Source organism: Balaenoptera acutorostrata, chromosome 14, assembly GCF_949987535.1.
Source record: "Balaenoptera acutorostrata chromosome 14, mBalAcu1.1, whole genome shotgun sequence".
Taxonomy (NCBI): domain Eukaryota; kingdom Metazoa; phylum Chordata; class Mammalia; order Artiodactyla; family Balaenopteridae; genus Balaenoptera; species Balaenoptera acutorostrata.
In genome coordinates, this window is record NC_080077.1 from 45076245 (window position 1) to 45205446 (window position 129202).

Below are 129202 nucleotides of genomic sequence, written 5' to 3' on the forward strand. Positions count from 1 at the left end.
TCCAGTACTCTGTGCTGCTGTTACCTCCTGAGGACTTAATTGAAAATAAATATGAAAATTTTATGTTTTAAAAGTTTGGTATTACTTAAATATCAGAATTTGGCTTTTGTTTTAAATGTTCAAAATATGTTTAAAAAACAAAAAGGTAAATAAGCAGAGAAATTACTTCTTTCAATTCCAACTCTACGTTGTTTAATTAACGCATGTTCAAATAAACAGTTTTTCTTAAAAGATTTCAAAATTGTTGAATACATGTTGAATGTAAAGGAAAAAAGAAGAAAGACGCTATAGAAAAATCACAATTATGATGTTTATTTAGCAAAATAAATTGAAGAAAGTTTTCTATTAAAAAAAGTAAGAATCATATCCAAATTTTAGCTTCCCCATCTTCTTTGGTACTGAAATCAATGTTCAGGATATATTTATTTTGAAGTTAGTCATTGGGTCTATAACAGTTTTCCATAGAAGGAAAATAGAAAATTAAGTTACCTGTAACTGTCTCATTTATTGAATAACCAATGGGTGTGTAAAAGCAGTCAATTATGTGTATGCTGAAACCAACATCATCAAGGAAATTCATTCATAGATATATGTTTTCCACTGGAAATATATCTCAAAATTTTCAATAATCTTCTGCTATCATTTTACTATGCTATCTGAATAGTAACCCAATGCACAGATGCTGTTATTCACTTAACTCATGAATTACTCTCTAAGGAAGGTGACACCACCACACCAGGGCTTATTGACATTTATTTTCAACATGACTACACCATTAAAAAATTTTTTCTGTATTTCTTAGAATTGTGTGCTTCAGTCTTTTCATAAAATAGTATCTGGAGATCGCTAATAGCATTAAATTAATATTAATAAAATCCAATTCTATCTAAGTCTTTTTCTCTTAAGAAGAAATATTACTTAAAACCAGACATTTTGTTCTTTTGAGAGTAGTATTATATGGACTGCTAATCAGCCAGGCCACTTCCAGAAACACCATGTGACAACCAAGCTACTCTTATTCCTTTGATAAATTCTTTGCCTTTACCCATACTGATTTCTCCACGTCCCTGCTTTCTTGTGTGAAAGTACCTTCCCCTTAATTTGTTAAAAGAATCTGAGAAAAAAAATCCAGTAACAAACGGGGGCAATGATTTTTTTTTTGCACAGACTTGTGACCACAAAATGATCAAGCAATTTATAGCTTCAGTGCTAACACTGGGATTGGGAACAAGAAGAGTACAACCATAATAAAATACAGCTATCTATTAGAAGGACTGCATAAAGACATCTTTGGCCATGTAGGCTCTGGGCCCTCTGGAAATAAGTCAGTTGCATTGCCAACATGACAAAGAAAATAGCGATGTTCAGAATCAGGAACAGCCTGGTATACGAAGCAGACAGTGCTGGGGCTCTGCTGCGAGTCGTCGTCACCATCCGAGCCTGTCCAAACCGGCCTTTCATCAAATCACCATTTTTGTGTTTCTCATATGTTACATCTGCAAAATCTAAAAGGTCTTTCATTTCTTCATCTTCATCTATGGGCAGCTCTTTCTGTGCCAAAATCTGAGCTTTCTGTCGAATCTTCTTCTCATTGACTTCAATCTGTGCAAAAATATCAGGGACGGCATCCACAAATTTATAGCGCTTGCCTCCCCTTCGGTTTTTCTTGGACTTGCTTTGCTGCTGCTGCTGCTGCTGTGATATGGCAAAAATCCTGTCGATGGCTTCCTCGGTCTGTCTCTTATCTGAAAATCTCAGCAGGCGCTCAGCAGTCTTCCTAAAGCTGGCTGTGTTCCGGACTCGGGACAGGATCTGCTTCTCCAGCAGCTGGAACACTGGCTTAAAATGCTGCAGGTTCTGTTCCACAATAGCGGCGTAGTCCTTCACCTCAGGGACCACAGTGCTCTTGATGGCCGAACTCCGGTCAAACAGAATTTTCTGACGGTCGGCAATGACCTGTGCCAAGGCCAACTGTTCTGTAGTCTCACCTGTCCACAGGTAAGTGGCGTAGGCATGCTCGCTGGTGGCTATGAACACATCCAGTTGCTGAGAGTCTCCGTGGATGCTGAAGCTCTGGACATCTACGGAGGGCCCTATGAAGAGGTAAGCTGCCCTGGTGATGGGACTTCGGAGGTGTGTGGTGACATTCACATAGTTGGTCCCGTTGTAGGGATAGCCCCGAGGGTATGTCACTGAAGCAAAGGTTCCTTTCTCACTGTAGCCGGTATCATCCATCCAGTACATTTTATAGAGACCATCTCGCTGCCTGATGAAAGCCCCATGGACCCCATCTACCACTGTCTCCTCAAAAGAAAAATCCACATTGTGGAAGAAGCTTGCTGCCGTCTCCAAGGGGCTGTCCTCTCCCAGGTGTATCTGATCCACAAGGAGGAGAAGCTGTGGATGCAGGAGCATCAGATTCCTCTGAACGTTCTTCAGACGGAGCTGGGGGTTATAAGCACCCACACCCTCTCCTCGGATGAAAACCACCCCATTTTTCTCCACTGCAGCAACCACTCTCCCCTGACAGCTAGCTGCCAGGTCATGCTTGTATTTAGACCATTTTGATGAACAGTCTTCTGTGACCTGACCTTCCCAGGGAGAAAAGCAGCTCTTGGACACAGCTGGGGAAAACATCAAAACATTGTTGAAGAAGGTATACTTTGGCCCATAGAGAGCCTCAGTAATGAAAGGCACACCGTTGGGAGCAAAAGTAAAGGAGTTTTGATCAGGATGTTCATGGCCTGCGTTAAAATTTCTCCAGCCTTTGATCCAGTCTTTGTATTTGTTTCTGTGGACAATGTCATATATTGCACGTCCCCCAAGTTTTCCTGACTTGAAGGAAAGGAAAGATCTATTGATTTCTGCAGGCAGCGCACTTCCATAAGTCACAACACCCCAGTCTTCAAAATAATGCAATGCTGGGGTGCCAAAATCTGGAGGGGGGACAGATTTCAAGCTGGCATCATACCTGAAAGAATCAATTTTTTAAAATTAAATGGTTTTCCGATAGAAGTGAAAGGAACACAGCAGAGCTGCGAGGCCACACAGCAACGTGGCTGGAGGAAACAACGTAAAAACGCCACCCAGAGCGCTGGCAGCGTAGACTGTATCAGGGGCATTTCTGAAAACACCCACGTATAATCAGCATGTGTAGGGGCATGCCCTTGGTGAATGGGAGAGGAGTGGGTCTTTACAACTGTGAAGGGTTTGAGCCGGAAATGACAGCTACTGATAGTCACTACGTGGACCCTCTTCACTTAATGATTTCAGAACTGCCACCCAAACGACTGGGGCTCATAGAATTAAGCAGCTCATCCAAACCTCTAGTTGAGGGGCTCCTATTCTAGGAAACCACACGGTAAGATTTGGACTCTAGCAATCCTTGAGGGCTGAGAAAGCACTGTTCTGCAAACAACTGATATTATTGAAAGTTTGGTAGAGTACTTTTTTCCCCCTCTAAAAAAATAAATTTAAATAGAGTCAAATTTCACATATTAGATAAAATTTATTGCCAATACCATATCTAAGAATATGAATGGATGCAATTCAGGAAATGATCTAACAGTGGAGGATTTATGATCATGCCACCCGCTGCCTAGCCCGATTCCAAGGTTTGGTTTTGTTTTAATCTACAGATGATGTCATGCTTTTTTTGATATAAGTTTCTTATTTTAATTTATGATGTTTATTATCAAAGTAAGATAATAATTCACATTAAACTTTCACCGTGATTAAGAACACAGGTTTTGATTCAGGAAGGCTCCAAAAAGAATAATGAAGATGACTGTTCACTTTTGGTGATCTGAGACAACAGCCTTGACAGGTTCATATGATTTGCTGCTCAAGGGAAGAAAGGCTCTAAGATACTTTTTCTCTAAAGTGAATCAGTCACCTATGGTAGAGTTAATCTTATTGATATTTATTTGATTTGGGCTGTTTTGTCTTTTGTTCTGGAGTCTCAGTTACGGACATCAGCAATTGTCTCTCTGCTTCAGTCTAGTACAGTGTTGGCTTAATTATGATGATTTAACAAATCCAGAAACAAGTGGAACTGGCCATCCTCCTCTCAGGTTTTGGTCAGTTTTCATATTCCTATAAAGGCACTTTCTGAATCAACTTAGACTTAGCATTAATCTGACTCCTATAATCAGCTTTATAGAACGCTCTTGTTTATTTACAGGTAAGTGAAAAATACTATTAAGTAATTACTTCAAATACCTAAAAGGAGCCAAGAATGGTTGCATGTTAATATATGCAGTTCATCTGTGAAGATAGTTTTTTAAAATGCTGGTTAAATTATGACAGTTACCACTTTACTAACGTTTTTTTTCCCTCTTAATTGTTTAATTTTTTTTTTTGTAAATGAAAAGAAGCAATCAAACCACAGAAGCTTACTTTGGAGTTGAATGCAAATTTCAATAGCTTGAAAAGACATCAGGGATTAATGATTAACCAGTTCCCTGTAATTTTTATTTTAATTTATTGGATGCCAAAAATGTATTTGGCAGTACTTTAAAAAGGAGACCCTGGCTTCTCCTTCTAGGCTTAAAAGATTAAGGCAAAAAAAATTACATGGTTCTTTTATTATCAAAGTAAAACTGTCAAATACTGTCAACCACTTTTAAGTAGTTTTGAAAATTTAGCAACAGCTTTGCTATTAGAAGATTATAATGCTCCATTTACCAAAACAAAACATTTTACTACTTTTTTTTTTTTGGTGTGATTATCAGAATAACTCAGTCTAAATTTCGTGGTTTTTCTCTTTATATGATTTCAAAAACGATGTAAACCAAAACATGCATATCTAGGAAATAGTGTGAGCCTAGGATTCTAATACACGAAAAGCAAAAACTGCAAACAGTAATTAGATCTTAAATGGAAGGAAATGTTTCTAACAGAATTTCAAAACTGTGATACGAATTGAATTGAAGCTGCGAGTACATAGGTGGCATGGAGAAAGTGTTAAAAAGTAGATTAGTTTTTCTTTTTTAATGCAAAAAAATTAGCACACTATACCCCTGGGTACAATTTCTCTTTAAAGCCAGTACAAGGTAGCATACCAGAGAAATTCTGTGTGAAGCGTACACCAGCGCTGCCCTTTGGAAGGCGTCCCTGGACCTTCCATCACACGGTTCCTTCTGATCTGGTCAGCCAACCAGTTACCACTGCCGTTACGCATGACAAATTTATCCAGGAACACTAATTGGCTTTCTGGACCATAAAACCAGTTGTAATTTGAGTCTGCAATAGCCACAGTTCTTTGAAACCCTGGGGAAAGAAGTTTGACAGAATTAAGATAAGTTTAAAACTGCCTACTTCCATAAAGGCCCAAAGAATGATTCTCAATCCTGGTTCCAAATTAGACTCAATTGTGTACCTTGGATAAAAATAAGGAAGAAAAATCCACCATGCCCTCGCTCTACCCCAGGCCAGTTAATCAGAATCCTTCTAAAAGTCTTCCACAAACCTGTGTGCAAGTCTGTCATGTGGCAACTTGTCTTTGGTAATGGAAACAACTATTAATGCTTACGTTTGTTGCCTACCTTCCTCATTTTCTAATGTCCATGCTACATGCAAATATAATTGCATGGATACATGGGAGATCTATCCTCTTGTGCATGGTGAGTCCCTGAACCTGGAATCAGCACTAGCTTTCCCACCAACTCATCCCACATCCCAGACCAAGATAATAACATAAGGTGCTTCAATTTGGCATCCAATACAGCAGAAATTATAAGGTTTAGGGGAGAAACTGAGTTTCTATAGGAAGAAAATGAAACAATTCCAGAGAAGGTCCTGCCTGTATGTACTATCAGAAGTTGAAGAAAAGAGAGAAAATGTAAAGATCATACTGGAAGAGGTCAGAAAAACAAAACTAGGTAAGACCAGATAATGCTCCAGGCATTCTTGAAAAAGAAGAATGGGAGAAAATTCTGGGTCAGACAGGATTAATCGTTACTACAATAGCCATTATAGAGAAAATAAAAAAGAAATGTTGTTGAGAACAGACTGACTTAACACAGAATCCCTTCTAAAAATGCCTGCATGACCATATTTACATGATTTACAGCTAATGTTTTTGCTTCTAGCAGTTTAGTAAACTCTCGTCCAAGTAAATCTTACTATAAAATGTGATTTTCTGAATCTTCCACTAACCTGTATCTTAAAAGCAGATGGGATGTTTTATTACTCTGAATCCCCTGCCTATTATAGTGCCTGGCACATAAATGTTCAATAAAGGTTGTTTTACTAATTGACACAAATACATGATTTCTCCTCTTAGAGGTGCTCATTATTGTCTTTTCCACCTTAGGAAGTAGCCACATACATAGTTCACAGCAAACCCAAGCCCTGATGTGGCTGGCTGTTAGAACTCAGATCAAATTACAAAGCACTGAGACCTCTTAAAGGCCCTTGCTTTAGATGGCCTTTGTTTACCAAGATAAACTAAAGATAAAAGAGGCCTCTCCCGCATGCTTAAGCATAACCAAAACAATAGGGTTCCGCATGTGAGTCTAAACTAAATCTTAACATGGTTCTTTTGCTCTGCAGTATTTTTTTGATAACTAATCCAATAATGGAGATTCTATCCAATCCATGTGTATATAACTAGAGCAAAAAGATTTAAAAACTGGACTGTTTGCTGTAGGTCTAGGATCATTCAACTAAAAAATTGCATTTCACTGAGGGAAAACCCACCCTGATGAAAATTTACCTCCTAAACCTTTTCTAACACGATAGTCCTGTTTAGAAATAAGGAGAGTTATAGGCTGTCCTAGAAATGAATAAACTCTTTATATGTGTGTGTGTGTGTGTGTGTGTGTGTGTGTGAGCCAGTTCTCTTAAAAGGCTAAGCTACATAGCAACAAGAAATTAGAAGTTTCATAGAAATTCATTTTTTTCTTTCTCTTTTTTAAAAAAATTTTCAGCCATGTTGCATGGCATGTGGGTCTTAGTTCCCCAACCAGGGATTGAACCCACGCCCCCTGTAGTGGAAGAGCAGAGTCTTAACCACTGAACCGCTGGGGAAGTCCCAGAAATTCATTTTTTGGTTTGCTTTCTATATCTTATACCATTTATTTCCATAAAATATTTTGAGTATTAACACATTATTGACCAGGGGATTTCTGCAGAAACTAACGCCTGTGCCTGTAATACGTCTCTGGTCAAAAATGTGTTAAGAGAATACTAAACCCCCAATTTAAATATGTAGATGTAATCTTTCTTTTGAATCATGTTTGTATAGTTTGGAACAAAAAATTTAAAACTAAAAAAGTAAAATAGGATCAATTAGGGATCACACATAAAGGAAAATTAATATGTAATCATAAGTATTTTTGTTTTGTTTAGATTCATGAAAATGAGTTTGTATATGTGCCCAAGTTTGTACACATACAAAAATAAAAGTACTGTGGAGGCTACAAATTATATTTGATCTGTTAAGCTCTAAGCTTTATAATACCTAAATCACAAATCTTCACATTAACTCTCCAAATATTCCTGGCTATATACAACTCTTGAATTATTCTTTGATTAAAAAAAAATCCCTTTAACCTCAATATGGCTCAAATCCCACGTTTCTTTTCTTGGTCTAGTCCATCTTCATAATCAGAAAAAATTACAGTAGTTTAACGTTTTCCCACTTCTAAGTCCTCACTGTACCTGGCAGGATGGTTCTATACATAAATGCAAAGTGTTGTTTAAGCCATGGGTGGCCAAAGTGGTTGATGTCAAAGTGCCTCTGAACAAGAAACATATACTGGAAGAGTGATCTAGTGGTGTAGCTGCCATATGCAACTCCTTCATAGAGGGAGCCGTCTGTCACCTCTCGGAGCAAGACAAGAGACTTCTCCATGATGGTCAGAACTTGTTTGGTCCATAAGTAAGCTTCTTGAAGATACCCTGAAAGATGGAAACAATGACTAAGGCTGTAACAAACTAAAAACAAAAATATGGCCAAATAAAACCCTCTGAGTTATCTGACCAGTTTATACTGCAAACTGCATTTTGTAAAACTCTCACTTATCAACATTATAAATAACATCCTGCTAGCCTAGGTTTATGATGAGTCCATGATCTAAGTTAAGAAGTTCTTGAATACAGGTCATTTATTAATTAAAGACAAACCTTTCAATAAGTATCAGCCATTTCATAATCTTTAATAAACTGAAACCACACCACATCTAAGATTACAAATTGCACATACTTTATGTCTGCAAGAAAGGATCTGTACATTGAGACTTCTACTCAGTTTTTCTAGAAAACACTGTTTGAAAATATTTTTGAAGTTTTCCGCTTCACAAAAACTGTCACCATTATTTTACAGAATTTTTAATGAGCTGCAAATACTATAAATGCTAAATGAATAGTCTCCAACGTGTCTTGTTCTTAGAAGACAATACCTCACCCTTTACGTGGTTTTAGATTCCAAAGCATTGGAAAAGGCAGCACAGTGGGGTGGAGAGACCATTGGAGTGGCAATCTAAAGGTGACAAAAATCAACTGGGAGTCCCTAATCTGCCAAAAATGAGCCACATGATTTTGTCCAAGAACTTCTTCAACCTGCCACATTTTTCAATTTCCCCAGCTGAAAATTAAAGGTCTAAAATTTTTCTAAAATCCTTTTGACTCAGAAATGCTATCTTCCTATAATTCTTGTGAGACCAGCGTTTAGGCAACAATAACAATTCCTCACATTTCGTAACATTTATAATTTACACAGCACCGAACATAATCTTACTTAATCCTTTTAACAACTCAATTATGCATTATTACCCCAAAATTACAGAAAGGTTGACTTGTCCTCTGGCACATGACTAAAGAACTTTGATCTGAACCTAGGTCTTTAGATTTAAGGTTTGTTTTGTTTGCTTGTATTTAAAATACACAACCCCTAAGGATAAAATTAAGCTCACTGCCTCCTAATGAGTGGACTTTTGTTGTATCATTCCCATAGACGTGTGTGTGATCATCCATGCTGAACCCTCTGCCACAGTCTACTAGGTGTGCTGGGTATGGGGGCTTCCAGAGGCCCAGGTACCACCAGGTACCTCCCAGCCTAAATCCAAGGTTCCAGGCTAAGTAAGACCAAGCTCTCATCTCATGGGGGTGCAGCACCATTCTCAGGCTCTGCTGTGCAGAGGTTACTGTTAATTGTACACTGGCTCCTTCTCCCATCCAGCTCCACACCTGACCTGCCAGCCTTCTGGATAGTTTTCAATTTCCATTAGTCATTAGAGTTTAAAATCCCAATCATCCTCATCTTTTTTCTCTCTGTATCCTCCATCTCCAATCAGATACCAATGTGACTGATGTTTAAAATTAGAACTGCTACTCACTGCTCCCCAGATATTACTTGATTTTCCTTATAAAAACCCTATTCATGAGACGAGGCAATGTCTACCTTTGTAAACTTCAAATCTGTCAATACGAGGTACCAATATCGTTGTTACTGATGCTCTGCCCTGTATTTTTTTCCATCATCCATACACCTTGCCTGGAATGTTCATTATTTTCAGTTATCCATATCCTACCCATCCTTCAAAGTTCCATGAACCATCTCAAACTCACCTAAAGAACCTTGTTCTCCTGAATTCAAACTTAATACACTCGTTTGATATTTAATCATAATTTCATGATCCCCCTTATTTCATTCCGTGGTAATATTATAAGTATGGTGTAGTCATTTAAACATTTCACACCTCTCTTCTTTCCAACTGATTTGTAAACTGCATATGTGTGATCCTGTGGGCCCTGTATCCTAAGCCTTCAGACAGGGTTAGCAGAACAGATGAAAAATCCTAACTCTCTCACTGCTGAAATTTCATCTGAGTCCAGTAGGAGCTACACCTGACTAAGCTACCTCAGTCAGTATCTACAAGGCTGCTCTGAGAACATGGAATTATTGGCACAGCGTGGCCGATGTAGCTCCTAAAGTTAGAGCAAGGCTGCCAAGAAAGCCGGGGCTGTAAGTCTAATTATTAACTGAGATGTGCAGGACCAGAGATTTCACTCCTTCTTTTGTCCCATCTTCTTAGAAATGTGTGAGCTGCTTATGGAATGGCTCTGGGAGAGTGCATCCCAGAGCAACCCATTACTTTACTCAGAAAACAAAGGCATGTGAAAACTCCTGCCAGAAGAAAATTCAAATTTTGACCCAATTCGAGCCAGTATTGTAGGTGCCTGCTTAATATCTGGAACAATTTTATCTACTGTGAAGAATGAAGAAATAAGCTCTATTCCTGTTGGTAAAGAACTAAACATTTATCTAAGGAAATAAAACTGTACTAGACTAAAACTCAAGGCCCCAAGCTGCAATCCAGCTCACTCCAAGGTTCTTTCCACCAATTCATGATGCTGTCTTTCCACAGGCCTGTGGATTTATAAATGGTTTGATGGTAGGTGTTCACATGGCTTACCTCTTGACTTTTAAAATTTCATTTGTTTTTGTGAGAGTGGGGGGCAAAGGGAGCTAGCATGAAAATTTACCCTCTTAATCAAGCTTTCCTTAAGTTACTAAAATTGAACTTCTGTTCTGAGAGAGGTAACAAGATATAGTGGAAAGACAATGAAGTTTGAGTTTGGCTAGAACTGGGTCCAAATCCCAGCTACCTTATATGGTTGATGTGAGAATTAAATAAAATATGGACAAGGATTAGCACATGCCATATGCTCAATTAATGTAGTTTCTTTTCTTCTAAGACCTAATTAAAAGTGATGGTTCATATGACAAGGGAGAAAGCTAGGCTTGGGTAAAATCTGATGCTGGATAATGTGCAAAATGCTTACTAATTCTTATGGGGAATATAAACAAGAGTTAAACTCTTTTAGATTTGCCAGTTATGAGTATATATTTAATTCTAATAACTCACTGTGATCTTAGGGTTGTTTTTCTTAAACATAATCTTATTTAGTCATTTATAGACTTCCACAGGAGTTGTAATTAAGTCAGAATTACAAGAACAAAGAAAATGCAGTATTAGCAATTATGTAATACAATAAGGTAAAGCAGCTATACGATCCACAAAAGTCAATTCCAAATTTGACCTGAATGATGTAGACTGTTTTAAAGTCTTTAGAGGGACAAAAAAAAGTAGTGCTGTAATGACACACACCTGTGTATGAGGACTATTCAGTTCATATAATAAACCATCTGTTCAGCTTTTAAAAACTCTATCCAGGCTGGCTGCCTTCACTGTCAAAAATCTTTGGAAAAAGGAAGATTCACCACTGATCCTGTGCTGTAAGGATATGTATGGCTTGGGACAATCAAACGCCATACTCAAGTAACCTTCAGGCTAATATAACAAGCAGAAATGAGGAAAGAGACGTCTCTCAACTCTTCAAGAGGTGTCCCAGATATTACTTCATCTTATGGGCTTAGTTACGATCCAAGCATGAACATAGACTAGTTATATAAATGCTTTGCTCACAACATGGTAACTACAACTGATGTTAGCTCAGGCATCCCCTCGGTGTGTCCGTACGCACCTTGATTCATCAGGACTAGGCTTCCTGTGAGCAAGGCCATGCAGTTGGTGGGCTGATGATTGTGCAGGTATTGAAATCCCCATCCTCTCCTGTATGAAGTTTCATACATATATCCCGAGGCATTGGCAATCACTTCAAGAAACCTCTCCTGTTGTGTCTTGCTCAGGTAGTTGTACAAGAAGTCATAGGCAGTGGCAAAACCAACCAGGGAGTGAGCAAGCGGGACTTCATCCCAAGGAGCATCTTTCACCAACCTGTAAAGGAAAAGAAGCCCATGCAAATGAGTGCCACCAGGCTCACAGCCCTCATCACACTTTTAAAGTGTCTATTTCTCAGAACTAAAGGACACAAGTGAAGATACAATCCAAAAGGTTTAATGACACGAAAGATAGATTTCCCTCCACATAAGACACAAGCATAAAGTCTGTCTAATGTGAAAATTACAGAGTTAACACTTTTCTCTCTCCAGCTTCTGGCAACATCAAGACGTTGCGATTTTTTTACTTTTGACTTTTTTCTTTACTCTTCATGAGAGGTAGAAGAATATATTCAAAGAGATCGAAAGCACATAACATGTCGTGGCAGAGCAAAATTCTCTGGAGTACCCGTTAACTAGTGCTTGCCCTCCCCTTTCTACCTGCAGTAGGGTTCTCAGTTCTGTTCTATGGCTGCTGTGCTGAAACTGTCCAACATGTACGTATATCCTATCTTATTTCCCACGGGCTGGTCAAGGTGAAGGTACCACGGTGTACAGTTTGGGACCTCTCAATCTAGACAGACCCACTTGGTCAATGCCATGATGAGGAGAGTGGCTAAAACGCTGGTGTAAGGGAGTAAAATGTGCTGATTCCAACTCAAGATTTCTGCGTCTCATTTTTTCTCATAGAATGAACTGCACTGTCTTTAAGGTTCTTCAAGTACTTTTCAGGGAAGTCTATAAAAGCTGATCTGTGAAGTATTAAAACTGTCATTTTCTAGGAAACCAAATTTCTGCTTGACTTGCTATATAATTCTGCAAGTACATGAATAGAGTGTGGCCTGCATTACACAGGAAGCTAAAAAGGATCTTTCACAATCACAGTTCTAGGGAATTATCCAGAAAACCCTCCCTATCTGTTCAGGATGTATTTGAGTAATCTCTAAAAGAGGGAAACAAATGAAGGGTGTGCTGTACTTGCGGGAGGTGGAAGAAAGCTCTCAATTAGGGATTAAACTAAAGCTTAACATTTCTATGCCAGAGCCTCTTTTTGGCAAACTAGTGAAGCCTCAGCCTCTTTCTCACTATGTTCTAAAATTCATAACATATAATACATACGGGTATCAGGAAAGGTATTACTTTGAAATATAACTATCAGTACAGATATTTTTAAAAATTGTGATATATGTGCTTCTTTATTAAGGCATTAAAATACAAGATTTAATGGCAGGGATAGTAACTAAGATAATGTATAAGTAGTGATGAGCATAAATAATATTTTGAGATGTACACAGTAACTGAATGTGACATGAAAATATCTGTGACAAAGTTACAGGTTCTCCTGATATTGCTATAGTCGGTTATCCAGATTTATGATTTAGAAGAGATGCTAAAATTTCAGTTAGAGTTAGCGAAAATTAAGATGCAATATTTCTCCCATACAAACCCCACAGACCCTAGGTTAAGAATACTTAAAATGTTCTGAGAGACTACCTCTTCTAGACTGTGCTCCTCTTTCAGGAGTTTATATTAAAGACCTGATCTTCTTAGTAAGGCCTTCTCTGCTCACTCTGTCAGAACGTCAGCATTACTCCCCAACTCACAGTATTTCATTTGCCTTCCTCACTTTTTTGTCCTCTTAGCGTTTAAGTATGTATATGTATATGCATATGTATATGTATATGTTTACATATATGTATCCCTAAGTATGTATATGTATATGCATATGTATATGTTTACATATATGTATCCCTAAGTATGTATGTGTATATGCATATGTATATGTATGTTTACATATATGTATCCCTAAGTATGTATATGTATATGCATATGCATATGTATATGTTTACATATATGTAACCCTAAGTATGTGTGTATATGCATATGTATATGTTTACATATATGTATCCCTAAGTATGTATGTGTATATGCATATGTATATGTTTACATATATGTATCCCTAAGTATGTATATGTATATGCATATGTATATGTATATGTTTACATATATGTATCCCTAAGTATGTATGTGTATATGCATATGTATATGTATATGTTTACATATATGTATCCCCTACTAGAATTGAAGTTCTACAAGGGCAGGGTTATCTTTTCTTCTCTGTTGTATTCACTATTGGATCCCCAATCCTACAACAGTGTCTGGCACACAGGAGACTTTCAATAAATATTTTGGGGAAGAAAGAAAAAAATGAAGGAACAAGACTATAAAACTAGGCTACACTGTTGACAATGAATATGTGATGATTAAGAAATCAGGAATTTGGAAGAATCCCTTGGTATTTAACAATAACTTCAGTGTTTGGTTAGCTGTGCTAGTGATACAGCCTGGTGCTAAAATGACTAAAATTGATGAGCTTCTTAACCAGTTGGCCATGGACAAAGCTGCCTTGCCAGTCAGCTGGCCAGTGTGTGTACTGGTTGCAAACAGACTATGAAGAGTGTGAATTAATTCCCTACTTCTAGGAAAAAAAAAAACTCAGACTGCAAGCTCACTGCCAGGGAGTTAGAAACACAATCTTCACTGACTTATAGTGACTGGGGAGGCAGGCAGAGACTCCAAGGCATTTTTTCCCCAGCCCTGTGTCTCTGTACCATGTCATCTATAAATGACAGCACATACACGTAGCCACGATAAAGCTGGCATCAATGAGCTGCTACCATTTACTGAGCCCTACACGTCTGATACACCAATGAACTTATATTTTATAGATAAAAGAACATTTAATATAATTGTTCTTCAGGAAATATTACTACGCAATTTGTGAGAAAATTTCCAAGTTCCCACGTATAGTTGCTTACTCCAAGCAGTTTCCAATTCAACAAAATCCTAGCACCCTGATTAAAAAAAAAAAAAAAAAGAGTTCCTGGTACCATCAGGTGCATCACTATATCTTTATGAAATCTGATCTGTAATAGCTACATTTCTAAGAGGTTACCTAGATTCTTTACCAGTACATTCTTACCCAGCTTCATCTTCAGATACAGAGAGTAATTATGGAGGAGACTATATTTTACTGTCATGTAAACCAAAGGAAATTTGCTTCTAGCTCATGAATAGCAGCAAAGGAACTATCGTATTCAATGTGATCCTAACTAGCGGTTACTAAAACTACTAAAGAAGCATGTTAAGTGGTGAATCACAAAAAAAGATACAGGTATTAATTTATGAATTTTATTTCAGCTTAAAATATTTACATGTACATATTTACCAATCTTTTGAAGGGGAGCTAAAAGCCTTGTCTTTGAATGTGGGTCTACGGATCAGTGTCATTGTTTTTCCCTGCAAAGAACACATATAACACATCATCACAATTTCCAGCCTTGGTTTCTTTAATATAGGAAGAAATTAAAGATACTTGTGAAGGAATATAGAATCCTTCCAGACTTTTATGAGTTTTTCCCTAAACTTTTACTAATCTCATCCACATTAAATTATGACAGCAATTTTGTATAGTAAGTCACTCCAAAGCATTTAAGTTGGTTTTGGAAATATTAATTCTTTTTTATAAACTAACACTTATTCTATTTGTATATTATTATTAAAATTGTGTGATTACAGGTATTAGTGAAAGTGGCATAAACTGGTTTGAGAACAAATACAACTGACATTTGCTAAGCACATAATTCTATGGGTGGCAACAGAAATTAATGGACACAGCCTTGACATTTAGCAGTCTCTGAGAGCTGCTGCCAGTTATACAAGGAATGGAGGTTAATTTCATTGGCAAGTCAGTTAAGAGGTGGTTAGTTAAGAAAATTAACTAAGTTAAGAGGAGGTTAGTTAGGAAAATTTTTACTGTATTCCTCTTTTTATAAGCTATACTTTCCACTGTTTAGAGAGCTGTTCTTAAATTAAGGTCCATGGACCCCTGGGGTCTCTGAGACTCTTTCAGGGGATCCATGACTAAAAATTATTCTCATAATAATATAAAGATGTTATATGTTGATATTTGCACTGATGGTGCAAAAGTACTAGTGGGTTAAAAATGTTGGCATCTTAGCACAAATCCAGGCAGGGGCACTGAACTGCTCTAGTAATCCTTGTATGATTCTGCATACTGCCATGCACTCTAAGTTTAAAAAAAAAAAAAAGCCAGTTTCACTTAAGAATATCCTTGATAAAGTGGTAAAAATGATTAATTTTATAAAATCTCAACCTTTTTAGTTTATATCTTTCTAATACCCCATATGATGAAATGGGAAGTTATGTAAAAAGCACTATCTGTAGCAAAGTAAATAACTATCATGAGGAGAAGAAATTGTGCATTTAGTTGAGAGCTGAACTAGCTCCTTGCTTTTTCATGAAACATCGTTTTTACGTGAGAGAATGACCAACTGACAAATTACAGTTTTTTAGACTTGTGTATTTTAAGTGGAAGTCTTTTTGAAACAAGGAAGCCTGCCAGTTGAAGAAAAACTGAAAGGTTTTGTTGACAATGACAAAATTTGAGCTTTCAAGCAAAAAAAAAAAAAAAGAATTTTGGAAAAATTGTATTGCTACCATGAGCTTAAAAGTTTACCAATACTTTAAGACTTTTCTGATGAGGTCAGTGATAACAAGTGTGATTTATTTTTATATTATATAACTAAATGCATCAACATTTGAAAGATGGGAATAACTCAGCGAATAAACATTCAAATAGAAAAGGCATATTACAAAACCATACAAAGATAAAAGATTCATTATAAGTGCAAAACATACTAATGGATTTTTTACCAATTAAAATATATGAGGAATTTTATTAACTAACATGGTTTCAGATTCCACATTGAAACTAACTTTTATAATCCAGATTCCACATAGAACTAACTTTTACAAAACTACCACTTGTCAAGTTCTAGTACAGTAGCAAAGAAAACTGTCATAATTATCTGAAAAGACTCTTCAAATACTCCTCCCTTTTCAGTCAGATGTCTGTGTGAAGCTGGATTTTCTTCATATTTTCAACTTAAACACTACATTGCAACAAACTGAATACAGAAGAAGATATGCAAGATTTGCAAAAGTATAAAACAATGATCTCCTTCACACTAAATATTTTGTCTCCAAAACTCTAGTTATTTTTTGCCTAAAAATATGTTATCTGTTAATATGAAATGGATTTTTCAAGAGGATGAATAAATATTTTTAAAGTTTTCCAAAAAAAAAAAGTTTTCTTAGTTTTAATTTCTAGTATGGTAAATTTCAATAGGTATAGCCCACATAAACAAAGCTCTTTGATGTCTGATGTCCTCATTAAATTTTAAGAGTGTGAAAGAGTTCTGAGTCCAAAACATTTAAAATCTGCTGCCTAGAGTATTTCCAAAGGTGAATTTAAGTGAATTTATGTGAAACAGAATGATGTGAACATAGAAAGGAACTATTAATTGCCTGGGTTGGGGTGCATGGTATTGGTGGGGAAAGGCATAGGGCTTATCATGATGTGCTATTTCCATAAATCAAGTTGTGACTGTAAAAGGAAGAGACATAAAAACCTTTCCAAAATTTAGTAGCTTCACTAATCAGAATTTTTATAACAATTTCATGTGGATAGACTGCTTCCATTATCATAAATGCTTTTGAACTACTATGTACAGAGTACAAAAGTAGGCAATCTAAGGAGTCTATTACTTAAAAATTGACAGTTTACTTGATGAAATGACTAATAAAAAAAGTCTAATAACAATGTTGGCATCCATTTTTATTTGCATAGATTTGTTTTAAATGATCAAATAATTATATTCAAATTTTTTCCATATAGTCTTAGTAGATATTTTGTAGAAAATTATTATCTGTGTAAAGATTAATACTTAGGTATCTAAGATTAATCTTAGGTATTAAGAGGTTCACAGAATAGTCTATGAATAATATTGTTTAAATTTTTATACTATTTCATTTATACAAATACTGTTAAAATAAATACTTGGAATAACAGAAGTTCTGTATTTAAAATCTAAGAGGTGTCAAGAGGTCACTGATATTTAAATATTTAAATGAATCAACGATATACAAAAAAAAAATACTGGAAACAATGGGACAACTCGTAACTCCCTTTATAATGTTATTATGGTTATTAGTCCTGTTTTTGAGCACATTTTACAGCTTGACAATTTTATACCAGGATTTTCATATGTAATTGTATTTTGAAGGTTGTGATTTGATCCATGGTATAAGCAAGTCTATGTGTTTTCAAAAGTACGTTTAAATGAGGCTCCACTGTTTGTTAAACGTTTCCAAAAAGTAGAACTCAAAACAATCCTTCTTTTTCTCATTTTGAGCTAACATAGTTTTATAACCCTATAAAATATTTACATAGTAAATTCATAAAGTAGAAGATTCATATTTCAAAATCTGGTTTATTTTAGACACTAGATGTTTATGTATAAATATAAATTTAAGAGAAAATGAAATAAGCCTTAAAGGAATTAAGAATTTAAACGTACAGTGCAGCGATGAGCTCTTTAGAAATTCCCAGATGTAACTTTACAGGGCAGAGCAGCACCAACTTCACATTTGCCGGCTTCGCTGCAGCTGTGTCTACTGCACGTAAGCTACACCTCTGCCTACAGCACGTACTTGTTCACACCACCAAAATATGCCAATATAAGGTCAGTTCTATTCTTAAAATGTAAATCAATCTATTCATTCTAAAAGAGTCCTGAAGACAGTAACCTGACAGAAAGTCATTCAGTTTTTCAACCAAATACCTTTGTGTGCTTGGAAACAACCTCCAGTAAGTTAGGAGAGTCATGTGTTACCACTGCTTTTAAAAATATGACTCATGGCAATTGTGATTCATCTTTTTTCCCCTCTGTAAGTTAAACATAAAAACTAGCCATAAATGTTAAATGTCAGTAATAGGTTAAATTTTGTAAGTAATTCCTGTAACATTTAGCCAAAGGAAGTGGATTTCTAACCCGTGTGGCCTTGCCTGTGAAGCACAGTGGGACCCTGAGAGTGATTTGCCAAGAAGAGCAGAGTAAGCCTGGAATATAGAGAAACTTGATCTAGGGGCCTCTGAGTGGGTAAGCAAGCTATCCAAGGGGCATGTTAAACTCAACTCTGGCCTGGTTTATAGTCCATATTCCAAATGTTTGATCAGGTGGCTAAGGGGTGGCATTTGCATCATGAAGCAAAATTAACTGTTTATAGTTGGGAGGAAAGAGAAAAGTTATATTTCATATTAATTAAGCACATAGTGTGTGCCAAGCCCTTTAAATACTTTATTTCATTTAATCTTCAAAATTCACATTAGATGTTACAGCCCCATTTCACAGATTGTAAAAGCGGTATTTGGATAGGAAAATTACTCGTTGAAGATCACGTAGCTAAGTTAAATAGTGGAGCCAAGAATGGAATCCAGGACTACCTGAATCTAGAATTTTTACTTCGTCCTGGTAGGGAAAGCACTGTGCTTTTAAAGAAAGTCACCAACTTTGCAATAAGAACCCAGCCAGAAGAAAGGGCTAGTCAGCAAACCTACCAAGAGCTAGGCAGAAGGGCATTTATGCTGAAATACAACACAGGGTTCCAAAGCCCTGCCATGTTCATGATACCAAGAGAGAAACAAGGCATGAGGTGTGGGAAAAGGGGCAGACATGAGAAGAGGTATCATGATACTGTGCTCACAAGGTTGCTCAGGGCCCACCCTAGGAACATGTGATTCCAACCATGTAGCATTCCTGAAACAATTCTTCCTTCTCCCCACAGACCTCTGGTGAGCGTGAAGCTCCTAATGTACTGCTCCAGGTCCAGCTGGTCCAGGGGCTGGTGGGCCTGAATCTGCATGCTGAGAATGTTCAGCTCCTAAAGCTAGCCAGGGCTACAGACACAGAAATAGACAATGAGCTTTCCTTTTTGAACATCTACTTTGCTCCCTACTAGAGAACAATCATTAAAAGGATAACACAACGATAGAATGGGAATTGATTGTATATTAAGACATCTTCAGGGAAAATGACTTATCGACCATGAACTATAAAAGATCATTTTCTTCCACAATCTTCATTTCCATATTCATGAAATCACTGGATTCAATATAGAGTACTACCACTTAATTTCATTTTAAAGCTATAAATTCAATATTCCAAATATTAAATTCTAAAATACAAAAATTTAGGTCAGTTTGGCCCTACTCAAGAATACTGAGGAGTCAATTATGCAAAAGCAGAAACTAAAAAGAATATTCTTTTTTACTTAAAAAAGTATTCTAGATGGCTTATAGAGAAAATGAATTAGTCTGAGTGTCAAAATATACACCAAGCTAATGTAGTAGTGTTGTTAAATGGGAAATGGCACGGCCATGCCATTATTCCAGTGTTTAATTCACTGACACAAAGTCCTTTTATCCAAATATCCAAGTATGCTATCCAAGTACACTGTTTCATTCTATTTAAATGGAATCAAACAGCATTCAAAATTGTAATCTTTTTTTGCTGGCCAAGTGTGTTTTGGGCTAGTGTCCAGCCTGAAAAGGTAAGAGGGAGAAGCACAATAATTAAGATGATTCACATTTGATAAGAAGACCTCTGTTTTGTAAGAAAGGCAGAGCTCAAAGGACTAGAGTTTAAAACAGGCTCACCTATCAAATTCTAATAATAAATTACGAAAGAATCTGTTATAATGGAGAAATTCTGAAACTTGAAAAGGTGGTAAGAGAGAAAAACCCAGATTTCCTGCATTGTTCAGAAAAGCTTAATCAAATGATTTTTGGCCTTTTAAAAAAGTAGCTTGGTATTTTATAGGTTTAACATGCTTTATATTTATATATGTAAAATGTTTCTAAAAGTTCAGTTGAGGACTTCCCTGGTGGCTCCGTGGTTAAGACTCCACGCTTCCAATGCAAGGAAGGGGGCACGGGTTCAATCCCTGGTTGGGAAAGTTCCACATGCCACACGGTACAGCCAAATGAATGAATGAATGAACAAATAAATAAATAAATAAATAAATAAAAGTTCAGTTGAACAATTCATAGATGTCATCACTTCAGTCAATGACTATGCAAGCATCCAGTGATCATGTGAGAAACAACGCCTAGAAGGAGTCGATTTGATTTTAAGAAAAAATTAAACATGCAAGAAGAGCCAGGGAAGTCAATGAAAAGAAAAACAATGATGGAGGGTGGCTAGCTCTGCCAGAGAAGAAAACATACTATAAACCTTCGCTAATCAGAATACAGTGGTACTGACATATGAATAGATAGACATACCAATGGAATGAAACAAAATTCAGAAACAGGTACAAAACATATGGAAACTCGGTATGTGATAAAGGTGGCATCAAAAATCAATAGGGAAAAGAAGTACCCTCTAACAAGTTATACTGGAACAACTAGATAGTCATTTGAAAAAAGGAGAAAATTGGATCCAAACCTCATAGAAGACAAGAAAATAAACTCTAAATTAATTAGGCATCTAAATGTAAAGCATGAGATAAAAAATCTTAAAAGAAAGCATGGATGAATTCCTTTGTGACCTGGAGAAGGGAAAGCCTTTCCAACTATGATTCAAAAACAAAAAGCAATAGAAGAAAAGACTGATCATTTTGGCCATATAAAGCTTAAAAGAAAAAATAAGACAAAACCTTTTGCATAGGGGGAAAAAAAAAGACCACAAGTAAACATGAATAAACTGGGGGAAAATATTTGTATCATATACCCTGAATACAGTTAGACTTACCCTAACATACCAAATGCTCATAAAATTTAAGAAAAAGATCAAAATCTCATTGGAAAAATGAGCAAGTGACAAACAAGACAGTTAACAAAAAAAAAGGGCAAACATCCCTCATTCAAAATTCTCATCTCCACTTATTATAAAAGAAATTTAAATCAAATTACAACTGATCTAACATTCAAATCAGTAAAAATCTCACATATGACAAATACTCTAGTCAAAGCTGTGGAGAAATAGGCACACTCTTAAAATGCTGTTAAGGGTGCAGAGTAGTATAAATCCTAAGGGGTAGAGTTTGGTAACACTTAACAAATTTTATAAACATTTTATATTTTGACCCAGTAATACCACTTATAGTAACCTACCCCAAAGACACATGTCCACAAATAAAAAACCATATGTGCATAAGGTTATTTATCATGGCATTATTTGTAATATGATTCTGACATGGTACATTGTGAACCATGTAAATATTTCAGATATTTAAAGTTAAATATAAGTCAGAAATAAATATTGAGATGAAATTATGTTTCAGATTTGATGCAATATAAAATGAACAAATAGGAGAATATGTTCCAAACCAAAGAAAAAGATAAATCTCTAGAAATCAACCTTAACAAAATGGAGATGAGTGATTTATCTGATAGAGAGTTCAAAATAACAGTCATAAAGATGCTCACCAAAGTCAGGAGAGCATTGCATGAACAGAGGGAGCACTTCAACAAAGAGACAGAAGATATTAAAAAGTACTGAGTATTGCATTGTCATAGCACTGAAAAATTCAATTACTGAACTAACTTCAATAGAAGGATTCAACAGCAGACTAGATCAAGTGGAAAAAAGGATCAGTGAACTTAAAGAGAGAGCAGTGGAATTCATCCAATCAGAAGAGCAAAAAGGAAAAAGAATAAAAAAGAATGAAGATAGCTTAAGGGACTTATGGGACACCATAAGAAGACCAATATACACATTATAGGGGTACCAGAAGAAGAAGAGAGAGGAAGGGAGAGAAGCTTATGCAAAGATATAACGCCTGAAAACTTTCCTAACCTGAGGAGAAAGAAACAGACCCCCAGATACAGGTAGCCCAGAGTATCAAAAAAGATGCCTCTAAAGAGACCCACAGCAAGACACATTATTAAATTTTCAAAAATTAAAGACAAAGAGAATCTTAAAAATAGAAAGATAGGGACCTCCCTGGTGGCAGAGTGGTTAAGAATCTGCCTGCCAATGCAGGGGACACGGGTTCGAGCCCTGGTCTGGGAAGATCCCACATGCCGCGGAGCAACGAAGGCCGTGCACCACAACTACTGAGCCTGCGCTCTAGAGCCCACGAGCTGTAACTACTGAGCCTGCGTGCCACAACTACTGAAGCCCGCACGCCTAGAGTTCATGCTCCGCAACTACTGAAGCCTGCATGCCTAGACCCCATGCTCCACAACAAGAGAAGCCACCGCAATGAGAGGCCCGCGCACCGCAACGAAGAGAAGCCCCCGCTCACCACAACTAGAGAAAGTCCACTCGCAGCAATGAAGACCCAACACAGCCATAAATAAATAAATAAATAAATTTATAAATAAATAAAATTTTAAAAAAAAAGATAAAAGCAACTTATTATGTACAAGGGAACTCCCATAATACTATCAGCAGATTTTTCAGAAGAAACCTTGGGGACCAGAAGGAAGTGGGACGATATACTCAAATTGTTGAAAGAAGAAAACTGCCAATCAAGAATAATCAACCAAGTAAAACTGTCCCTCAGAATTGAAGGAGAGTTAAAGAGTTTTCCAGATAAACATATGCTGAAGAAGTTTATCACCACTAACTGGCCTTAGAAGAAATGTTAAAGGGAGTTCTTCAAACTGAAATGAAAGGATGCCAATTAGTAACGTGAGAACATATGAAAGTATAAAACTCACCAGTAAAGGTAAATATACACTTAAACGCAGAATACTCTAATATTGTAATGGTGGTGGGTAAATCACTTATAACTCTAGTATAAAGGTTAAAAGAAGACAGTATTAAAAAATAACTATACAATAATTTTTAATAGATACACAATGTAAAAAGACATCCACGTTTTCAAAATTTCCTGCTCATCAATACTTCCTCTGGAAACCAGTGAAGAATTTCTCCACCCAAATTAAGATATATACCAAAAAGAAGACAACATGAGATTCATGTTGCAGAGGGGACCCTCCCCATGAGAGAAAAGAAGAGTAAGTCAACAGCCATACCGTAGATCTAGATTATAACCAGTCAAAGGCTTTGGCAGGTTCCTCTTCAAGAAGATGAATTGTTAAGAATGTCTTATTAAGAACATCTTGTTTGAATGGATTAAGAGACTTACATAACTGAGTGACAGTCTGGTTGGTAATTAGTGATAAATGTATAGGAAACTAAGCAAATAAAGCAAAAAGGCTGTTATTAATCCTAGAGATAACAAAAAGTTGCACACAAACTGAAAGTAATCATAGTATATGACACGGTTCAGCTGTCAACAGCTTTTGCCTCCTTAAAGTATGCAAACACAATATTCATTCAATTAAAATCACAACATATCTATATTGGAAGGCTGGAGGGACAAGCAGTTTGTATGTGTTGGTGGTGGATGGTACGTGTGAGAGGTAGATGAGTGATGCATCTACAAGTCAAGGAATGCCAAGGGTTGTCTACAACCACCTGAAGCTAGGGGAGTGGCATGAGACAGTTTTTCCTTGGAGCCTCCAGAAGGAACAGAGACCCTGCTGACACCCTGGTTGCAGATTTCTAGCCTCCAAAACTGTGAGAGAATCAACTTCTGTTTGCTTTAAGCCACCTAGTCTGTGTTACTTTGTTACGGCTGCCCTAGCAATAATACACCGACCTTCAAGAATCTGACTTGTCGTCACTGCCATCTTGTATGCACCATCTTCCTGCTGCTGCCTGAACACGTGGTGACTCCCATTTATTTTAAAGAAATCCTCTAAGATTTTGACACCACCACATGCAAAAGCGCAATGAATTACCTGTGACAGTAAGTTTAAAAAGTGAGGGATACTTTAACAATGGCAAAAACGGTAATCAAATTGCTAAATCTTGCCACCCTGATGTTAGGAAGATACCAAAACCAAAATAAGGCCGACCTTAAGGTGCTAGGATACATGAAACAGTATTTTACTTTCTATTATGGTTTCCTCAGTAAGGTTAATATTTACCCAAGATTCCCACTTTTTAATGTTTTATCAGAATTTCTCTCTTTTACAATATGCTATTTCAAGGTTTTGCTGAAGTTGCCTTTCTAAAACAGTGAATGAACTGTTCTTGATTTTATTCTGGGTGCCAACTGGAAATAATGTGCTGCAGAATTTATTCCACTCAGCCCTGGAAACCTGAAATGTAATCATTAATCACAGACACATACTGTTTCCTAATGAAAAAACGACGCTTCCTAATATATTTTAGGAACAAGAACACTGAACACTAGAATTATGGAATAAGGAAGCCACCTCAAAGAGTGAAGCAGTCCCCTCACTGGAGATATTCAAGAAGAGGGTTATTAAGAAGGGATTCTCTGAATAGGAATCATGTGTTTATCACAATGTTAGGCAGAGTTTTCAAATTATAAATAACAAGCTATTAATAGATTGTGGCATGAATTAAGGGGTTGTGACAAGCATATTTTTAGTGGAATTTAATGGCATGGAATAGGAAATAGCAGAGTGCAAAGCATGACTTAAATGCAAGGGCTGATTCACACAACTTCTACTTATATATTTACATATGTAGAGTTAAAGTTATGTGTATATTGGGTTGTGATGTAAACTTTATTTCTTACTGTGGGTCACAGTCAAAAAAGGTTTGAAAGCCACTGTCTTAGAGGGTAAATGTGCCACCAAACAAGCAGCCCATCAGATGCATCCTGTAGGCAGAGAGGACCTAGGCCCAGGGCCTGCTCCAGTGCGTGGAGCTAGGTTGAGACTGGGTTGCCCCAAACACTTTCCAGCAGAGGATCTGGAGCCAACCATGAGGGAAAATCCATCATGAGTTCATTAGGAAGGAACCCAGACCACCAGAGAAGTTCAGAATGTTCAAAGAGGCCAGTAGACAGTGTATGACAGAGGCAGATGTGAAACACCAAATGGGTCCACACAGTCAATTCAAGAACGAAAAGTAATTTGTCACTGTGTAGAAAAAGAACAAGAAAACATTTCTCATCCCCCAAAACGTTTGTTTGGCTTTGAAGCCATTTATTTTCAAGAGAGGCAATGAAATAATACCTATGAACAGCACCTTGTACCAATAATGTTTATTTTATTTCATGTCCTGGGGACACAGTTTTAAAGAGTACTTCTTAATTTGGCAACGAAGTGGAAAAAGTCAGTTTAGGATTTTTCTTTGTGAATCATGAAAAATTTGGAGGATGTGCTATTTGCCATAAAATAGAATTAATGGATAAAGTAAATTTAGATTAAATGAGCCAAACTCGTGAGCTATCTTCAACATGCCGTGGGCATTAAATACTTCCCCGAGTTTTAGATCTAGAGTTATCTGTCATATGGAAAATAAAAGCTGACCCCACCCCAAAGGCTGAATGTAATCACATCTTCTTTAACCAAGTGACAGGCTATGATAGAAAAGCAAAGAGTAAAAGATTCAAACTGGCTTTAGTAATAGTGTAAAATCTTTCCCATGTCAACAGGTTCTCCAAAGAAGGTAAAATAGTAAGCTCCATATGGTTTTTCAAAATTATGGCCCAAAGTTTAGGGCAGAAAGATATTAAAGTTAATATAAAATTTTAGCAATATGTGTGGATTTATTCTTAACTCTCCCTTTCCTTAGATTTTTTTTCTTGGAATAGTGTATTCCCTGTAATTGAATCACAGAAATGAACTAAAAATTGCACATTAAATTGTTACAAACTCAAATTGCCATCCACACCTCATCAAGAATCTTTTTTTTTTTTTTTTCAACTTAAGAAGAAATAGCACGATTCTCTCAAGCTGATACTTTCCTCCTGGAGTGATGCCTACATGATGTTTCATTTTGGCTTCACATCCAGAAAGTCATTTGAGGACACCCAAGTGGCTCTTTTAGCACTTTACCTTTTCTTCTCACTCTTCTTGTTGTTATTCATTTATTTATTGTGATAAGCTTACTTTAATTAAATCTGACATTCTTTGAACTTTCCTTATACATTTTCCTATCATCCACAGAAACTACGTCTGTTGTACTTGAAAGCATATTTTATACTGGATAAATTTTATTTTTCCTGGTGATGACATTTTTTAAAGTCACAGTACACTTCCAGCAAACAGGAGGTAGCTAAAAATAATGCTGGAGAGACATGAACTCAACATCTCCTCTTGGGTCCACAGGCACTTCAAACTCAGTTGATCCAAAACCAAACCCGTTACTAGTACTCTCCAAGAGTTCCAAGTGTTGCAACCTCATTGAAAGGTCCCATGCCTCTCAGCATCCCATAAAAGAAAGTTCTTAGTCCTTCTTGTCCTCAAATATCATTGTCAAGTCATATATTGGGTCGGCCAAAAAGTTCATTTGGGTGTTTTCCGTAAGATCCTATGGAAAAACCCGAACAAACTTTTTGGCCGACCCAATACACGCTAATCCTTAAACCTTTCTGGAACCCATCATTTCTTTGCATTCTCAGAGCCCCTATTCCAGGCTGTCATCTGGATAAACACAAAAGGCCTAACTGGTCTTCCTGGTTTGACCTCTGCAATCTACTCTCCACATATGACCAGAGATTCTTCCTAAAACACAAATCTGTCACATGGAGAAACCAGCAGCCACTTTGCATCTCCTGATGAGAGAACAGCCACCACCTATGCTTGTGTCAAAGTGATCAAAACTGAGCTGGAGCAAGCCTCAGCACCCAGCTGTCAGTTCCTAGGAAATGCCAGGGGTGGAGGAACTCACTGAGCTGCATCTTGAGCCTGCAATCAACAACATCCAGACTGTGGGAAGCTGAGCAGGTCAAAGGGCCCAGATTCTTCCACAGATAAGTTGTAACAAAAATAAAGGGATGGAGGGGAAACTGCAGGTAAAAAAGACTTAAAAAACATTTAAAAAATGAGCAAGACTAAACTTGTGCCTAGGGATGCACAGTTGAATGAACTATAAAGAAACACAAGGACGTGACCGATGACCCTGGAAGTCAGGGTAGTCTTTGTAGGGACACAGGGAGCTGTGATTGGGACGAAGCTTACGAGGGGCTTCCCAGGGTGGCTGGCAACATTCTATTTCTGGAGCTGTGCTGTGGTTACCAGGGCGTTTGCTTTAAAATACTTTACTAAGCCACACGTTTGTTCATATGGTGTTCTACTTTTATTTTACAATGAAAAAGTTAAACACACACACACACACACACACAAATCTGACCATGTTGCTGCCCTGTTAAAACCCTTCAATGGCCTCATAGTTCTTGTAAGAAAAAGTCCAAACTCCTTCACGTGGTGGACAAGGCCTTGCGGCATCTGGCTCTCTACTCAAAGCCTCAATGCTTGCCCGTCTCCTCCCTACATTAAATTTTCAGTTCCTCAAAAGCATTCTGCTTCCTTCTGTCACGGCCTCTGAACTTCAGTTATTTCTACTTGGAACAATCAAACATGCTCTCTTTCCCCTTCACTGGGCTGATTCCTATTTGTCCTTCAGGCCCCAGGAGGAAAGCCTTCCCAGCGCTCCAATGTTGGGCATCCTGAAGTACCTCTCTGTCTTCCCATTACACACTATACTTTCTCAATCACAGCCTTTATCATCTGCATTAATATAGTCTGTTAGTTCATATTTTCCATAGATCAACAACAAGATGTATTAACTTGCCCTCAAATTTTTATATCCCAATACTAGCACAATGCCTAGACAAAAACCAAGTCCCATGCTTCATAACACCCTTCCCTTTACTATTTAATTCTTAGCGTGCCTCAGATCACATGGGGGACTTGTTCTTTGGCCTACTCCAAATGATCGTGATTCACTGAGTCTGGGCCAGGCCCAGGAATCTGTGTTTTTAAGAATACCTATATGATTCTGATGAAAGAACCATACTTTGAGAAAGTGTCCCATATCCAATCAATCTCTTTGTAGATTCTCTGTCCTACATCTCTCTCTTTCTTTTTTTTTAAATTTTTTGGCCGCACCGTGCGCCATGCGGGAACTTAGTTCCCCGACCAGGGATCAAACCCATGGCCCCTGCAGTGGAAGCATGGAATCTTAACCACTGGACCACCAAGGAAGTCCTGCCCTAAATGTCTCAGATTCATTCCTTCTTTTCCCCACTCTCACTGACTTAACTGTGGTCTTCATTTCCCCCCTAGACTAAAAAAAGCTTCCACCTAGTTCCCCTCCTCCTGATTCCTCTCCTCCAAGCCATCCACACACAAAGCTTCTAAACACAGGCTTATATGGGAAACACAATCGTCTGGCCCCTGACTATGGTTCCTCCTGCTGTCCTAAGGCAGCATGTTGACACTGGAAAGAAAAAGGCAGGATGGATGAGAGAGACTGTGTTAAACGTGGCTAAAACATGTTCTCTTGATGGATACAGCAGAAGGAAATGAAGAAGTAAAATGCCATTCTGAAGGTAACTAAGGTAAAAAGAACTACGCAGCTTTACAAGAGACTCCACGGACATACTCATGTCACTACTATTCTCCAGTAGTTATATATATCTCTCTATATAGCATTAGTAAGAACTTAATGTCAGCAAGGCCCTATGTCTTTTGTGGTATTAGAACTAAATACGTATCTCACTTAACAGACAAAGGCAACTTTTAAAAAACAATTATAGGGCTTCCCTGGTGGCGCAGTGGTTGAGAATCTGCCTGCTGATGCAGGGGACACGGGTTTGAGCCCTGGTCTGGGAAGATCCCACATGCCACGGAGCAGCTGGGCCCGTGAGCCACAATTGCTGAGCCTGCGCGTCTGGAGCCTGTGCCCCGCGACGGGAGGGGCCGCGATAGAGAAAGGCCCGCGCACCGCGATGAAGAGCGGTCCCCGCACCGCGATGAAGAGTGGCCCCCGCTTGCCGCAACTGGAGAAAGCCCTCGCACGAACCGAAGACCCAACACAGCCAAAAAAATAAATAAATAAATAAATAAATAAATAAGAAAATCCTTTAAAAAAAAAAATAATAATTATAAAGCATTATTGGAATAGAATACAGATATATATGCAGCACTTGCTAACTAACATCTTCCCTCAAGATACAGGGCAAGGAAGGCACAAAATTTAAACAACATGCTTAGCAAGTTGTTTGTTTTTCTTTCTGAATTTTATTTATTTTTTTATACAGCAGGTTCTTATTAGTCATCAATTTTATACACATCAGTGTATACACGTCAATCTCAATCGCCCAATTCATCACACCACCATCCCCACCCCCACACGGCTTTCCCCCCTTGGTGTCCATACGTTTGTTCTCTACATCTGTGTCTCAATTTCTGCCCTGCAAACCGGTTCATCTGTACCATTTTTCTAGGTTCCACATACATGCATTAATATACGATATTTGTTTTTCTCTTTCTGACTTACTTCACTCTGTATGACAGTCTCTAGATCCATCCACGTATCAACAAATGACTCAATTTCGTTCCTTTTTATGGCTGAGTAATATGTAAGAGCCAGACTGTAAAGTCGGTGTGGAACTTACTACATTCATATCTTTGCAGTATACATGGGGTGAGGGGCACAGGCTTAGAATCCCATCAGAAGGGGGATAAGGGTGCCTCTGGCCTTAAGCAGAGCTCCCTCAGACAACTCTGCAAGCCCACGCTGCATGTTTTATTAAAAAGGCAACAAGTGACACTAGAGGAACAGGATAGGAGAGAGCATTGCTCATCATGGAGACAGCTGAGGGTTGCACCAGTACTGCATGTTAGGCTCAAACAACAAACAGATCCCACAAGAAAACTAACGTTGCATCTCTTTCCAGCTGTGTATGTCTAGAGGTGTTATAAGTAAGTCTCACATTTGTTGTTAGAAAGAAGCGTTATTAAAACTATTTTATCCTCACTCAATTTGAAATAGATGGAGAGGAGTTTGCTTGGTGTGTATGAAAACCTGCACTAAGATGCTCAGCTAACCCACACACCTGACCTGGCCTCTCCCTGAGCAACTCCTCACCTGCTGTCTCCTGACACCAATCCTGGCCCAGTGTCTTCATCTGCAACGATGCTGGCAACAACCTGCTTATTAAATGGCGTGAAAGAAGGAAATTCCCAACAGCCAGGTTCCTAACACATGTGTTTCTGTAAATATTGAAGAATCTGAACATCATAAAAAGCCTTGCTGTCATCAGTTTTAGCCTTCTGTTTCCAAGGATCTGCAGCGGGGTAAAAGCAGTAACTTTCTTCAGATCACAGAATGAAAGGAACAGAGAGAAAAAGAGGCAGAAAGAGGAGGGGGAAGGGCAGAAGGAAGAGAAAGCATGAAGGAGAAAAAGCCAGGGGAATTGGGGGCTGGGTTTTCGGAGAGCCTGCATTTGTTTCACGGGGCCACTGGATTTGCTGCCTTGAATCCAATGGATTCCGGGTGCGCTCCGGGCTACGCCTCCCGGTCTTCACCACTGTAAAGCCAGGAGAGGAAAACCTGATCTTTTTGCTCCCGGTGCTGTGGCCCCACATGTTGGGGCCCAGCTACATCCTCCCCCACTTTGATTCCCAGCCTTGACATGCAATTTAGAGAAATAAGAAGCCTGTGAAACAGCTGTAGGGAACTGCATTTGGAGACCAGCACGCCGCGCTGAGAAACATGGGCGCACTCTTCATTTTGGAACGTACAGGAATGAAACTGATTGGTTGGGCTTCCCTGGTGGCGCAGTGGTTGAGAACCTGCCTGCTAATGCAGGGGACACGGGTTCGAGCCCTGGTTTGGGAAGATCCCACATGCCACGGAGCAGCTGGGCCCCGTGAGCCACAATTGCTGAGCCTGCGCGTCTGGAGCCTGTGCCCCGCAACGGGAGGGGCCGCGATAGAGAAAGGCCCGCGCACCGCGATGAAGAGTGGCCCCCGCTTGCCGCAACTGGAGAAAGCCCTCGCAGGAACCGAAGACCCAACACAGCCAAAAATAAATAAATAAATAAATAAATAAATAAAAGAAACTGACTGGTTCATTTCGATCTGCCAGGGGCTCTTCTTTCTCTTTTTTTCCCCTCACTTTATTATTTTTTTAATGTTTTATTTTGCAAATGGGCCCTCACATGTCACTCTCCAGAAGTTTGCAATCCACAGGCAAGGGAATTAATACAAGGTCTGTTTGCGAATAAAATTATAATTACTTCTCTGTCCAAAAGTTCAACTTTCTTTGTTTCCCTCATCAGTTCTGAATTCCTGTAGTTGACTGGCACCAACGCAAGAGTGAAGTAATTTCTTTCCTCTGTGATTTATTTTCTGATGATAAGTAAGCAAAAATACTATAAAGAAAGGGAAAAGAATGATGCAAAATGAGTACTTCTCAAAAACACAACTCCAGGGTGAAAGTAGGTAAAATGGAGTCCTGTGTGTCAAGAAACTTAAGAGTAGGGCTTCCCTGGTGGCGCAGTGGCTGAGAGTCTGCCTGCCAATGCAGGGGACACTGGTTCGAGCCCTGGTCTGGGAAGATCCCACATGCCACGGAGCAACTGGGCCCGTGAGCCACAACTGCTGAGCCTGCGCGTCTGGAGCCTGTGCCCCGCAACGGGAGGGGCCGCGATAGTGAAAGGCCCGCGCACCGCGATGAAGAGCGGCCCCCGCACCGCGATGAAGAGTGGCCCCCACTTGCCGCAACTAGAGAAAGCCCTCACACGAAAACTAAGAGACCCAACACAGTCATAAATAAATAAATAAAATAAATAAAGTATTAAAATAAAAAAAAAAAAAAAAAAAAAGAATAAAGCTACATGGTCATATCTATTTCTGTGTAATAAAAATAAACTTTTTAGTAAAACTATGTGTCAGGAACATAATGCTAAGAGCTTTACATGCATTATCTCATTTAATCCTTGGAACAACATATTTGCATGGGAAGAATCATCCACATTTTAAAGATAAAGAAAATGAGGTTTACCGAGGTTAAAAAAAACCTGCTAAAGCCTAATAAAATAGCAGAGTCAAGACGCAAGTGCACCTCTGCCTCCAAGGACTGCTATGCTAGGCCCCTTCTCCAGGCTTTACAAGGTTTAGACAAAAGCCTTGAAAAGCCCACTGCTCAGAAATGCACGTTGGATAACTATGTGCTGTCAACAGAGGTTGAACAACAAATCTTTTCTGTTATAATCACTGTTCAATGCATTCATCTCTTCATAGTAAGTGAGATATGGTCAACTTACCTTTATCTTTCTTAAGTGATTCAGGTGTGTAGTGTTTTCCAGTAATCATTTGAGTGAGTTTTTTATGTTTGTTTTTAGCTATATAGAAGATCACCGTAAGAACATGCAGAGCAGTATAATACCCAAGCTCACAGAACCCATCAATCATGAGCGCAGCTGAGATACACAGTGTATAAAGAGGCTACCTGATAGATACATGGTCATTTCATTTTTCTGCATATTCAAAATTCTATTGAAGGACTAAGCTAGACTAGGAAAAAAAGTGGCCTGCGGCTAAACCGTATGTCCATCCCTTCTACCTCCACCCCGGTTTTAGTGAATTTCACTTTGGAGCATCTCCAGGGATGCTAGAGCATTCATTCATTGGGCAGAAATCTACCTGATACTGTGTTAAGTGCTGAGGGATACATGCATGAGCAAAACAGACCCGGTCCTGCCCTCAGTCTAGTCTAACATAAAAAAGCCAGCACTGTGCAATTCATCACACATGCAATGGAAGGATGTTCATGAAACTATTGTGCAGGTTCCTCATGAAAACTCCAGGAGAAATTTCTTTCTGATCCTTGGGTCAAGAGTAGTAGTTCTGTAGAGAAGCTGATCTACTTTTAATCCCATGGACACTCTATACTTCAAAACTAATTGAGCCTACTTTCTTTGCTGTTAAAAAAATTCAGGGCCCACCTGTGGCCCACTCACCCATGGGACATAAGATGCATTTCAGTAACTGTCTCATTGCTAGTCTAGCTGATGTCCCTTATCTTTTTCTTTCCTCCTTTCTTTCTCAGATATTTCTTATTTGAATATTGTTTTTTGTTTCCTTAATCTTTGGGGAAAAAGGTATAGTAGAAAAAAGTAAAAATAAATAAAAATATACACACGTATGAAAATTTTAGGAAAGTAGAGCAATGTCTGCTGACTCCAAAAACTCCAAAAATTTGACTTTTTGGAAATCTCTTCAATCTTGACTAAGAACTGTTTTTATTATTTTCCCACCTGAAAGTTTAAGCTCTTGGAGAAAAAAAGCTGATGGAGAATTTTTAGTTATTTGGAATCCAATAATGTTCTCTTTTTAATTACGTAAGGACTGAATGCAGAAAGCAACTATTTATAAATGAGAATACCCCCATGTGCCAACTGACGTATACAGAACTTGCTCTGGTGACTAGGTGATACTGTATTAAAAAAATGAATTGACTTTGAGTGTAATAAAATGCATTTTCTATTGTTACCAGCTCTAGATTTATGACCTCAGCTCATTAAGCTTTCTTAAAGAAGTTGTCTGATTAAGTTCTAATCACGCTTTTATATAACACAGAGCCAACTATAACCCAAATCCTAGCTTTCATCAGGAAGATGAGATCTATAGGGGACTTAATTCAAAGGTCAGAGACATTATTGGTGATGCTGAAAATAATTTGCCATTTTTTATACAGGTTAAAATAATATCTTTTTAAATTTGATTTTTAGAACTAAGAACAATTAAATTACTCTGTTACTTTTACTGTTATGAAGGATGTTATGAAGAATGCATGACATTAACAGAAGGCAGAAGAACAAAGGAGAGAGCTTCTGAGAGAGAATATGGGCATCTCCGCAAAAGCAGATACAGTATGTAGACATGTCTCATCTTTCTGTGGTGCCCAATCATCTGGGTACTCGCTGACACACAGAATTATAATGTCAAAAGAAGAAAGTTTTGCATGTTGTTATTTTTCAATCACCACCATCATCATTATCAATCTATGAGATTCCCTTTCCACTTTGTAGTACATTATATCAGATGAACACATAAGATCAGTATATCATTAGATAATATTTTCCACTTAAGTTTTCCAATGGCCCTAGACTCTTAAATAAGTGAATCTACAGGTGTGACCTTTTAGCTCTTTACTTCCAAACTACTCAAATGGTATATGTACAACTGATTCACTTTGCTGTACACCTGAAACTAACACAACACTATAAATAACTATACTACAATAAAAATTAAAAGAAAAAAAACCAAAAAAACCCCAAAATACTCAAATGAAATGAATCACATTAATAAATCTGTATGCATGTATATCTCAGATGTACTTCTTTTGAATACCAGACAAAAGACACATCACTGTTACTTTCCCCTAAGCCGTCATGATTGGTGTTACCATCAGATTCTTATATGCCAAAAAAAGGGCCCAGGGGAGCATTGCTGAAAGTTTTAATGGAATAAAGCCAAAGGAATATGTTATGAGTTAAACAGATGCTCTAGTTTTGAAAGCAATTTGGACAAAGATAAGTAAAATCGCCAAATAAATCCCAAACAAATACTATTTCCTTACAGCCTACATACACTAAATTATAAACTAAAGGATCTAAGTACTAAGCAAATATCAGTAAGAATAATTATCATTATTCTCATTATTCTTATTTATTGAAGGCTTACTATTTGATAGGAACTGTGCTAAATACTTTACATTATCTCATTTAATCCTCAAATCTTTAAGTCATGAATAAAAACTAATAAGATACTCCAATAAAAATTATTTAAAATTTTTTTTAAATTTAAAAATAAATAAATAAATAAATAAATTTAAAAATCCAGATAGTCTTGAATTCTGCTTAATTGAAAAACAAAAAACTAACGAACCCCTACTATTAAGTGATCCTTACACTTAATTCTGAGCAGAGAATATAGTCCTAGCTTAGGTTTCAAATACCCAATGTTTGCAGCTCTTACCCTAGGTGCAAATTTTAAACTTACTGGGCTATTTTTTTCATCACTGAATCCCCAGCACCTAGCATGGTACATGACATACAACAGATGCTCAATAAATGTTTGTTAATTGAATAAGTGAGTGGACACAATTTAGTCACTGGTTTTCAAAGGCGTAGAAAGGATCCTCACGGAATATGACAAATGTATTAAGTCTGGTGAAGCCATTGTAGGAAGCTTTTAAAATTAATTAATTAATTAATCAAATTAATTGATTAATTAATCAATATTAATTATTGATCTCTTTTTTAATTACAAAATAATGGCTATATTTCACTGCACTGTACAATATATCCTTGCTGATTATTTATTTTATACATAGTATTTTTTTTTAAAAACATCTTTATTGGAGTATAATTGCTTTACAACAGTGTGTCAGTTTCTGCTTTATAACAAAGTGAATCAGTTATACATATATGTATGTCCCCATATCTCTTCCCTCTTGCATCTCCCTCCCTCTCTCCCACCCTCCCTATCCCACCCCTCTAGGTGGTCACAAAGCACCGAGCAGATCTCTCTGTGCTATGCGGCTGCTTCCCACTAGCTATCTATTTTACGTTTGGTAGTGTATATATGTCCATACCACTCTCTCACTTTGTCCCAGTTTACTCTTCCCCCTCCCCGTATCCTCAAGTCCATTCTCTAGTAGGTCTAGTAGGTCTGCATCTTTATAAATAAGAGTCAGTCTTTTATTTTCCTCTGAAACCAAATATAGGTGAACTATGTCCTAAGACGATGACAACGACCACAATACACTTCTCTGGGCACAGTGGGGACATATGATTTAGTTGATTTAAATAGGAACAGTTGAACTACCAAAACATTTAGCAGTGTTTTAAGTGGTCAGAAAGTGATTGATTATATTCAACTACAATTTAATAAAAATGTAAGGGTCTAGGGGTTGGGTGTGGTTGCTCTTAAAAAGTTAAAATTTCCATAAAATCATTTAAAAGTACAACCTAGTAACAGTACTTGCCAAGACAAAAATGTTCCAGTAGCTCAACTTTTATGCTAGGATCACTTCTGGAACTAGAAACCAGATGTAAAGGTAAATTCTCAATTTCTGACCTTCATCTTCTAAGAGGTCTAGGGAAAGAAGTCAACTGTTCAGCTCTATTAAATCACAGACTGGCTTTTGGGTTACTGGATAACGGCATAGAGGTATACCTATTTTTATCAATACTGCCATGAACAAAGTACTAGTCCTCTAATAAATTCCTACACAACTCCACAACCAGTAATTCTGAACTTGTAGAACCTATGAAAATGATCATTTTTATTTATTTTCCTCATCATAGGAGTCTAATCCTCTCTAATGACAGCATTCATTTAAGTTGGTATTTATATGCCTGAATGTTTTATATCATCATAATACAATTGCACTGGTCCTGTGAATTCTCTTAATGCGATTGTATTTGTACTAAAAAAATCTCCATTAAAAAGTGGTACTTCACAGTCAGCTACTCTTTCATGAAGTGAAACAGATGGCTCTCTGGAACATTTTCATCCGTATCTTATTCTGTCAAATTTCACTTATCTATCTAAAACAAAAAGGACTTTAAAAGTACCCTTATAGACAACAAAGGTTTTCTTCCCTAAAGTAAATATGGTTGCCACTTTTTAACTAACTGTACAATGTCAAGTGAGTAATTATAACACTTGATAATAGAAACTTATAAGTCAAATATCCAATTTTCATACATCTTTATTTTCTTTCTTGGTGTCAGGAGTAGAATGAGGTTAGTCAAGAACAGAAACTATGGCATACACGGCTCAGCTTTGAAACAAATCAAATAAAAAGGTTCTTTCCAACCTAAAATATTGTAAGCTTCAAAATGATTATACATACCTCATAACAAGCCTTAAAAAAATAAGCTCTGATACGGATTTAATGTCAACTCTTCCAAAATCTTTTTCGTTTAGAAATTCCAGAAACTCCTTCAAATTCTATAAGCAAACAACATTCTTTACCATATTGGCAGAAATTTAGGAAGTATTAAATTTACTTACCATACTGGCAGAATTCAGGAAGCTTGCAAGCTACCATTATTCACCCTTATGATATCTGAGATGTAACTCTTCACAACATTAAATGCATCACTGATTTTTCTAAGTATTTAGAAATGAGCTCTCTCCAACCCTATGACAAGTATCAGCCTACATAATTTTAAAAGGATATTTCATACAGTTTGTAATTTTTTTTAGTGTAATTGGACCATGTGTATTAAAACACAGTTTAAATAAGAATACCCGCAGAATCCCTAGTTTAATTAATTCATCCCATACCTTTTGGAAGCAGGTAGACACATTAATTATACACAAATAAAATAAATTTAAGCTAATCAAGAAGAGACAGGAAGTTTGTTCTCAAATCTTGAACTTCTGAAAGTAAATTATTACATAATTAGAATTCCTCACACAATTATACCACAACATTGGTTTTCCTACAGGTTTGGGCAATTTGCTGGTTACTGGATAAGATCTTATTTATAAATTGTCAGTTAATCCTATCACACTTACTTTTGGCTCCTAATTGTCCTAAAATGCAAAGAAATCTTAATTGGCGGAAATCTCTTGCTGGCGAAAGGTTTTAACCACTTGGGGGTCAATCAGAACCTAAGGCCTGATGATGGTAATACAAGGCTGTTAAACAAGGGGGAAAGAAATCTCAACAATCAAGATGATACTATTTACTCAATGCAGCAAATTATTTTTTCTTTGGTTAGGTTCTACCTAAATATTTGTCTTCTAACTTTAAACATGGAAGTTACTAGGTCTTTTGAAACTAGGGACCATTCGTAAGCCACTAACAACACAAATCACAAGTATCCTTTCCCCTTGACTCACACACACACACACACACACACACACACACAAGTATGTGAAAATCTGGCCTCTGAGATTTCATTGACTATGAATTCATTTTTTTAAATTGCAGAGTTTAATACAGTAAGAAGAAAAAGACAAAAATCTACCAACTAGGCTGAGCTGCCATCCTCTCCATGTAGTCTTTGGCCATATCTCGGGCTTCAATGTTCTCAGGATACAGCACGCAGAACATGGCCAAGGCCCCCAAGTTGTTGCCGTAAATTTCATTCCAGCGGGCGCTGTACTCCTTGGGATCCCAGGGAGGGAGGTACTCCAAGGGGCTGGACAGCATGGTGTGCACGGCCTCAGTGAGCCGGGCGGCAATGTGCTCGTGGGAGCTGGCAGCCCTGAGCTGGAGCTTGGCCACCTCTGCCCTGGAGAAGTACAGCATTGGATGGCTGTTGTAGTTGGCATTCATAAAGGGAATCATGACTTCTGGGTTCTCGTCGGTGACGTAGGCTGACACAAAGCAAAATAAATATATGAAAAACACACTGGGAGCCCCCCGTGTGTGAGTCCTCATCGTGGCATCAGATCTCCAAATCTCCAAGGCAGCCAAACCATCTTCGAAAGATCCTACAGGACGGAAAAGAGAAGAGGAGGATATGTCAACCAGGGGACCATAGTGAAGTAGGAAATACGTGGTAGGTAGTGACCTTGCTTACTATGAAAATTAAGCTTATGAATTTTTACACTATTCAAAAATACAGCAAAAATTTGAACTAGGAAGAAACTAATCATTTAATTAAGTCATTAATTAATTACACGTGATAACAACAGACATATTCATTGTGGAAAACAGAAACTTTGGACTTGGGAAAACAGTATAATATCTGCTCGAGTAGAGAAGAAAAACTCCTGTTGACATTCTTCTCACATTTTATCACACAAAAAACGTTTTGATTTTATGGTATTTTTGGACATTAATATGAAAACCACAGTAACCAAAAGCTTGTGATGAAATATCGTCTGGGAATCTGAATGGACGTTAGGGGGAAAAAAAAATAAGAAAATCCTGTCTTAATACAGCCTCCTTCACTCTAAGTTCTCCCCTCTTCTCAGCATTCTCCATTCTGAACCAGGGATTAGGATCAATACATCTATTTGAATGTGAGCAGACAAAATATTATGAGTAAGGCTAAATATTCTCTTTGTGTCAGCAGAAGGTGGGGACAACAAAAGCAGGGTAAACATCTGCTAAGCCCATGCGTTCCCTGGGCTGACATCGGCAGGCGTGCAGGGCAAGATCAGACACGGGGCTGCGGGGACTAGAGACTGACATGCCTTCATTCAGAAAATAAAATTCCAGAATTAAAAGGCTGAAAGAACACGTGTGCATTTTCCCCTTATTATTTGAAACTACTGTCTACTTTTTCATTTTGCATTCGGGATTTTGGTGTCATTCAGTAAGTCAGACATTTAAACCAAGCTCACAAATTTTCTTAACTGCTTAACTTTCTTGAAAATCCTTTTTTTCAGTGGCAGCTTTGCTCACAGGTTAGCAAGAATGTCTTTCAAAGTAGGAACATTAAAAAAAAAAAAAAAAGAAAGAAAGAAAACCCTCAGCCTGGTCTATGTCCCACATCTGGGATAAAGCAGGCATAAAATCCCCCAGAGGAAAGTCAGGGAATTCTTAAAATTCCTCAGAGGGGAAAGGTTATAGAAAGCAGACCAGAAAAAGACAGTTTTATGTAAATAATGAACAGTAGTTTTCAATTATTCAACGGAGAAACTGATGGAGAAAAATCAACCTCTCCAGCTGAACACAAACTATTTTTCCAAGGAAAATCTGCCTCATCACATTCAGAAGAAAGAAAACTAAGGATTTAACACACATTGGAGAACAATCCATATTCTCAACTTGGTCTATCTCCAAGAGAAAGGCAACATGGCATCACTTGTAGATGCTGCCATAATCTCTAGTATTCTTTGTATTTCTGAACATGCTTTAGACTACATATATAAAACTCAGTGGCAGTGATTTTGTGAAGCAGTTTAGATTTACTTCAAGAGTAGAACCTGTAATGAATAAAAACAATTAACATAGCCATGCTAAATAAAACATATAAAATAGAAATAACTCTTGGACTCTACCCGTATTGTGTCTAGCACCCAAATCTTCAAGGCAACTGGCTGCCTCCTTCAAGGTCAGAGAGCTGGCCCAGAGTCTTCTGTGGTTATGTCTGAGGAGGGGTGTGGTCTCTGGCAACACAGAGACATGGCTGAGTCTGAAGTAATGCTCAGTCCCCACTGCCCCCACCCCGAGGTCTATTTTTTGCTCTTTTCAGAGAACAAGTGTGCTAATTTTTTTTTTTTAAAGCCTGCATATATTAAATCCCCAAAGATCTAAGACTGGATGCAGCCATCAATGCAATTAGCACTGTGGGGTGGGGGGGGGTTGTAGGCACCCAGACTGAGGATGGCTTGGAAGTTTCTCCTTTAACTGACCTCTACGTGCATAGAATAGAACTGAAGATCTTCTCTCAACTACTGGGTTTTTGTTTGTTTGTTTGCTTGTTTGTTTTCCTTGTTTAAAAGGCTTTTAATATAAAGCAAATAATTTTTTGCCACATTGCCCAAACTTTTCATTATCAAATTGGCTGAGGCTTCTCAACGATTATCATTTCACAACAATATCTCCATTTTCACCTTCTTTAAATGAACTGGCCTAACAGATGTACCCTTAAAACAGAGCTTCACCCTCAACATATGTTTAAGTTTGTATTCAAACAGTATGAAGAAAACAGGATCAGGGAATTCAGCCATAAAAGTGAATGGATTACTGATACATGCTACATCATGGATGCAACTAAGTGAAAGAAGTCAGACATGAAAGGCCACATATTGTATGGTTCCATTTATACGAAATGTCCAACAGTGGCAAATCCATAGACACAGAAAATATTATACATTAGTGGTTGCCAGGGGTTTGGAAGAGAGGGAAATAGGGAATGACTGCTTAAAATGGGTGTAGGTTTCCTTTTGGGGTGATGAAAATGTTTTGCGTCAACTACTGGTTTTTAAGTGTGTAGCTCAAGTTCTAGGTGGGTAAGGGGGTGGCGTGGGTTATGGATGGATGGGTTGGAAGCTATGTGGAAACTAGAATCTCCATCTCAGATTCTGTACACACATTCCCTAAAAGGGGCTAAGGCTGATTTGTTTTATTCTCTTTCTCCTGCCTTATGCATATCACCCTCCTATCCAGGTCTGGAGTCACTGAGATAGAGATGGCGGCTCCGCAGTGACCCTCCCAATGCAGGACTGACTCAAGCTATGATCACAGCCACTTCTGCCACATTGCTTCCTGTTACATAGGACGCGCCTGAGGCTATTTAAACAAGAAGCGCTGCTCCTGAAGCACAGACCTCATTAAGATGTTGTTTTGGGAACCATGCCATCTCAATATGCCAACTGTTACCGAAGGTTCCCTAGTTACTGCTTCATAGTCACATGAGGGTGTCAGGGCAGCAAGGCCTGAGTTACCGCACATTTAAAACATTCTTGTTGGAATACATGTGGGCCAGTGCAGAACCCACAGAAATTCTGCTGAACAATCATCTACGAAGAATGAGAAGAGAAGACCATGGCACTCGCAGGGGCACAAATTGTGCTGCTTTCCTCATAGCATACACACAACAAGCCCAGCCTCCACTCTCTGTAAGTTATTAATGCCTTTGCTGATCTACCTGAAGAGTTAACATCTCCTGTATTTGGCGGGTACCTGTACCACATCGGACTGTTTCAGCTGTTGATGCCACACCTCACAGAAGAGGGGACCACAGCTTCCTCCTTGCATCACAGGGATTAGCAGTGTGTGCCTGGCATGTAAAAGGCAGCTCACAGACGCTGGCTGAACTTGTGGGCCTAGGAGCTGATAGAGTGGATCTCATCACTGAAATGAGCAAGGAGAAACCTTATTCCTCCTTATTTGAAGCCAAAGCAAGTTTAGAATTTTTGAGAAAAAGTTTCTGCCAGGAAACGAACGGAGAAAAATACTCACGAGGCCTAGAAACTTCTGTAGCCAAAAACATATTCACTAGGTTTTGTTTGTTTTTCTTTTTTAACATCTTTATTGGAATATAATTGCTTTACAACAGTGTGTTAGTTTCGGCTTTATAACAAAGTGAATCAGATATACATATACATATATCCCCATATCTCCTCCCTCTTGCGTCTCCCTCCCACCCTCCCTATCCCACCCCTCTAGGTGGTCACAAAGCACCGAGCTGACCTCCCTGTGCTATGCGGCTGCTTCCCACTAGCTATTTATTTCATATTTGGTAGTATATATAAGTCCATGCAACTCTCTCACTGTGTCCCAGCTTATCCTTCCCCCTCCCTGTGTCAAGTCCATTCTCTATGTCTGCGTCTTTATTCCTGTCCTGCCCCTAGGTTCCTCAGAACCATTTTTTTTTTTAGATTCCATATAGATGTGTTAGCATACGGTATTTGTTTTTCTCTTTCTGACTTACTTCACTCTGTATGACAGACTCTAGGTCCATCCACCTCACTAAAAATAACTCAATTTTGTTTCTTTTTATGGCTGAGTAATATTCTATTGTATATATGTGCCACATCTTCTTTATCCATTCATCTGTCAGTGGACACTTAGGTTGCTTCCGTGTCCTGGCAATTGTAAATAGAGCTGCAATGAACACTGTGGTACATGACTCTTTTTGAATTATGGTTTTCTCAGGGTATATGCCCAGTAGTGGGATTGCCGGGTCATAGGGTAGTTCTATTTTTAGTTTTTTAAGGACCTGCATACTATTCTCCATAGTGCCTGTATCAATTTACATTCCTACCAACAGTGCAAGAGGGTCCCCTTCTCTCCACACCCTCTCCAGCATTTATTGTTTGTAGATTTTTGGATGATGGCCATTCTGACTGGTGTGAGGTGACACCTCATTGTAGTTTTGATTTGCATTTCTCTAATGATTAGTGATGTTGAGCATCCTTTCATGTGTTTGTTGCCAAAGTGTATATCTTCTTTGGAGAAATGTCTGTTTAGGTCTTCTGCCCATTTTTGGATTGGGTTGTTTGTTTTCTTGATATTGAGCTGCATGAGCTGCTTATAAATTTTGGAGATTAATCCTTTGTCAGTTGCTTCATTTGCAAATATTTTCTCCCATTCTGAGGGTTGTCTTTTCGTCTTGTTTATGGTTTCCTTTGCTGTGCAAAAGCTTTTAAGTTTCATTAGATCCCATTTGTTTATTTTTGTTTTTATTTCCATTTCTCTAAATGGAGGAGGGTCAAAAGGATGTTGCTGTGATTTATGTCATACAGTGTTCTGCCTATGTTTTCCTCTAAGAGTTTTATAGTGTCTGGCCTTACATTTAGGTCTTTTTTTTTTTTTTTAATAGGAAATTTTCATGGGGCAGCTTAATTTTTTTTTAATTAATTAATTTATTTATTTTATTTATGGCTGTGTTGGGTCTTTGTTTCTGTGCGAGGGCTCTCCCCAGCTGTGGCAAGCTGGGGCCACTCTTCATCACAGTGCGTGGGCCTCTCACTATCACGGCCTCTCCCGTTGCAGAGCACAGGCTCCAGACGCGCAGGCTCAGTAATTGTGGCTCACGGGCCCAGTCGCTCCGCAGCATGTGGGATCTTCCCAGACCAGGGCTCGAACCCGTGTCCCCTGCATTGGCAGGCAGATTCTCAACCACTGCACCACCAGGGAAGCCCTACATTTAGGTCTTTACTCCATTTGGAGTTTATTTTTGTGTATGGTGTTAGGGAGTGTTCTAATTTCATTCTTTTACATGTAGCTGTCCAGTTTTCCCAGCACCGCTTATTGAAGAGGCTGTCTTTTCTTCATTGTATATTCTTGCCTCCTTTATCAAAAATAAGGTGACCATATGTGCATGGGTTTATCTCTGGGCTTTCTATCCTGTTCCATTGATCTATATTTCTGTTTTTGTGCCAGTACCATACTGTCTTGATTACTGTAGCTTTGTAGTATAGTCTGACGCCCAGGAGCCTGATACCTCCAGCTCCATTTTTCTTTCTCAAGATTGCTTTGGCTATTCAGGGTTTTTTTGTGTTTCCATACAAATTGTAAATTTTTTGTTCTAGTTCTGTGAAAAATGCCATTGGTAGTTTCATAGGGATTACATTGAATCTGTAGATTGCTTTGGGTAGCATGGTCATTTTCACAATGTGGATTCTTCCAATCCAAGAACATGGTATATCTCTCCATCTGTTGGTATCATCTTTAATTTCTTTCATCAGTGTCTTATAGTTTTCTGCATACAGGTCTTTTGCCTCCTTAGGTAGGTTTATTCCTAGGTATTTTATTCTTTTTGTTGCAATGGTAAGTGGGAGTGTTTCCTTAATTTCTCTTTCAGATTTTTCATCATTAGTGTACAGGAATGCAAGAGATTTCTGTGCATTAATTAATTTGGTATCCTGCTACTTTACCAAATTCATTGATCAGCTCTAGGAGTTTTCTGGTAGCATCTTTAGGATTCTCTATGTATAGTATCATGTCATCTGCAAACAGTGACAGCTTTACTTTTCTTTTCCGATTTGGATTCCTTTTATTTCTTTTTCTTGTCTGATTGCTGTGGCTAAAACTTCCAAAACTATGTTGAATAATAGTGGTGAGAGTGGACAACCTTGTCTTGTTCCTGATCTTAGTGGAAATGGTTTCGGTTTTTCACCATTGAGAATGATGTTAGCTGTGGGTTTGTCATATATGGCCTTTATTATATTGAGGTAAGTTCCCTCTATGCCTACTTTCTGGAGGGTTTTTATCATAAATGGGTGCTGAATTTTGTTGAGAGTTTTTTCTGCATTTGTTGAGATGATCATATGGTTTTTCTCCTTCAATTTGTTAATATGGTTTATCACATTGGTTGACTTGCATATTATTCACTAGGTTTTCAAAAAAAAAATGAAAGAGGTAAACAAATTAAACTTAACTAAAGTCTAACCCAAACTTGCTTTAGCCTGATCACCCAAAGGGAGACCTAATTCCCATCTACCATCTTAAATCTGTCTAGGAAATTTCATCAAAAAGCCCCTATATCCAGGCTTTGGGTTTGGGTTTCCCCTTTAACCTTCTACCTTCGGCATTCTGTATATCCTCTCTGTAAAGAGAAGAGCTAAAATTAGGTGGACAAAGCAACTGACAGAGGAATAATCTCCAAAATATACAAGCAGCTCATGCAGCTCAATATCAAAAAAACAAACAACCCAATCAAAAAATGGGCAGAAGACCTAAATAGACATTTCTCCAAAGAAGACACACAGATGGCCAACAAACACATGAAAAGATGCTCAACATCACTAATCATTAGAGAAATGCAAATAAAAATCACAATGAGGTAGCACCTCACGCCAGTCAGAATGGCCATCATAAAAAAAACTCTACAAACAATAAATGCTGGAGAGGGTGTTGAGAAAAGGGAACCCTCTTGTACTCCTGGTGGGAATGTAAAGTGATACAGCCGCTATGGAGAACAGTATGGAGGATCCTTAAAAAACTAAAAATAGAACTACCATATGACCCAGCTATCCCACTACTGGGCATATACCCTGAGAAAGCCATAATTCAAAAAGATACATGTACCCCAATGTTCACTGCAACACTATTTACAAGAGCCAGGACATGGAAGCAACCTAAATGTCCATCGACAGATGAATGGATAAAGAAGATGTCCTACATAGATACAATGGAATATTACTCAGCCATAAAAAGGAATGAAATTGGGTTATTTGTAGTGATGTGGATGAACTTAGAGTCTGTCATACAGAGTGAAGTAAGTCAGAAAGAGAAAAACAAATATTGTATATTAACGCATATATATGGAATCTAGAAAAATGGTACTGATGAACCTATTTGCAGGGCAGGAAAAAAGACACAGACGTAGAGAACGGACTTGTGGACACGGGAGGAAGGGGAGGGTAGGATGAATTGAGAGAGTAGCATTGACATATATGCACAACTATGTGTAGTGGGAAGCTGCTGTATAGCACAGGGAGCTCAGCTTGGTGCTCTGTGATGACCTAGAGGGGTGGGATGGTTGGGTGGGGGAGTCGGGGGGATTGGAGGGGGATTCGGGGGGGTATTGGGGGGGTGGGAGGGCAGCTCAAGAGGGAGGGGTTATGTGTATACGTATAGCTGATTCATTTTGTTGTACAGCAGAAACTAGCACAACATTGTAAAGCAAATATACTCCAATAAAAAAAATTAGGTGGACAGGTTTTATGCTAATTTTATGTACTTATTTCAATGCACATTAGAAAAAACTATAACTATCACATCAAACCTGAGATTTCAACAGATAAATTTCCTGTTTAAAATACATTTAAGTTTAAAAGTAATTTAAAAAGAAAAGTAAATGGATAAAGCAAAAACCGTTGAAGGTGGTGCCTGAATGACTAAAGTTTGGAAGATGCTGAAAATGGTGAGTGAAACAATGGCCATTAAAGGCTAATGAGTTTACCAAAATGACCAACCCTGACTCTCCGGCTCCCCCTACCACAACACACACACACACACACACACACACACACACACACACACACACACACCTTGCACAAATTAAGTCTGTACTTTCAGATGTCTGCGGATGATCTCTCAAGCCATTCTCCCCCTAGTTCGTTGTGCTGCAAACACAGCAGAGTGCTGCCACCTCCCTTAAAACTTTAAGCTGCCCTTGGCCCAGTTCAAGAGCATGGAACTCTCAATATGGCAAAATTGTGAGCTCCCCTCAGCAGCTGCCTAAGAGTACCCAGTTTACCCATAATTCAATTCTCAGGATGGTTCTGAATGACCTTATTAAGCCTCATTTCCCCTAACAGTCTTTCTCTTCTCTTCTCCACTAGTTTTCCTAATCCAGTTTTCCTTCTTATTTTTTGGTCTCACTCTACACAGCTCAGAAAGCAAAACATTCCTAAATTTTGACCTAATCAATGAATACAGTATAGTCGAGATAATTCAGATAGCAATTTAATCACTTCTCTGCTTGCATGCCCTACATATATCTGCAACAGCTCAACTGGCATTACGTTAAGGCCAAGCCAAATAATGCAAAAAGGACTTAACAAACTGCCTGAATTCCAATTATCTTAAGTAGGTCCTCACAAAGCAACAATAAGCCTAAAGTTGTTTTGCTTTAATTCTGGTTCCAACAAGCCACTACAGCTATTATGATTGCTGACACACAGAGAAATTTTGTGTGAAACGCTCTTCATGTATTTGATCTTTCCCTTTACAATAACTCAGTGTGGTAAAGCAGTATTAAGAGTTAATCTAACAACATCTTAGCATAAACTTCAGAGTCAGAAAAACAACCTCAGTCTCCTAAACCCTAAACCAAGGTTCTTTCCTTTAGCCAAATTGTTAACATTCAACAACATTAAAGGTTCCATTTTTGTCATCCTTACACAAAGAAAGCACAGAAAGAGTATGCTGAGAAGGATCAAGAACTGAAAGCTATACGAGTACATCGAGTTTCAAAAATGAAATAGGTTTCCAAATAGTCTGGGCGATTTATAAATGAAACATACAGTAGTACAAAAGTTCTTTCAATTCCTCTGGCTTTAGAAATATACAAAGTATAAGGATAGAAGTAAGAAATCACCCTATAGAAAGTAAACCATGTCCCAAATTAAGATGGATTAAAAAACCCCTTAAAATACGCACCAAGTCTAAGGAGCACAGCATTATGATTAACATTATGGGCGTGGAGTTGGGCAGGCATGAGTATAAGTCCCAGCTCTGCTGTCTACTAGTTTTGATCAACTGAGTTCTGCTCTCGGAACCCCCATTCTCTCATCCATAAAATGGTCCCAACTTCCTGAGGCAAAATAAATATTATGTGATGCACTTAGCATAGAACCTGACATGAAGAGCTTCATAAATATTTGTCATTTTTAATAAAAGGGAAGAAGTTTCAGACATGCAAGATGATATTAACCTACCCATAAAATATTTTATTTGAAAGAAACTAAATATTATAGTAAAAGAATAAGAACTAAAGATATCCACTGACTAGGGCAAGGTCATGCCACGTGTTAGAGACTTAGCTGAAACTAGAACACAAGGCTCCTGACTCTTTAAGGCATCATTCACAATAAGCTCCACACTCACTAGACAGGAAAGCATATGACCCTTGAAATTTTTCAAGAATTTGTTGGGGGTTTTGCCCCCCAAAGAAAAGCATAAACATTAAATAAACTATTATCTCAATTTGATTGCTTTCCAAGGCCAGTTATTTATTCTTTGTATACAAAAGGTGACTGCTGCTTACTGTATTCTTTGGAAAGAAAGGCCCAGTGATACAGTAAGTGCTGGGAAAAACAATCTCTGGCTGGGGAGCTGTTTCCTAGGAACAAGTTCATATTACGGAAGGAGTACATGAGTACTTGGAGGACATCTGCTGCCATTGCCAGAGATGATGATTTAACCTCAGTCCAGGCTCTGGTCTTGGGTCAGTCTATGTCATCAGCATCTCAGCTGATCATCCTAGGAGATGCTATCTGATGTTAATAAAACTAAAACCCTCCTCCCCACACATATATAAAACCAGAATGTCAGTGCACTCATTTATGAGAAATACAACTATCAAGCATATTAGGAAATATTTTCTGGCTTCATTAGAAAAATACACAGGAAGTAAAATTATTAGATAATTGCCTGGTGTACAAGGAATCAGAACAAAGGCAGTGGGAAGGGCCCTGGGCCTGGAGCAACTCAACGAGTCGAGATCACCACCATAGCTGCCCTTGAAAGAAGTCTGTGTTGTCAGCATGTCACAAATGCCCCTGGGACATCATTAAAAATCAATGTCTAAAAATTGAATTGTAGTGAATATTTAGGAAAGAAGAGCAAAATGTATGCCCCCCACAGCTCCTGCCACCACCTCCACCAAGCTCAGCCCAACACCAGCTGTTATGATTTGCCCAACCCAATGGATAGGCGCGGTAGTTAATAATATGACTAGGACAGCTAACCCTTCCACACTAGATCTGGATGTGCCCTTATCCATGAAGGGCTGAAACAGTCCAGCAGACCAGACAACTGAACGCCCCTGACACCGTACCCTCTGCCCTGGAAAATGTGCAGAACCTGCAGGAGTTAGCAACTACAACTCCTTCTTCTTCATGCTTCCAGTGAAACCCAAGTTCCCTCCCTCTATAGGCCTCCAATCAGGGTTTAGGCAAACCAATGGCCTAAGAGCACTAGTACATCCCAGCAGAGATACTTATTTTCTTCTCTGACCTATTTTAGGATTTAACTCTCAAAGAAACCTAATTCCAAGTATTTGAGAAACATCTTGTCATGGTCTCACACATACTACTTCCCTGTTTCCATATATTTTAAGTAACGGAATATACATGTGTTTAAAGTTCTCCTCACTTTTCTACTTCAATTTTATTAAAGGTATCATTAGGATAATTTTAATTATTTTTCCTCAATATCAAATTAAAGCCTTATATGTCCTTGGTAAATTTTTGTAGTGAAATGAATCTAACATTATTCTTAAATGTGTCAAATGTTAAGAAAACATATGGTTTTGGTACTATGCAATCATTCCCTAAAATTATACTCCCTGACGTGTAAAGCCTATGGACTCTGCCAAAAAAGAAAATTTTAAAAACCAAGGGCTCTTAATCAAAATGAAAGTTCTTTTTACTGAAGGCTTATTGTTTCCTTATTTAAGGGTGAAACGAAATACATCTCCCCCAAAAAAGTCATTTCCAAACAAAAGTCCACAATATGAAATTATAACATATGGAAGCCCAAAGAATTTACACACACTACTGAGGGAGTAATTATAAGCCTGAACCCACACAGCAAAACCACACTGTGTATAATAATGGTGTTCACCACCTTTACACTCAACACTGGAGAAACTTTAGGTTAAGTTTGTAAGTTAAGTGCAGCTCTGTGTAGTCAAAGAACATTTCTACATTGTCCCCAGGAAAGTTGTGAAGATACCACATTTTCTCATAATATAATCTGAAGCTCACTTTTTTTCTACACCAACAACGATAACAGTATAACTTCTTTATATGAGAATAATTAATCTAAATTATGTTTTAAATGGTCAGAGATATTTTCTGGTGTCAAGTCTGACGGCTCCATCTCCCACACACCAGACACTATCAACACTTGAATGAATAACTTAGTGGCTATCAAACTGAAGGCATAATTTAGGAGGAGAGTTTTGCCTGGTGCTCATTCCTACAAAACTAAAAACCATTAAGATCCAGCTTTTGAGAGAGTGGCTGTCCCACAGAAAGCAGAGAGGAAGTAAAATCCGTATCATTTTCATGGAGGCAGAGAGAGCAGGGTAGAGGTGGGGGGAAGGTCTACAAAGTCACTGATGAGACCAGTGGAGTACTGAATTTTGCCTGCAAAAAGGCTCAAAGACAAAATGAAATGGTTATACTTTATAAGACAAGCTATGAGTAAATTCTAGTTTACCTAGCAGTCTAACAATTGCATATCTTCTGAACGGTACTTCTTTGTTACAATTTTAATCAATTTTCTTAATGATGACATCGGACGATAATATCCTATTTTCCGAATTTTTTACTCTTATATTATTTTCAGACTAATTTAATGAGTGTATTTCTTTTATGGTATTCTGAATCTTTTAAAAAGTAGTAACTTATGTGTATTAAGTTTTCCACTGCCTTGTTTTCCAGAATTGGAATATCAGTTCCCTATCGATATTGGGGGTAAGAGTTTCTTGTAAATATTAATTAACTCAGCTATGTATTGAGCAGCCATTAAATCCAGGAACTATATACTAGGCATGAGGATACAAAATGAAAATTCTTTCTTAGTCCAAAGCAATTTATTTAACTTATTGTACCTGGTCCCAAAAGACAAATAGCAATCTTTTTATTTTTTTTTTTCAAAATTTTTCTAAATAGTGAGTAATCAAAGATTTTTCTAGAAGAGTCTGAAAAATCAGCTCTGGCTTTCTCAGCAATCGCTTTAACCATGAAAACACTCTTTCCTGGCATTACTGACTAAAAATATAAAGCATGAAAAGATGAATAAAGATAATGAAGCCAAGAGCTAAATATAACCTTATACAGTTTCAAATAACAGTTAAACTAAACCACGAAATGCCCATGGAAACTAAAGTAAAATTTTTCTTCCTGCCATAGATTCATGAGGGCAGACCAGTGAGGTGGTTAGGAGCGCTGGCTCGGGGGTCAGAGTGGCTTTTTTCACCACTGTATGACTTTGGACAAGCTAACTCTCTAAACCTACTCCCTTACTTAAAATGAAGATAAAAATGGTATTTGTCTCACAGACTGCTTGGGGGATTAAATGACATAACACCTATAAAGTACTTAACGCTTTCTGGTAAGTGTTCCCCCAAATGCTGGTTCTCATCATTCACCTCTGAACCTGATTAGCAATTGAGGGCACAAGCTGGAGCCAGACTCCCAGAGTTTGAAACTCAGCACCACCACATTCTTAGCTATGTTCCTGTTTCCTCCTCTGTAAAACGGATAAAATAATACCTTCCTCACAGGGTTTCTGTGATCTTAAATTAGCTTCAAGCATTAAAAGGGTGCCTGGGATTTAGAAAGAGTTCAACAAATGCTAGCCGTTGTCATCACCTTGTCGACGAGAACACCGAAGTCAGTCCACATAAGAGGAAGTATGCCATGACACCACGAGGAAGTGCTCACAAACTATCACTCACAGAAAGTTATTTTTTTTTTTTTTTAATATTTCAAGAGAATATTTTTTTTTTTTTTTTTTTTTTTTATTTTTGGCTGTGCTGGGTCTTCGGTTCGTGCGAGGGCTTTCTCCAGTTGCGGCAAGCGGGGGCCACTCTTCATCGCGGTGCAGGGACCGCTCTTCATCGCGGTGCGCGGGCCTTTCACTATCGCGGCCCCTCCCGTTGCGGGGCACAGGCTCCAGAAGCGCAGGCTCAGCAGCTGTGGCTCACGGGCCCAACTGCTCCGTGGCATGTGGGATCTTCCCAGACCAGGGCTCGAACCCGTGTCTCCTGCATTAGCAGGCAGATTCTCAACCACTGCGCCACCAGGGAAGCCCGAAAGTTATTTTTAAAATAGGTACAATGCACCGGGTACTCAGAACCTTGCAGATTCTTCAAGAGCCTAAAAATATCAAATACTCTGACAGATATAAAGTATTTGATGCCAAGAAGTTGGTCCTTCTTCCTGCACAACTGCACATTTGTAACTTTCAGGCTACACATTCCATGTAACTGAACACATCTGAGGAGAAGTTTCCACATTTAATACTATTTCTTCACCAACCAAATTTTATATACAGAGATAAAGCTTACTGATACACCATACTGATATATATGTGTTTACACAGTCAGAAAAATATCCTAAACATAGAAACAACAGTCTTGGTGAAATTTAAAGATGAAAAAATTACTTCTGAACTTAAAATTTTTAAAATCTTATGTTTGATTGAAATATATTTTCTACTTCCCATAAATGATATTATACATTAGTTTTCAGTTGGTAATGTAATTCTTTCAATTTGTGAATATAAGTACCTTTAATTCTGTAACCAAATCTCCCTTTGATTCTGAGATATGTTGACTTCTTTTCTTACCAGTTGTGATGGTTAATTTTATGTGTCAACTTGACTGGCCAAAGAGTGCCCAGATACTTGGTTAAACATTATTTCTGGTTGTGTCTGTGAAAAGGTTTCCTGAAGAGGTTAGCGTTAGAAGCAGTAGCCTGAGTAAAGCAGATTGCTCTGATATGGGTGAGCCTCATTCAATCCATTGAGGGTCTGAATAGAACAAAAAGGCGGAGGAAGGGAGAGTTCCCCCCCTCCTTTCTCTCTCTCTCTCTCTCCCTCCCACCCCTCTCCTCCTTTCTCCCTCTCTCTTTGCCTGACTGATGAGCTGGGACATCGTCCCCTCCTGCCCTTAGATTGGGACTTACACCACCAACTTTCCTGGGTTCCAGCTTGCAGACAGTAGATCGGCCTCCATAGCTTCAAGAGTCAATTCCTCTGCCTCAACTTCAACTTCCAGGCTACCTTCCTCCTTTCCACCTCTTTCCTGATCCCAATCAATACCATATAATTGCAGATCAGTTCCTCTATTCTCCTAGCCCAGCATCTGCAAACTTATGTGGGATGTGTCATGACATCAATTATACATTTTCAGGCAAAGTACCACAAAACACGTTTCAACCTCTCATCTATAATCTATTCTGGTTCACTCATTTACAAATTTAGCTAAAACTGTGTATACTTGGGGTATGTCCTTATATCATCCCCTCCAGCATCAGGTCCTGTAAATTTACCCTCTAATGATAATGACTCTAAGAAGCACTAATACCATGTTCAAAGCCCTACCAAGCTATGCCGGAAAGGCATTAACTCAAAATCTACACATTTCCAAGAAAGGCCTGTCTTCAGGACTAACCCTTGTCTGGCTCATGGGAGATGAGCTCTGAGCCCTTGTAATATTCTATGTGATAAGAGGGTTTTTTTGCATGCCTGAGGCCTTGGGCCATGTGGTACCAGTATGATCAGATAGTTTATACTAACAATGTGATTCATGACAAACTCGTGTCTTTGCTCTGGGGGGCTAGAATCTGAATATCTGAAGTCATTCATATAGGCGCTACGTGTTTACACGACTGAACCCCAATAAAAGCCCTGGACACCAAGGCTCGGGTGAGCCTCCCTGGCTGGCAAAGCTTTGCACGTGTTGTCACACATTGTTGGTGGGAGTGGAACTTCATTAGGACAGGATACTGGAAGCCAGTGCCTGTCTCTCCCAGACTTAGCCCCATGCACCTTTCCCCTTTGTTGATTTCAATCTCTATCCGTTGGCTGTTTTAAACTATAACCTGATTTTAACAGTTTTTTGAGTCCTTCTAGTGAATCACTGAGCCCAACACTGGTCTTGGGGACTCCCTGATCTCCTTTTAGTTCAGTCATCTAAATTCCTGTTAGAATTCTGAGAGTCTCGTCATAACTCTTTGTCCCATTAGACAAGAAAATGTCATGATACTTTTCACCAAATCTTTTTCTTTACTCAACTTCTATTATTTTTCCATCTTCAACCCAGAAAAATGACTCTGTCCAAGGATGTTGCTGTTAAAGCAAAGGACACAGCAGGATATACTGGACTCAGAAACTGCTTAAAAGCTTTAGATATTGTCTAAAAATGAAATACATGATGTTAGGCAAAAAGCTTAAAAGCCTTTCATTGGAAAGTAATTTGCTGGCATTAAACATACAATTCCAGTTCATTTGATTAAAATTAAACTTTCATTTATTGCATGGGTACATATGGAGTGATGCTTTTATCACAACACACAAGCTCTTTTTCATTTCTTACTTATATTCAAGCATTCTTCCATTTTTTAATCTTCAAATACTCACCAATGATAAATTTTACTTTTTTTGTTGTTGCCTTTCACATTCTCAAACATTTTTATGTGTACTTTTGTTGATTCTCATTTTTATCTCAGATCATAGTTCTTTAGAATCAAAATCCCTGAGTACTTTCCAAATGTCCTCCTATGCATCATAATCAAAACTCAGAATACCACAGACTTGGTTTGTCAAACAATAACACAGAGATGTAATTAACCCAAAGATGCAGGCACTGCCATCTCAGACTTCCCCATCTCAGTCTCAGTTACTGGCAACCAATCAGGCCCAAACTACCCCTCCTTCCCTACCCTGCTCTGTCTCCATATTCAAACCATCAGCAAATTATGTTGGCTCCATTCCCAAAATACATCCAGAATCCAGCTATTTTTGCCACCACCATAACAGCCTAAGCCACATCATGTCTTGCCCAAATTATTGCAATAGCTTCCAAACTAGTCTCCCTGCCTTCACCCTCATCTCCAGTAGACATCCTCAACATGGGAACCAGAGCCATCATGTTCAACCATAACTCAGATTATGTCACCACTCTGTTTAAAACCCTCCAGTGGTTTCCCATCTCATTCAGAGTCAGCACCAAAGTACTGACAATAGCTCTCAAGTCATTACATGGCCTGGCTGTGTTATCTCTGCCTTCACATCCTACAGCTCTCCCCACTCCTTCCCCATTCTAGCCAGGTGGCCTCTTTGCTATTCTTATACACACGGGGTGTGCTCCCTCCTCAGCACCTGTGTGCTTGTTCTTTCTGCCTGGCATGCTTCCCCCAGACATCCACATAGCTTGCTCCCTCACCTCCTTTACGTATTTCCTCAACTGCCACTTTCTCAGTGAGGCTGGACGTGACCATCTTATTTAAGTTACATTCTTACCACGCACGACCACCACCATTCCCTAACTCCCTCCGGGGTTTTATTTTTCTTCATGGCACTTACAACCCTTTAATCTATCACACAATTTACTTATTTCTTTTGTGTGCCTGGCTCCCCCTTCTAGAATGTAAGCTCCGTGAGGGCACTTTGCTTTCTGCGGAAGACAGAACAACATCTAAGAGTGCCCAGCACTTAAGAAACAGAATATTTATTGAATAGATGAATTTAATGAATGTGTTAAGATGTAAACCTTTAAATACTCAGAGATAACTATACATATAGTTAGATAGCTATATAACTACATAAAAAGAAGCAATAAAAATCTTTTGTGTACCAAGATAAACATTTTGGAGGTAAACTATACTACAATGCTTGAACCTTTGAAGCTTGCTGAGGGCGATTCTTATGGAGTTTACTGAGAGCTGCCCCCTGCCCAGTGCCCTCCCAACCCTTGCTTAGGCACAAAGCTCCATGTCCACCCTCGGCTGCGGCTGGCTCCTGTACCCCCAAGCCTGCCATGCCCTTATCAATGTGCCTGGCCCGCCTCTGACCACAATCCACTCCCTGAGCATCCCTTGCTGTTTCCCAGCATTCCATGAGTGGTTTTCATGGGTTTTCTCAGGGTCTTTCCTAAATGCCACCTCAAAACTTTCAGCCCCTCTTGCACAGGATTAGACATCCCGTCCCTCCCCTCTCTCCTCAAGCCCAGACTGGCCAGGCCTCCCTTTCTGTGGGATAACTATTTCGGGGCTAAGACTTTTACTGAGGTTCTTCTGTTTTCAAATTTAAAGTGATTCCCTTCATGTCCCCACTTTTAACCACATTCCCAAAGATTATCATCATTATTTAACGGTTTGGTTTAAGCATTTTATTAGTGCTATTATTTGGAAATTTTTAAAAAATCCTCTGTACTGCCAACATTTCTTTTATGTAGAGATGTCAAAATAATAAGGATACTTTCCAATGAATTATTCTTCCTTTCACACCTACACTATTCCTATTATCCTGTGCTAAAAACTTCTTATGATGAGCTTTTATATACCTATCTATAAAATGTTACTAGTCGAGAAACAATTTTTAAGGAAAAGCTTTACTAGACTGCTGGAGACCATGCATGCTGTGCAGAACAAGACAATAATTTCTGAACTGATGGTCACAGATCCACAGGCCAAAAAACATGCTCCTGCCAGAAACGCCCCAATTCAGAGCCTGAAATGCCAGATATTTAATATTTGTGTCTGTGTGTACATTCAAGGTCATGAACGTTTAACTTGGTGTCTATATCCTCATATTGGTGAATTAACTATATTTTTTTTCTGTCTTTAGCATCCTACTCTGGTAGTGTTAGCCCCATTCTTTGCATGTCCTCATCTAGGAATATACCTCTCATATCTACCCTACCTATTTCACCCCATCTCTGCTCATGGCCAGATTTTACCTAGCTATTTCTTTTGGTCAAACCTGATGGAGTTCTCTTCATCCATGCTGGAGAAAAGTCCTTTTCTACTAATCTTATGTCTTAGACTTTCTTCTCATGTCTTGTCCTAAATGAACATGGTGATGAGATGACCACCTGTCGGGTGATTCCTGAGTTAAACGGGACAAGGGAGGGTGCAGAGATCACTTAAGATGCTTCCAAATTAAAGATTTTGTGAAGTAACTTTGACTCTTTCAGTGATACATCCTCTGCTGTGCTCTCCCATGGAGACCTAATGCCATTCTCCCCAAGCCATAAGCAAGATGGGAGCTAGCCTCTTCCATTCCTGGGGCCACCTTATTTCTCTCAGTGACTCGCCAGGGGTGACTCTCCTGGCACTTTCATCACTTGCAATCACTATCTGTCTCTGTACTCTTTTTAATCTTCACAGCTCATTTTTATTGTTTGGGGATATTTCTAACTCCCTCAGTGATTCGGGAACCTCAATCATATTTGCCCTTTCTACCTCGATCCCTACTATAAACCTGGGAGGCATCAACTTCTATCTTACATCACTCAGATGCATATCTACCCACTTATTCATTTCCAGCTAACTCCTCAGTAAAATCTTTATTGTGATACTTTAGATTTTTGCCTCTTTCCAAAAGCATTCCGTTCTTCCTTTATCACCTATACTTTGGGACGGTGACATATCATCCACATTTACAGAGAAAACTGAAATTATCCAGTACAAGTATAATGTCCCTAAACTTCTCTTAATGTCTTTATCTCTAATCCTAAATGGAAAGAAGTCACAGAAAGTCCATGCTGAAAAGAAAGAAGAAACACAAAAGATCCTTTCAGGACACGGGGAGCACACCAATATCCCAAGGCCGACCACGACATGTCCATTGCTGTGGCTGTTCAGGGAACAGTGCAGGTCCATACAAAGAGGAGATAGAAGAGCCGTGGACAGCTCATTGATTATTTCTCATATAAACCCACAGATGCCTCCTCTTTCCTACAATCCTTTTGACACACCATGGCATACTGTGGTAGGCTCAAAAGATGTAACTTGAAATCTGTAATGGGTTGAACTGGGTCCTGCAAAAATTCATATGTTGGAGTTATAATACCCAATACACCAAAATGTGACCTTATTTGGAAACAGGGTCATTGCAGATATAATTAAGATATAATAATTATAATTAAGTTAAGATGAAATCTTACTGGAGTAGGATGGGCTCCTAATCCGACTGTTTTCTTTATGAAAAGGGGAAATTTGGAGACAGAAACACATACACAGGGAGAATGCCATGTCAAGATAAAGCTAGAGATCAGGGTGAAGCATCTACAAGCCAAGAAATACCAAAGATCGACAGAAACCACCAGAAGCTGGGAGAGAGGCATGGAACTGATTCTCCTTCATGGAAGGAACCAATCCTGCTGACAAGCTGCTTTTGGACTTCTAGCCTCCAGAACTGTGAGACAATAAATTTCTGTTGTGTAAGCCACCCAGTTTGAGGCACTTTGTTACAGCAGCCCTAACAAACTATACATAGTCCTAGCTCTACAATTTTCTCATTTCTAAAGTAGGGATCGTAATTCTTATTATATCTACACCAAAGGCTGCTATAAACAATAAACACATATAGTGCTTACCAAGTCCTAGGAACTATGCTAAGTACTTCATATGGGTTAACTCATTTAATCTTCACCACAGTGCCATAATATACATACCAGTATCATCCCCTTTTCACAGCTGAGGAAACTGAGGCACAGACATAATAAGTAAGGTCACACAGAAAGTGAAGGAGCCAAGATATAAACCTAGGCAGTCTGCTAATATTACCCATGATATAACTATCTTTGTAAACCAAAAAGTTCTTCCCAAATTAATCACCATCATCATATCACTTTCTTACTCAAGAGCCTCTATACACACAGCAAAATGAACAATTTTCTCCTCCAAGAGCTCCCACAGTCTAGTTCTGGCCCATCTTTTCAACATTATCATTCATTTCCTCCCTACACAAACTCTCCCTTCACACTTATCTGTTCATCCTTGCTTGAACACAACTCATATTTTTGTCCTTGATTCCCTCTGTTACTCTCTCTGGGGGTTCCCTCTACGGGCTCCACTTCAACCGCATACCTTTCTCAAAGAACACAGTGCTATCTATGAGGCTTTCCCTAGCAACTCCATCCATAAGTGGTCTCCCCTATGGCCCCATATATGCATTGCTCAATACTCTTTGGGAATTCAGGGATGATGTCAACCAAGAAAGTGCTTATGCCATCGTATAACATGGCAAAAGAAAGAAAATATTAACACAAACGACTAAAGAAAAAGGAAGTAAGGGAATTCCTTGGTGGTCCAGTGGTTAGGGCTCCGTGTTTTCATCGCAGGGGGCGTGGGTTCAATCCCTGGTCTGGGAACTCATATCCCACAAGCCAAAAAATCAAAGAAAGAAAAAGGAGTAAGTTTGCATGAGAATTACAAAGTACTACTTAAATTTACAGAAGTTAATACTTGCGGCTGAGTTGAAGAAGGAAGGATGCACTGAGGAGATGGTATCTGAATTGGGCCCTAAAAAGGAGTCAATATGCATACTGAGTTACTTGAAGGTACTTGTTATCTTCTTTTCTCACATTTATTGTTTCAGTCCTCTCTGGCTCTAAAAGGGATTTGAGGCAGATCTCACCTGCTCAAGTATAAGCTGGTGGAAGGCAGGGGTCTTACTCTTCTTTGTCTTCCCTATGGTGTCATGCACCAATGACTACATGCAACACAGGCCTTCAAAAATATTTGTGGAAAAGAATGAAAGAGTATACAAAGAAGGTAAGGATGAAAGGAGAGAGAATGTCATAAAAGGAGACAAGTGAATTTCCATGATTTTTCTAAGAAGTTCTCCTTGACCTGGCAGCCACCCCATTCCTTTGCTCACTCCTCTTCCTGTGCCTTTGCTGAGCTGGCGGGCTCTGCTTGCAACGCTTTCTCCCCTCCCCTTTTTGGCATAAAATCCTCTGAGGCCCAATTCACTCTCCCCTTCCTAGCTGAGTATTCTCTGCCCACGTAAGCCTCACAGACATCTTCCTTCCTGCAATCCTGCTGCATGCATTTGTCTCTGTTCAACACTTAATTGTTCTCATAAAGTTTCATATTCAGTTATCCTCCAACCAGATTTTATAGCTCCTGAAGGCTGGAAACCATGTCATATTTCTTTTGCATGCCGCCCCTCTTTGCCTCCACCCAGACGTCCCCTCAAACACAGAAGTACCTGGCAAGTACTTGCTGAATGACTAAATCCTTTCAGTATTTCTATTGCTAAAGTAGAACGTTCTTTCATCTGACTTTCCAGGTTCAAAAGTACATTGAAAAAAGTTATATATCAAAGTATTCATTTCTGGTAACACAGATTTATCTTTTCTATAACTTGCAATCACTGAACCAAACTTCAGTGGCTTCACCAACAAGAAAAAAGGATGTAAACACACAAAGAAGCGTTTGTTACATAACCACCCTAATACTTCTAGCTCCACTCAACTTCTTTAGGCACAGAATTTATCATTTTATGGCAATTTAGTAGTATAAATACTGCCAACACATTTCTTCCCCAAGAAAGAGATACTGAAAGTGGTCCAACTTATCCTAAAACTTGCCAGATTAAATTTCACAAGTAGAGTTGAAACGGAATTTTTAAAGTTCCCACAGCAGATACTCAAATACCATTTGTTAATTTGAATTTTATACAGAATAACTCTATGCAAGTCACAGGAAATCTAAAAACTGTAATGGTGAAAATCTAGCAGAGCATGTGGTAAACAAGATGAATCTAATCTGAACAATACTGGTTTCCTTAGAAAAAAAGGTGGATCTTAAAATTTCACACTAGAGTTTAAGAAAGGATAAATTGAACTACTGCATAAAAATAACAGATCGATTCTTATCTTGCTCTCTACTCTTCCTGGGTTCTCATTAGAACCAACAGGCTCTTACTTGTAAAAGACTTACCTTAAAGACAGAGGAAGAAAAGAAATTAACCTCACAACTAAGGGAGACACCAAAAGACACTTTTACCGAAGTTAACTCTGCAGGCTTTTCAGTGATTCCAAGAACCAGTTTCCTTTGAGAAAGGTAATTGTGAAAAACATTTCAAAATTGCTTTAAAACTATGGGCTGTGAAACTAAGTAGAAACATTTAATTCCAGTTGCCAAAGACACTGACATTGTTGGGCTCCACTTCTTGGCATCCCCCAAACCCACTGACCCAATATTGGCTAAGTGTGCATTTTCCAATACATTTTGCGGCATCGATATGAGCCTGCTTTTAAGATGATTACATCTTAAGTCCTGCCTAATTTTATTACTGAGAAAAAACACAACTGGTCTGAAACCACAAATTAATTCTACTAGATCGCAGTATGTCAAAGGGACAAAGGAGCCAACTGAAAGAGTACCCAACGTCCAAAGCTGAAACAATTTGAGCAACAAAATAAATAATAAAATAGTTCTGGATTACAACCCAAAGTATAAAAACAATATCCATGAGTCCATACTGATATAAAAATGATTGAATAAATAAATACATGAGGGAGAAAAGACAAATCTTTTGTGCGTAGGAATTCCAAATGTTCGGTGTAGATACCCTGCCCTTTCAGAAGTGGAGCGTGACCTCCCCCTCCTTAAGTGTGGACTGTGCATAGTGACTTCCTCCCAAAATGGACAAGGGGGAAAAGAATAACTTTACAGTGAGAAACCTGACAAACGCTATTTCAGCCGGGTGATCAAGGTCAACATCAGCCATGATAAGTCATATTTATGATCTGTACCCTTGATATGATGTGATGAAAATGGCACTTTACTTTTATGTTCTTCCTCCCCCAAACCTAAAACCCCAGTATTATAATGAGAAAAATACTAGACAAATCCCACTCGAGAGACGTTATAAAAATGCCTGACCAGTCCTTAAAATTGTCAAGGTCTTCAAACACAAGGAAAGTCTGAGAAACTTTCAAAGAAAAAAGGAGCCTGAGAAGACATGACTTTGTAAGGTGTCCTGGGTGAGATCCTGGAACAGAAATGGGATATTAGGTAAAAGATAAGAAAATTTGAATATAATTTGGTTTGGGGTTTTTTTAACATTTCCTTATTTTCTGCCACTGCAAGATGCTCCAGAATCACCTTGTATATTTCCTGCCCAGTCCTACAATCAGCCATTTCTCTAAAGAGCCTTGGTTACTTTTGTGAAGAATGATTTTAAAAACCAAGAACTGAGCGCTAGGTGTGCTCATTACCACCAGGGTATCATTGCTGTTTGTCCTTTGCAGCTGACAGAGTGAGGAAATACATGCGTGTATACTAAACCATGTATATATAATACATGTATCTATAAACAATTCTAAATTTAACCATCTGTACTGATATTAAGCTAAACATGAGTTCACACTTATGTCTCCAGCTCTAATCCATTACCGCAAGGATCATTCTGGCCTCCTCCCCTTCCTCTTCTGTAAACTCCTACTTCACTGTAGAAAAACTGGCTCACTATAGAAAAAAATTTTTCTGTTTCTTTAATTTTGTATCTATATGAGATTCTGGATGTTCACTAAACTTATTTCATGATGTAAGTCAAATCATTATGCTGTACACCTTTAACTTTTATACAGTGCTGTATGTCAATTATATCTCAATAAAACTGGAAGGGGAAAAAAAAATTCTACTAGAGAGTCTATCTTCCTGAACAAAAATGAAGCAAAGTTCACATTGTTTCTATAAATGCTATTATTATTTTTAACCAAAATACTGCTATAAGAAGTTTGGAATATGAGAGAAGTTTCCAGACTCTCTCTGACATGGGCAACCTCTATGTTTTGACCACATGGCTAATGAATGCCCCATACATTCAGGTGACCACTGTTGCCAGTCTAGTTCTACTAGAAAAAAATGGGGTAGAGAAAAGTAAAAGATATCACCGAAAGTCCAAATGGAACATCATAGTCTGATGCCAAGACCTTTTTAAAGATTTTCTAAAATAAAAAAGAAATGTGGAGAAAAGTGACCTGTTTGGGGAGAAAACAGATTAAGCATAGAGGAGAGGAGTTTTCAGACACTGTAATGTGTACCTGTATGAAAGGTTGAAGCAATCTTATATAGAATCAATATTTAACCAGTTAGCAAATACTTTGCTCTAATAAATAAAAATGCTAAGTAGAAACTATAAAGACAACTTGCATTTCAAACACTGAAACTGACCATTTCTTCTACATTCATGTAATTAAGTCATTTTTAACTTCTAAGATTTTCAAATCCAGATGAGCAGAGGTCATAAAATTAGAACCCCAGAAGATAAATGCTAACATCCCTTCTGGACAACCTCACTTAAACCTCTCTAAACAGAGAAGAACTCAAAGGCCTCCTTCATAAATCCATTCTAAAGGTTAAAACATTCAGAAAAACTTCCCTGTATTTAGCATAAATCCCTCTTGATGCCTGCACTACAGCGATTTCCTCTTCTTTTCTTCAGGGAAGATGGAAAACAGCTGTTCAACATTCCCTTTCAGGCTCCTTTTTCCTTCCTGCCAGGCCCATTCCCCCCATGGGAGCAGTGTAAACACTGCAGGTGATTCCTAAGTCCAGCTGGCCCCTGCCCGATTATCCACGGGGCTGGTGAGCCTGGCCCCATCCATACCTCCTAGGATGATTATCATTCAACTGCCAAGGCCCCAAGAAGAGCTCTTAACCAGAATTTGTGGAATTCCAGAAATCCATTACTTATAGTCTGTCCTCAGATATAGCCAAAAAACAAAAACAGCACTGTGTCAAGAAGAAAAGCTGACAGTCACAACTGTAAAGAAGGTAAGTGGTGCGATCCTGCAGCCAGGCCACCTTTACTACTGCTCTACCTGGTGTCAGGGTGTTGAGTGCACCTTGGCGTGAAACATTTTTAAACTACTTGATGATTTTTATCATGCAATTCTTGAGTTTCTTGTCACTGACGCAACTTTCTGGATGTAAGCTAACTTCAGAAATGCAATAACCCTTCCAATACTTCAATGTAAAGGACTACTCTAAATGAAAGTGTCAATTTGTAGTCTGTTATTTCTTTACATGAGTAATCTCTACCAGATTCACAACATAATCTACAGATTACTACATTTTACACTAAGATTTATATAACCAACCTAAGGTTGTTATCTCCCACTTCAGGAATTGCTAACAAATATCCCCATTTTTCTTGCAATAGCAATTAGACCCCCACAGTAAAGCCAGTATACTGCCTGTGTACTTCATCAATAAAAATATTACAGACCCACAAGCTTGGTGAACCCATTTCCTTTACAAATTCCTTTTAAGAGTATGAAATGCTGACTCAACTTTGTTGTGGTATAACATCTGCACACATTAAATGCCTATTGCTTAGTAGCTAAGTTTGTTACACATGAGAAAAACATAAAATCCTTTATTTAATCAACAAATTCACAACCCTATGGCATCTGTGTATGCAATGAATATTTCAAATGGAAAGATTTAAATGACAGCTTTTTAAATGAGTGTGGACCTACTCAATTTCTACTGAAAGATCATGTACACGAATTTAAACACACACAAGGAATTTTACTATGATTATCCTACTGTTTTCCACATTAACTGGGGAGAAGAGAGGCACTATTAATTCCATAAATAATACCAAAAAATGTTTCTGGCATGCAGACACATATATACCCTCAGCTGCAAACTCTCTCTGACTCTGTCTAGGACAAAGCAGATGGCCACCTACAATGGATACGTCACATATGTGTAATTGAGAGTTAACTGCATACATGTCTTTTGCTATATTTTTAAAAACAGGACTACACTTACCTAATGGTTATAACTATTCTCACATATAAAATGCCAAAACAAATCATGCTTATTATCAGGATGTTTATAGCTTCTACATATTACAAAAGAGGCAAATTCTGTTCTTTCAGAAATTACCTACTAACATTTGATGACAACACTTAACCAAGATCATGTTTATGGAACACCCCAAGGGAGTCGAAACAAATAGAAGGAAATTCAGCGGTAATCTTAAAGCACATCAAAATTCATAGTGTTATTCGGAATTAAGGACTGAACTCCATTCAAGAAATAAACAGATGGCCTCAACAATCTTTTCTTCTCTTCCCAAAGTAAAATCATTCCCTTTTATTTTCTGTGATATTCAACAGACTCTCTGAATATTCTACCTCCTGCAGGTTTATACCCTTCTGGGCATCTGACAGAGGATCTGAAATCCACACCCTCAGCAGGCTGGAGCTTGCTGAGACAAGTAGAAGGAAGCAACACAATTGGTAAAGCACCCAAAAACGTGAAGCCAGCTATTGAGAGCTGAGCAATGAGCCTAGGGTTTTGTGGGAATTAGAAGGAGCCCCAGGGTGGAATCCTGACGAGGATGAGAAGAGATAGGCAGAGTGAGAGGAGAGAGCTGTGGGAAGAGGGTCTGTAAATAGCCAGTTTACAGAAGCCTGGGAAGCACATAAGCATTCCAGGGAGCTGACAGTTCAGGGACAGTAATGAGTAGTAAGCGGGATAATAAATTAGATCTGTAGGAAAATGAAATGTAAGAGTCTTTAACAACATGAATGTGGAGTCATAAAGGAGAAAAATAGAATTACATATGCCATTTAGGTTAATCTCATGTTTAAGGTAGACCACTAATTACTTGCAAATGAGAGACAATAGGTCTTCCTTGGTGGCGCAATGGTTGAGAATCTGTCTGCCAAAGCAGGGGACACGGGTTCGAGCCCTGGTCCAGGAAGATCCCACGTGCCGCGGAGCAACTAAGCCCGTGAGCCACAACTACTGAGCCTGCGCTCTAGAGCCCGCATGCCGCAGCTACTGAAGCCCGCACGCCTAGAGTCCGTGCTCCGCAACAAAGAGAAGCCACTGCAATGAGAAGCCTGCGCACTGCAACAGAGCTGCCCCTGCTCGCCACGACTAGAGAGAGCCCGCGCGCAATAGGGAAGACCCAATGCAGCCAAAAATAAAATAAATAAATAAAAAAAAAATGAGGGACAAGTCTCTTACTTTCACGGTATTTCCATTTCTACACGCCTAAAATGAGGATAAGACACCTGCTCTACATCACTCTCCATTTCCACTAGGCTAAAATATCAGATTAGAATTATTTGAAAAAATATTAAATTACTAGGCAGTTTTAAAATGCAAGCATTCATGTAGCTGTATGATCTGTCAAGGACTCTTCCTTCAATTGTCTAAATGTATGTGAATTCATAAGTAAGAGTTTATTAACGCTAGTGTCTCCTCTTAATCACGTCCACAATACTTTCTAATTTTCTTTCCAGTATGATTCTTCCCTGCAATATCTCTCCACCATCCCCTAACCAAACCACTCTTCCATATGCAACTAGAAGTTGTGAAACAATAAAGTTAGATGGGTCAGAACTTGGGACTACATTTATTAACTAACATATATAAAAAGATTTTCTTTAAAGAAAAATTGCTTCAATTAAAAGTATTATCCACTTAATGCAAAGTTTGATTTTTAACATCTTTCTTGGAGTATAATTGCTTTACAATGTTGTGTTAGTTTCTGCTGTATACCAAAGTGAATCAGCTATATGTATACATATATCCCCATATCCCCTCCCTCTTGCGTCTCCCTCCCACCCTCCCTATCCCACCCCTCTAGGTGGTCACAAAGCACCAAGCTGATCTCCCTGTCCCATGCAGCTGCTTCCCACTAGCTATCTATTTTACATTTGGTAGTGTATAGGTGTCAATGCTTCTCTTTCATTTTATCCCAGCTTACCCTTCCCCCTCCCCGTGTCCTCAAGTCCATTCTGTACCTCTGCGTCTTTATTCCTGTCCTGCCCCTAGGTTCATCACAACCTTTTTTTTTTTTTTTTGCAAAGTTTAATTTTTAAAACATAATTTCCTATTAGAGTTGGGCATTAGAGTTGGCAAGACTTTTTGAAATTCATCCATTTCTAATTATTGCTATCACCAAATAGAAGCATGGATCAGTGCCTCTGGAATCTAGGACTTTAATCTCTATTTCCATTCTGCCCTTAATTAATCATATGAATTTTACTGGAAAATAATTTCTTTTTGGTACTCTGGGCTTATACGCTTGCCTAATTCCCATGTTGGGCACTGACTCAGGTTTAGAGGATTACATTGTGTCATCTAAACACCTACTGGTAATTTGGTGACCACCAAAGAGTTTTATTCTACAAATCACTGTAGGTGAAGATAATGTAATTCCAAGATGAGCAAACCCTAAGGCATTTTATAATATAGTAATAAGAACTGTCCTGCCCTCCGCTTGGACCCATTATTTCAGAAGGGTTGCTGGACATGGAATCTCTGCCTTACCCACTCCTTCGTAATAGTAAAGATCCAGCCCCTCTCAGTAAATGGAATAAAAGTATCCACTATAATGATGGAGTTCCCTCAACCAGACATTCTTGATCTCCTCAAAGGCCTGCCACAAACATATCCCAGGACAATAACAGTATTTCTTTTTTTTTTTTTTTTTAAATGGAGGAGGGTGAAAAAAGGATAAGAAAATGTGTTATATCTAGGACTCAAACATGCTAATGACAAGTAATATTTAATACATGCTGCAAATACAAAATACTAGTCCTTTAGTAGTTTCTTTACCCCTTTGGAACACAAAGGTTACTGATATATTAAAACCCAAATTTAAATGTATCTTTCTTTATTCCTGTCCATTCATTTGTTGAAATCATAATAGAGCAGATATCATGTAATTTCTTTCAAGAACATGTAATTTCTTTCATGCCTTACTGTAATCCAAGGCAAGTAGAAATAAATACCAAAATATTCTGCTACAAATAATATCAAGAAATGTATAACCAAATATTTTTTTGTTTAATTGCAGAATGCATTTTCATCTATGATCTTAAAACACTTTTTCAGAGATTAAAAAAAAATCTTTATAATGAGGTATTGGGAAGGGCAGGGCAACATCTGTGAAGTTAAGAACTCTCGCTCCTGGATGACCACCAGATCAAGGCTGCACTGTGGGATATTGGACCGGAAAACAAATATCATTGAAAACCTGTAATTAGCTAATTTGTGGACTAATTTTATAAACACTAAAGTAGATGCACACACAAATGTTAGGTATTATGATGGTCCTGACCTCATGTGGCAAACCTAGCTAACTTCTTACCCAGTGTCTTTCCATAACCAGGCCCCTAACCTCAGATGGAGGAACTTTAAACAGCTTCTACCCAGCAGGACCAGGAAGGTGCTAATAATCCCCTCAGTGACAAAGGCCTAAACCGTATTCTGTGGCAAATTTCCCTCTTTATCCACATTTCTTTTTTTTGAGAATTCCGTTTTACTTGGTAACTGTACTATCGATACTTTTTAACCTGAATGTAAAAATGTACTATGTAGGCCACTGTACTTAACGAAAACTAGACAACACTGATACTGACATCATATACCAATTAATGAAAAATGATGTTTCTCAAGCCCAAACTCTCAGGTGCTGCTTATTTATGGTTTCTCCCTTTCTACCTTAAGAGCTTGGGGAGAGCCAGGGCAGTTTCTTATATCCCTCTGTTAAGTCTCCTAAGTAACCAGCACTGTCTTGCACTTATTGCTGAACCCACACAGAGGGGTCACTAGATGATGGAGGCATCAAATTCAATATTTTCTCTTCTCCATTTTTACTAGAACACATCTTACCTACACACTTCATAAAAGGACATGTATCTGTATGGGACCTTGTAGTACACGACACACAAATACTCAGATAATCCTATATTTTATTTCTTCCATGCACATTACGAACAATTTGGGGATCCCATTTTAGAAGTAGTGTCAGAATATTCTATAAAATATTGCACATAATATTTCATTTCATACGGTTTATCATTTATTGAGAAATTTTTAAAAACTGAAGAAAAGGAAATTCCTGAAAGGTTAAGTCTATAATGTGAAAAATAAAATACTGGAAAAAAAAAACTGTTTTGAAACTATTTCTCAATGAGAACCCCCCTTCTCAAATTTAATGTAACATTAACTAAACCATGACTAATGAAAAAATGTTTTAAAAAACTTTATAACACGGAGATTCCCAGAAATTAAAAGTGGCATTTCCTGATCTAAGGAATTCCAGGTAAATGAGGCTCACCTACTTTTTTTTAAGCAATGGATTCGGTTTCAGCTCTAATGCCCGCCAGCCTAAGCAGAGGCTGATGCCTCAAATGAGCAATGAAAATGAGGACGTTCTCGGGTCACAAACTTAGCTCAGATTCCAGCCGCAACAGATCTTGAGCCCATGTGGCATTGCTCACAGAGCTTCCCAGCCTGTGAGTCAAGTACGCCCCAGCCCCACCCTACCACCAGGGGCTGCCAGGGAGTGAGGTTTACCAACAATTTCTCCAAGTGTCGGCGGAGCCGGGCGGCTCTGGAATCCAGCGTCTGGGGGAGGCTCGGGACGTGCCTACCCGGCTTCCACAATCGCAGAGGCGGGCTGCCAGCGCCAGGATCGGCACCCACGACCACTACCACCCCAATTAACGGGGAGATGCAGGGAAGGGAGGGCGCGAAGCTGTGCCAGGCTACCGGGCAGAGGGAAGCTGGAGCCCCCCGGCCGTCCAGGAAATCGCTGTTGGGCCGGCCAGACCCGACGCACCGAAAGTGATCTGAGTTCTTATGGTGCGCCCGGCTCTGCGCTGGGCGCTCGAGGGCTGGGAAGGGACTCAAAGCTGCCCCGCCGCCGGGGAAACCCACGGCTCCGGCTTCACGCCTCGCGCGCCCTCCAGGAGCCCAGAAGAACCGGGCTCGGGCGCGCAGCTCGCGGCGCTCGGCGCTCGGCGCCCGGCGGGGGACGTGGCTCTTCGCCTGCCTCCCGCCGGCGCCCGGCCACCCGCCCGAAACTCCGGAAGAAAGTTGCGCCGCGCGGGGCCCAGAGCGGCGCCCGCCGCGCGCCCCTGCCCACCACTCGCGCGCCCCTCCGCTTACCGCTCCCCGCCGCGGCTTCGTCCTCTCGGGCGTCGCCTCCCAGCTTGGGCCCAGGCTCCGGAACCCCTTCCCGGCCCCCCTCACTCCAGGGCGCCCGGGCCCCCGGCGCCCTCGGAGCCGAGCCCTCAGCGCGCCCGCCGCGCCATGGGTGCGGGTGGGCGCCGCGCCACAGGATGCGCCGCTGCAGCCTCGGGCGGCGCTACTACGAGCCGGGCCGGCGCGGGCGGGTGGGGTGTGGGCGAAAGGGGAGGAGGGCGGGACGCGGCGGGCGCTGAGGCTCAGCTGCAGGGAGGAGGAAACCGCAACGTCACCAGCGCCCCGGGAGGCGAGGACGGGGAGGGAGAAACGGGGACCCCTTCCCGCCGCCGGACCCCGACCTCCGGCCCGCGCCGCTTTCTCTTCCTCCTCCTCTCCCGGGACTCGCGGCTCTCGGCCTTCCCCTCCGCTCGGGCCCCGACTCCACGCACCCCTACCCTGCCAGGCCTCTTTGGCTTCAACTTGCTCTAGTTTCTAATGACCCCACGCGCTTCGGGTTCAACTCTAGAATCGCCCCCAGGCGAAGGGTACTTTTGGAGGCCCGAGGGGAGGGGCTGATGCTTCCATAGAGCTCCGGGAGAGGGAACCGTTTTCCTCCAACGTTGAGAACTTGACTACCGAGGCTGTTACCCACTCCCCTCGCCTTTTCCAAAATTGTTACCCCTCCGTTTCTCCCGAATTCGGTTTTACTCTCTTCTCAGACAGCAGGGTGGAAATCACCTATTTAGAAGCAGTCCTCGCCTTAACCGTACTAACAAAACACAGTAAAGCCAAAAGCACTGAACCCTGCAAACTGAACGGATGTTAATCAAAGGTAAAGGGTCAGGAACAGAACATTTGATATATACAACGCACAAGAGGAAATTTAATTTACCTTATCTCCTAGGCCTGGGTGGACGAGGGAGAGAAAGAGAGAGAGAGGGAGACACCCCCCCCCCCATCCGTCTGAGTTTTTCAGGTGGAGGATTTGCAACCTTAGTAGCCACAGCCCCTTTGGAGAAGTTTCCTGCCTTCTCTTCAAGCAGCCATTGCACACAGCCTGATCCAACCTGGCCTCAGGAAAGTGGCGGATAAGACCAGGGCCGTCACCGCAGGGCTTCCTCAGCCTTGGCTTGTAATTAACCTGCCAGAGCTGGGCGGTACAGAAGTGACAGATGTTCATCCATTCTTTAGCACTAGAGGTGTTTTACCTGAGAGCAGTGCTTTTCTCCCTTGATTCTCCCGTGCTTTGTTTGAGCTCTGAAGGGCCACCTCCAACCATTTTCCCGTCCGCAGAGGATCTCAAGACCTACAGAGTAGTTTCCCTCAGGCCACGTTAGAAAGAAATGTGGATGTCGACTTTTATGCTTCTTTTTTTCAGAAATTGCATTTGGAGAGAAATTCCTTACAAAATGGTCAAGAGGAAGTGGTTTTGTTAAAATATTTTAAATGTTCACTCAAGTAAACCACTAATTTGCATAAACTTCCAGATGTTTTAGAGGTGGACTGTGGAGGAGATAAGGGGCTCTAGAACTTAAAACTAGTTTAATCTGGTTTAAATCCTCATTTTGCAATTTACTACGAGGGTCCTTGGAAAACTAACCTCAGAGCCTCCGTTTTCTCATCTGTAATGTAGAGATATAATACCTCCATCGAACAGTTATAGAGAGGATACAGTAAAAATATCGAATATTTGGGTTACTACATGCCAGATACTGTGCTAAGAGATTTACATATATTAATTCAATTATTAGAGAAGATTCATTGTGAAAGTGTCTAGCTGTAGTATGTAACCCGTAAGTGTTCATTTACACTTACCTTCCCAAATTTGGAAGAGACCTTAGTAAAAGCATCTGGTTTGATTTACTTAACCTCTAGATAAGTAGTCATCTAACTCAGTGGTTCTCCAACCTAGAACATTAAATCAGCAGGGGAGCTTTGATAAAATACTTTTTAATGGGGACCCCACACCAGACCAATAAATCAGAATCTCTAGGGCTAACATGTAAGCATCAGCATTTTAAAATCTCTTCCCAGGTGATCAGAATGTGCAACCAGGATTAAGAAATCTTCAAAGGAGACAGTACCCACTGTCTTTTATTCCCCTTTGCCCCCAGTTTTGCTGTAAATTGACCTGGAAATCTGCTTCTGAATAACATCCACCTCTTGCAAATGGCCCCCAAATAGCAGGACTCAAAGATCTGCAATCCTGCCCTCTGGGGTCTTCTAGGATGCATTTAGCATTATTTCCACAGGAGAGTGCTTCAATTTGTCTGGATACCTACCAACTCCATCAGCTTTTCCTCATCTTTTCTGAAAGCCCTTGGAAGGTGGTTTACTTTGCCATTGTTCCTCTCAAAATCTGATCCCCAAAATTGAGTTCAAGGTTTTGTTCAAATAACACAGATGTTTAACGGCTTTGTTCTAATTACTGTATTTCCCCCAAGTAAATCCTAGGAACTATTATGGCAGCAATATTACCCTATTGACTCCTATGTTACAATCTACTAAAACTCTGAAGTAGTAACATCTTTTTCACACCCACTCCAAAACACTTCTTCCCAAGCCACACGCATTATAGTTTGTTCAACACTTAGCACAATAAAATTTAATAGAATCACATGTTAAGTTAGGCCTCTTCTTTTAGCTTATTGACATGTTATGTATCACTGATGTAATTGAGTAATTCTACGTCCCAGCTTCACGTGTTCTGCAACTTCAGTCTGTATGCCATGTCAACATTCAAGTTCTCATTCTCAGATGCCTTCCGCTGCTGACACTGAATTAGCATGCTGTTGATGAATATTCTCATCAGTTGAGGAACCTCATGTTACTTAATCATATTTTCTTCCCTTGTCCCAGAGCAGCTAATGCACATGGGTACATGACATCTTTGTAGAAATTAAAAGAAAGTACACCATCATTTCCCAGGCTGAAGGATTAGGGAAAAGTGACCTCTTCCCCCAGATACAGCCCCAAACAGCAGATGTGCTTTGTCTATTAGATGTCCTTGCTATATGGTGTTACAACATAGTCCAAAAAAGGAAATGACTACTTGTGAATTCTTGTTAACTTCTGAATTTCTTCCTTTTCTAAGTGCCCAGATATTACCTTAATCATAGGTTTATTCATTTTGCTCGGGATCTGTGACAAGCTCCTTGTCTTGGTTTCAGGAATCAAGCTGCTTCTTTTTTTGAAAACTGGAACTCCATTTGTTCATCCCCAGTCTTTTAGTGTTCACCTCTGATGCTGATTCTAGATGAAAGTCCTTATTTGTAAACTCCCCTTGCTGAGATTTAATTTTTCTAGGCAAGAGAAGTTAAGCTTTAGAGAGCTAGGTTTTCTTACAAGTTCTTCAACTATCTCAGTCTTCAATTAACTATTGCAAAGTACATTTTACTCTTTCAAGTTGAAGGGTTATTTTTTCCATGATAGGGAAGAAAAAAGGGAGTTAGTTCTGGTTTATCATCCATTTACCTTAAGTAGGGATATCCCTTCTATGATCTTACAAAATGTATTTTTGTTGTTGTTGTCCTTAGTTTATTTTTGGCTCTAGCCTAATGAACCCCAATCTTACAGGGCTGTTAGGAGTATATGGTCTCTGTTCTCTTGTTTAAGTCATTAAACTCAAATTTGCCCTGTAGGTTTTACTAACCAGCCAGCTGGTCCATGACTGTATACCTGCTTCAATCCTTGAATTGAATCATTGAATCCTTCAATGCCTTTTTATTCCCCCTCAGACCAAATTAGTCTATTCATAAAACCACCTTACCCTACGTCTAAAAGATACATCCTTGAGTCACCAAAGAGGTGTGATCATTTTGGTTTGCTCAAACCCTATTGCCCTATACTTGTACTAACTTCCTCAGTGGTAATATCCTTCAGCTTCCCCTTCCATCTCCGGGCATTCAGCCCTGGCCAGACATCCACCACCAACTTCTCCAACCTTCCTTTCTCAGGCCTGTCACCTCCCTGACTCTTCCATTTCTGACCTGCTCCTTGCCACTGCCTAGACTGTTCTGGTGCTACTGCTTCATCTCCAGATGATTCAAGCTTCCTGAACTTATTAATACAAAAGGAAACATTTACCTACATTCTTAATCATAATTGAGTTGCAACCCTCCACCCTCAGTCACAATTTGAGGCGTTTACATATAATTCTTCAGATACATATTTCCTGGCCTCACAATCTTTTAACAGATCATTAAGTGTGCCAGGCACTTCCATCTGTGTCTCACTTTATCCTCACAGGCACTGATGTCAGTATTACTATGTTCATTTGACTGATGAGGAAACAGAGGCTCAGGAAGTTGAAGCGAATTTCCCAAGATGTAATGGCTCAGACCACATATGATTAAGTTTTCTGTTATCAAATCCAGGCTCTTTCCACTAAACCACTTGGCCCATACTAACTTTTCATATCTAAAGCCCCACTTACAGTATGAGTGTCCTGGTCTCAGATGAAAGTTATCCTCCATTCATGCTCCATTGACTTTTTTTTTTTAAAGATTTGAATTTTTTTTTAAATTTATTTTATTTATTTATTTATGGCTGTGTTGGGTCTTCGTTTCTGTGCGAGGGCTTTCTCTAGTTTCGGCAAGTGGGGGCCACTCTTCATCGCGGTGCGCGGGCCTCTCATTATCGCAGTCTCTCTTGTTGCGGAGCACAGGCTTCAGACGCGCAGGCTCAGTAATTGTGACTCACGGGCCCAGTTGCTCCGCGGCATGTGGGATCTTCCCAGACCAGGGCTCGAACCCGTGTCCCCTGCATTGGCAGGCAGATTCTCAACCACTGCGCCACCAGGGAAGCCCTCCATTGACTTTTGAAATTGATGATTTTTACATATCCCCTGACTTACCTTCAACTACTGTTGGGCTGCACCCTGCAGGCCTGCAAGCCTTGTAGTTGCCCAGCCTGGAGACCAAAGAAAGAGCTTGGAAACAGTGACAGAGACATCTATGGTTTATCGGACAGGGGATCTTAAGCAAAATGTCCTGGAGGGACACCCCACTGCCTACAGCAGACAACAATCTTCTCTACTCAAGGGAGGAGGCTACTATTTATAGGTGGAATTGACATCAAGGGGGGCTCATCAGTTACAGGGACTAATTAAGCCCTATAATTAGGAGGTCGGAGAGTTGTATGAGAGAAGCAGGGGCTGGTCCAGCAGGAGATGTACAGGGAACCAGAGAATAGCCACCTGGAATGGCCTAACCATACAACTACCCAAGGTGTCCCTTACACCTACCAAACTATAGCACTATTCTCTGAAATTACAAAAATGATTATTAATTTTTGCCACATGAATGGATAAAATTAGAAGTTTGTTCTTTACTCAGAGTTATGGAATGGCTCAAAATTGTAAGCATTTAGTATTTTTCTTAAACATGGCTTTTGAGAATTGTAAAGAAATGTGGACATCGCTGAGGAATTTAGAAAACAAATATTTATTGAGGTGTTTTTAATTGGGTGATTCAGGTGCTTGGGTAGTACTTAATTCTCCTCTTTTTACCAAACTCTGGCTTTTTCCAGAAAAGTACAACTAGGGAAGAATTGTGTTAAGAAGTTTCTGAGGACAGGTTCATGGCCCAGGAATCTGATTGCCAAATGTCCGTGTGTTGTTATGGTCTGTTATTTCAAGAAATAGCCCAACTTCTCTCTTCATGCACCCCACTCACAGCCCTGCTGAAAGTAGTTGAGTTCATGCCAGGTTTGCACTAGTTTGGAAGCCAAACCTTATGAGACTTTATGCTCATGTATTCGGGAGGCCATCAGGAGTTATTCAGTCAGTATTCTGTAGTAGTAACTCTAACCCTAAGGCAGCATATTAGCGTCACCTGGGGGAGTACCTAAAACACGCCAATGCTCAGGCTTACTCTCAGAAATTCTTATTTAATTCTTTCTAGGATGAAGTCCAGACATCCCATATTCTTTTTAAGATGCCAGATGGTTCCAGTAGGTAGCCAAAGTTAGAATCAATACTCCATAGCAGTGGTTCCCAAACTTTGCTGTACTTTAGAACAACCTGGGAGGCTTTTAGAACTTCTGATGCCCAGGCTGTAGCCTGTACCAATCAAAGCATAATAACAGGGTGTTTAAAGCCCTGTGATTCCAATGTATAGAAAGCTTAGGAACCACTGGTCTACAGGAGTATTACTCAATGGGCACTTGAATCAAATGAAGCATTAGATTTAGACGATAGGTTTATTTGCCACCCTTGTACTGGTTTAATAACGATATAAAATATTGTGAAGATCGATTTTCATTTATATCAGTTCACTAATATATTTATTTCTAAATACTTTTGTTGGATATGCAGTTTGGGGAGGTATTACTTGATTTCAGTAATGGCTGAACTAGTGAAGTTGCTTTCAGATTATAAGGTTTCATTTCATATTTCTGCTGCCCAAGTATTATAAATAATGAATTCCAACAGCCAGGCTGTTCAGGCTTTTTCTTCTACTGGTGAGATTAACTGTATCAGGCAATGAAAATCTTGTCTGCTTTGCATTTATAGTATCTTTTAGATAAGGAATAATTGACAGTTTGCTGATATTAAACCTAAGTATGTGATCCAATGGCATTTTTCAATATCTTTTTCTAACCTAATTCCAAATAATACAGACTGTTTCTTCTTCTGTGTTTTAATTTTTATGACTTTTTAAAATGGTGCAATTTTTGAGTGGCCATTTTTACTCTTTGTGGACAAATGGAAACAAAATTTAAAAGCCCAAGTACAGTCTAACAGAAAAACATCATTCCTTAGAGGCACTTATGATCTATGAAGAAAGGTAAAAAGAAACTTGGAATAATACCAACCCTTTCCTTTTAGAAAGAAACTGAGGTTAACATAGGTGGTGATTGTTGCAGGTCCTGCTGCTAATTACTGGTAGAGATGGGAAGAGAAGTCAGTCCTCCTGGTTCCTAGCCAAGCTTCCTTTCTCCCACTTCTCCATGCTGCATCACTGGCCAAGAAAGTACAACTAACTTCTTTTGAGATTCTCATATTTTACGTGAACTGTGGCAATTTATTTAAAAATGTCAAGATGCATTTTTTTCCATTAACAAAAGGCCAATGTATAAGGAGAAATAAGCCTTATTTTAGGGAAAATCAAATGCCTACTCAAAATGTACATGGGATAGCACGTTTCCTTTATCATTGTTAAACTTGATGGTGTATATTACTTGTGATATAATTTTCCACCGAGTTATGGGCAAAGTAAGCTCAGCACCACATACTTATCAAACCAAGCTCCTGTCCTTGAGGTGAAATTTCAGTAAACTTCTACCCATCTTGGTCATTTATCCTCATTTATATCTGGGATTTTTAAGGCATTCAAAAGTCTTAAATTTTCATCTTTTTATTGCATGAATCAATTTTCTAAGTTTCCTGCTATTATACAAGAAGCATAATGCCAGATAGCAGTGTTTCTGTTCATGGTGAGCAAATTAATATTGTGGTGTGAAGGTCAGCCACATGTATGTTCATATACACGTATATGTATATATATAAAATATCACTTTCTATTCAGTCTTTAAGCATGTTACAATAAATAACAACAGTTATGAAGCAGACGTAGGGAACAGACTACAACATTCTTGGATTGTACTATAATGGAAAAGGCACTTAAAATGAATCTGCCAGAATTAAACAAATTTTAATGCTGTTTGGGGAAAAATGAATGGGTTAATACTGGAAACTGAGAGTGCTGGGTTCTAGGACTGTGTCTTTCAAATACCAGCTGTGTGAAGAAATTCTTTTTTTTCTCCTATAAATTTGCAAAATTCAGCAATAGCATACATGACAACTTGGGCAAAGCACTTAACCTGTTTGAGTCTCAGCGTCCTAGTCATAAGTTGAAGAAACTGGTCTCGATCTGTGGTTCTCAATCCTGTCTATACACTAAAATCACCCAGGAAATGTTAAAAAATGATGACGCCCTGCACTACCCTCAGACAAATTAAAAAAGTTTCTGGGGTATGTGGCCTAGACTAGTGGTACTCAAAATGTGGTCCAGGGACTGCTAGCATGAGCATTACTTGGTATATTAGTCAGCTTGGGCCGCCACCAGAGACTGGGTGGCTTAAACAACAGAAATTTCTTTCTCAAAGTTCTGAAGCCTGGAGAGTCCAAGATCAAAGTGCCAGCTGATTTGGTTTCTGGTGAGAGCTCTCTTCCTGTCTCCTGTCTTCTTGCTGTAACCTCACATAGCCTTTCCTTGGTGCATGCACATGTAGAGAGAGAAACAGCTCTCTTTCTCTCTTCCTCTTCTTTTAAGACCACCAGTCCTATTGGATTATCACCCCGCCCTTACGACTTCATGTAACTTTACCTCCTAAAAGCCCTGTCTCCAAATACAGTCATATCGGGGGTTAGGGCTTCAACACATAAATTAGGGTTGGCGGGGGAGAAACAATTCAGTACATAGAACTTGGGATTTTTTTTAATTTTTAAAATTATTTTATTGGCGTATAGTTGATTTACAATGTTGTGTTAGTTTCAGTTGTACAGCAAAGTGAATCTGTTATACATATACATATATCCACTCTATTTTAGATTCTTCTCCCATACAGGCCATTACACAGTATTGAGTAGATTTCCCTGTGCTATACAGTAGGTCTTTATTAGTTACCTATTTTATATATATCAATAGTAGTGTGTATGTGTCAATCCCAATCTTCCAATTTATCCACCCCCCCCATCCCCCAGTGACCATGGGATTGTTTTAAATGTCAGCTCCAAGCCCAGACTCTGGGAGCACGGACCAGGAATCCATGTTTTAACCAACTCTACAGGTGGTTCTTATGCACAGTGAGTTTGAGGATTACTGGCCTAGACCACTTGTTCTTACACTAGGCTGCACATTGAATCACCGGGGGAATTTTTAAACATTTCATGCCTGGGGCCCAATCCCGGAAATTTCGATTTGTTACAGGATGCTCACCCTAAACAAGTTTTAAAGCCCTGCAGGCGACCCCAATCTGAGAACATCTGCTGTAGAAGATCTCTAAGGGTCTTTTCAGTTCTAAAGTGGTGTGGATTTTAATACAATGACATATACCCATATATATGATATATGTAATATACATAATCTAGATAATGTACATCAAAATGAGGGTGATCAGATAGCTCTTTCTATTTTGTAGTTTCAGATACAAACACATTTGTTAGTCTCTTTTCATTAATCACTTGATTATATGATGCAATAAACAGGAACTTTTTTGAGAACTGCTATTTTGATAGTACTATTTTGCTAGATATATGGTCCTTTATTCTTCATAAAAATCAAAGATCTATTTGATGGTCAAATGTCTTTCCACTGTATAAAACTAAATGAGGGTTTGGATAGTAGCCAGATGTTTATGAGATATTTTAAAAGAATCTTACAAATTTAGAGTCCAGGGGTAACTCTAAAAACACAAACATAATGTGATTATTTTGTAAATCTCAAAAAGTTTATTCAACCATATAAATAAAGGAAATATGGGTATTTCTTAGTATTAAAACTTATATTCAAATATGTTTATATATATAAACATATATAATTTTAAAATCTCTTTTGATACCAGGATATAAATGGCTCTAGGATAAAAATTGTATGCCATTTACCCCCAAAATGTACAGTAATAGCTGTAGAAAAGTGACATTTTAAAATATCTCAAATCACCAGAGCTCTGGCCAGTGAATTTAATTGTAATACTATCAGCACAAAAGTTAGCACATAAAAGTAGAAAAACACAACCCCCTAAAATGTTATCATTTCTCTTCAGGTACATGAATTATTTAAAAACTTCAAATTCATCAGAGAGTAACAAGTAACTAACGAATCAAAACTAATAATCTTTCTAATAATATTGGGGTTTAATAGAAGAGTTATAAAGAATAGTATTTGAGCACTTGGCTTTATTATAATTCTGTTCTGATGAGGCCAAGGGGGCAACATTTTCAAACATATGGACATGTTAAATATCCATACTAATGCGCACGAAGCACCTGGGGGAATTAACACTAAATTGGTACATCCACTCAAAAATTTGTGCTCTGTTAAAAGTGGGATAATGGTGTCACCTTTGTTTACAAGTCCTTCAAAAATTAGCTTTCAAATATTTTCTGCATCTTTCAACAAGTAAAAACATTAACAGGAAAACTACAAATGAAATATTAGAAAACATGTCAAGATGTAACTTCCTTTCCACATGCAGATACATGACAGTATTCCTTCTCTATAGGCAAGTTTATAAGTAAAACATAATTTGCTGGAGAATTGTTTGAAAACAATGCTGCCATATGACTTTTGCTTTTATTGGATACCAGTAAGAAGGACCATGACTTAGCAATTTAACCTAAGAGATCTTGCCTCACAAGTCAAGAGATACCACTTTATGAAAAAAGCAAACTAAACCAACACTTAGAACCACAGATGAGCTGAGATTAACAAATGCTTGCAGTGAAAAGGAAGTATTATATCTGATTTGTAATAATAGTGCAAAACTCCCAGCTGTTTCCACTTAACCACATCACCTGTTATCTATACTGTATTGAAATAAAAGATCTGTAATACAGAGTTTCTATTCTGAGTGTGAAAGAATAGTACTAACTTTTGTATGTCCGTGATCTGTCAGATGTCATTCTCTGGAAGCCAAAAAGCTTCTGAACTTCATAGTTCAGGATTAAACTGTATTTGCTAAGTATTAAAATAGTATTTGCTATATATAGGAAATGAAATATATGAATATAGTAGCTTAGCCAAAATTATAGACAGGAAAAGAGATGTATTTAAATTTGATCATGATGGTTGACAATGACTACTGAAATCCATAAAATTCTGGTAATAATGGTTGTTAAATTGTATTTTATTACTAAGAATCTGGGTAAAATACACTGTTCACTTTCAGTGAGGAAATTGATAAAATGCCACTCTAAACATAAATTTTTTGTTTTTATTGAAAGAAGCGTTGTCAGTTAGAACTATATGTTTTTTCTTAGTTCAGAAATATATAAGAAAGTCTTATTTGCCAGCTTTACCAGGAACTGACAGCAGTGTCTGTGTCTTCCTTTCCCCAATAAGCAGAATAGTTCTAATGAAGGATAAGCCAGAAAATATAAATTATTTTTGGCCTCTATCTTTGTAGGTGACCTTTGTTGCTTAGACATTGAGATGACAAATGACAGCTCTATTATTCTGGATTGACAATCAAAGAAGTGCCAGATTCTATACCCAGAGTGGATGACTGAAGTGTCAAAATTGCATAGGGAAGCAATATTTCACATGATAGCTACTCCTTTAGAAATTATGCTCTGCATTTCATATCATTATAAAGTTTTCACTTTAAATTTCTGTTTCTGGTTTGGTGTTCCAATTGCTCAGAAGTTTAAACAAGTCTCATTGGCTATTGACCTCCAAGTACATTCATGAAGTATGATACATGAAAGATTGAACAGGTGCCTGATTCTTCCACAACCTCTTTCATCTAATGCACCATTGACATCCAGTGCCCACCAAGACAAAGGCTTTAAGGAGCTGACATTTTACCAGCCTCTTCTGCTGGATGGCATCAGTGAGGAGGAACAGGAGCTGCATCTGGCCCAGAGAGCTTGGAGCCAGGATTCAAAGGCCTCTAATAATTTTTCTAGATGTCTTTAAGAGTCAGTATTAATCATTTTTAATGTCCCTACACACAGTTTTAAAAGGCCAAAAAAAAAAGTCCCCAAAACTCCCCCCCTAAAAAATCCAACATGGAGCTCTGGGAGGAAGAAGTTATAAAAAAGGAGGACATCATCATATATGCAAACTCACAGGAAGTGTTCCCTATTTAGTCTACTAAGAAATCATAAGAATTGTCACTGAATTTAATAATCTATTTCTGACAGTTCCCACAAAACAGATTTTCTTCAAAACTCTTTTTTAACTAAAAATAATATAGATAGAGAGATGACAGAAAAGAGACGATAGATAATAGACAGCTAGGTAGATAGATGATAAAGATATAGAAATAGATATGTATAAAACAAAGTTTCAGAAACCAATGTTTACATTTTTTATTTTAGTCGATTTCATTAAAAAAGAAAGATTTTGATTGCTAAATAGATTTCAAAACTCACTAATGGATTGCAACTTGCAGCTTGAAAACATTGCACTGGGGTTACTGTGTATGTGTAGAGAGAGATTGTTCATGTTTAGTTTCAAAGTTTAAGGATGTAGACCTCTAAGAAATATGAAACTGAAACTGTGGCTTCTGCATTCTTTCTAACCTACGTAAATCTGGAAGATGTCTTGATGCTTTAAATAGAGAAGTAAAGACAACTCTGCTTAAAAACAGATACCTTGTGACATTGAGAAGCCGGCTCGTAGTAGCAGAAGAAGGAAACAGTGGTAACATAGATAAGGTTTAAAGCAATACACTACCTTTGAGATTTTCCAAGGGTCACATAGATATTTTAACAGGAAGAGTGTGTGTTTTTGAGGTACATCAAGAAAATTTGCGATTGTTAGAGCTGTAAGTCACCAGAGTTTTCCCACACCTTAGAAGTCATCAGTTCATCAAGGAGAAAGTCCACCTGGATGATCATAAGTCATCAATTCCTGCCACTGGGAAGAAGGGTTCCAAGGGCTGCACATCCCAGACCACACCCACCATATTCCCTCACTACCTCATCTCAGATTTTTTATTACTAAAGAATAGCTCTTCCCCTCAACAAAGCTAGAGACTTTCAAAAACTCTTTCCACCTCCTCCATTTATAAATAATTGTATGGTAGCATACATACCAGCATAGGCTGCAGCCTGCTGTTGCAGATGGTGTTGATACTGTAATCTCTAAACATGTCATCTATTGATTATTACTTTTATTTCTTATCACAGAGTGACTATCTCTATGGTCAGAAAGAATCAGCAGCAGTGAAAGACATCTATAAGTCATGAGGAAACTAGGGCCATAAAAAGAAATTTTTGCTGCCCTGGATACAGGGCTTTGGAGTCAGGGAAGGAGAACTTGCCTGCTTTCTGCCAGCAGCAAGGCTTCAACTAAATAGTAATGGACTGAAGTTAGAAATCATGTTGTGACCTAGTTCTAAGAAATTCTAAAACCAGATTTATTTACCTAGCTTTATTTTCCTGGGGCATTTTAATTTATCAGTGACTTGGGTTAATTACTCTATAAATTCTACACTTGACAGCTCAGCTTAAACCTAAGGAATCCAGAAGAAAATACATCAAAATGCAAAGACATCAGCCAGGTGTTTCTCTGTGTCTTCAGACTTTGACACACACATACACACATCTTGGAACATGTACGTACATGGACCTCAACCAGCTTGGAATCATCCGGGAAAGTGGGTCCCTGGAATGCACCATTCAGAGCAGCAAATATTCCTATTGCAGGGCAATGGATTCTAGAAATATTTTGGATGCTACCTATTAACATTATTTGTTTAAATTTCTCAAATAATTTATTAACAGATGAGAAAGAAGGAAAAATATTTTTTAGCTTAAAAAGAAGTCTTATCTAAGCAAGGCTATGTTGATGTCATTAAAAAAAACAAACAAAAAAAACCTTGTTTTTATGGCTAAAGGGCAGAAGCCAAGGAGTGGCTCACCACCCATCAGCACTTGATCCTTCTGAAGAGTGAACTACTACTGGAGAAGGAACATTGTTTTGTGGATGCCAGAGAAAATCAAGATGTAGTAAACTTTGGGGGAAAAAATTATTAATGAATTTCAAAGGTTCACACTTCTCAATTAGTTAGAAGGGTTTGTTTTTTTGCTTTTTTTTTTTGTTGTTGGTTTGGGTTTTTTGTTTCTGTTTTTCCCAGCTATGCTTTGGAAAGATATCAAGACTTTACTAAAACCACAGCTCCCTGTGGAGTCAAAGCTAGTAATTAATGTGAGATGATGAAAAGGGGAGACATTGACTTAAGGCCCAAATATGGCTTTTTAGTAATGAATTTGGAAGTACCAGCTATGCAGACAGGATCTGGTGAGCAGAGACTGCAGCAGGGGCTGAGGGTAGTAAGCCTTTTCATGCCCCAGTATTGTAGGAACCCTGAAACGCTCAGTGTGGCAACTGCAGCCAAACACAGGCAGCATGGGAGGGAAAAGCTACCGCTCAATGGAGATCCAGTTATGTACCTCCTGGCTCTACCACCAAGTCAGGGACCTGAATAAGTCACAGCACCCGCCTTGGGGCCAGTATCCTCATTTATGAAATGAAAGGTTGTATCATCTACAAGATTCCTTGAAGTTTAGAATTTTATGACTCAAAATTCCTGAGCTGTGGTACAGATGCCTTCCAGATAAGGACAGTCCAGAAGAAATCTAATGCAAGCCACATATGTAATTTTAAATGTTTAGTAACTACATTAAAATATATGGAAAGAAACAGGTGAAATAAGATTTTATAAAATTTTTACTTAACCCAATATGTCCGAAATACTGTTATTTCAACATGCCTTTGAAATCTCAAATAGCCATGTAACTTCAAGTGCTCAATAACCCCATGTTGGGAGTAGCTGCCATCTACCATTTTGGACAACACAGCTATAGACAGTAGTGTAAATTTTACAAGATAGGAAGGAAAAGGGGCTACATTTCTCTTTGATGCTCTGAGTCATGGTTCCAAAGCCTGGCTATTCACCAAGATTACTAGAGGAACTTAAAAAAATATTTCTGAGCTCATCCCATTCCTTGAGCATGGGTCATATCTTTAAAAATCTCACTAGATAAACCTGATGTGCAACCAGTACATTCCAGTCTGCAGAGCAGTGTTTAAAACCTCTTCACTGACCTAACTGAGGCTTCCTGCTGTTCAGAGGTAGGTGGAATAAGGGAAGCAGTGATCACGTGGTTAGCGGCCCCTCCAGAGACTCTCCAGAGAGGGAGCATGAGGGCTATCTTCTGTCTCCTGTGTGAGCTGGAAGATTTCAACACTAATCCTGACAGCATAGGGTGCTTTCAGTTATTGAGGGCAATTTAACATTTTCAAGTTAAAATGTATTAAAAAAAAAAACAACAGTGAGCTGATGTTGCAAAACCAAGGCAGCCAGATGCTATTCTGCCAGGCCGTGTCCAGCTGTTGACTTGATGGAGCTGCAGCTGTGGTTATCGATCTGTTTTTGAGCCGCTTAACATTTGTTTGTAGACTGGTTGCCCTCAATCTAAGACATTATCACCTTCATATGTCTTCAACTGAGTGATAACAGAGTAGTTGGGAGAACTTATCAAAGTGAAGAGTCCCATAATACTTCCATTTTACTGACAGAAAAAAAAAATGGGTATACATATTAGAAGTCTCCCTTCTAGACTTCCAAAATCATTTAAGCATGGACAAAGGAGGCTACTAGGGAATTTTCAGAAAACATACAAGTTGAAATTAGGTTGAATGAGCCCTAGCTAATGTTATTCCAAAGGAAAAGCAAAGGGGTCTCAAGTGCATCAATAGATGAGGGTATCTGTGGCCTAAATGGAGCAGATGATTTAAAAGTATCAGCCAAAAAACAATAGGTGAGACCAAAATGGTGATGTAGGAGAATACAGCCTCCATCCCACCACAAAAATCAACAATTAGACAGCTATCCACACACAAAAACAGCTCTGGGAGAGCTCTGGAGTCCACTTAAGAAACCCTAACAGCACAGTGGAATGAAACACCTAAGAATAACAGCACCAGAAGAGAACGAAGACAGCTTCACTTTGCCTGTTACCATCCCATCTCCTGGCTGGCATTGCTCAGCACCAAGAGTGAACTTCCCAGCTAGAAGGAGTTCCCTTTGTCAGGAAAGGAACAGCTGAGTGAGCAACTTGCTTACCCAGCCTTTTGGAACACTATACAAAGGTCCCACTTTGGTCCCCGCTACCTAGACAGGCAAAGTTGAGACAAACAGAGACAGCTAGGAACAAGGAAAAAAGCAGGGGCTACCAACAGCAGCTATGCAGTAGAAGCAATTGCAGTTACAGTGACCTGATATGCAGACAAACCCAGCAGATTTTGCCACTGAAGAAACTAATGGCCAGCACAGTCACAACAGACCCCCTGCAGATTTCACTAGCTTTCACACAACAGATGAAAGGTGTTCTCATTCACTGACGCCGGTCACCTGAGTCCCTCCCTACTACCTCCCCGCCCCACCCTGACCAGAGCCCAGAACGAAACCAGCAACCAGCCTAGGCCTCTGCAACTCGTGAGTACAAGATTCCCACAGCTGCCCCCACTGCCATGTGAACATTCAAGTCTAGCCCCTCCAGCCATGCGCTTTCACCCACTGGCCTGATGCCCATCACAAACCTCCTGAAGGGTGCATACCTAGGGGGAAATTTGGAGACACAGAAGAACATGCTAACAGCCAGGGCCCCTGCAGATTCCAGTGAACCTGTCATTGGCTCCTGGCCCCCACCACTACACTACGTGTGTGTTTGCAGCCAACCCTTACCACTACACAGGTACCTGCAGCTGGCCCCCACAGCTGAGTGTGTGCACACCACCAGTTCCAGCCACCCTGCTGCCTGCCCTGGTCCCTAGCCACTGGACCTAGAAGTACCACTGAGGACCCCAATAGCCCTTGCAGCCACTGTGGGCCTCCTGCAGTACTCACCAAGCACCACACCATTGTCAGTGACGTGGACCCCAGCAGCCTGAGCCAAAGAGATATCATCTCCCTCTAAGAACCCAGTGCTGTTACACACCCTCATGCTTGGCACCCTGTACCACTAGACCTGGGACCAGAGTACACTTCAGTGTGCCCCCACCCATAGATGAAAGTCTTCCCTAATGAAGTCAGCCCATAAAACACAGATAAAGTCAGCCTTTCTTCAAACACAGACACCTACCCAAGGCTACAGGGAACACAAAGAATTAGGGAAACATGACTTCACCAAAGGAATACAGTAAAAGCTCGAATAACTGGCCCCAACGAAATGGAGATCCAGGGATTGCCCAACAAAGAATTCAAAATAATTATCCTAAAGATGCTCAGAGAACTATAAGGCAACACAAATAAACAATTCAACAATATCAGGAAAACAATACAAGAACAAAATGAGAAGTTCAACAGAGAGAGAGAAACATAAAAAAGAACCAAACAGAGATTTTGGAGCTGACGAATACAATGATTGAACTGAAGAACTGAACAGAGAACTTTACAGCAGCCTTGATTGAAAAGAAGAGAGAATCAATGAGTTAGAAGACAGATCAACTGAAATTATTCAATCGTAGGAGAAAAAGAAAAAAGAATAAATAGGAATGAAGAAAGCCTATGGGATTTATAGGACACCATTCCAAGAAACAACGTTCATATCATTGGAGTCCCAGAAAGAGAAGAGAGGGAGAAAGGGGTAGAAAGCTTACTTAAAGAAATAATGACTGAGAACTTCCCAAACCTGGGGAGAGATTTGGACATCTAAGTTCATGAAGCTAATAGTTCACACCAAAATTTCAATCTAAAATGATCTTCTCCAAGACACATTTTAACCATCTAAAATCAAAGGCAAAGAGAGATTTTAAAAGCCCAGCTAGGGAAAAAAATTTTCTCTCATATAAGGGAACCCCCATAAGGTTATTAGCGATTTCTTAGCGGAGATCTTGCAGACTGGGGAGAAATGGAGGATATATTCAAAGTGCTGAAAGAAAGAAATTGCCAACCAAGAATACTTTACCCAACAAAGCTGTCCTTTAGAAATGAAGGCAAGATAAAGACTTTTCCTAACAAACAAAAGCTGAGGGAGTTTATCTCCACTTGCAAGAAATGCTGAGAGTTTATAACCACTTGAAAGAAATGCTGAAACAAGTGGATACACAATATAAAAGTAATTTCTATTATAGGTAAACTATAATATCAAAAACATAAAAGGGTGGAATAAAAGGGTAGAGTTGTTCTATGCAATAAATGTTAAGTTGTTATTAGCATAAAATAGACTGTTATATCTATAAGCTGTTTTATGTAAGCCTTATGGTAACCACAAAGCAAAAAACTTATAGTAGATTCACAAAAGGTAAGGAGAAGACTATCAAAGCATACCACTATGGAAAATTGTCAATTCATAAAGGAAGGCAGCAAAAGAGGAAGAAAGGAACAGGGAACTAGAAAACACCAGAAAACAGTTAATAAGATGGCATTAGTAAGTCTTTACCTATCAGTAATTACTCTAACTATAAATGGAATGAATTCTCCAATCAAAAGACATTAATGGATTAAAAAAACAAGACCCAACATCTTGCTTACGAAAGACTCACTTCAGCTTTTTAACACACGTAGGCTCAAAGTGAAAGAATGAAAAAATATATCTCATGTAAATGGACACCAAAAGAAAGCAGGGATAGCTATATTTATATCACACAAAATAGACTTTAAGACAAACATGATAACAAGAGACAAAGGTCATTATATAATGATAAGGGGGTCAAGTCATCAAGAAGATATAACAGTTATAAATACATATGCACCCAACATTGGAGCACCTAAATATATTAAGCAAATACTAACAGATCTGACAGGAGAAATAGACAATACAATAATAGTAGGGGACTTTAATACCACACATTCAACAATGCATAGATCATCCAGGTAGAAAATCAACCAGGAAACATGGGATGTGAAACATACTTTAGGGCAAATAGACCTAATAGATATATACAGAACACTACATCCAACAGCACCAGAATACACTTCTCAAGTGCACACAGAACATTCTCCAGGATAGATCATATGATAAGTCACAAAACAAGTCTTAGCAAATTGAAGAAAACTGAAATCATACCAAGTATCTTTCCTGACAACCATGGTATGAAATTAGAAATGAATAACAGGAGGAAAGCTAGAAATTCACAAATATGTGGAAATTAATCAAAACACCCTTGAACAACCAATGTGTCAAAGAAAAAAATCAAAAGAGGAATTTAAAAATATCTTGAAACAAACTAAAATTGAAACACAACATATCAAAACCTAAGGAATGCTGAAAAGGCAAGTCTAACCTATATTAAGAAAAAAGAAAAAAATCTCAAATAAACAAGCTAACTTTGTACCTCCAGGAACTAGAAAAAAAAGAACAAACTAAGCCCAATTTTAGCAGAAGGAAGGAAATAAGCAATGATCAGAGCAGAAATAAGAATAGAAAAACAATAGAAAAGATCAATGAAATAGACTGAATTTTTGAAAAGATAAGATGGACAAACTAGACTAAAAACTAAACTAACTAAGAAAGCAGTCTAAGAAGGTAGACTAACTGAAGAGAGAGAGAGAGAGAGAGAGAGAGAGAGAGAAGACTTAAAGGATTAAATCAGACCTGAAATAGGAGACATTACAATTGATACTACAGAAATATAAAGGATCGTAAGAGACTACTGTGAACAATTACATGCCCCCAAACTGGATAACCTAGAAGAAATGGATAAATTCCTAGAAACATAAAACCTACCAAATCTGAATCATGAAGATATATAAATCTGAACAAATTAATGAGTAAGAAGTTTGAATCAGTAATCAAAAACCTCCCAACAAAGAAAAGCCCAGGACCATCTGGTTTCACTGGTGAATGATACCAAACATTTAAAAAAGAATTAATGCCAGAAAAATATTATCCTTCCTGAGGTGAAAAGAGTGAGTTTTTTGAGCTGCTTCCCATTCTGACAGAGTTCTAACTTAAGTTCTTGTAAGGCCTTATTGTACAGCAATTCCATAAGCTTCACGGTTCCCTTATTGTGCAAACCTTCCATCCACTCTCTTAAAATAACTTACCCCTTTTGAGATAGCAATGAGAGTGGCAACTCTGTTTCTTGCAACTGAAAGAGCCTGACTTGAGGACGAAAACTGGCCTGCAGAGCAGCTGTAAGGTCTACATGAGGTTATGTGTCTAAGACCAAAGCAGCACATAGCACACAAAATGCTTTCAATCAATACATAAAAATTTACTCATTGGTTGGAAATAAAAACGTTTTCCAATCTCCTTAATTTTTTTAAAAAAGGATCTTGATAATTAAATTTATATAGTCTAGGTCAACATTTACTTAATGAATCTCCAATCTTTGCCTCATTTCCCAAGGACAAATATGAGGAAGACTGTTCCTGTGTAGATTGCACTAAATATTATGTTCATTCTTTTTAAGAGAAGGACTATATATCAGAAAATATTACCTCTACATATTGCTGTAAATATAGCTTTATATTTAAAAGCTATCTGAAGTCTAGATTCTAGAAAATGATGTTACATCACTTTTTAAAAGCAGATAACCATTATGATTCAGTATCTGAAGGCCGCTTCCATATACTCTAAAACCTTTTCTAAGAATCTAAGAAGACATATCACTATGTTTAGATTGACTCTAAGACTTTTTAAACTTAAAATGATAATTATCAAATTATTTTACATTAGCCATTAAAGTTCACAAAAAGCAAACATCTTGATAGAGAAGCTCTCATCAAAGGAGAAAAATTATAAAATAAGCCCCACATCTACCCGAGTTCCTCTATGTCACAACGGCAATTGTCCTATGGATAGAGACAATCAGATCTATGTTCAAGTAACAGCTGTACTATTTATTTGCTCTATAAGCTCAGGAAAATTACTTAGCACCCCCCAAATCTCGGTTTTCTGGGGATATTAATGCCCATCTTGCAAGGTTATAAGGATGAATGTAAAGTGTTGGACACAATGCCAGACAGAGTAAATGCTCAAAGGTAGCTATTATTATTAATGGAACAAAGTCTATTTAAAGATTTTACTGATAAACATTTATAAGATTTTCTGGAAATTAAGAAGGCCTTCATGAAGAAAGATATTTATTCCCAGTAACTATCCATGACATAAACGGGTTAATTTGGACTACTACAAAGGAAAATATCCCCAAATTTTCCATTAAATATTACCTAACACACATTTACACACATGATTCAACACCCCCCCACACACACACACCCTTAGTAGTCTTTCCATTTCTCAAGAGGAAAAGTAGAACATAAAGTTCCTTCTGCTTAAACACAAATTAAAGGTCATTGTCAGGTCATTTGTAAAAATATCCAGCAGTGTTTATACAAAGACAAACCCACAGAGATATACACTTCCATGTACACACATACACACAAACACATTTACTTATATGTATACTTGAACCATAAATTAGTAAAGACCTAGGTTTTAGTGCTTAGATAAATGAATAAGGTGGTGGGGAAGCCCAAACACTTATGATGACCACAAGACTCATGCCTCTTTTATTCTTAATCGTTCCCGATGAACTTGTCTGACAAACACATTCCACAATCCCACAGATTATTCTGGAGAAGGGGAGAGAGAGAGAGAGAAGGGAGGGAGAGGAGGGAACAGGGAGAAGGGAGGAGGAGGAAGAGAATAGAGGGAGGGAGGGAGGAAGGGATGAAGGAAGAAAGAACAGAGGAAAGGAAGGAGGAAAGAAAGGAAGATTCCATGTGTAGGGCATGTGTGTGGGTTGGCTTGGCAAGCCAGGTCAGTTTTGGGAAGCCAACTTTTTTGCCCACCCAAAGCTTGCCCAGACTTGCCCTAAGGTTATGTTGTAAAACGGCTAGTGATTTCTCTTCCAGGCATGTTATTGGAATGAGTGAAGTCCCAGACCTGACTAACATTTTCTTCTTGGCCCTCTTACTTCTTTAGCACAAACATCTGGGCTGTGGTGGTTTGCAGTGTGCTCCTCAAAGAATCCCAAAGTTCCTGCTTTTTGTTTCTCAATTTCCTACTACCCAGTTCCAAAGCTAGTGACCTCTATCCTGTCTAGCACTAACCCTGTAGATTTGTAAGTCCTTTTGCCTTTCAGAACCACCATTCCTGGCACAGCTACCTCCATGCAGAGCCTAGAAATTAGGATCAATGACCCATGCCAATTTAGTACCTATTGAGAGATTCTTCTAGGGCAGGTATTTTATCATCTGAGGCAGCCCTGTGTTTGGGGAACCTTTATGATTGAGCGAAGAAATGGTTCTAACTGGTCATTTTAGTTGAACTTATCCTTGGACATAGTAACAGGGTAAGGCAAGGTCTGAAAAAACTGGTTGTGCCTAGGAAGCTATGTGTAGCTAGATAATGTGTAGTTAGATAATAGCCGACTCACACAAAGTAACATTCAGCAAGGCACCACTGTATATTGATACTGATTCCAAGAATATATGAACACCTAAAATCATGAAATGTTACAGCTAGACATCTAGTTTGACCCTTTTGTTTTACATATTTATGGACAGAATTGAGGTCTGGAGATTCTAACTAACTTTTCCCAGATGATGGGCAGAGACTGGAATGAGCTTTGGTTACGGTCCAGTGGAAACTAGTTGTAACCAAGGAGGTTACACACAATTAGTAAAGGTTTGATGATGGGACTTAAAGTTCTCATAAACTAAAAAGCAGCACTCTGGAATAGGAGAACTGCAGTCACTAGAAAGGTGTGTGATAAAATGTAAGAGACAACTCTCCAGGTTCTACCAGAGTTGAGACGAACATTCAAGACCTTTATCTCATTCATAGCTTACCAGGGAGCTTTCTAATTACAAACTCAAATCCCTAAAGCCCTGAGATTCGGAGTACACTTGATGACAGAGAGGACTATTTTAATCAGCAAAGACTGATCATTTGAATTAAATTGATAAACCTGTTTCTAAAATTATATACTTGAGGACACTGGATTCATGAAAAATTAATCCAAGATGGTCAATAACCCTTATTCTTTTTCTCTTTTTGTGGAACATTATTAAAAATTTCAGTATATGTGTAGCTATTTCATAAGGAGGTAAAAATAATGAAGTTATTAATAAAGAACAAACATTACTATAATAAAATTGTAGTAGAACGTAGTTGTGATATACTTAGCCAATAAGAATAATAATATTATAATCAGCTATAAAAATGGTTCTTAGAAATTTAAATGTTAATAAGGTTACCAACTTAACACTTTTCTTAAATAAAAAAATAAAAGTTTTAAAATGTGATATGAAGTATCAGATTTATTTTTATCTTCTACTATACTCAAAACACACTGTTTTCTCCCACAGGTACTAGCAAGGGTTACTCTGTTGCTGCCAGGAGATCTGGGTATGGAACAGCCAAACTGAGATCAGACAACTATTCGGTTAAAATAAGGGTTCTAAGACTGTGGATTCATGAGACTGGGGATTCAGCAAGGAGAAAACATTCACATCTCTGTTACAGGAAAGTTATTAATGGTGTTGACTATTTGGAAGAAAAAAGAAAGACAAAAAAACCAAAATTCATGCTCAATCACAGCAAATGTTCTACTAACCACTATGTAAAAACAAACTATAGTATCGGTAATATTAGCCAATTTGAGTAGCTTTTAACACAGGAATAAACATTCTTTTCTAAGAATGTAAGTTCTGTGTAAAATAATACAACACAGAACAGAGACTGGGATGTTTCGTGGGACTTTCAGGGCTTTCTTTCTTTCCTTTTCTTGAACAGAAGGTATGCCAGGAAAATCATTATATAATAAAATAGTCTATCTTCATCATGTCTAAAGTCATGAAAAACACCCAGATATCGCTCTACCTTTTTTCTTTACTTGGAGGCTGACAGTAGTGTACGTGTTCAGTGAAAATACACATGTGGAACGTAACTCCTCTTTGAGAATTACCATGACAACGGTGAGGACTTGCCTGATGTTTACAGAGCCCTATACTTCGCTGTTTAAGGACAGTCTTAAATATCATAATCACCAATTTAATACAGTGTAATACCTGACTGGATTCTTTGCTCTCTCTCAAAGAGGAGACAATTGTGTCAGTGGATATTTTTATGATTAATGGGCTAATGATGGTCTGTTTAACACTTTTCCCTGAGAAAATGTGGGAGAAGTCAAGACCCTGCAAGTTCTAAAAGTGATTGGCTTATCCAGGCTTCTCTGAAGTAAGCTTTTGTGATATGAAAAAGAGATTCAAGTTTCTTTCTCTGAAGAATGAGTTCTGATATAATTATGCTTCTTTAAAAGAAGTTTATTGCCAGGAATTCCCTGGCGGTCCACTGGTTAGGGCTCTGTGCTTCCACTGCAGGGGGCCTGGGTTCGACCTCTGGTCAGGGAACTAAGATCCCACAAGATGCATGGCGTGGCCAAAAAAAAAAGTTTATTGCCACAGAAGTTAGAGAGTAGGTTTCTGCTCTGTGAGGAAGTAAGTATATTGACACTACATTGACCTTCATGCTAGTCCTCAGCTAATCCCCTTGAAAAGTTTTTATTAAGGCATTTGAAATGGCCTGATCACTTTACAATTTTCTTATTATCCTATTTCTTTAGGACACATTAAATCACTTTGAAATAGAGAAAAAGTAAATTATAAAACTTTAAAATGAAACAGATTTGGGTGACTTAATCTCTTAAAGTTTATGAGCTCAGAGTAATCTTTTAAAAATTTTATTCATGTAAACATGAAACAGAACTAATATATAATCCATTCTTCTTAAGGCAATAAATAGGTGTTGGAGCTTCTAGTTATGAACACGTGAGGAGACTGATAAATCCTCTCTCCAAAAAGCAACCATAGAGCTAGATAAAATCGACAAAAACAATCATTGTAGCAGCACTCTGAAAACGGACCAAAGGCATACAACAATCTGTGAAGTGTTTAGGTTTGAAAAACTGCTGAACTTAGAGTAAGAATAATTAGAGTCTGTGCCATTCTATCCGAAAGCTGCTCCCACCCTGCCCTGCTCGCCTGTTCCTCCCCTGCCTCCCACTCTGCCCTCAGTAAGAACAGAAGTTTTGTAGAGGCAGGGCAGCTATGAGGACTGGCCGCCTGTCAACCTGGAGTGGTGGCAGACAACCCCTCCCAGCAGCACTCTTAGTGAAAGTGATGATTTCACTTAGGTGGGTGAACAAAGAAAGCTAAGAGCTCTACCAGTCTGAGCTTGTGGTCATGGTTGAGGCACATTCTTGGCTGTGTATATGTGGTGACTAGAGTGGACCAAAGATAGTCACCCACTCTTAGCCAACCCTGGAGCTGTGTGCATGCACAGAGGAGATAAGAAAAGGCCCAGTGTAAAGTAAAAGCTGGAGCTGGAGCAGACTTGGGAACAGCCTGAACTTTGAATGAGCTCCCCTACACACACAGAGGTTCACTGGCAGAGGACAGAAGTCTTACTGGCTTAAGGTGTTGAACACAACCTCTGTCCAGTCACTCAGCCATGTAGACAAAAGGACATCCTAAGGAAACCAGGCTTAGAATAAAAATAACTGTATGTGTGTGTATGTATGTGTGTGTGTTTGGGGGGGGGTGTAGATATACTATATACACATATATATAACTCTGCTCAGTTTTAAAATATATATATACATACATAGATATATATGATATATATAATGTATAGATACATATAGATATACATGTATATCTATATTTGTATACATATATCTATATATTTTTTAAACTGAGCAGAGACATCAGCACACGCAAATGGCAGAGGAGAAAATTTTCACAAATTTAGCCCAGGCAAGTTACTAAACAAGCAAACAAAAATCCACAGCAAAAATAACCTTCAGAAGTAAAAAAATAATCAGAATCCAGACTCATTGAGATATATTGTCTAATACATCCAGTTATGTAGGGCTCTGTGGCACCATGGATAGCACATTGGACTTCTAATATGTCCAGTTTTCAACAAAATGATTATGAGATGTGCAAAGAAACAAGAGTGTGTGCCCTATATTCAGGAAATAAAGCAATCAATAAAAACATTCTCTGATTGTCACCAAATGTTGAATCTTGCAAACAAAAAATACAAAACACTTATTCTAAAAAGCAACTATTTAGTTCAAAGAACTGAAGTAATCTATGATTAAGAGTTAAAGGAAAGTATGATAGCAATGAATCAACAAATAGAAATTCTCAGTAGGGTGACAGAAATTAGAAAAAAAGAACGAAATGCATATATTCTGGATTTGAAAACTAAAATAAAAAATTCACTAGAAGGGCTCAACAGCAGATTTAATATGGCACAAGAAAGAATCAGTGACAGATTGGTAGAAACTATCCCAACTGAAGAACAGAGACCTGTGGGACAACATCAAGTGTACCATCATCCAAGTAGTGGGAGTTCCACATAAAGAGGAGAAAGAGAAGAGAGCAGAAAAATATTTGAAAAAAATAATAACTGAAAACATAACAAATTTGAGTAAAAACATTAATCTGCATATCCAAGAGTCTCAATCAACCCCAGGTAGATAAACCTTCTGCATGAAGCTCTCCTCCCTGGTTTTTTGTGGTTGTGTACTCTCATGGGTCCCCTCACACCTCCATGACTATTCCTCTTGTGTACTTGTCTTTCTCAATCCTTTTTGTCTCAGTGAATGTATTTTAAAATCCCATGCAACTCATCTTTCTATACTACACACTCTCACGTAGAAATTCTATCCATTTTCAAAAACTATCAGTAAAGAGACTTTCAAAACTTATAACTTCTTTATTTCCACTGCTTGGTTAAATACCTCTTCTTGGGTATTTCACTATCTCCCTAACTGCAGAATGGATATTCTTCTGTTGTTCCATATTTCTATAACATTATTAGCACTAAGAGTGGGCAACAGGCAACCTGAAACCTCAGTTACCTTTGACTTTCCATCTCCCCCAATGTACTCAGTTGTTAAATCCTACCAATTCTACTGACAATTGTCTCCTTCCTAGTCATTTCCACTACTACTTCCTTAGTTAAGGATTTCATTACTTTCTCACCCAGATTGATCCTACAGCAATAACTGGCTTTCATGACCCTGTTCTCTTCTCTTTAATCCATCCAAAACACAGTAGTCAGATTATTATTTCTAAACCATAGCTCTGATCATTTCACTCCATGTTAAAACAACAAAATGATGGTTTCCCATGGCTCACAAAATAATATCTGAGTTTGTTAACAGAACATTCCTTTCAAAACTATATTTACCACCTCCTTTCACCAACCTCCAATTGCAGTTCTGAAACAAAAATTTTGGAGACTGTTTTCAATTCAACTGAAATAAACCATGAAGTTTAAAAGAGAAAAAGGAAAATTTATTTTTGAAAAAAACATGAAAAAAGATTATTATTTGTGGGTGGGTGCATGTTCCCTGACAACTTGTAAATGTTCTAAGTTTTAACGTTATGTAAGTTCTTGGAAGCGTAGAGTAGCCACATCAGCTATGGGAGAGGAAAAGTTTGGGACACGTGGCCATGGGATATGGTGAACAGATGGATAGGGCTGGGGTGGAGGATCCCATCCTGGGCTTTTTCAGCCAGTTATAGGCAAGAAGACCAACTAATTTATCTACTGACAGGAGCAAGTTACTAGTAAATGGATACAGATGAACAGAGATTCTAGCACAGGGTGCATGAGACAAATAAAGATTAGAGGAAACATTTCTGGAATACTCAGTTTTGTTATTTGTAATCATAGAGGAATGTACAGTTCCAGATGGACCTGGGCAAAGATGTCTAGGAAAGCCCTCAGAGGTCCAGACACCCTTGACAAGGGGAAGCTGGAGAATCTTGATTAACTGGCAAGAAGCTGCTTTGTTTTATAAACATGCTGCTGCGTGTACAGTACTTTGCTGGAAAGTGGAAAAAGCTTTCTATCACTCTACAGCTTTGTCAATAGAATAAGCTACATGGATTTTGCAAATTAGGTAACAAAAACCTTGCAGATGCTGGTTGGGTGTGGGTCAAATTGTTTAGTTAAGCTTTCCACTCTCTCTGTACTTATGCCAAAGGCAATTTTTCGTTCAGTTTACGAATTATAATGATTTCTGAATTTATAGGACCAAAATTTAAAACATTTCACTATGCAAGGATGTATATTAATTAAAGATAAATAGAGCCAGAAAAGTAAGGTTAATCAGGACACAAAACAGAGGTGTGAAGAAAAACAAAGCTCTTGTTTTACAGAAAGGAACTGATGAAGTTTACTCTCTGTGGTTATGGTTGTTTCTCTTACCTGACAGGATCAATGTAATTATAAAATTTCTGCTGCAATTGCTGAAGATAATTGTCATGGTTATACCAAATTTTATTATGTCCCCCCAAATTGCTAAGGGTGTTATTGAATACAGGAGTAAAAAGTCTATATAAATCAGAGCAGACTTAACATATTTGATATCTTCAGATCCACTTCTAAAAAAAAAAAAAAACCAAATCACATGGGACATTTTAGCTTACAAATAGTGATTAAGAAGTATGTAGGGGCTTCCCTGGTGGTGCAGTGGTTGAGAGTCTGCCTGCCAATGCAGGGGACACGGGTTCGAGCCCTGGTCTGGGAAGATCCCACATGCCGCGGAGCGACTAGGCCCGTGAGCCACAATTGCTGAGCCTGTGCGTCTGGAGCCTGTGCTCCGCAACAAGAGAGGCCGCGACAGTGAGAGGCCCGCGCACCGCGATGAAGAGTGGCCCCCGCTTGCCGCAAGTAGAGAAAGCCCTCGCACAGAAACGAAGACCCAACACAGCCATAAATTAATAAATAAATTAATTAATTAAAAAAAAAAAAGAAGTATGTAAAACCATTTTACCATGGTGTATCTGAAATCTCAGACTTCATCAAAGCACAATTTTGTAAATCTTTAGCCTTTATTTGACCTCAGGACTCTCTCTAATCATCAGTAATACCAATGCTTTTCATTTTTTCCAGATTAATTCTGCAATAAGAGCATTTCCAATCTTAAATGATGAATAATGACACTGTTGAAAATTTTAGCTAAAGTAAATCCTGCACAAAACGTCGTTTCTTATATATGTTTTCCTCATATATATGAGGTACTGCATAGCATGTCAGTAGGGAGCAGGGGTTTTGGAGTCAATTTACTTAAATTTATGTACCAGCTCTACCGCTTATCAGCTGTGTGACATTGAGCAAATATTTATTGTGTGTGCCTCAGTTTTCTTATCTGTAAAACAGAGATAATGATAGTATTTACAGCTCATAGGGCTACTGCATTAACAAAGATAAAGTCTAAACTTCGACATTATCAATATATCACTATCATTAACTTATTCTCTTTATAGTCATAAATATTTATATGTATCACATAGTCATTAATGTTTTTGCATCAAAGACTATGAACTTAGCCTAAAATACATACATATTTTGAGCACAATATAACGACACTAACAGAATTTGATGTTATTTTTTTCTTTAAAACATGCAAGTAAATACAGCAGACCACAAGTCACTCAGGTATTTTAATATTAGTTTTAAAATAATGTTTCTTTCTTTCTTTTTTTAACATCTTTATTGGAGTATAATTGCTTTACAGTGTTGTGTTAGTTTCTGCTATACAAGAAAGTGAATCAGCATATGCATACATATATCCCTATATCACCTCCCTCTTGCATCTCGCTCCCACCCTCCTTATCCCACCCCTCTAGGTGGTCGCAAAGCACGGAGCTGATCTCCCTGTGCCATGCAGCTGTTTCCCACTAGCTGTCTATTTTACATTTCGTAGTGTATATATGTCAATGCTACTCTCTCACTTCGTCCCCATGTCCTCAAGTCCATTTTCGAGTTCTGTGTCTTTATTCCTGTCCTGTCCCTAGATTCATCAGAACCATTTCTTCTTTTTAGATTCCATATATATGTGTTAGCGTACAGTATTTGTTTTTCTCTTTCTGACTTACTTCACTCTGTATGACAGACTCTAGGTCCATCCACCTCACTACAAATAACTCAATTTCGTTTCTTTTTATGGCTGAGTAACATTCTCTTGTATATATGTGCCACATCTTCTTTATCCATGCATCTGTCGATGGACACTTAGGTTGCTTCCATGTCCTGGCTATTGTAAATAGAGCTGCAATGAACACTGTGGTACATGACTCTTTTTGAATTATGGTTTTCTCAGGGTATATGCCCAGTAGTGGCATTGCTGGGTCGTATGGTAGTTCTATTTTTAGTTTTTTAAGGAACTTCCATACTGCTCTCCATAGTGACTGTATCAATTTACATTCCCACCAACAGTGCAAGAGGGTTCCCTTTTCTCCACACCCTCTCCAGCATTTATTGTTTGTAGATTTTTTGATGATGCCCATTATGACTGGTGTAGGCGATACCTCATTGCAGTTTTGACTTGCATTTCTCTAATGATTAGTGATGCTGAGCATCTTTCCATGTGTTTGTTGGCAATCTGTATATCTTCTTTGGAGAAATGTCTATTTAGGTCTTCTGCCCATTTTTGGATTGGGTTATTTGTTTTTTTGATATTGAACTGCATGAGCTGCTTGTATATTTTGGAGATTAATCCTCTGTCAGTTTCTTCGTTTGCAAATATTTTCTCCCATCTGAGGGTTGTCTTTTTCTCTTGTTTATGGTTTCCTTTGCTGTGCAAAAGCTTTTAAGTTTCATTAGGTCCCATTTGTTTATTTCCATTTCTCTAGGGGGTGGGTCAAAAAGGATCTTGCTGTGATTGATGTCATAGAGTGTTCTGCCTATGCTTTCCTCTAAGAGTTTTATACTGTCTGGCCTTACATTTAGGTCTTTAATCCATTTTGAGTTTATTTTTGTGTATGGTGTTAGGAAGTGTTCTAATTTCATTCTTTTACATGTAGCTGTCCAGTTTTCCCAGCACTACTTATTGAAGAGGCTGTTTTTTCTCCATTGTATATTCTTGCCTCCTTTATCAAAGATAAGGTGACCATATGTGCGTGGGTTTATCTCTGGGCTTTTTATCCTGTTCCATTGATCTATATTGCTGCTTTTGTGCCAGTACAATGATTCATTGTACTGGCAATCAATTACTTGATTACTGTAGCTTTGTAGTATAGTCTGAGATCCAGGAGCCAGATTCCTCCAGCTCCATTTTTCTTTCTCAACATTGGTTTGGCTATTCAGGGTCTTTTGTGTTTCCATACAAATTGTGAAATTTTTTGTTCTAGTTCTGTGAAAAATGCCATTGGTAGTTTCATAGGGATTGCATTGAACCTGTAGATTGCTTTGGGTAGTATAGTCATTTTTCACAATGTTGATTCTTCCAATCCAAGAACATAGTATATCTCTCCATCTGTTTGTATCATCTTTAATTTGTTTCATCAGTGTCTTATAGTTTTCTGCATACAGGTCTTTTGTCTCCTTAAGTAGGTTTATTCCTAGGTATTTTATTCTTTTTGTTGCAAGTCATAAATAGGAGTGTTTCCTTAATTTCTCTTTCAGGTTTTCCATCATTAGTGTATAGGAATGCAAGAGAATTCTGTGCATTAATTTTGTATCCTGCTACTCTACCAAATTCATTGATTAGCTCCAGTAGTTTTCTGGTAGCATATTTAGGATTCTCTATGTATAGTATCATGTCATCTGCAAACAGTGACAGTTTTACTTCTTCTTTTCCGATTTGCATTCCTTTCATTTCTTTTTCTTTTCTGATTTCTGTGGCTAAAACTTTCAAAACTATGTTGAATAATAGTGGTGAGAGTGGGCAACCTTGTCTTGTTCCTGATCGTAGAGGAAATGATTTCAGTTTTTCACCATTGAAAATGATGTCGGCTGTGGGTTTGTCATATATGGCCTTTATTATGTTGAGGTAGGTTCCCTCTATGCCTTCTTTCTGGAGAGTTTTTTCATAAATGGGTGTTGAAGTTTGTCAGAAGCTTTTTCTGCATCTATTGAGATTATCATATGGTTTTTCTCCTTCAATTTGTTAATATGGTGTATCACATTGATCAATTTGCAATATATTGAAGATCCTTGCATTCCTGGGATAAACCCCACTTGATCATGGTGTATGATCCTTTTAATGTGCTGTTGGATTCTGTTTGCTAGTATTTTGTTGAGGATTTTTACATCAATGTTCATCAGAGATATTGCCTGTAATTTTCTTTTTTTGTGACATCTTTGTCTGGTTTTGGTATCAGGGTGATAGTGGCCTCGTAGAATGAGTTTGGGAGTGTTCCTCTCGTTGCTATATTTTGGAAGAGTTTGAGAAGGATAGGTGTTAGTTCTTCTCTCAATGTTTGATAGAATTCGCCTGTGAAGCCATCTGGTCCTGGGCTTTTGTTTGTTCGAAGATTTTTAATCACAGTTTCAATTTCAGTGCTTGTGATTGGTCTGTTTATATTTTCTATTTCTTCCTGGTTCAGTCTTGGAAGGTTTTGCTTTTCTAAGAATTTGTCCATTTCTTTCAGGTGGTCCATTTTATTGGCATATAGTTGCTTGTAGTAATCTCTCATGATCCTTTGTGTTTCTGCAGTGTCAGTTGTTATTTCTCCTTTTTCGTTTCTAATTCTGTTGATTTGAGTCTTCTCCCTTTTTTTCTTGATGAGTCTGGCTAATGGTTTATCAATTTTGTTTATCTTCTCAAAGAACCAGTTTTTAGTTTTATTGATCTTTGCTATTGTTTCCTTCATTTCGTTTTCATTTATTTCTGATCTGATCTTTATGATTTCTTTCCTTCTGCTAACTTTGGGGTTTGTTTGTTCTTCTTTCTCTAATTGCTTTAGGTGTAAGGTTAGGTTGTTTATTTGAGATTTTTCTTGTTTCTTGAGGTAAGACTGTATTGCTATAAACTTCCCTCTTAGAACTGCTTTTGCTGCATCCCATAGGTTTTGGGTCATTGTGTTTTCATTGTGATTTGTTTCTAGGTGTTTTTTTATTTCCTCTTTGATTTCTTCAGTGATCTCTTGGCTATTTAGTAGCATATCATTTATCCTCCATGTGTTTGTAGTTTTTAGAGTTTTTTTCCTGTAATTGATATCCAGTCTCATAGCGTTGTAGTTGGAAAAGATACTTGATATGATTTCAATTTTCTTAAATTTACCAAGGCTTGATTTGTGATCCAAGATATGGTCTATCCTGGAGAATGTTCCATGAGCACTTGAGAAGAAAGTGTATTCTGTTGTTCTTGGATGGAACGTCCTGTAAATTTCAGTTAAGTCCATCTTGTTTAGTGTGTCATTTAAAGCTTGTGTTTCCTTATTTTCATTTTGGATGATCTGTCCATTGGTGAAAGTGGGGTGTTAAAGTCCCCTACTATTATTATGTTACTGTTGACTTTCCCTTTAATGGCTGTTAGCATTTGCCTTATGTATTGATGTGCTCCCATGTTGGGTGCATAAATATTTACAACTGTTATATCTTCTTCTTGGATTGATCCTTTGATCATTATGTAGTATTCTTCTTTGTCTCTTGTAATAGTCTTTATTTTAAAGTCTATTTTGTCTGATAAGAGAATTGCTACTCCAGCTTTCTTCTGATTTCCATTTGCATGGAATATATTTTTCCATTCCCTCACTTTCAGTCTGTATGTGTCCCTAGGTCTGAAGTGGGTCTCTTGTAGACAGCATATATACGGGTCTTGTTTTTGTATCCATTTAGCCAGTCTATGTCTTTTGGCTGGAGCATTTAGTCCATTTACATTTAAGGTAATTATCGATATGTATGTTCCTATTACCATTTTCTTAATTGTTTTGGGTTTGTTATTGTAGGTCTTTTCCTTGTGTTTCCTGCCTAGAGAAGTTCCTTTAGCATTTGTTGTAAAGCTGGTTTGGTGGTGCTGAATTCTCTTAACTTTTGCTTGTCTGTAAAAGTTTTAATTTCTCCGTCGAATCTGAATGAGATCCTTGCTGGGTAGAGTAATCTTGGTTGTAGGTTTTCCCCTTTCATCACTTTAAATATGTCCTGTCACTCCTTTCTGGCTTGCAGAGTTTCTGCTGGAAAATCAGCTGTTAACCTTATGGGGATTCCCTTGTATGTTATTTGTTGCTTTTCCCTTGCTGCTTTTAATATTTTTTCTTTGTATTTAATTTTTGATAGCTTGATTAATATGTGTCTCGGCATGTTTCTCTCTGGGTTTATGGGACTCTCTGCACTTCCTGGACTTGATTGACTATTTCCTTTCCTATGTTAGGAAAGTTTTTGACTATATCTCTTCAAATATTTTCTCAGACCCTTTCTTTTTCTCTTCTTCTTCTGGGACCCCTATAATTTGAATGTTGGTGCATTTAATGTTGTCCCAGAGGTCTCTGAGACTGTCCTCAATTCTTTTCATTCTTTTTTCTTTATTCTGCTTCCTGGCAGTTATTTCCCCCATTTTATCTTCCAGCTCACTTATCCATTCTTCTGCCTCAGTTATTCTGCTATTGATTCCTTCTAGAGTATTTTTAATTTCATTTATTGTATTGTTCATCATTGTTTGTTTTCTCTTTAGTTCTTCTAGATCCTTGTTAAATGTTTCTTGTATTTTCTCCATTCTGTTTCTGAGATTTTGGATCATCTTTACTATCATTACTCTGAATTCTTTTTCAGGTAGGTTGCCTATTTCACCTTCATTTGTTTGATCTTGTAGGTTTTTACCTTGCTCCTTCATCTGTAACATATTTTTTTGTCATTTCATTTTTTTTTTTTTTGATGGTTGGTGCTCTATTCCTGTCTTACTGGTTGTTTGGCTTGAGATGTCCAGCATTGGAGTTTTCAGGCAGTTAGATAGAGCTGGGTCTTGGTGCTGAGATGAGGACCTCTGGGAGGCCTCACTCCGACTGATATTCCCTGAGGTCTGAGGTTCTCTGTTAGTCCAGCAGTTTGGACTCGGAGCTCCCACCATAGGAGCTCGGGCCCGACCTCCAGCCTGGGAACCAAGACCCCACAAGCTTCGTGGAGTGGTAAAAAAAAAAAAAAAAAAAAGGAAGAAAGACAGAAAAAAGAGTAGTATAATACCAAAGAGTAAAAAACAAAATAAAATCAGAAAGATAAAAAATATATTAGGAAAAATAAAACTATAATTGAAACAACTGCAATAAGGTAAAATAAAACCACAGCAGAAAAAAGGAAAAAAAAAGGGTGGGGGCAACAAGCCAAAAAGAGAGATCACTAACAAACTATAAAGAATAAAATAAAATTAGAAAAATAAAAGATTTATTGGGAAAAATAAAAATATAAAAGAATCCACAGCAATGAATCAGCAAGGTAAAACAGAACCCCAATCTAAAAGAGGAAAAAAGAAAAAAAAAAAAGCCTTGGTTATGAGGGCAGAGTTTAGGTGGGGGTGGAACTTAGGCAGGGGTGGTGTTTAGGGTGGGGCGGGACCTAGGCAGGTGGAGGGTGACGTTTGAGCGTGGGGCGGGGCCTAGGTGGGGCGACGTTCAAACGTGGGGTGGGGCCTCTGCTTAGGACCTGCATATAAGGGGAGAGGCAGCACGTGAAAGGAGGGCCTCTGGAGTGTGGGGTTCTGGAGTTTGGAGGTAGGGCCTTGAGTGAGGGTGTAGGTGCAGGGCTTGGGTTCTGCGTGGCAGGAGGGAGGCTCCGAGGGCACAGGATTAGGCCCAGGATCCCAACAGGCTTCCCACTGCCTAAGTGGACAGGGAAAGCACTGCTCCGTTCCCTTCCATTCCTTTGCACCCCTGCCCCACCGTCTCCCCGTTTCTTTATTTTTAACACAACTTTTATAAATTATAACATTCAGATGAGCAAGATTTTGGCTAAAATTAATTCTATCACATCATTTAGCATCTTGTAGCTTGTATATCATCTCCCATTCAACTGTTTATATGTCTAGGTCATCATGAACCTTTTCAACAGGAATGTATTTTCTGTTCATATACAGCAAGATACCTGTTTTTAGATTTTTCTCCTATAAAGAGTTGACATCTGAATACAAACGTAGGACATACGCTGAACATAATTCTGAGAGAAATGTTTATGTGTAGGTGCACACAGAAGAGGAGAAGAAAACAAAACTTTCAGTAAACTCTCTGGGTATAGTTGGTGAAACTTAGGTAGTATATGAATGAATAGAGCAACAAGAAGTGGAATTATTTGTGAATCACTTCAAATGTAAAGATGAAGTAGAATCCTTTATCTTACAGAACATGATTTAGCTTTAATTCTGCTAGAAGGTAGCAGAGTGATTTCAATCTTTCTTTAAAAGAAATAAAATGGGAATTTGCGCATTCTGAGTCAAAGTGTCAAGGATAAAAGTTCATTCATTCATTCAACAGACATTTGTGTGATATGCTGGGAATATAAAGGCACAAAGATAAGAGATTTCCCTCAAAAATATTAGAATCTAATAATGAGAGACACATGTGTAAACAGATTAGTGCAATAATGTTCACTAAGTAAATACAATACACTAAAAGAAAGCAGCAAGGGTAGAGATCAACACAGCAAAGAAATGAACTTCTTTCACAGATCACAATATTTTTTAAACTGCATTGTCTTATCTCTGGGTGAGGAGCAAAATGCATGAAATAATGTAATTAGAGTGATATTTTTAAATTTGTAAAAAGAGAAATTTGTATATTTATTTTGAAAAAAAGAGAGGATAGCATTTTAAAAGGATGCTTTTATAGATATACTGAAAAGAATATGGCGTTGAGAGTTGGAAAGACCTGGCTTAGATGCTGGCTCTTCCACTTAGTAGATTTATAGATTTACTAAAGATCTTTAGCTTTCCTGAAGCTCACTTTTCTTTTTTGTAAACTAGATATGGCACTTGTCCTGAAGGACAGTTGAGACACAGCACAGGTCAGTGCTTGCCACTTGAATGCATGAATGATATAAATACATGTTAATTCCATTCTCTTTTTATGGACAATTTATCATTCTTTCATTTTAACAGTGAATGAGAATTCTTGTTGCTCCACATCCTCACCCATACTTGGGATTATCAGTATTTTTAATTTTAGCTATTCTGGAGGAAATCAAGTAATATTTAACTGTGGTTTTAATTTGCATTTAATTTAATTTAATATGCATTTGCCTGACTACTAAAGAAATTAAAGACATTTTCTTATATTTATTGGCAATTGGGGTATCCTATTGTTGTGAAATGCCTGTTCTGGTCTCTTGCTTATTTTTCATTGGGTTGTTTTATATATTGATTTGTAGATGTTCTTTATATGTATGCTGGATACAAGACTCACATATGTAATATATTCTTCTACCTTGTAATTTGACTACAGGTAATTAAAGGTGTCTTTTGATAAATGGAGGTTCTTAATTTTAACATGGTCTAATTATCAGTCTTTTCCTTTTATTGGTACTTTTCGTGTCCAGTTTAATATAGAGACAACTGATTTATTTCAAAGGTGCATCTCCTTCTAGACTCTGATTTGTGCCATTGATCTTTTTGTCTATTCTCACCCCAATACTACACTATCTTAATTATTACAGACATACAATAAGTATTAATACCTAGTAGAAAAAATCCTCCTACTTTTATCCTCCTATTTGAAGAGTGTCTTGCCTGTACCTGGTCCTCTGAATTTTCATATATATATCTTTAGAATATTTTTAAAGTTCCTTTCTCTCTCTCCTCATATACACACACACATACAAATACACACACACTTAAGCACACATATAAACCTACTTGGATTTTTATTGGAACAACTTCATTAAACCTAAAGCTCAGTTTCAGGAAAATTAACATTTTTAAATGCTGAGTCTTCCAATATGTGAATGTGGCATCGGGCTGCTTTAATTTGTTTTTTATGTCTCTCAGAAATGTTATGGGAAATGTTTTTTTACCATAACTCTTTAATATTTATTGCTAGATTTTAAATATTTTTTGATACAATTATAAATTTTTTCAGTTTTATTTCCTACTGTTACTTGTCACAGAACTGTAATTTTTAAAATCTACAGGTAGATATTAGAATTAAATGAGCTTAACAAAGACAACCTTGTTAAACTCATTTAATTCTAATATCTATCTGTAGAATCTTTGGGATTTTACTATATACACAATCATATCAAATAATAGCAGTTTTATTTGTTTCTTTTAGTTCTTTTTCTTTCCTTTCTACACTGATTAGGACCTCTAGTATAAGGCTGACCAGAAATGGTGATAATTCTCATACTTGTCTTATTCCTGATCTCAGAAGGAAAGCTTTCAATATTTCCATGGTGTCTGCTATTGGTGTTTTGTAGATAACCTCTATTAGATTAAAGAAATTTTCTTCTATTCTTAGTTTGCCAAAAGACATTTTTAATCATAAACAAATGCTGACTTTAATCAACTGCTTTTCTAGTAAGATGATCATATAAATTTTTCCTTTTATTCTTTTAATGTGGTAAATTCTACTGATTAGTTTTCTAATGTTAAACTAACATTATGTAATTACAACAAACTCAACTTATTTGTGACATATTATTGTTTGTACATGTTGTTTGGTTAGCTGAAATTAAGAATTTTGATATATATGTTCATGATTGAGGTTGCCCAGAAATTTCTTCTTCATAATTTCCTGTTCATGTTTTGATGTCAAGGTTATGCTGGCCTCATAAATTAAGTTGAAGAGTGTTACCTGTTTTTTTTCTGTTTTCTAAAAAAGCATAAAAGATGTTTATTCATTAGACATTTGCTAGAGTTAAATAGTGAAACTATTTGGACCTATATTGGAAGGTTTTAAATTGGAGATTCAACTTTTTTCAGTTGTTATGAGATATTCATAATTTCTATTTCTTCATGTCTAAATTTCAACAGGCTGTATTTTTTGTATTTTTTTCATCCTACTAAGCTTATATGAAATAGTTAAGACATGAAGCATACATTTATTAGAAATGTAATTATTACCAAAATCTACAGTGCATGAGAGCTGTATTTAAGGGTACTTCTATTTCTTATTAAAAGTTTGCCTTATTAAAATGAACTGCTTTCTGGCATAATTTTCAAAAACAAAGTTGTGTTACTAAAAAGATCAAGAATGTGTTTCATTTCTTTTGAGTTAAAATGAAAAGATGGATGCAGTGGCACACCTAGTGTATTTGACACCTGAAAGGGACCATTTTTAACACCTCTCCCCCTAAAGTATTTTCAGTAATAATCATGAAATAAAACAAACAAAAATTATTATGTCCAGAAAAGAAATGCAGTGACCATTTATTAAATTTTACATAAATAATAATGCTAATAAAAAATTAATAAATGCAAAAAAATAAAGTTTTAATACATTTAAGTACATTGATGTGTTTTTTGGAAAAAGGAGAAAAATATTCATACTTACATTTTGGTCCCCATGGTGATGGTGATGAATAACTCCACTGTGCTTTCTGCTATAAGCCTTCACTTCTGCAAATTTGTCAATGGCTTTGTCAAATTGATCTTCACATATTCATGGTCAATAGAATTGGTATGGCTTCACTCATAGTTGATTGAAGGACACTATTTTAATTTCAAATGTTTCTTTCACATGAAGAAATAGATACACAAGTAATTAGAAAAGCTTTAAAATAAAGATAAGTTTATCAGAGTTTCATAAAAATCCCATTTCATAGTAACTTCCAGAAACTGCAATACTGTCCATGTCTTTGTTCTTTGGGATCAGCTCTAGCAGCTTTCAAATGTTTCTGCAGTTGAAAAATTTCCACTAAAATACCTTCACCAGAAAATTCATCATAAATTTCTGTTATATTCAGTAAAATTCTCCAAAGTGTGTAATGGTTACAAATTATTTGAACTTGCTCAGGCTCAGTTCATATCTCTAACTGCTGTGGTACTATATAATCCTGTGTTTAAACATAGATTCAAACTAAACAATTATAGCACAGTGATTATGAAAATGAAAAAAACAGAACTTGGTTGCTTATTCCTGAAATAAACATGTGTAGCTGAGTCCATGTCCAGAGGAGTTAGGTTTATTTCCATGTAGACTACAATGTTTGTTAAACAACAGGTAACCAAAGAAATGGTAATTCTCAGCTTACATATATATTATTAAATTTCAGTAATGGCAGCAGTTGTTTAGAACTTAGACCAACAAAAATTTTTTTTTCAGAGAGAAGTAGTATCATTGGCATTGCTTAGAATTGTCAGTGCATAGTGATAATAAAAAGCAGGCTGGCTTTTTATTATTATTATTTTATTTTATCCCTTTAAAATTTTCTACACACAAAGCACTCCTTTATTGCTTATACTAGGGGTGGACCACTTGCACCATCCCATCTTTGGTACACCACAGGATGGATGAGAAAAATAATGAGGGAAACTGACAAGGAACATTTTTTTCCTTTTAACCAGCAGGCCAAATATGTTTTAGAATTAAGAGATTCCATGTAATTATAAGAGTAATAAAGTGGCTTGTTGTCCTATTTCTGGAAATACTCATAAATATACAAATTATATTTCCTTTTGCTCCTTCATTAGGCTTGTTTAGATCATTACACTGCCTCAATTTCTTATCTGCTATCACTGACAGTGAAGTAATAGAATTAATCTGACGTAATGGGGTGGATAATCAACTAACATACTGAGATTAAAATTTTTGGTAAGGCAAACAAACCTCTGAAGTATTTGAGGTATTTCCTGGCCTTATCTGTCATTTTCAGAATCCTATTAAAAACTGAAGGGAGGTAAAATTATTCTGCTCAATATATGCACATCCTCTTGGATCTAGAGAGGAAATATCTGGGAAATTTAATTAAAAACTTGAGAGTCATAATGTGAATCTCAATAGGCTGCAGCAAATGTTAAGTTGCTGGTTCACAGTTTAAAAAAGAAAAAATAGGGCTTCCCTGGTGGCGCAGTGGTTGAGAATCTGCCTGCTAATGCAGGGGACACGGGTTCGAGCCCTGGTCTGGGAAGATCCCACATGCCGCGGAGCGGCTGGGCCCGTGAGCCACAGCTACTGAGCCTGCGCGTCTGGAGCCTGTGCCCCGCAACGGGAGGGGCCGCGATAGTGAAAGGCCCGCGCACCGCGATGAAGAGCGGTCTCCGCACCGCGATGAAGAGTGGCCCCCACTTGCCGTAACCAGAGAAAGCCCTCGCACGAACCGAAGACCCAACACAGCCAAAAATAAATAAATAAATAAATAAAGTAGCTATAAAATTTAAAAAAAAAAAAAAAAAAAAAAAAAAAAAAAAAAAAAAGAAAAAATAACTTAAGATATGGTAAAATTCCAACATCCTAAGAATGTAGTATTGCATAAATTGTAGGAAGCAAAATGAAAAACAGCATCAAATCATTTTGCAGTCAGAGTTTAACCAAAATGACTACACCTTTTCTGTGTTCTATGCTTTACTGACAAATTTTATTCAAAGAACTAAACTACATGTTTCTTCATAGTCACAAAATAAATAGAAGAAATGTCTATTTGGTGCTTCCTGTTTGGTTCTGTTAATGGACTAATGTTCCCTCCTGCTGTAGCAATTGAGGATGTTTGTATTCTTGACCCCTCCCACAGGGAAGCAGGAAAGAATCTGAACTGTGATGGCTAGCTGTACTTCTGGCTTTGATATACTGCTCTGGCCTCCGTGAAGGAGGAACAGACTTGAACTTGTACTGAAAGAAGTGAAAATGCAATCAAGAGTCTGACTTTAGCAGTCGTGTCTCTAAGCTTCTTGTGTAAGAACATAATTTCTTAATAACACACATAATGGTTTCAATTATCCTCAAAATTAGGCAGATAAAATATACAATAAGGCATTTTCTAAAAACTATGTAAAATGGCCAATGAGGTATGAAGCATATACCAATAATGGGCCCATTGATAACAAATAGAAATATTTACTGGGAGCATTCTGTAGTCAAGTATTATGAGAATGCTTTAAAGTTCTAAACTCTAAATACCCTGTAATCCCAGTGATTTCTATCCCTTGGACACCAGTTATGGTTCTTCCAGCAAATCATTTGTCCAAGATCCTGATGATAAAATCCATCTTCCTCAGATTCTACCTTTTCTGGAACCCCAACACCATACAAGATCATTCAGGGTCAGTTATAAGCTCTCCAGGTCACATCTAGAAGCTTAAAAGTTTATTCTAACCCTGCCCCTTAACCTAACCCTCCTCTTTCTTACCTGTTTCACCTTGTGATGGAAGAAAGGGAGAAATCCATGAAACACCTGTTTTAATTTTCTACTAGGAGATAATCTCCTGAAGTCTTTGATTCACCTCTTTTAGTACCTAAGAGCCAATAGATTACTCTTTGTGATGTGCTGGGTAACTAGGTAACTGAGGAAAACAGCGTCTGTTCTGGAGAAGATGGCACTATACCAGCTGAAGATACCTTTCCCTGACTTTTCCCTGTTCTTTCCTCTTCTTACTATCTGCACTGTAAACCCCTTTAGAATCCGCCAATCCATTTTCCCTGGAGTGATAAGGCCTACGTAGAAGGCCTGCATATTTGAAGATCATATAAATGACCTCCAACATGAGTCTCAAGGCTACAGTTTAGTAAATGTGAACTGTCATGAAAATCTAACTGCCTGACTGTCATCATTCTGAAGAGTCTACTTAGGGTTATATTTCTATTTGGCCTTTCCCTTTTTCCACTGGAGTGGATTTAGGAAAATATATTTATTTTCTCACCTGTCTAGTAATTTTTCTGCTTCATTTTGCTCTTATACCCTATTTCCCCCATTTAGATTTAGATATATTTTACTTTTCTTTCCATGAAGTCTCCATTCTAATTCATGCCCCATAGCTCAGCAGTAAATTTTAGGGAGCACCCAATATCTTTACATTTGACAAATGAAGAGAGAATGTAACAGTTTCCTTGGCCAAGCAAGAGAGAGACAGAGTATGACTGTAGTGAGTCAGGATTTGGCCACCTCAGCATCAGCCAAAAGACACCTAGACTGCCATAGCACTAGATGCAAGTACACGGCAGAGAGTGGGACAGAGGGTCAAACAGTGTTATGTTGTCACCATTTAAATATTATCAACAAGATCTAAAGAAGTAAGAAGATCACAATAACTTCCAAAAGATTTCATCACTTTGGCACAAGCAGCTCCTAAGATATTCCAAACATAAAGGTTTTTCTTTCACAGAAAGAGCTGAAGAGAACCCTTACCTCAGATCTTCCTTTCTTCTGTGTAGGCTCTTGCTTCTCAGGCTTCTGCTTTCGTGTCCTCTGAGCTCCTTCAGGATGCGGACTCTCTCCCAGTTACTATAGTGATAGGCCAGGAAAATATCGGAATGCATGCTGTAAGTCAGACAACAAATTATAAATGGGTTGGCATTTGACAAGGCAGAACTGTAAAAACAGAGAGTAGTGGTCTTTACTGCAAGGCAGAGGAAAATTACATAACACGCATCAGGGCATCACACTGTGACAAAACAGAAGTCGTATAAACATCTTAACTTTCAGGAGCCCATCTATCTCCCCCAGTTGCAACACAGTGCATTAGGTTTTATCAAAAATGATGAAAGGGGCAAGGAATTTGATGGAGTGCCAGAGACAGTACCCAGAAGAAGTCATGATTAAACTGAGATGTGAAGGTGGAGTTAAGATTTAGCTACTCTATGAAAAGGTAGGGACTGACTATAAAGTGCAAAGGCCGCTGAACGGGAGAGAAGGACATTTTCAAGAAGCTAGGGGTTTACCAACATGTCTGGAGTGAAGAAGGTAAAGGGGAAAGAATCGAAAGAGGTTGAGAAGGTAAGTGAATCAGGCAGAGCCTTACAGGCCACGTTCAAGGTACTGCATATGCTCTAAGGGCCACAAGAAGGCATTGTAGGATTTTAAGTAAGACCAAGATATGATCAGATTTACATTTCACATTCCCCATTTTCCCTCTCCGTTTTCTGTCATGGGCTTTTACCCTAATAAATTTCTTGCACATTTAATCCTGAATTGGCATCCACTTTTTGTATAATTTATACTAACGTAAACTAACAGAATTTTTAGAAGTAAATGAGTTAAGATATCTGCACAGTACTTTTTTTCTTAAGAAGCTCAATCAATTTCACAGGCACTTTTAAACACATTCGTTACTGTAATTAGTTTCAGGAAGTCATCTACAGCACAATCAAATACCAGTCTTCCTGGGCTGGATGTTATTTCAGGTCATTCAGCGCTATATTCTATTGCACTGTTGTGGTAAAGATTATCTGACAAATTGAAGGGATAATGCTTCACCAAAAAGTACTTTTCAAAAATTCTGTTTATCTAGTAGAGCGTGGATCATTAATTGAAAGCTGTGTAAAAAACAATTTCTTAAGTCCAGCCCCGGGGGAGGGTTGCTGTCCATTTATTGTTAGACACACATATCTGAAATGGAAGTATAATCTTGAAAATTATTAATTACTATTTTGATAAAAACAATGATAACATTTTCTATCAGAACTTTCCTTATCACTGTTACTTTTCTTACTGGGATATTAGAGTAGTAATTTCATTCCTTTGCTGGTGCAAGATTATTGAATTCCTTGTAGACAAGACATAGTATATTCTATATAATAGGGTATTTAGGCAGATGGTTAAATCACTAATGGTTACACCACTGATTTTAAATCACATAGATCATTATTAGTTAATGATCAGCCTATAGAAAGTCTCTAGTTATGAGTCACAGGCTAATCTGATGTAACATTTAGGACCAGTTGGAAAGTCTTTGTACAAAGATCCATGATCTCAACCATGAACCCAACCATGAGCCAGATAATGAACCTAACTCAGAAGCAGGCTTTGGTCCTACTGTCTTCCATTTGACCTTCTGTTTTCCAGACTCAGTCTGAACTACTTTCAGAATAAATTTCAAAGATTTATAAAATTAAGAGATTTATTGATATAAACTTTAAGCATTGATTCTCAACTTTAGATGTAATTCAGTGCACTTGAAATTTTAAGACAGAATGTAGTGACTCCAAACCCACTAAAGGAGAATCAGAGTGTTTAATGGGGGATAGTGGCATCAGTATTTTTTAAAGCACCAGATATAATTCTGATGTGAAATCAGCATTATGAGACATGGCTTTGGAAGCTATCAGTTACCTAATTTTATTCAGTATAACATAGTGCTTTAGAGTATGGGTTCTGGAGCTAAACAGCCTGGGATCAATTCCTCAGTCCCTTTTACTAGCTTCATGAGCATCAGTAAATTACTTAATGTCTCTGTACCTCATTTATTCAATATCCAGTGTATATTTGTTGAGTGCCAGGCTCTGTTCTAGAGGTACCAATGAACAAAACAGATAGAATCCCTGCCCTGTGACGTTTACATTCTAGAGCAAGGACACTTTGGCGGGGGAGGGGGATTGAGAGAGTATGTGAAGATTAAACAGATCTTATACGTAAGGTGCTTGGAACCATGCCAGGCACAAAATGTTCAACAAATGCTATCTGCCATTTCCTTATTTTACCAATGAGGAAACTGATATCCAGAGAGGGGGAGGAATCTGCCCAAGTAACTAAGAGAGGAGAAGAGAGGAGGCAAATCAGGCTCCAGGCTACCCTCACCTCACCTCCCTCAGCTCACTCCTAGAAGAATTTCAGTCTGGGGCTGCAAGACAGATGCTAAAACAATGGGGCCAGAACCTGCCTCCTGACACAGATTCCTGTACCTGAATGGAGCTCTTGCTGGTGCCATGTATCAGAAGCAAATATTGCTAAATGCAACTTTTATTTGGTATCCCTGAGGACATGGAAGATAAAGGGCTAAAAGAACTCATCTTGTTTGTAGCACCAGCCAATTCTTTAAGAATCCTTATAACAGTCACTGAGGGGCTATCTACTGTTCTCCATTTATATTATGAATCGGTGAAGAATGACTAAGGAAAAATGTAAAAGGAAACTACAAAATGTATTTTTGATAGCATTTAATATAAAATAATAATTATTAAAATCTCCCTCAAATAAAATGGTAATATCGGAGGATTAACCAAGATGGTGGAGTAGAAGGACGTGCTCTCACTCCCTCTTGCGAGAACACCAGAATCACAACTGGCTGCTGGACAATCATTGACAGGAAGACCCTGGACTTCACCAAGGAGGATACCCCACGTCCAAGGACAGAGGAGAAGCCACAGTGAGATGGTAGGAGGGGCGCAATCAGAGTAAAATCAAATCCTGTAACTGCTGGGTGGGTGACTCACAGACTGGCGAACACTTATACCACAGAAGTCCACCCACTGGAGTGAAGGTTCTGAGCCCCACATCAGGCTTCCCAACCTGGGGGTCCGGCAACGGGAGGAGGAATTCCTAGAGAATCAGACTTTGAAGCCTAGTGGGAATTGATTGCAGGACTTTGACAGGACTGGGGGAAACAGAGACCCCACTCTTGGACAGCACACACAAAGTAATGTGTGCATCGGGACCCAGGAGAAGGAGCAGTGACCCTGGGGGAGACTGAACCAGACCTACCTGCTGGTGTTGGGGGGTCTCCTGCAGAGGCGAGTGGTGGCTCTGTTTCACCGTGGGGATAAGGACACTGGCAGCAGAGGTCCTGGGAAGTTCTCCTTGGCGTGAGCCCTCCCAGAGTCTGCCATTAACCCCACCAAAGAGCACGGGTAGGCTCCAGTGTTGGGTTGCCTCAGGCAAAACAACCAACAGGGAGGGAACCCAGCCCCACCCATCAACAGTCAAGTGGATTAAGGTTTTACTGAGCTCTGACCGCCACAGCAACAGTCAGCTCTACCCACCACCAGAGCCTCCCATCGAGCCTCTTAGATAGCCTCAACCACCAGAGGGCAGACAACAGAAGCAAGAAAAACTACAATCCTGAAGCCTGTGGACCAAAAACCACAGTTACAGAAAGATAGAGAAGATGAAAAGGCAGAGGGCTATGTACCAGATGAAGGAACAAGAAAAAACCCCAGAAAAACAACTAAATGAAGTGGAGATAGGCAACCTTCCAGAAAAAGAATTCAGAATAATGATAGTGAAGATGATCCAGGACCTTGGAATAAGAATGGAGGCAAAGATTGAGAAGATGCAAGAAATGATTAACAAAGACCTAGAAGAATTAAAGAACAAACAAACAGAGATGACCAATACAATAACTGAAATGAAAACTACACTAGAAGGAATCAATAGCAGAATGACTGAGGCAGAAGAACGGATAAGTGACCTGGAAGACAGAATGGTGGAATTCACTGCTGTGGAACAGACTAAAGAAAAAAGAATGAAAAGAAATGAAGACAGCCTAAGAGACCTCTGGGACAACATTAAACGCAACAACATTCGCATTATAGGGGTCCCAGAAGGAGAAGAGAGAGAGAAAGGACCAGAGAAAATATTTGAAGAGATTATAGTCGAAAACTTCCCTAACATGGGAAAGGAAATAGCCACCCAAGTCCAGGAAGCGCAGAGAGTCCCATACAGAATAAACCCAAGGAGAAACACGCCAAGACACATAGTAATCAAAGTGGCAAACATTAAAGACAAAGAAAAATTATTGAAAGCAGCAAGGGAAAAATGACAAATAACATACAAGGGAACTCCCATAAGGTTAACAGCTGATTTCTCAGCAGAAACTCTGCAAGCCAGAAGGGAGTGGCATGATATACTTAAAGTGACGAAAGGGAAGAACCTACAACCAAGATTACTCTACCCGGCAAGGATCTCATTTAGATTTGATGGAGAAATCAAAAGCTTTACAGACAAGCAAAAGCTACGAGAATTCAGCACCACCAAACCAGCTCTACAACAAATGCTAAACGAACTTCTCTAAGTGGGAAACATAAGAGAAGAAAAGGACCTATAAAATGGTAATATCTTGTGAATAAAGCAAATCTGATAATTTCCCCTAATATATTTAAGCCAGAGCATTACTTTAAAGCATTTAAGAGTCAGATGGAACTTAAGAAGCTTACAGGAGACCAGAAGTCAGGAAAGCAATAATTGAAGATGAGAAAATGTATTATTGGAATAACTTATCTGAGCCAAACTCTTATGAGATGTCCAAACATTTCTTCTAACCCTTTATTAGAATGACTAATATTTGTTTGCATTACAAGATAACTATAAAGATTAAAATCCATATGATGTGATTAAGCTCAAACTTGTTCCCATGACCCTCAAGTCTTAAAAAAAAAAACCTGAATTCAAATTTAATTAAGAATTAAATTTGAAGTTGAGTAAAGTAAGGAGGGGCAATCAATTTAAACATGTTGTAATTCATACTAGAATCTATTTGAAAAACCTAATTTGTTCTGTTAGAGTCCTGTCTTATGATAACACAGCAACATTTTCTTTTATCCTTATTATGAAAGCACATGAACTGGAAAAGAAAAAGACAAAATAGTAAATCTTGTTTTAGTATAAGAGATTACATTGACAGAAAAAAAATGAGGAAAAGGAAATCATCAAGGCAGTGGCTGAGAGCCTTGAAAACAAAGATAAATAAAGCGAAACTTGATGTAAACCGTGAGAAAACTGCCCTGTACCTAGGAGGGTTTACGTATATGTATCATTAATTTCTCTATGAATTTTCTCTCTAATTCAGGATATGAGTTAGCAAAATTATTGGGATAGTGAGCTCTAAATCTGTTATTATAGTCAAGAGAGTAGGTATAATAAATGACCAGATGACAGGCATGTTCATGAACTTAAAGCCAAAAAGTTAGAGTCTGTGCTTTTTAAGAAAGCAATAACTAAATCATTTGATCGACTATACACAGAAATTAATGCTTCAACTAAGAGAAAAGGAAAAGAAAGCCTACTGAAGCTTGAGCTTTTAAACTAGAAAATGAAAACAGAAGGTCTATGTCTGAATCTGCTGGTTATTCACTCTTTGTGGCTTGAATTACTCCAACTCTGCTTGCAATTAATTTCTAAAGGATTTATGTGCAAAGAGCAGTTAAAGACGTCACACATTTAAGGGTGTTATGTAAGCAATCATTATTACTAACCAACAAAAAGATATAGGGAGAGCTCTAATCAAATTCACCAAGTGCTGCATAAACCCATTCAGAAAGCAGTGGGATGGTTTACTATGGTTTGGCTTCATTTAAAAATTGGGTTGTAAAAGTACAAACTATATATTATTTTTCCAGGGCTGCCATACAAAGTACCATAAACTGGGTGGCTTAATACAATAAAAATGTATTGTCTCACTATTCTGGAGGCTAGAAGTTCAAAACCAAAGTGTTGGCAGGACTATGCTCCCTCCAAGCCTCCAGGGAGGATCCATTCTTGCCTCTTCCAGCTTCTGGTAGCCCCAGATGTTCCTTGGCAGATAACTCCAGTCTCTGCTTCTGTCTTCACGGGGCTGTCTCTTTATAAGGACACTAGTCATACTGGCTTAGGGGCCTACCCTACCTCAGTATGACCTCATCTTAACTAATTACATCTGCAACATTCCACCTCCTAATAAAGTCACATTTGGAGGTACTAGGGGTTAGGACATCAACATATTTTTTTTTAACACAATTCAATCCATAATAATCTGTAACTGCTGTTTGGCATACATTATCTGTCTACAGAAAAGAAAAAAATAAGGTTAATGTATATAAACCAGAAAAACATAAGAGAGTAAGTTTCTCCATTACTGGCTTTAAAGATTTATAGATTGATGTTCCAGTTCCTTTTTCCAGAGTAAACCATATTACAGATGGCAATAGGTTTCTCCTCTCAGAGTCTCCCTCCTATACCTGGATTACCCCCGGCCCCCCACCAACCACTCCTTAGTCCTTCAATGCTTTCCTGAAATGCTCCTTCCTCTTCACCATCAGATCCTTTCTGTACTTTAAGGACCAGCTATGTCATCCTTCAGGAAGGCTGCTCTGACCAGTGACTGTGCCCATAGTGACTTACGTTCCTCCAAACCCTTACAGTGTTTATGCCCGAATTATTGAACTGGTTACCATCTTACTGATATTTTTCAAAATGTATTTATGTAGTTAAAACAAAAAAGTAATACATTACATACTCCAAAGCTGAAAAAGTAAAAAAAAAAAGTCCTCTCATCCCTGAACCCCACATTCCCTGGACCTCCACACATCACCTAGCTCTCAGCTCAGTCATCTCTTCTGCAAAATCAAAACTTGGACTAGATGATCTCTAAGGTCCTTTTCAGACTGAGCACAAAGGTCCTAACACAGAAGATTTTAAGGATGAGGGGTAGCACATTGTGGTGGTTGATATACTCTAGAATCAAACAGAAACTGACTTAGAAACTCAGTTCTACCTCTTTCTATCTCATTTCTTGTTTCTAACTTACACCAGCCACTGTTCTAGGCCCTGACAATGCAGCAGCAAATAAGACTGTTAAGGTCCCTGCCCTCATGGTGATTACGTTCCTGTAGGAGAGACAATTTAAAAAAATATATAAATGTATGAGTAAATAATATGATTTTGGTTGATGATAATTACCACGCGGAAAAGTAAAGCAAGGCAAGAGATTAATGAATGAGGGAGTGTAAAAGATATTTTAAATAGTTTGTTGGGGTACATTCTCTGGGAAGTGCTATTTGACAGAGAGTGAAAAGGTCTGGAGAAGTGCATTTCAGAGAGAAGCAGCAGCATGAGTAAAGGCCCAGAGACAGGAAGGCAGATGGTCAGAGCACAGGTCTGCTACTTACTCTTTTCATTTTATTTTAGAGATAGGTCATTGTGATCTTTTTCATTCTTTTATACAGGGGGCTTTTTTTTTCTATTGTATGCATGTTCCATGATTTTTTTAATAGTCCTCTATTGATAGGCATTTGGGTTGTTGCCAATATTTTGTTGTTACAAGCAAAAAATTACAAACATGAAATTGTCAGCACAGCCTGCTGGAATGGAACAGACTGAGCTGGAAACAAAGCTCTGTCTTCCTCTCTCTTCTTGTCTCTCTCTTTATTTTGACTGTATTTCACTGACTGCTTTAGGTACTAGGAATATAGCAGTGAGCTAGATGTCCAGGTCCCTGCCTCAGGATACTTATATTCTGATGGGAGAGAGAGACATTATGAAAATGAACATACATGTAAAAAAGATACGGTTTTGGATTGTGACAAATGATGTAAAGAAAATAAAGCAGGACAAGGGAAGAGTAAATGGCAAGGCTGTGGGTTCTGTTCCAGATATACTGGTCAGGACAGGCTTTGAGAAGGTGGTATTTGAGTAAGACATGAATAATGTGAAGGGCCAGACATTCAAAAGTCTAAGGAAGAGCATTCCAGACAGAAGGAGCAGCACATGTAAAGACCTGAGGCAGGAAAGGGCTTGGCACACTGGAGGAACAGCCAGAAGACACAGTGGTTGGGAGCACACCCAGCCAGATGGAAGGAAACGAGCTGAGGCTGGAGGCACAGGCAGGGTGGGGCACAAAGGCCCTGTGGCCATAGGGGACATCTGGACTTGTTCTAAGTGTAACGGGAAGCCATGGGGAGAGCCATTGTAAAAAAGAATTACACGTTCTGATTCATGTTTTGGAAAGCTCACTCTGGCTGTGTGTGGAAAGGAAACTATGAGGGGGATGAGTAGAACCAGGATACGAGTCTTGCTGAAGTCCAAGCAAGAGTTGATGGTGGTGTATCTTTATGTATGTATGTATGTATGTATGTATGTATGTATGTATGTATGTATCTATCTATCTATCTATCTTATCTACATCTATAAGTAGAGTGGGTTTGATAAATATGGTGAGAAGTGTGCACATTTAGGGAAAAAAAAAGCTGTTGGTAGACTGAATGCCAGTAATAAAAAAAAAAGAGGGAAATAAAGGATGACTCCCAGGTTTTCTGTTGTGAACAACTGGGTGAATGGACTGAGATCAGGAAAGCTGGGGTAGCAGCACAGCTGCAGGGCATGGGTGGGAATACCAAGAAGAATATAGTTTAGAGTTAGAGACCTATTAGGCATCCAGATGAAGATTTTGGGGAATGGCTGGATATAAGAAGAGGACCTCGACAGTGACTGAAAAAAAAAAAAAAGAATTCTTCAGCCTACAGGTGATTCATCAGTGTACTCAAAGCCATTTGAGTAGATGAAGCAACCTAGGTAGGAAGCATGTACAGAGAAGAGAAGAGGGCAAAGGCCAAGTCTAGAACCCTTCCGTATTTAGAAGCTAGGAAGAAAAGAAGGACTAAACAAAAAAAGATGAGAAATAGCTGCCTATAAAATCAGGGCAACAACTGGAGAATGTAGTATCCTGAAGCCACCTTCAAGTTATAGAACCCAGACTTTGAGCCTTGGCTTCCTCATCTGTAAAACAGTACTTACCTATAAGAATTTGTGGGGACTGAATGCAATTATATATGTAAAGTGCCTACCAGGAAACCTAGCCATAATAAATATTCAGTAGACTCTAATAGTTGGCAAAATTTAGAATGTTGTTTATATGCATTACTATTGGGCTATATTCATATTGGAGTTAAGAAAAGCAAAGGTGAATGTGTTCATATATTAATGTTATCTGAAGTCACAAAGTGGCAATAGTAGGATTCACAAAAAATAACAGATAATCTATAGGTAATTGACCTTCATTTTAGAGTGTTGTGTGTGTATTCAAATGACATATCTAATGACTAAGTATATAAAAAAGTTATTTTCTAGACCATCTTAGAAGAAAGAAAGCTTCCTAAATAGAGATTTATGTGTGTGAAGGTTGGGGAGAAGCGAATAAAATGAGTATTTATTGAGTGCTTACTATGTGTCATGCACTACAACAGATGATTCAGATTTACTTACTTAGACATAAAACTTCATGAAACATAATGTGATATTATTAATATGTTCAATTTACTAATGGGTGTTTTAAACAAAATTAAAAATTTGGGTAAAAGCAATAATCAATCAGAGATTTTAATTACCTATCAGTTTCTTATTTTGTTCTCTTGAATTAAAATTATTAATCATAAAAGCTACTGTTTATTGATTATCTACTATGCTCAAGGCACTGGAGCTCATAATTTACATGTAGTTTTTCATTTTCAAAACAGCCCCCCAGAAGGATAGGTATTATTATCACCATTTTATAGAAGATATACTTGAGACCCAATGGATTTATGTAAGTTGTTTAAAAAATATAGCTGATACGTCACAAAATAAAAGACTGTGGACTCTGGTCTTTCTCATTAAAAAGCCCTCGTTCTGGGGCTTCCCAGGTGGCGCAGTGGTTGAGAATCTGCCTGCTAATGCAGGGGACACGGGTTCGAGCCCTGGCCTGGGAAGATCCCACATGCCGCAGAGCGGCTGGGCCCGTGAGCCACAACTGCTGAGCCTGCGCGTCTGGAGCCTGTGCTCCGCAACGAGAGAGGCCGCGACGGTGAGAGGCCCGCGCATCGCGATGAAGAGTGGCCCCCGCTTGCCACAACTGGAGAAAGCCCTCGCACAGAAACGAAGACCCAACACAGCCAAAATCAATCAATCAATCAATCAATCAAACATACGCATCTGATTCAAGATCCTCAATTTAAAAAAAAAAAAAAAAAGCCCTCGTTCTATCCACTATACCAGACTATCACCATAATATTTTGACATTTATTCTTCATGTTCAACCTTCCTAATATTTTCATCTATATATATATATATATATTTTTTTTTTAGCTACTTTATTTATTTATTTATTTATTTTTGGCTGTGTTGGGTCTTCGGTTCGTGCGAGGGCTTTCTCTAGTTGCGGCAAGTGGGGGCCACTCTTCATCGCGGTGTGGGGACCGCTCTTCATCGCGGTGCGCGGGCCTTTCACTATTGCGGCCCCTCCCGTTGCGGGGCACAGGCTCCAGACGCGCAGGCTCAGTAGTTGTGGCTCACGGGCCCAGCTGCTCCGTGGCATGTGGGATCTTCCCAGACCAGGGCTCGAACCCGTGTCCCCTGCATTAGCAGGCAGATTCTCAACCACTGCGCCACCAGGGAAGCCCTCATCTATATTTTTAAACAAATATTCTCTGTTTAAACAGTTCATTTCAAAATATATTAGAATAAGGAAGGACACATCCAGTTCTATGTTACTTTACACATTTACAAGATTTACAAATCCTTTATAAGAGTTAAGTCAAGATTCAAAACAAAACAAAACAAGCAAACAAAACTCTAGAATTTCTGAGCCTAATGCTTACCAGGGAACAACTTGCTTCTAATGCTGTCGATGTACAATATGGGGGCAGGCAGTGTCAGCAGATAAATAGTGTGTGAGGCAGCCAGGTTGCATGACAGCCAGTAAAGGAAGTGAATCTACTCTGTTGTGGACTGAATGTTTGTGTCTCCCCTAAAATTCACATATTGAAGCCCTAACTCCCAAGGTGATGGTATTAGGAGCTGGGGCCTTTTAGATGGAGATGAGGTCTCGAGGGTGGTGTATTCATGGTGGGTTAGTACCTGTATAAAAGAAAGGAAGAGAGAGGGAGTTCTGGCTCTCTCCATGCACACACATCAAAGAGAGGCCATGTGAGCACATGGGAGAGAGTGACGGTCTACAAGCCAGGAAGAAGGCCTTTACCAAGAATTGAATCTTCTGGCACCTTGATCTTGGACTTCTTAGCCTGAAGAACTGTGATAGGTAAATATCTGTTATTAAAAACCACCCAGTCTATGGTATTTTGTTATAGCAGCCCAGACTAAGACCTACTCCATAACACAGTTGACATAGAGCTGTAGTAATATGTGATTGAGGACATTCAAAATTAGTCCAGCTGGTCTTCCAAAGAACACAGAAATGGATTGATGGATTTTACAATTGCTATAGATCTCACTGAATATTTATGGCCATGTACAGAATGAAATGAAATCAAGCAAAAGTGATCTCTGAGTTGATAGGAACTACTACCAAATAACTCAGAATTAAGGAAAATATTAATCTTTTTTCTTAATTAATTAACTAATTTTTGGCTGCGTTGGGTCTTCGTTGCTGCGCATGGGCTTTCTCTGGTTGTGCAAGCGGGGGCTGCTCTTCACTGTGGTGCGTGGGCTTCTCATTGTGGTGGCTTCTCTTGTTGCAGAGCATGGGCTCTAGGCACATGGGCTTCAGTAGTTCTGGCACGCGGGCTCAGTAGTTGTGGCGCATGGGCTTAGTTGCTCCGCGGCATGTGGGATCTTCCCAGACCAGGGCTCGAACCCATGTCCCCTGCATTGTCAGGTGGATTCTTAACCACTGCGCCACCAGGGAAGCCCAAATATATTAATCTTTACAAGCTTTTCCAATACTTCCTCCTAATTATGCTTGAACTTGACTAACTAGTTCATATTTATACAACCTGTCTCCAGCTTTCGAATGGGGAATGATCTTGTGCACACTTCCTCCGTTACACAGCATGGGCTGCACAGTTTTGTTCTGTTTTGAGTAAAATATCTGCTGAAATGTCTGTGAGTGAGGGGCTGGGGAGGGGACTATATAGGAAAAAGTTTTTTAATTAAAAATGAGCTGGAGTAAAGGTAACAAATAGAGATGAATATTCCTACCCTTGTTTAACTCTGTATTACCTAACGAAAAAGAATTATTCATAATTTATTAATAACATTACTTCATTTTTAAAAAAACTTTCTTCATTAGTGTAAGCATGCTTTATCTAGTTCATGTCCATATAAAGTATATGAAGGAAAGTTTATTTCTTTTCAGAATAACAGTTTTCAATTAAAATATTCTTTACTAAAAATTCTCAAGACCATTGAAATCTATAACTCATGATATAGAAACAGGCAGGCAGGGCTATATGCAATGCCTTTGCTTCATTAGAAACTGTGTCTCTCTTTGTCGAATGCTAAAATCAATTTGTCACAAATTCAAATGAAGTGGCAATGAATCCACACTCAAACAGTAGAGTTAATGAGTAATTGAAGTGGTCAGGTTTAGATTCTGCTTCATTCATTCAGCCAGCCTGGACTCCAGGGGGTCAGGCACTGTGTTGGAGACAGAAAGATAAGGCACACAGCTGCTGCCCTCAGGATTCACTTCCGGTGGGAGAGAAAGATCCATCAGCAACTTAATATAAGACAGTCCTAACTGCTATAGTTTACCTCTATGCAAAGTACTACGTATACACATAGTAGTATACACATATGGGCTGCCATAATGGACTGCATAGCTTAACAAACAGAGATGTATTTCTCACAATTGTGGAGCCCGAGAAGGCCAAGATCAAGGTGCCAGAAGACTGGCCTGCAGAAGGCCACTGTCTCACTGTGTCCTCACATGGTGGAGAGAGAGACAAGTTCTCTGGTGTCTCTTTTTATAAGGGCACTAATCCCATCATAAAGGTCCCATCCAGGCTTCCCTGGTGGCGCAGTGGTTGAGAATCTGCCTGCCAATGCAGGGGACAGGGGTTCGAGCCCTGGTCTGGGAAGATCCCACATGCCGCGGAGCAACTGGGCCCGTGAGCCACAACTACTGAGCCTGCGCGTCTGGAGCCTGTGCTCCGCAACAAGAGAGGCCGCAATAGTGAGAGGCCCGCGCACCGCGATGAAGAGTGGCCCCCGCTTGCCACAACTAGAGAAAGCCCTCGCACAGAAACGAAGACCCAACACAGCCATAAATAAAATAAATAAATTAAATAAAAAATAAATTAAAAAAAAAATAAAGGTCCCATCCTCATGACCTTATCTTACCCCTTTTCCCTCCAAAGTCCCCATCTTCAAATACTATCACCTTGGGGGTTACAGCTTAACATATGAATTTTAGGGAACACAAACATTCAGTCCATAACAGGAGGGATGTGTTAACTCTGCCTAGGGTTATAGAGGAGGATACTGCAGAACTGACTCCTGCGCTTGGTCTCAGAGCAAGCATAGGAAGTCACTAGTGAAGAAACAGTGAAGGCACATCTTGTAGAAGAATAGCAGGAAAAAAACCACAGAAGGAAGAATGACAGGTGATCATTTCATCATGGACAGAATGAGTACCCATTGGGAAAGGAAACAGTGAGGTAGAAAAGTAATTTGAGACCAGATTATAGGAAGTCCTGAGCATGATGCTGAGGAGCTTAAAATTTCTTTACATGGGCAGCGGGAAGCTGATGAGATTGTGTGTGTGTGTGTATGTGTGTGTTATCAATAAAATTTGGTATTTGGATAAAAGTAATACACATTTAATATTTAAAAATTTAATTTTTGTAAGTTTTTATGATGAAATAATATCAAACTTAGAGAAAGCAAGAGTAGTACAAAGAACTCCTGTATACTCTTTACCCAGATTTACCAATTATTACTATTTACCACATTTGCTTTATTTTTCTCTTTTCTTTCTCTGTATAACATATATATTATTTATATAGACATAGAGAAATAGACATATAGATATGCATGTATATGTATACACACATACACCTTTATATATACTCACATGTATATATACACATTTTTTTTTCTGAACTAATTGAGAGTAGTTAATCCTTTTACCCCTTAATAGTTCAGTGTGTATTTTCCAAGAATAAAGGCATTCTCTTTTATTACCGAATTACAATCTTCAAATTCAGGAAATTTTAATCCATGTAATTCCAATTTTGTCAATTGTCCTAATAATGACCTTTATAATATGACAATTTTTATCTTGTAGAACCAAATCCAGGACCATGAATTGTGTTTCATTTTCTTGTCTCCTTCAAGTCCTTTAATCTGCAAAGTTCTTCAGCCTTTATTTTTCATGACATTGACATTTTTAAACAATATGCTAAAAATACTTTATTATTGAGAAATCACTAAGGTCAATGAGAAAGAGGTGGATGGGTAAGAGACAGCATAAAATGAGGGGCAGAGAGGAGACCTGGGAGACAGAAACAGCTTGAGGTGATGAAGGCTTAGTGGGATGGGAGAGAAGGGGGCCCACATGGGAAATTCAACAGCATTTAGTGCCCATTATGTGTGAAAAGTAAAGAAATGAAAGTTTGATTTTAGCTTGGGCCATTCAATGGATGGTGATAAGGATCATAAGTAACAGATTTTGTCCTTTGTTTGATTTTAGGTTGAAGGAGGATAACCAGTGTTGCTTTTGGGTGCTAAGTAGATCTATGTATTATGCGATTGGAAATAAGACACAGAGCTCAGGTGAGATGTCTGGGATAGAGAAGGATTACCTAAAGAAGAATAAACCTAAATAGTCTATCTTCTGCTTAGCTTTCCATCTCCCAACTGAGCCCTGTGCACAGCAGATACTTAATACGGATTGTAGACTGACAACCATCTCATAGTAGCTTAAGGGAAGGGGAAGGGGTGGCCAAGTTTTCTTCCAGGCAGATGAGGGCTGGGAGGACTCTGGGGATTTCCCTGCAGAAATGGGGAAGCCCTGAGCAGATCAGGACGGCTCCTCCCCTGTTGCTGAGAATCAAACAGGAATTAACAGGGTGCCAGAGGAACAACACTTTGTACCAGGTTCACGATTCCCCATCCAGAATTTCCAAACCCAAAAAACTCTGAAAATATTTTTGTATCTCATTTGGCAGCAAAACTTGACCTGAAGTGATCCTGAGGCTCTTGATGGTGTTTATTTATCCCACTCACTGTGAATATTCATACATTTCCCCGCATGCCTATTAATGTATTTGATAATAACAAGTGCTGCCTCAGAACTCACTGTGGGTAGTACTCAATTCATGGTATATCTGCCCTATCTACCTCCTTTCTAAAAACCGAAAAACTCTGAATATGAAACTCATGGGACTGTAAAGGTTTCAGATGAGGAAATGTGGAAGTGTATTTAAAAAGTAGGGGTAAATACTTTGCAACCTAGACTGACACCTTTAAATGAACATTCCACCCATGAATATGTGAGTGAAGCTCACAGAAGACTCCCCAGGCTTTGGCACCTTACATCTGGAACTACTGAGAGGACCTTGGTTTCCCCTGTTTTGACTCACTTCTCACTTCAGCATCTTTGGCTCTTTGCTTGATTTTATCCCTCAGCAACCATTACAGGCCTGGCTCACCATTTAATCCAAAGCCCTCACTCTTCTTCAGGATATGGTTTTGGCTGTTTGATCTCTGGCCCTCCTGAATTGTAACTGCCTCTAAAAAAAGGGGCTTAGACTTCCCTGGTGGTGCAGTGGTTAAGAATCCGCCTGCCAATGCAGGGGACATGGGTTCAATCCCTGGCCCGGGAAGATCCCACATGCTGCGGAGCAACTAAGCTCGTGCGCCACAACTACTGAGCTTGCGCTCTAGAGCCCGCAAGCCACAACTACTGTGCCACAACTACTGAAGCCCGTGCGCCTAGAGTCCGTGCTCTGCAACAAGAGAAGCCACCGCAATGAGAAGCCCGTGCACTGCAACGAAGAGTAGCCCCCGCTCGATGCAGCTAAAGAAAGCCCGCGCACAGCAACGAAGACCCAACGCAGCCAAAAATAAATAAATAAAATAAATAAATTTATTTTTAAAAAAGGGGGGGGATTATCAGCCCCTCTCTGCATCAGCCCTCCTCCACCCTCACTGTTCTATGCCTTATAGGACCCATCACGTACACCTGTCTTACTGTCCTGTCCCTCACATTGGGGGGTTGGGAGGGAGTGTGCAAAAAGGAATCAGACCATCCAGCTGGTCATTTGTTGGCTCATCGTTTATTCATTCATTCAAGAAATATATATTGAATGTCTACAATGTGCCAGATGCTGTGCTAGGCTCTTAAAGTTTGGCAATTAACAGACATTATTTGATGTCATCATTGCATTTACAATCTACCAAGGGAAACATATTAAATAAATAATTAACTACAATTGTAAGTGCTACAAGTGGGGATGCAGAGTGC

General features: G+C 38.5%; 1 protein-coding gene across 6 annotated transcripts; it reads right to left on the reverse strand.

Moving 5' to 3' along the window:
* Nucleotides 1–296: 296 nt before the first annotated feature.
* Nucleotides 297–71352, reverse strand: DSE (dermatan sulfate epimerase). 6 transcript variants are annotated; one of them, XM_007190737.3, is made up of 6 exons: nt 71195–71352; nt 38396–38864; nt 11494–11747; nt 7666–7905; nt 5064–5271; nt 297–2971 (listed from the first exon to the last, which is right to left on the reverse strand). In XM_007190737.3, the coding sequence occupies exons 2-6, from the start codon at nt 38809–38811 to the stop codon at nt 1210–1212; spliced, it is 2880 nt and encodes a 959-aa protein (XP_007190799.2). In that variant the 5' UTR covers nt 38812–38864; nt 71195–71352; the 3' UTR covers nt 297–1209. The 6 variants fall into 6 exon arrangements, with proteins under 6 accessions (XP_007190799.2, XP_057383819.1, XP_057383821.1 ...); XM_057527836.1 differs by lacking the exon at nt 71195–71352 and adding an exon at nt 69969–70101; XM_057527838.1 differs by lacking the exons at nt 7666–7905; nt 71195–71352 and adding an exon at nt 69969–70120.
* Between the last annotated feature and the right edge of the window lie 57850 nt (nt 71353–129202).

Excerpts from the sequence above, each read along its gene's own strand:
- DSE (XM_007190737.3), bottom strand. The coding sequence starts at position 38,811 with ATGAGGACTCACACACGGGGGGCTCCCAGTGTGTTTTTCATATATTTA. Across the intron at positions 5,272-7,665 it reads GTATAGAACCATCCTGCCAG|GGTTTCAAAGAACTGTGGCT; the intron begins GTACAGTGAGGA and ends TTCTTTCCCCAG. Across the intron at positions 2,972-5,063 it reads CTTCACACAGAATTTCTCTG|GTATGATGCCAGCTTGAAAT; the intron begins GTATGCTACCTT and ends TGATTCTTTCAG.